The following is a 143,777-nucleotide window of genomic DNA, read 5'->3' as shown; positions in this document are numbered from 1 at the left end:
ATGTAATTCAAAGAGGTTTTATTTTTAGTGAAATTAAGTAATATATTTAAGTGTAGCTATTTTCTGGGAGCAGGAAAGGTATCTTTCAATTAAGTTTAACTCTCCCTAGATTAGCTGTGACAGTGTTCACTGGGGAAAAATAGAAAGCAAGTACATGACTGTTTACTGTCCCTCTACCAGAGTGACAAATCCATATGAGACAGGAAGATTGCCAGCCCTCTATCAGAAGTAGCCCAGAGTTTCTGAAAACATGATTATTTTAAGCCAGTATGCAGTGGCTGAGGAGCTGGCAGAGAAACCCTGCCCTCTCTGAGGTCAGGAAGACTTAGCAGAGGTGTAAGGAGAAAACTGGAATTCCCTCCAGGGCTGCTGGAGCCCCACCATCAGCACAAGGAAATGCTGCAGACAGGGTCCGTGTTGGAAATTCCATTCTGAGCAGAGCATCAGTGTGAGGCAAGGGATCACTGCTGGCCTTACCTCTGCCTCTCTGGGTGCCCCTGGACCATCTTCCGGGTGTAACTGAGTTGGCACTGATTCTTTAGCAAAGTGGTTTGAGATCTCGCAAAAAAAAACTCTGAAAAACAAAAATACACACAACCCAACGCCCCCCCCCAAAAAAAAAAAAACCAAGAAACCCCCACAGAAAACAAACACCAAAACCAAAAACCAAAAAATCAAACAAAAAAAAACTTTAAAAACCCCAAAACAAGACAAAAAAACCACACCAAAAAAAAAAAAAAAAAAAAAAACCTGTAAAAAACAAAACCAAACCAAAGCAAAAAAACCCCACAAAAACCAAACAAAAAACCAAACACAAAACCAAAAAGACCCACCCACCCAAAATTCAGAATGATCATCAAAGTTCTCTCCCAGTATAGCACTCCCAGGCTCCCATGACATCCAGGAGCACACCTGATATGGATGTTTCCATCAGAGAACAGCAATCCTTTTACAAATGACTGGAAGAGCACCCATGAAACACTGATCTCTCCTTCTTCCAACACAAGCTTCTTCTCCAGAGTTCACAGATGTTTTATCCAGTCCTGCTCAGACATCTACAGACTTCTCCTGGGGAGAACCTTGCACATCTGCCCTTTATTTTTGTACCATTCAATGCTCCCATTTTCCCTGGTTGTGTCACAGGCCACCACCCAGCAGATGGAGTTTTGCTTTTTGCATCCTTCAGGCATCATGCAGATCTCTTCCCTCTTCAGTGCTCATCCCACAGTCCCTCCAAGTCCTTTTCCCCACTTCTTTAGATATTTCTTGGGTGTGCCTTCTAGACCTCTCCAGTAACATTTTTTAGCTGAGGTCTCTGTTTTTTCCAGTTGCTGGGTGGGTGACAAGCTGATCCAGACATGCACCTGGGAAGAGTGCATCAACATTCTGCTCCCTTCCATCTCCTTGATTAATTTTCCTTAATTAAAAAACACAAACTCTTCTGCACATCTGTGCAGTGTCTGCCACAGCCAGGACATTTGAGAGATCCTTGAAGGGCAAATGACAAATGGATTGTGAAATCTGCCATCTTCTCTACCTGCCAGGGAGGACAGAAACCCACAGATCCCAAGGCTCTCAGATGTGCATGGACGTTTCTAGATGATCTAAATGTTCATGATAAAACCTGTTTTCCTGTGTGTTGGCCTGAAAGAGACCTCAACTACTCAGCCACCAGAGTCCTCAGCACCAGGGAGGTTCTCTTCGCTTTCTCTCTTGCCTCTAAATGTTGAGGCTACTTAAGGCCACTGAAACAGAAATGTTGCCAAATATTTAACAGCTGATCCTACTGAAATATTCCAATCCCAAAAAGACTTCACTGAACCAAGGGGAGGAGAATTTGCTCAGACACATGTCTCAGGTGAAAATGTTGTTATTTTAGGATTAGTCAAGTTTGCCCAGACAGCTAATACTAAATTCCCTCTTCAGGTTAAGTGTAACAATGAATATGACTAATGCTATAAAACAGTGAGGATGTGGCAGCACCATTTGTGGGACAACATGCAGACCTGAGAGTATACATTTGTTTTCCATACTACTTGATCCAATAATTATTAAACCAGTTTTTATGCCCTACACTTCAGCAAAAGGTATTGCAGAGGATATAAGGGAACGTAGGGGGAATTCATTGACTGCACATTGACCAGAATACACTCCTGGTATATACTTGTTTATTTTTAAATATTACCATCCTTTAAGGTCAGAAGACCCCATTATGATCCTTTACCCTAAGCCCTTGAGGCACAGCCAAGACTATTAAATTTTACCCAGCAGTTCCCAGAGAAGAGAGAATTATTCTCTCCTACTGCAATAAGTGAACTCTACTGAGCCCAACAGCTTGTTATTCATACTCGAAGGGAAGCAGCACCTACCACAATTTGAGTGATGAAATAAATAATAATGCAGCCAACCAGAATGGGAGACAAACTAGAGAAATCCTCATCGAAATTCAGCAGATCTGGGCTAGCTCCCTCTCAAAGCTCCCCCATCCATCCTCCCCTTCCCACAGAGGTTTTAGGGACAAATGCCAGAAGATCCCTATTGTTCCTGTTCATTCATTAGCTGCAACTGCTTTTGCTGTTGTGCTCACACTTCAAGGTAAGGGTAAGACTCTGGCCATGTTGAAAAAGTAACTATGAGACACAGAAAATGCAGTTGTGTTTTAAATACAAAATAACATCCCATTGTTTCTTTCACAGTTTTAACTAATTCTCAGAAGAGAAACATATGTGTTTCAAGGTGATAAACTTTCATCCCATTACCTTTGGAGTTTCCCCTTCCATTAGTTATGTCATTCTCACTAAATGAACTCAGAAAAAAAACCTCTCTTGGTTCTCTTCGTCACATCGCCATTTTCTGTATGTGTGATTCCCACGCCTGCAGCGAGCCAATATTTGCGATTAAATCAGAAAAGCCTGATTTTCAATTGCTGCCCTGCCTCTAGTCCTGCCTTGCACATGCAGCAGTGCAGCTCATGAGCTCTGCCCTCCGAGGCTTCAAAGGGAACGAGAGGGTCTCAGTTTAGCTGGAACAATGCATTTCACAGAGCCACAGCTTTCACTTGCCTCCCATGCTGGGGGTTACTATTTGCTTTCCCACACTTCCCTTTGGGCTGCCCCAGTCTCTGGAGCTGGAATTAAGGCAGGCACAAATGGGGGTTAAACCTACTCAGATATAAAAATGAGTGCGATCGTCAAAATCACACCTAATGCTTCAGAAGTTGGGCAAAACAAGTCCTGTTCCTCTGAAAAGCTCACAACACATCAAAATAAAAACTGCTCGAGGGTTATCTTTGCAACAAAATTTGTGATGCAGTCTGTTGAAGTCACCTGCTCCCCATTCACAAGTGGGTTGGTTTGGTTTTTTTTTCTCAAGTAGGCAAGGTAAACCCAAATCCTCTCCCTCACACCTGAGCTGCTTAGCCCTCTGCTTAGAACCCTGACTTTTTTTGTGACTTTCTTCTCTCCCGACAATAAAGGTCTGTTCTGCCTGCTTTTTCTCTCCCCTGTCCTTCTGAGGGCAAGCAGACATTAAAACCTATGACTGGCAGTGGTTCTTATTGGGAACTCTTCAGGGAATTCTCCCATGGATTGATAACACACTCAACCATCAGTCTGGGAACCCACCAAGGAGGTGACCTGTGGGCTGCTTCTCACTCAAGGACCACATTCACTTCCTTCCTTGTCACAAATCACGCAGACAGTCTGGTGCTGTTACCACACAGCACTTCAGAGACTGTTAGTGTGTCCTTATTTCAGCCTCCTGTTGTCCTTCTGACTCCCATCCAGATGCAGAACCTCTGGCTGCACTTCACAATGCCCATAAGGAGATACAGACAAAAGCACATTTATTACTCACCTACCTCCTCTGCACCAAAGATGAAGCAGATCAAGCACCAAAAGTCTGCCAGAGCCTTTGTAACACCACTGCTGTAGAGTATTTCCCTTCATTGTCCTTCCTGCCCTTGCAGTCCTACCTGAGAAGATACAGAGGTTCTCAACACCCAGCTCTGGCAATATCCTCATCTCTTGTCAGCAACTGGCATGGGACTAGCAGCAAAATGCTGCTGTGAAGCTGTTAGAAACTATAATTTGATAAAAGCCAGGGGTAGTAGTTCTGCTAGGAAAGAAGGGATGAAAGTTCAGTGTGAGGGGAAATGAACTATCTCAAGATTGCATGTATGAAAGCAATGGTCTCTCTCCCCAGGCTGGCATTCTGGCAGCCCAGTGAAGATGTTTTCACCCCAAAAGAAGAGCAGGACTGTAGGGTCAGCCCTCCCCGGGGTGTGGAGGTTGTGTTCACAGCCAGTTGCTGAACCTCAGCAGTGTGGAGGAGGGAGGTGGAGCCAGGTAGGACCAGAGCCCAGGCACAGGACTGCAACATCTCATCCAATGCTTGTTCAGCTCCATTTAGGCTGGCCTAAGTTCTAGTCTTCTCTTAAATAATTGAAAAGAAAGTGATGGTGGGGAAAGTTTCACGGAGCAGGAAGTCTGAAGGATGTGGCAGGTTTTGGCAGCTCAGTGCTTCTCTGTGCAGCTCACAAGCCTCATCCTGTCATTAACTGGCCTGTCAGTCACTGAAAACAAAATAACTCCAGGGCACAGATGGACAGCCCTCTGCTAGAGGCCAAAACAATCGTGTTTCTTACTCCAGAACCTCCAGGAGATCTGTCAATGCTACCACAGCCTAAATTCTTCAATAATATTATTGTTATACTGCTGTCTAAACAAAAAAAAAAACTTACCAAAAGGTTCCTTATTGCCTCTAATAATTAATCCAAAGTTATTCATCCCTGCTTGCACAAGACTTTCAAATCAAAGCATTTGTTCTTGGCTAGAAGTGATACAAGTATGGTCTGAAATCCAGAGAGAAGAGCAGGAGAGTTACTGCAAAGGGAAGCAAAATACTTTCGAGGAGGTGATATCCTTACTTTGAGTATATTTTTAAAAAGAATTGTTATAATATGTCATGCTCCTCACAAAATCAACCAAGTCAGGAAAACTTCAGTCATTCTTAGGACAGAGAACACAGGCAGGGCTGATCCTTACTGCACCCCCTCAGACAGCCCTGCTGAATGCCTGGAGAACTACACAGAATTACCTTGATTCAAACATTTGCCAGTTTGTATATTCAGCTCCTTTACTTCCTTTTACTTTAGGGCCATGACACTTAAATCAGTTCCTATCCCAGCTCTGGTATGCTCATAAAAAAATCACACCTGTTTCACAAATGTTCACCTGTTTAACAGACTAAGCTTTAAAGGAAAGGAAGTTTTTGCTGAATTATGAAAGTATAACATGCTTTTTAAAAGGAATTCCTACTATGACATATGCTGTTTATAGGTTGTAAAAGGAAAACTGCCCAGTGAACCGAAAGGGAAAAAAAAAAAAAAAAAAACAGGAGGAGGAGGGAAAAATAAAAGAGAGAGAAGAGAATTATTTTGATTAAAATCTTTTCTTAACCTCATGGAAGAGAAGCTTCTCTGACTTGGCAGCACAGTGTGATGAAAATGAAATCAATGCCAAGTGTCTCACCCTGAACTCTGAATGGGCAAAGTTCCCATTGACTTTCAAGATTTCTTCCCCTGCAAATGGCATTCAAGCACAGTCGTTACCTGCACCGAAGGCACGTCCACCACTAGGTTCTGTCTCTCCCCTTTGTGTCAAGTGGATGTATAGAATTTTTGAAATCAGCACAGCAAGCTGTGAATGATGCATGAAATGAATGAGCTGCACCTTGTACAAAGGGGAAATCCTGAAGGCTTGGTGCAATCACTGCTCTACTATTTCCTATGGCCTGCATAGAAAAGATGCATAATATCCTCCACAGAGACAAAGAAAAAAAGCTCACCGAGGCCAGAAGTCTCAATCAGAAGCCCCAGAAGAGATAAATGGCAGAAGCTCACAAGTTTTTAACATTGCTCAATTTCCCTCTTATTCCTGAGCTCTTCCCCAGGCTCTGGGAGCTGTGCTGGGCTGCTGTGCACGTGGAATATCCACACAGCCATCTGGGGCTCAGAGAACGCTGCTCACTCTGCATTTCTTTGCAGGCAGCCCAGCTTATGCAGGAGTTTGTGTTTCACACCTCTCCCCATCAGCCCAGGGGGGTTTGCACCAATCCCCCGGCATGGAGAGAGGTGCAGCTTTCCACGAGATCAACGGAGCAAACAGCTCTGGGAGGTGTTAAAACCCCATCGCTTATTGCTCATGTGGACATGAATCAGAGACTTCAGGGATATCAGCAAAAATATTTTTAAAGCAGGCCAAACCATTGATTTGGCTTAATTTGATGTAGTACTGAATAAAATTAACCTGATATAAATTGAACTTTGCAACAGCAAGAAAGGTGAGCATCCTGAGCATAACACTGTAGTACATCATTTTATTTCATCCTAGAGAAAGTGGAAATACATATTTTTATGGACGTGCTGTGACCTCCCCTAGTTCTCTTGCTCTCACACACATTCACTCACATTCACTGCAATCTCCCCTGCTGCACTAAAGAGGTAGAGAAATTTTAGAAACTGAGGTATAAATAAATGGGATGCAGAGCTTCCAAGGATGCCTTTGGAAGAAGCAAATCTGAAATCCTGTTTATTTGACTAGCAACACAAAAGAGGTTGGCTGTGAATGGTATTCACAGCAAAGAATAATTAATTCCTCATCCTGAGGACATTCCACTGTGAAAAAGTCACTGTGTTGCACAGATTGCTGCACCCAGTGGCATCAGTAAAAAGTTGTGATAGAGAAGTATGTGGAAAACTATTTTGGAAATCTGCATTAACCACTAAATTACCCCAGGCAAAAAGGACAACACTCCATACCTTTCTGGAGAAATCTTAAAATAAATGGATTCAAATTTTCTCTCTTTATTATTTCACTGCTTTTTTTTTAATTTACCAACAAAATTTGCCATAGAAATAATCTGAATCTACAGCATGTGAATAGACTGGACATGATTACAAGCAATCTAGTATCAAGGTCTATGTAAGTAGAAAAGAAACCATATCAAGCTTCCCACTTTTGAAAGCACTGAGAACAGCAGCAACCTTGCAGTCCAGAACTTCCCCTAACTTCAGATTTTCAGGTGTATGCATTCCTAAGAAATCTTTCTTTCCATTAATATTGGAGGATAGTTAGGTAAGTTCCCATCTTTCTATTCCTGAGCAGTATCTTTCTGAGTCTCATGTTTATATGGGAAAGCACTTACTTATAAATGCTTTCATAAAGTGTTTATGCTAATACTTTTCTTGAATTTAGTCTTCATCTCTTCTTGCAGCAAAGAAATACTAGCAATACAAAATCGTGTGGTTCAACATGTACTCTTCAAATACCCACAATCAGTTTCCTCTGCTAATTATTAGACTTTACTCACGGTTTCAAAAATTTAAAGTATTTTCACTCACCAATTTTTGTTGCAATAAACTAGCTCTGAAGCTCTTTGGCTAGGAAGGAACCATGTAAATGTAACCAAACACACGGGGTTTTGACAAACTAACAGCACCAAGTGTTACCTTCCACTCTTCCACTCAAAACCATGTTAAAACAAAAGCCTAAATATTGTCATCACACCGAAATCCAACATTAACCTCTTCAGATCTGGAGCTCTGTCGTTCTGAAGGCAATGGGTGCACTTGTGTCTATTCTGGATGTTGTAGAATGAGGCTGGAGTTGTTTTAACTCTGCAAACGGTTGCTAATGATGGTGCACATGAAACAACTTATAGTCTGGAACTTTACCTGCTCTCCCCTGGATGTTAATGGCTCCACTCTGAGCCCTCCCACAGCAGCAGGAGGAGGAAATCCCACCTGGGCAGTGCTCAAAAGGCATTTAGATTTCATGCGTGCAGGAGGGATGCCAACGGCCAGATAATCTGCAAAGTTAAAAATTGAGTTCAGTACGAGTAAAGCATCCCTCCGTCAGTTCTCGAGGGAAAGTATTTCTGCATTTGCTCCTGAGGTAAATGTCTTGAGTCCAAGAAAAGGCTGTAAGAGTGCTCTTTGGAAGCAAAAGTTCTTTCAGGCAGTGTCTCCCACTATGCTATTGGCTCTCTAATGAAAACACAATCCTGTTGAGGGAGGAAGAGGCTGTATCTGTATTTGTACTTAACGTACAGATTGGGTTCCAGGGGTCTGTCCCCTATCTAATGTGTGCACCTCTTCACAGCTCTTCCCACAAGCTCTGACCAAGCTTATGAACTTCAGGAGAGTTTAGCCCCAGGAAGCTGAAAACTGCATTGAGACTTGCACCTGGACATCTCAAAAATCAGCAAATCAGGAAAAGCAGACCCAATCTGAGCTTCCAGATTGAAGCTTCCAGAGAGAGCAAGGCAGAGACATTTATAGAGACATTTCTGTGTGACCTCTCAGGGACTTGCTCACTCACTCTCCTTAGGCCCTGACTTGTGGCAAATAAGGAGGAAAACTTGAGCTTAAAAATACTCCAAATTATGGAGAACAGCCTTTCTCCCCTTTCATGGCAGAGAATCCACTTCCAGAACACTCAGATGTAAAGAACAACTATTTATAATGATGCAGCTGCAGTTCGGCACTGAAGATACCAAGTACAATCGCAGTGCGGGCAGCTGCTCACCTGCTCAGATCCCTGGCTTTTGTCAGACCTGCACCTGGCACAGCTGCCAGGGAAGGTGGAGGGAGAATTGTTTCAGGGGACAGATCTTCGCACTCAGAGCTGTCCTGGCACTGCCAGCTCTGGAGAGCACTGGGGAGCAGTTGGACTCCCAGCTGAGATGAAACAGGTCCTGCTGCTGCCCTGCCTGCTCACGTCCATGTGCTCTCCTAACTCCACTGATGTTACCATCTTCTCTCAGAGCTCCAGGTTATTCATGGAGCTGCTTCTCCTCACAGAGCTGGTAAATAACGCCGCTAAACTCTCATGCTCCTACCTGAAGGGCAGCAGCACACACAGGTGGAAGACTTGTTTGCCAGATTTCACCAGAAATTTTGCTGAAGGATCGAGCTGTGCATATGAGACACGCTGGGTTCTCATTTGCAAAGTGATCACCCCCAGCCCGCCCCGGGGCAGTAGTAGTGCCAGAGCTTTGTCGCACTGCCCGGAGGGCTCTGCTCTGCGCTGCGCCCGGGGCTTCCCCCGCTTTGCGAGCTGCAGCCCCGGGAGCTGCCCCTTCCCCGAGCAGCCCGGAACCAGGCAGCCCAGCAGCGAGCGAGGCTCTCGGGGGCTTTGCAGAACATCCTGGCCTCTTGGGAAAGCCCGAGGAAAGCCCTGGCCGTGCTTCCCGGCAGAGCAGCCAGAGCGGCTGCCGGGGCATCCCCGCCGCGGGCTCGGGAGGCAGCGCAGGGCTCCGGGCGGGCCGGGAGGGAAACAGCGGGGCAGGAACGCAGCTCCGAGCGCCCCGGGCAGCCCAGCGGCACAAAGGCTCCCGAAGGCGCTGTTGGCAGCGGGAGGAAGGGCAAACCCAAACACCTCGCGTTCGCTCTCCTCCCGCACGGAGCCAAAGAGCGGAGGAGCAGGGGGAAGCAAAGCTCGAGGTGGGGTTGCTCAGCGCGGCGAGCTCGGAGCCCTGCCGGGGCCATGCCGGGCCGGAGCAGGGTTTGGAGGGAGGGCGAAGCGATGCTCAGCCCAGCCGGCCGCGCCGGGGCTGTTCCGCAGCGCCCACCGAAACACAGCCACGAATAACGCACAGCCCTGAGAACAAAAAATCAAAATAAATGTAAAAAGGGAGGGGAAAAGGAGAAGGAAGTTGTCCAGACTAAAGGCACTCGTCGAACATACTGAAAAGATTGAATTATTTATTTCCTCGGGGGACTCCTGTAACCATTCATTTTTAATGGAGTCTAATTAAGAGTTCCCCAACGGGTTTTACTTTTGTAAATATTTTAGACAAGCTCGCGTTTCTAGGCAAATCCTTCAGACCGAAAAAAAAAAAAAATACAGCCAAAGAGAAAGAATAAAAATAAAAAACAGCACAACAAGCCGAGGCAGAGACGTAATCCCCTTCGCTCCCGCCGGCCGAGAGAAACCAGCCGGGCGGAGAGGCAACAAGTGGCCGCGGCTGGCAGAGCGGCAGCTCGGGCAGTGCACAGACGCTTCCCCGGCCCGGCTGCCGCTGCACTTAAGGAGAACACCAAATCCAAGGTGCGCATTCTCCCCTCTCCCGCCCCCCAAAAGACAGCCGAGAAGCGCTGGCAGCTCCCGGGGCTGGCGGAGGGACTGCGGGGAGCGGCGGGATGGGCTGGGCGCTGCCCCGCTCCGCAGCCGCACACACCGCCCGGACACCGCCGACCGGCCCGATAGAAAATTTATTGATCTCTCTTCGTTCGGAAGAAGGAAGCAAACGAGGACTAGGAACAGGGAGGAAGTATTTCGATGACCTTTTTTTTTTTTTTTGGAAGGAATCCGGTAACAAAACTAAAACGTTTCTTCATGCGATATGTCAAAACATGGTTCACAGTAAAATTCACAAACCCATTTACATAAGTTTACAGCTTAAGAAAAACCGAGACACACAACTTACTATAAATAAAAGAAATGCGTTTGCGACCCGCACAGCTCTGCTCTCTCCCACCTCCCCCTTTTCAAGGAACAAAACCCTAAAGTTAAAAAGTCGTGAAAGCTACAGATTGTGGATAGAAACCAAGCGAGGGTCGGTAACAAAACACGTAATAAACCGCAACGATTATGTGAACAACCGAGTTTAAAAACAAAAGCCCGCGGTTTTTGTTTATGTCATTGCAACGCTAGAAATCAAACTGGAAGATGCGAGATATTTTAAAAACTTTTAAGCGAATAAAACAGTGCCCAGCCTAGCCGAGACCAGGAAAGGAGTTGCCGTGGTTTGAAAACCTCACAGCGGCTTCTAGGAGGCAGGAGTTGTGCTCTATTAAAATAACAACTTGCTCAAATAATATTTCTTGTAAAAAAAAAAAAAAAAAAAAAAAGACACAACTAACGGATTTCCTTATTAAAATTTCTCCAGAGTTAGTATCAAGTCTGCTAAGCCGAGCAACACTGCCGTACGTCCCGGTGAAGTCAGGGAGCGGTGGTGGGGTTAGGGATTAAGCCGGGGAGTCGTCCGGAGCACAAGTTTATATGTGAGTTAGTGGTACGGTACCATTGACGCCAGTCCCGGCACTCTGGTAGTGCTGGTGGACGCTGTGTAACCTGCTGCCCTGCAGGGCGGAAGGGTCTGTGGCATCCCCCCCGGGGGGCAGGTACATGCTGATCATATCCCGCAGGTCTCCCAGGCAGGCCCTCTGCGAGTGGGAAGTGATGGCCGGAGGCGGCGAGCTGGGCTCGGATTTCACCACGGAGCCCATGGAGCCCAGGCTCATGGCCGTGGAGGGCTGCTGGCCGTAGGCGGCGGGGGACATGCTGTAGGTGGAGGCGGCGTTCATGTAGGTCTGCGCCGTGGACATCATGGGGCTGTACTGCAGGCCCGTCATGTCGTAGCGGTGCATCTGCTGCAGCTGCGGGCTGTTCATGCCCGGGTGCTGGCTGTAGCCCAGCTGGTCTTGCATCAGCGAGTAAGCCCCGTTGGTCCAGCCGTTCATGTGGGCATAAGTGTCAATCCTCTGCCCCACCCCGACGGGGCTGCTCACCGCGTTGCCCCCCCCCGGGGCCAGCAGATTGCCCGGCAGCGAGTATTTGTCCTTCTTCAGCAAGGTCTTGGTCTTCCTCCGGGGCCGGTATTTGTAATCCGGATACTCCTTCATGTGCACGGCCCGCAGCCGCTTGGCCTCGTCGATGAAGGGGCGCTTCTCGGCGTCGCTCAGCAGCTTCCAGTCGGCGCCCAGGCGCTTGCTGATCTCCGAGTTGTGCATCTTGGGGTTCTCCTGGGCCATCTTCCGCCGCTGCCCGCGCGACCACACCATGAAGGCGTTCATGGGGCGCTTCACGCGGTCCTGGTCCGAGCCCGCTCCCGCTCCGTTCCCGGCCCCGCCGCCTCCGCCGCCTTTGCCGGTGCTGCCCGCAGCGGGGTTGCCCCCGGTGCTGCCCGGCGTAGGCTGCGGCGCCTTGATCTCCGTCTCCAGCATGCTGTACATGGCCGGGGCCGGCAAAAGGTGCGCCAGGGCGGCGGGCAGGCGGGCACCGAGCGGGGAGAGGAAGTTTAAAATAAAAAAAATTAAAAAAAAAAAAAAAAAAAAAAGAAAGAAAGAAAAAACCTGCCTGGGCGGCTGCCGCGAAAGAAGGAGGAAGTTCTTCTGGCCGGCAGAAGCGCCGCTCCCCAAGGTGCCGGCGGTGGCGGAGCGGCTGCGGTGCGGAGCGGCTCCCGCGGGCAACGCCGGGCGATGCGCACACGGATCCCGGGGGTCCGTGATTGACGGGCTATAAATGAGGGGGCGGCGGCCAATCAGCGAGCTGTTCCCGACAGCCCCACGCTGGGAACTGACCGGCCGGGGGGCGGGCGGAGGGACCGGGGCTCGGGGATGCCGCGGTGGAGTGGAGCCCCTCCCGCCGCAGCCCCGGGCCCTGCACCTGCCCCTGCCCCGGCTGCGGGCGGCGGAGCGGGCAGACGGGCCGTGCGGCTCCCGCAGCTGCGGCTGTGCCGCGGGGGAAGGAGCGGGCCGGGCCGGGCCGGGGCTGCCCTGCGGGCCGCGGGGAGGAGCAGCGGGGCGGAGCGCTGCGCTGCGAGCGGGAGCTGCGCCTTCGCCGGGCACAAAGAGGTTTGGGGCTCCCGGGCGGGCGCACAGCCCCGTGCCGAGCTCGGAGAGGCTGTCTGGGGACGGAGCGAGCCCGCGCTGCACGGACAACCCCCCGGAGCGGATGAAGGGGCGGGGGACGGACGGATGGACTAAACTCTTCCACTCCGGAGCCCTCGCCTGGGGGAGAATCTACATTACCCTAGGGGATGGGGCACGGCCGTCGGGCATTCCGTGCCGCGGGGAGAGGGGAGAAGTGGCTGCCCCGCGGGGGAGGCGGCGGAGTGGGGCCGGGATGGGTGGCTGCCGGACGGACACTGCCGGCTATCCCCAGCTACACCCACCTCGCTGCCACTTGAGCTTTTCCACTCGGCTGCCCAAAACAGGGGAGGGGGGTGTAGAGGGGACGGCGCTTGCAAATCCCCCGAGTTTCATGGCAACAGAAAGTTCTCTCCGTGAGAAAGAAAACTTTGGCGGCGGATGTGTGAGTGGAGCGGCGCCCACTTGAGCTGTCAATCACCGGCTTCCCTGGCCGTCCCTCCCCTCCCTTTACCCCTCCTTCCCTTCCTTCCCAGAGGCACGGACAGCACACCTGCACGGACAGGGCCGGCAGCTCCCTGGAAGCACCAAGGGCACGGTGCTCTCCGCTCTCCTGGCCCTGCCGATGGGAGCCGCGCCAGGCGGGCTGGGCTGGGCTGCCCCATCCCTGCGCTCCCCCAGCCTCCGCCCCAGCTCCGTCTGGGCAAGCCGGGCGGGTCTCCGGGCCGGGGAGCTCTGGGGCAGGAGAGGCAAAGCGAGCTCGGAGCCGCGCTGGGAAAGCCCCGCTGCCGCAGGATGTGGGCAGCACCGCCGGCGTAGCTCTGAGCAAACTGCCCCGGGGGCGTGTGGGGTGCAGGGGAGGGTCAGGGCTTGGAGGTCGGGCCGTGTCTGAGCCTCACGCCCTGTCCCGTCGGGATGCTGCCGCCGCAGCTCCCCCGGCTTGGCAAGCACTGCTGTCGCCCCAAAGACAAGACCGCGAGTGACATGACGGTAATGGGTACGGGGAGGAGGAGACCGGCAGGGCAGGGCTCTGGGCTGGAGAGGGGGATCCGGGTCGGGGGAGTTCGGCAGGGCGGTGAGGAAGAGCCCCAAGCCCTGCTGCAGCCCTTCCTGCGGGAGTGGGGACAGGAGGGACACTGGAAGGACCCTGGAAACAGCACGGGAGCGAGGAGCGGGAGGGATTTGAGGGCATGTGAGCACTGCTGGGATTTAGCACTTTAAGGTCTCACTCATTTTGTACGGATTTCTTTTCAGACAAAATTATCTGTTGAATAACGTCGAGCGGGAAACAAATCCCGCTTGCGACCGGCTGTGGTGTAGTCAGCATTTTGGTTTTTGTTCGGCTTGCTGCTGGTGTATTCTTGAGTGAAGTCAAAATTCGGCAGCCCGAGGGGACAGGGTGACAGCGGAAGGGTTGTTCCAGGCGGGAGTAATTCGCGTGTAACTTTTGCAATATATTGGAAAAGCTTCTGACGGTCGTAATTAATTCCAAACTCTCAAAATGTTTTGGCCGCTCCAGTCGAGGTTTAAGACCTGCCAGGCTGGCAGGAAATCGGACTGATGTATATCGTGATAATTCTTTGATATTTCTTTATATAAGCGTTTGTTGGAGGGACGGGACACGCTGGCATGCAACGAAAAATTAGGCTGTATAGAGAATTAAAGGATGTGATGAAATCCGCCTGCACAATGCTTCTCTCAATGTTTAAATAAATATTACAACGTTAAGTTTTGTCTCTTCTTCTTTCGTCTTTGAGCTGCTTGAGTCTCAAATTAGAGATTTTTTGTTTCCTCCGAAGGCCAAGCTATTCAACACTTTTAAAGTCCATATTATTTCTAACCAAAACAACATTTTTGTTGAATTTTTCTTGTAGAAAAACTGAGCCTGACTGAATAAAAATATAAGTATAGATTGGTGGATATCCACACTTCCCAGGTTCCCAGGTTCCGTAATGCTCCCGCTGCACTTGGCTTCCCGTGCCGCACATGTTCTGAGGAAAACTTCAAAATCCGGCCGCTTGCTATTTCCAGAAGAAGGGATGAGCAGGACCCTCTGCCCCAATCCCTCCGCCTCGGCGCTCGGTCTGGGATTCCAGGAGCTGAGGCGAGCCCCAGGCCGGCTTCCCTCGGGGCTTTCCCCGGGAGCCGCAATTCCCCGGCGATCCCCCTCCCGGGCACCGAGCTGTCGCCGCTCGCAGGTCGCCACCAGCACCACCTTCCCCGCGCTACCCTGCGGCCGCCTGTCGCCCTGTCCTTCCTTGTCGCTGCCCTGAAAACGCCGCTGAGGCGGCGGAGGGGACAGGAGGACGCGAGGCGAGCCCGCTTGGTTAGCTGCTGCTCCCTAAATGACCTGCACAGCGCTCTAAGGCACCCCATCCCGCCACCCCCTCGGCAGCGAGCTCAAGCCCCCGCTGCTCCCCGGGAATGGGGACAGAGCCTGCGGGAATGCTGGAGCTCAGGGAAGGGCAGAAGAGAAGGCAGGAGGGGACCCAGCGCCGCACAATAAACGGGGCGAGGGGAAAACTGATGCCTGGAGCCATTTTCTTAAATTCACTGCCAGGGAAGCCCCGTGTGTCTGGAGGGGGTCGGAGAACACTTGAGGTCGTGTAAATACAGTTGTCAAAGGCTGAGAAGCCTTTTATTATTGTTATTTATTTATTTATTTGGGTGACAAAGGAGCGCGAGGCGAGATAAGGAGTTTACAGCACAGCCCAACTTGAACGCGAGAGAGACCCCGCGCTTGAAAAGGGCCATTTGAAAGGGTCTGTCCGGGTTTTCTACGCAATCCAGAGTTTAATAAGCAACAGCCATCAATATATGTTAATTGGAGCAACAGAAGAGCTCGGGGGAACCTTGGAACTGCGTCAGGGGGGATCGCTGGCTTTTAAAGCACAACGCCATGTACGAGCCCGGCCCCATCTAATCCTGACATTAAAACATCCCCTCGGTGCCCAGCCCAATTGCCGACCCCCATCAGCGAGGGCTCGCCCTCCAAATTTGCCCGGACAAGGGAGCCTGGCGCCCCTTTCGTTTGGACCCTGCTGACCCTGGCTAGGCTGATCCTCAGAAAATGCCCAGCCTTTCAGCGATGCTTAAGATAAAAGTTCACGTGCTCCCCGTTTCAGGCTGGCATCCATCTCCTCCCCCACAAGTTTTCAGCGTGCTAATGTGGCTGCTAAATGGACCATTTAAGTTTGGTGCTACAGTTGAAAGTCGTTAGGAGGTTTTTTGGGGTTTTTTTAGCTCTCCATCTAACTGTCACGTCAAAACACAGCTCGAGATTGCCTGCGAGGCTGCTGCCTCCCTCGCCGCCGGGCTGACACGGCTGGAGAGACCTCCCAGCCCGGCGAGGGGGACAGCAAAATCATTAGTTCTGACAAACGAGCTCCAACTCCTTCCCGTGGCTCCCCCCGCGCCTCGCCGCGCGGATATCTGCAGCTGGAGCAGAGCCTCCAGCTGTCCCTGCTGCTCGCCCATCCGGGGAGGCAAGGGTTACCTCTGATGACATCATTAAAAATCGCAACATTTAGGAACAAAAATCTCAAGTGCGTGGGTAAACGCGGGCAGCGTCGTTTGGGTATAGCTGCATCCCTTTGAACTGAGCCTCCCGGCGCGTTCAGGAGGCAGCGGTGAATGTGTTTTGTTTTTTTTTAATCACTTCCCTCCCCCCCGCCTCCCCAGCTGAACTTTTATTTGGCTTCTGACAACAATAGCGGGCTGCAAACAGACCTCTCGGAGCGCCCGCTGAATAGACCCTTTCGGAGCCCGGATTGTTTCCAGCGCCACAAAAAAACAACCAGCAGCTCCGTTTTTTTAATTGGGTTGTTCCTGGCCCTCGCTCATTCAGGTGTTCGCGAGGAATTTGTTTATTAGCCTTTGACAAACAGCTCCTCCTGGCAATCGCCCGGCGGAGCTGCACGTTGGGAGAGCAGGGGGGCAGTTTGCTAATAAGAACTCTCTCCATCTCCAAGTTACCAATTAACAGAGCTGTAGAGGGGACCACCAGCACAGGAGAGCTCACCAGGGCTCGCCGCGGAGCCCCGAGGAAACGACAGATTTAGCTCACGTGTTTCCACGCAAAAACACCGAGGGAAAAGGAGCACGAAGAGTGATGCCAAAGAGAGCACCACCCGCGCACTCCGTGCCGGGACGGGCAGAAATCTCTTCCCCCATGGATGAGACAGCAGCAGGAACTTTCTGCCGCTCCCCCCGCTGTCACAGCCCCAGCTGTACAGAAACCCCTGACAGAATTCGGCAGCCCTAGCCCAGGCTGCCCGGGGCGGTGCTGGAGCTGCCAGCCCTGCGGAGGCTGACCAGCCGCGGGGATGTGGCGCTCGGGGACATGGCTCAGTGACTTGGCTGGGTCGGGTTTTTATATCTCTGATCTCGAGAATTCTTTCCAGCTAAACCATTCCATCGTTCCGTTTGCTCTCCCCGCCCCGAGGCCAGCGCCCCCGGCAAGGACAGTCCCGCTGTCCCCTGCTGTCACCGGGACGCGGCCCCGGGCGGGTGTCGCGGGGTGGCAGCAGCCCCGGGGCGGTGCGAGGACACGCGTGGGGACGGAGCCGCCCAGCCCCGGGTGCCGCGGGCGTCTCGGCGGGCTCCGGGCACAGTAGCCCTTCCTCCGGGCCACTCGCCCCCAGGGACAAGAATCCTCCCCCTGCCCGGGACTTGTTGCTGTGCTAGCGGAGACGTCGCTGCTCTCCGTCTGAAACACAAAAAACCCCAAACCGACAAACCAAACCAAACCAAACCAAACCAAACCAAACCAAACCAAACCAAACCAAACCAAACCCACAATCCCAAATAATCTCTGATTTGCCCATCTAAAACTTCGCGGATCTCTCCTCCAGTGTTTTCCATGCAGATGCAGCAACCCGCCTTATTTACCGGTACTGATGGCCATGCTCCTTTTGAGCAGTTAGATTAGAAATCGGACATTAATTGTACAACTCGAACGTGCTAATTAGCTGTAAATAAACCATTCATTAGTGGCGAATTAAAATCAAAACACACCTTATTCCTGCTCTCTGACATACAGTTTGGAAGGCACATATTGTTTCAAACTCCAGCCTGTATCACTGGCAGAGCAAATTGAGATCCTGAAAGGTTTATCTCCAGGATAAATAATTAAAATATATTCTACTTTAATTGACATTATAGAGGACACAAATGAGATTTTCCTTTTAGAAAGAAATAGCAGTTTCTAAATAAAGCTTTGCAGGCTGCAGAATGGAGGTTTCAAGCAAATGAATAGTCATTACTACCTTTTCAATGATGTGGGCCTTTTGATCAGAAAAGAAATTAGCTCTAAAGGACAGACAATAGGAAGCCTGCCCTGCAATAGGAAGAAAATTAGATGGCTAAGGCTCTTAACAACACCTATTTCTATAAACCATGGAGCTTCTTGCTTTTCAATTACAGCTGTTCATTTCATATAAGGAAAGTGGAAAAACACAGGGGGGAGTATAAACTCTGTTGCACCGGAAAAAAAGCCTGAGACAGGGCAGGCAGGCAGTACTCCCATTTTCCCTTTGTTTTTATTATAATCAGTTAACTAATATGACATATTTATAATACTCAGGCTATCCAGTATAGCACTCTCCAGGTCAATCAGGATGGATTAGATTCAGTAAAGGAACTGGCAAACCACGAGAAACTTCACATTAGGTAGCTGGATGTTTCCACTGCACATCCAATAATTACATTTTGCACATGCATCTCATACTTGTGCGCATTCTGCAGAGAAAATGAAACAAGACTGAAGAACCTGAAGAAAACAAAGTGGTGAAAACCACTTTACTGTCTTCTGGTCATAGCCAAAAACCAACTGCAGCTCTTCTGAATTAAAATGAGTGTTCTTTCATTACAGCCAGAACTGGGAGATTATTTCAGGCAAGTTCTCCCCACATTACTTTCAGCACACAATTATTTTAGAAATAATACTTCTACTCTCAAAATGTAAAATTAACTTGTTGTGTGATAACTTTTAAATGTGAGTTGTCCTTCAAGTTATTTCGTTTGGACAGTATTTTTGGACATTGTTATTTCTCCTGCATATAAAAACAATCCAGGTTTCCTTGTGAATCTGAGATGCAATCATAGAAACTCTCCTTTCCTCCTCTACCATTTTTCTCTAGCCATACTTTTATCATTAGGTGTAACAAGTAGATGATGATTTGTTATTATCCAATCATTATATTGTAATTGAAATACTCTTTCAGTAATGATTTAAACATAATAACCACAAAGCTTTATTGTAAACAAGTTCTGTTCTCATATTGACTCAGATGGACTATAGAGATGTTTTTAATAAATTACATAAAATCATAAAGATAAGACAGACTTCCCTTTTTTATCCTTTGTATTTATCTATTTCTGCCTTTCATACTTTCTTCTTTCCCTCTTCCCTGTTCTTATTTTTCTTTCTCTCTCTTTCCCTGTTGTATCATTTTTCAGAAATCAGGTTACATGGTTAGTTCAAAGGGGTGATCAAATAAATACAATTGGTTTTGCTGTGATAAGGTGTCTCAGTGTCCTTTTCATCTTTGAACAAGTGAGCGATCAAGAAAAATCACTTGTCCCTGTCCAAAAACCTAAATCATGTTTGTCTTCCACCTAGAAGTGATTTTAGTATGAAATACAAATGACAGTTTTCTATTTGGTATCTCCCTTCACTCCTGCTTGGCCCTGTGATACAGAAGAATAAAAGAAATAATTGAGTCTGGTAAAGAATGATCTCCTAACTCCCAAAGTGGAGTCACTCATGTCAGTGTTTGAAGTAATCTCCCTGCTTGAGAGCAGTTAGAAAATTATGAATAATGCAAGCCTCTGCCTCAGTTTTTACTGGAACAAACTGTCGATTTGTTTTGCAAGATCTTAATTACAATGTCATTTTATTTGAAATTATTTTGTCTGAGAAAAGTCACCCGCACTAACTAGTGGGAAAACCTTCCCTCCATGCAAATAAGCGGCTCAAGTGTCTCTGAGACTTTGTGATTTACAATACAAAACCCACAGAAAGATCTGCATCCCTGATGTCTTGGATTGATGATATGATAATCCTTTATCCCCTATCGTTGGCTTATATGCCCAAGAAAGAAAAAAATGTGTGGTCCTGTCCCTTTAACTGCACCCAGCCGCGGAGAGAAACGCGGGTTTTTTTGAAAACATTTTTCCCCAAGCCTCGCTCCGGGGGAGGATTCGTCGCTCGGGAGAGACTGCGTGCTGGACGGGGGTCGGAGTGAGCTTTGTTCCCGTTTTTTCCATTCTTCTTCTTTTTTCCTCGTTTGGACCCCTTCTCTTCGATCTGCTTTGCCACCCGGAGACCCAGGAGGGCCAGAGGACAGCAGAGCTCTCCAGGGAGCTCCACCCGGCCCCGGGTGGGGGCGAGGAGGAGAGGGACTGCGTCTGAGAAAAGGACTTTTTAATCAGGTTGAATAACTGCCTTTCACCTTGTTTTTCCCCTTCCCCTGTGCCTTGTAGGGCACTCTGCGTGGTTTTGTTAAATAAATAGTTTTTTCTTCACTTTCATCTCAGAGGTTCTGTTGTGGGTGGGGGAGGGGGTGTCGGGGCCCTTCGCTCTCGGAGGAGAGAGAATCTTATCATTAACCCAGGACATATTTGGCGCCCAACTTACGGGGCCTCGATTACTTGTTCTACACCTTTTGTGGGGTTAGAGAAAGTGAAGAAAAAACCCTAATAATTGCATTCTGGTTTTAATCGCTTGGTATTGAATTACAGCCATCAGTAGTCACTATGCTGTTTGATGGGAGGTTGTTTGATGTAATACTGTCTGTTTGGCACATAGGTTTGTTTCCCTACCAACAGGTAGGGGCAATCCTGTCCCTAATGTATAATTTCCACCAATCAGGGACACGACTCCGGCTTGTTATAGTAATGTGTGTGATACTGACGATCTGTAAGAAGGTATGGGAAACAGTTAAAGATGTACATGCTCTGTTAGTTTCCTCCTCTAGTTTTAGTAACCTGTTTTGGAGTTTTGTTAGTAATATTACCCAACCTGTTAGAGAAGTATAGGGTGAAGCTTCCTGGCTCCTCACCCATCTCTTTCCCTTTAAATCTGGTATATCAGCTTTTGAGAATATTCAGTTTCCCCTGGATGTTAAAGAGACCATTAACTTGGTAGTACAGGTGCTTTACCTAGGAGTTTCCGTGTCTATGATGTTCAGTGTTACCAGAATGAGGGCTGAGAAGTCCAGAGGGGCTGAGCAGGAGCAGGCACCTAATCCAGATGTGAGGAAATTTGAATGGTGTGGAGTATGGGAGGACATAGGTAAAACTTTAAAGCAATTCTCTGATCCAATAGACTGGGAATTTCCCCCTGGACAAATCCCGAGACCAGCTGAGGTGGGGAAGTATCTGAAAGAGAAGTGCAGAGACAACTGCAGTGCAATATGTTGGGCCCTGGCATATGCTTATCGTACACTGTCAGATATTATAGAACAGGAAGTAAGGGAGCCTAAGCCAATGGCAGTTGCTCCTATTACAAGGAGCAGGAAAGCCCAATTTAAGACTGATCGCCCAGATGACAGTGGGGAGGGACCCTCAAGGCCAGCAACTGAGTCAGAGGTCATTGTTGAATCCATGAATGTGAGGGACCTTCACAGCCTAAGAAAAGATTATGTCCAACGAGATGATGAATCTGTGATTAGTTGGTTAGTCCGTCTTTGGGATGCTGCAGGCGATGTTACACTTCTAGATGCTACTGAGGCAAGGCATTTAGGGACTGTGTCACGTGACCCAGATATCAACCAAACTATACGAGATGGGCCTGACTGCAGCAGCCTCTGGAGACGAGCTATCAGAGCTGCGAGGGAAAGATACCTACATCCCGACGATCTCTATTCGCAACAAACCCAGTGGAGAACCATAGAACAAGGGATTCAACGCTTGAGAGAAATGGCAGTGGTAGAAATTGTCTTCCCAGAGGACATAGCAAACCCAGATCCGATTATAGACCCAGATAGGATAGAATGTACACCTGTGATGTGGCGGAAATTCCTAAAGCTTGGGCCATCAGGGTATGCTTCTGCTTTAGCCATTATGAAGCAAGATGACGGGCACGAGACTGTGCGTGATATGACAAGGAAACTCCGAGCGTATGCAGATGTTGTGCATAGCCCAATGAATGCAAGAATCTCAGCTGTGGAAACAAATCTGCAGAAACTAGAAAATAAGATAGAGAAGAATCATGAGAAACTCAGTAAAGAGATTAAAGACAGCCTTCTCCAAATCTCAGCAGTACAGACCAGAGGTTCTGCTACCCCACGCAGACGCTCCTCAGCTATGAGAGCTGGATATATCCCTCGACATGAGTTGTGGTATTTCCTGTGTGACAGTGGAGAAAACATGAACAGGTGGGATGGACAACCCACTGCTGTCCTGGCACGACGAGTGCGTGAATTGAAGGAGGGCAAGACTCAGAGAAGGAACTCCACCAGAAGGGAAGTAGCTCTACTCAATATGTCTGATTCCGTTGAAGGAACCTCTAACACAAATACCCACCATGGTTAGTGGGGCCCTGCCTCTAGCCAGGTAGAGGCCAGGGAAAACCGAATTTTTTGGACAGTGTGGATTCGGTGGCCTGGCACATCAGAGCCACAAGAATACGAGGCTTTAGTTGACACTGGTGCACAATGCACGATAATCCCATCGAGACATGTGGGGACAGAACCTATTTCTATTTCCGGCGTTACAGGAGGATCACAAGACTTGACCCTCGTGAAAGCTGAGGTGAGCCTGACTGGAAGAGAGTGGAAAGAACATTCCATTGTGACTGGCCCAGAGGCTCCATGTATTTTGGGTATAGACTTCCTCAGAAATGGATATTTCAAAGACCCAAAGGGACTCAAGTGGGCATTTGGGATAGCTGCTGTGGAGACAGAGGGCATAAAACAATTGAACACCTTGCCTGGACTGTCAGAGTACCCATCTGCAGTAGGACTCCTGAAAGGGGAAGAGCAACAAGTACCAATTGCAACCTCGATTGTGCACCGCCGACAGTACCGGACAACTCGTGATGCCGTGATTCCCATTCACAAACTAATCCGTGAGCTGGAGAGCCAAGGGGTGGTCAGCAGGACCCATTCATCCTTTAACAGCCCCATCTGGCCTGTGCGAAAATTTGAAGGAGAATGGAGATTGACTGTGGACTATCGTGCCTTGAATGAGGTGACTCCACCTCTGAGTGCTGCTGTGCCAGACATGCTGGAGCTCCAGTATGAGCTAGAGTCCAAGGCAGCAAAGTGGTATGCTACTATTGACATTGCAAATGCATTTTTCTCCATTCCTCTGGCAGCAGAGTGCAGACCTCAGGTTGCTTTCACCTGGAGGGGCGTGCAGTACACCTGGAACCGATTGCCCCAGGGGTGGAAACACAGTCCCACCATTTGTCATGGACTGATCCAGGCTGCACTGGAAAAGGGTGGGGCTCCAGAACATTTGCAATACATTGATGACATCATTGTGTGGGGGAACACAGCAGAAGAAGTATTTGAGAAAGGAAAGGAAGTAATCCAGATTCTCCTGGAAGCCGGTTTCGCTATAAAAAAGAGCAAAGTCAAAGGGCCTGCCAAAGAGATCCAGTTCCTAGGAGTGAAGTGGCAAGATGGACGGCGTCAGATTCCTACTGAGGTTATCAATAAAATCATCACAATGTCCCCCCCCAACCAACAAGAAGGAGACGCAAGCTTTCCTAGGTGCCATAGGCTTTTGGAGAATGCACATCCCTGAGTACAGCCAGATCGTGAGTCCTCTCTACCTCCTAACCCGCAAGAAGAACGATTTCCATTGGGGCCCTGAACAGCAGCAAGCCTTCACCCAGATCAAGCAGGAGATTGCTCATGCAGTAGCCCTTGGCCCAGTCAGGACAGGGCCAGAAGTAAAGAATGTGCTTTACTCTGCAGTTGGGAGCCATGGCCTGTCCTGGAGCCTTTGGCAGAAGGTGCCTGGTGAGACCCGAGGTCGACCACTGGGATTTTGGAGCCGAAGTTACAGAGGGTCTGAAGCCAACTACCCCCCAACAGAGAAAGAAATCCTAGCAGCATATGAAGGAGTCCAAGCTGCCTCAGAGGTAATTGGCACAGAAGCACAACTCCTCCTGGCACCTCGACTACCGGTGCTGGGGTGGATGTTTAAAGCAGAGGTTCCCTCTACTCATCATGCCACCAATGGCACATGGGGCAAATGGATTGCCCTTATCACACAGCGTGCCCGTATGGGAAATCTGAATCGCCCTGGGATTTTGGAAATAATTACAAATTGGCCTGAATGTGAAAATTTTAGTCTGACTGAGGAAGAGGAGCTGGAACAGGTGACCCGTGCAGAGGAAGCCCCACCATACAACCAACTGCCAGCAGATGAAACACGCTACGCTCTTTTCACCGATGGTTCCTGTCGTCTTGTAGGGACAAAAAGAAAATGGAAAGCAGCTGTGTGGAGCCCCACACGACGGGTTGCAGAAGCTAGGGAAGAAGAGGGGGGATCGAGCCAATTTGCTGAGCTCAAAGCCGTTCAGTTAGCCCTGGACATTGCTGAAAGAGAGAAATGGCCAAAGCTCTACCTTTATACTGATTCATGGATGGTAGCCAATGCTCTGTTGGGTTGGCTGGAAAAGTGGAAGAAGGCTGGTTGGCAGCGTAGGGGAAAACCAATTTGGGCAGCTGAAGAGTGGAAAGACATCGCTAGTCGGGCAGAGAGTCTACCTGTGAAGGTCCGCCATGTAGACGCCCATGTCCCCAAGAGTCGAGCTAATGAGGAACACCGAAACAACGAACAGGTAGATCAGGCTGCAAAGATAAAGGTGTCCCAGGTAGACTTGGATTGGCAGCATAAAGGAGATTTATTCTTAGCTCGATGGGCCCATGATGCCTCAGGCCATCAGGGCAGAGATGCCACCTATCAGTGGGCACGAGACCGAGGGGTGGATCTAACCATGGACTGCATCTCTCAAGTTATCCATGACTGTGAAACATGTGCTGCCATCAAGCAAGCCAAGCGGGTGAAACCCCTGTGGTATGGTGGAAGGTGGTCTAAATATAAGTATGGAGAGGCCTGGCAGATTGATTACATCACACTGCCTCAAACCCGTCATGGCAAGCGCTATGTGCTCACAATGGTAGAAGCCACCACTGGGTGGCTGGAAACCTACCCTGTGCCTCATGCCACTGCTCGTAACACCATCCTGGGCCTTGAGAACCAAGTCCTGTGGAGGCATGGTACCCCTGAGAGAATTGAGTCAGATAACGGAACTCATTTTAAAAATAGCCTCATAAACAACTGGGCTAGAGACCATGGCATTGAGTGGGTGTACCACATTCCCTATCATGCACCAGCCGCTGGCAAAGTGGAACGGTATAATGGATTGTTAAAAACCACCCTAAAGGCATTGGGTGGGGGAACTTATAAGAATTGGGAGCGACATTTAGCAGAGGCCACCTGGTTAGTCAATACCCGAGGCTCCATCAACCGAGCAGGTCCTACCCAATCTGAGCTTCTACATACAGTGGATGGAGATAAGGTCCCAGCAGTACATGCCAGAGGCTTGTTAGGGAAAACTGTCTGGATTGATTCTGCCTCACATAAAGACAAACCCATCCGTGGGGTTGTCTTTGCTCAGGGACCAGGGTGTACGTGGTGGATAATGCAGGAAGATGGAAAAACACAATGTGTCCCTCAGGGAAATTTAATTTTGGGTGAAGGCCACATGTAAGGTTGGGATGGCAACATACCACCGTTCACCGTTCGTGACATTATTTGTACATAGTTATGTGTATATATGTATATATGTATATATGTGTATATGTATGTGTGTATGTATGTATATAGGTGTATATATATATGTGTGTGTTTGAAGTTGGAAGATGTTAAGGTGGGCCTTAAGCCAACGCTATGGAATAAGGGGTGGAATGTCTTGGATTGATGATATGATAATCCTTTATCCCCTATCGTTGGCTTATATGCCCAAGAAAGAAAAAAAATGTGTGGTCCTGTCCCTTTAACTGCACCCAGCCGCAGGGAGAAACGCGGGTTTTTTTGAAAACATTTTCCCCAAGCCTCGCTCCGGGGGAGGATTCGTCGCTCGGCAGAGACTGCGTGCTGGACGGGGGTCGGAGTGAGCTCTGTTCCCGTTTTTCCATTCTTCTTCTTTTTTCCTCGTTTGGACCCCTTCTCTTCGATCTGCTTTGCCACCCGGAGACCCAGGAGGGCCAGAGGACAGCAGAGCTCTCCGGGGAGCTCCACCCGGCCCCGGGTGGGGGGCGAGGAGGAGAGGGACTGCGTCTGAGAAAAGGACTTTTTATTCAGGTTGAATAACTGCCTTTCACCTTGTTTTCCCCTTCCCCTGTGCCTTGTAGGGCACTCTGCGTGGTTTTGTTAAATAAATAGTTTTTTCTTCACTTTCATCTGAGAGGTTCTGTTGTGGGTGGGGGAGGGGGTGTCGGGGCCCTTCGCTCTCGGAGGAGAGAGTCTTATCATTAACCCAGGACACCTGAGGAGATTAAGAACTTGGGAAAACCCAGTCCTGCTGCTCCAGTTCTCAGTGCAGACCTCTCTCCTGATTGTGCCTTCAGTCCCTGGAAACGAGCTGAGGGTAAGGAGCTGTCTGCACAAGAACACGAGAATCCAAACTGACTGTGGCACCCAAAATCTGAGCATTTTGCCTGAAACTGTTGTGTCAGAGCAAGGAGATTTTTGAGGGGAGCTCTACAAAAAATAGAGAAGTAGGGAACCTCAAGAGCTTTAGAGTGAGCAGATTGTGAGTGGGGCTGTGCTGGGAGGGTTGGACCTGATTTATGTACAAGACATCAACACATCTCACAGTTAGGAGGGAGAGGCTCCAACGCCTTTGACTGGAGTCAAGAGACAATTTCCCTAGCCCTAAAGATCCTTTCTGCTCTTTTTCCCCCTAACACACACTGATAAATGAGGGTAAAATGTGCTCCCCAGCTTTTTGTAAAGCAAGTAAGTGCATCTGCATCTACATATAAAATAGATATAAAATGGATATAAAATAGATATAAAATAGATATAAAATAGATATAAAATAAGAGAAATGGAACTCACTGAAGAAGCAATAATTACACGGAATGTTTCTGTGGGACAAACACACTTCTGACCTGAGCATGAGTCACAAATAACTCCACCATTTCAATTAATATTCAGCACTCATCTTTTGTTTCTGGAACAGCTCAAATTCATTATCTGATACTCAAGGTACTCCCAAGAACTGCTGAAATCCCAGCCTTGCTGGGCCAGTTCTTAATTGTCTTTGTAGAAACCAATTCCTCTCCTAGAGGGACAAGTGCAGCTGGGAGCTGCAGGAAGCACTTATGAAGTGACATGGAAATTAAGGACTTGTAAAATAAGCATTTTAAGGCCATTTTTGAAACAGGAGGACCAATCACATGATGTGCAGCCAGAGGGACACAGTGGGTCTGGCTGTTGGTGTATCCATCACCCTTTTCACCCAAAGAATCCAACCCCAGTCCAACTTTCCTGGCTCAGAAGCCTTTCTGATAACACCAGGCTCCCTCCTCGGCACCCACCAGGAACATATGCAGATAATTATTGCCCTGTGGGACAGCAGGGAGGTGTTTCCAGGTACTTCAGACAGGATCTAAGTGTGTTTGAGGGTCACAGGATGATGGTGATGGTAGAAAAGAGACAAGAAGCCACCAAGACAGCCTCATTCCGGCAGAAGAAAACAAAAGGTGCTCAGTGAGGGGAGCATGGAGGGGAAGAGGAGCTTTGGCATGCAGTCCTGAGGCTACTGCCTGAAGAGTCCTGTGAGGAAGTGAGGAAGGGAATGCTGAGTGGTGCAGGAGGAGCTACAGGGGGAGAAGCTTCAAAAGGAACCGTTTAGAGGGGAAGGCAGCAAAGTGACACCATGCAGTTTATGGCTTGTTTCCCTTTTGCTATCTGTCCCTGTTTTCAGTTGCCTCTCCTGGCCCACCCCATTCCCCCTTCTGGAAAACAGCCCATCAATCTAAGGTTCAGTTTCTTTTTGAAAAGAGCTCCATTACCCCCTGGAAAATGGTGTAATCTCACAAAACTGCCATGCTCTACTCTGATTTAACTTGAAAACCACACAAAGAAGGCAAATCTAAACTATGTCCAGTGAAGCGTTAGGATCAGCATTCAGAAATACATTGCACAGAGTTTGTTTCATCCACAGACGGATTTGGATTGGGGCTGAAAAACAACTGTAGGTTGCTAAGAAAGTAGGTGGTACTTATAATTTTAATCAGTGCAAATGCAGGTGATTTCCAATTTCTACACCCAGTGTCCATAAAGACTCAAACCTGCTCTATTTGCACTCCAGTGGCTCCCAGTAGAACTGATGGGAAATTAGGAGGAGGCAGTTGTGCCCTGGGTTTGCATGGTAAAAACAAACTGCTCTTGTCAACAGCATTGCTGCTTCTCATTTCAGGCTCAGGCAAGTTCATGGCAGCAAACTCACATGAAGTATTGAAATAGTCACATGCAGTCTGTAAATAAAAAAATAGGACCTTGTTCTTCTGTTCTCCAGATTCCACAGGGAAAAAAAAAAAGGGGGAAAAAAAAAGAGAACTGTGGGTTCAATTTTGGTGCTTTTATGGCTCTTCCTATCATGGTATTTGAATATATTGCAATAATTTGTGCCATTTTCACTTAAAAGAATTCTGTGCGAGGTAAGGAAGCACCAGCTCTACTTACAGCTGAGGGATTCAGAAAATGGACAAAATAGTGTGAAAAGTCTCTGAAATATGTAGGAAATATGTGGGAGCAGATCTCTTGGAGTAAATCAGATTAGCACAGGGCTTGATCTCCTTGCATATCTGTAATTGAAATACTCTTAAAACAGCACACAGTGAAAATCATGCCCATAAATACCACAGGCTGATCCCTAATAGGAAGGGAACAGTCAGATCTACATTTTGACACTCCCTGGGAACACTCCTGGGAACACAAGACAACAGAACCCAGAAACAGAAGAAATTATCAATCCCATCTAGAGCTCTACATCATTGTAACTTGGTTCAGTAATATGTTAAGAAAACATTTTGAATGAGCTGGGGACTGACTGGGGACTGGAGTGATATGGAAAATATTCTACTGCAGTTTTTACAGCAAAAAAATTAAGAGAAACTTGCTAAAGAAAGTTTAAAAAGATGGGACAGTGAGAGTTAGTCTGAAAAAAAATCCCAAACTATTTATTTCAAGCTCATGCAAGACACTTAAGACAGACACAGCTAGGATGTCTCCCGAAACAGAAAGCCTAAACCTTGGCGTGCTGGTGTAAATGGGAATTATAATCCCGTGATGCATTGTCCTCGGGGGATGTCCCACAGCTCCTGCTGTGCTGGACAATTCCCTGTCCCAGGAGAGGGCAGCCTGTGCCTCCACATGTGCTTCTCCAGCGCTGCCCAGCTGCCAGGCAGGACATTGCTGTGTGAGGCACAAGTGTCACTGTTTCCCCTGTTCAAAACTAATCCCAGCCATAGATCACACCTCAGTTCCCAGCGGTGTGATTCCTTTGGATTTCCTTAGTTATAAGTGGCTGAGGAGATGAGAGCTGCAGAGAAAAGGTTCCTGGGCTGTTGTATGGCATGAAAATGCAGAGTCAGAACTTCCCAAACTCATGTTTCCATTGATGATTGTTACAGCAGGACTGCAGATTGATCAGGTAAAGACCTGAGCTTGAACCAGCTGCACTTCTGTAAGGTTTGCCACCTTGCAGCAGGGCAAGCTGAGCACTTCCAGACTGAAGGGGGATGTGAGACCTGCTGGATTGACACAGGGTTGAGATTTATGTTGTTATTTCTTACTTTAAAAACTTTGCTGGAAGATGAAGAGCAAAGAGAGCTCAAGTTTGCTGAGACATGTTAACTTTCTGGTCAAGAAAGGACAAGATAGCACAGAGGACTGGTAAAAAAAAATCCTTTTATCTCCAGGTCTTTGGGTCTGATCCTAGGTGGTTATAAAAGAAAATAACTATTACTTGGTAGGTGCTGCTGCCTTGTGTACACTGAGCTGGAAATCCTTGTCTCTCTGTACTCATTTGTGCATCATTAACTCTTCAATAACTCACAATTATAACGCAGTCATCATGAACTGAGTGTTGTAAGAGAAAAGTGTGTAGTGCTGCTGCACACAAAGAGCCCTCCCAGTTCAATTGCCAGGAAAGTGTGCAAAAGCAGGTCTTGTTTCTGTTCATTCCACTGCACTTGAGATGAAATAGAGGATTTTTGAATAGAAAAAAATGCCAGTCAGGTATTTCTCCTTATTCCTGGGTTCACATCACACACAGTAAAAAGCAACATTTCCACATCCAGATTTATATCAGAAAAATTGTTGTTACGATTTAGAGGAGCATTTGGATTTTCCTTGTCATTGATCAACTTCTGGCCCTGCTGCCACCACCCATTTGATGTAATTTCCTTTCAGCTAATTAGGCAACCAGCAACACCAACTGCTTATTTATAGACCTGAAGAAAAATCTGATCCTGGGCTTATTGCCTTGAGAAGAGCCAAAATCATTTCACCAATCACACACCTCCCACTTTTGTCAGTCAGGTGTTTGCAAAACGAGAGGGATTTTTTTTAAATGATTATTTTTAATTGTAATGCTCATGGCATCAGGCAGATCATGCATGTTTGTTCAGCAAGATGTGTCAGAAGCACCACAATCACATCCTAGTGATTGGTCATATAATATCGAAAGAATTGTGATAAATAATGATAAATACATACAACATGTTGATCAAACATAGGCTCTGATTACACTAACTCTTAGAGTGATCAATACTGGTTAGCTTTCCATGCTCTGCTCCCAAAATTCTGCTGGTTTACAGATTGACAGAAATGTTACAGATAGCACAAATACATGTGTGTTCACACACACAGTGACAGACACAGCCACAGAGCAATTTAAAGCAAGGACAAGATGAAACTGAAAAACATCTCTGTTTTGGTTTCGTGGTCCTTGTGTGAGGCTGAATCAGTATTTCCACTTAGATAACAGTGGAGTTGCAGGCAGGCATTAGACAGCACAGAGCCCAACTTGTTCTATTTATTCAGCATTAAGATAATATCACACAATTATGAGTCCTTCCCAGAAATTTGACGTGCAAACAAGACAGTTTGTATTGTCATTTCTGAAGTTTGAGCCACAGGAGCAGGACAAATTTGAGAAGACTCTCTGTTTTGAGTTAATCCCTGCTGTCTTCCTAGGTTAAGAGTAGTTAATGACAACATGATCAAAATTAGAGATGATAAAGTATTTAGAATTCAGGATAAATGAAATATTGATGTAAATTTTCCAGTGTTATTATGCCATTGATTTTACTGCTCCTGAATCATAAGAAAATATATCCTACTGCTTTTTTCCCCCAGAAAATAGATAAGTAGTCCTTTTACTCCATCTTTAGAAAATGAATAGAAGAATGATAATTCAATTTACTGAGGGTAACACTGGTGGGATGGTTTTACAAGTGGCTTTGACTGACTGATTAAAACTAGTTAAAATAGATATCTCCACCTGCATATTGCCTATGAGGAATAGGAGCCTAAAATATGAAAATTAAAAATAAATCAATAAATGTTGCACGCAGGATATTTTTATTTGTTTGGTGTGAATTCTGTGTAACAGGAATGCATTAAGGGATGTTACTAACAGTGATGTGCAATAGCTTCTTTCTGGAAACCCAAGTAAATTGCCTTAAAAAATGTAAATCGCCTTTAAAAAAGCAAATTGTTGAGCAAGAACAGATTTACACAGAACCAGGTAAAACCATTTTAGCCAAAAATACTGAGGTGATTTTACCACTGTGTGAGATTTTTGGGTCTTCAAGATGTGCCACAGAATTTATAATCGGCATGAGAAGTTTTCAGGGCTGCAGTATGTGCATATGGGTGTTCAGCAGGTGTGAATGGCCAGCAGGAGAGCTCCATTTGCATGTCAGATGGGGCTGAACTGACCCACCAATTCAGCTCACCCTGCATATTCATCAGGAAGCCTGGGCAGTTTGGAGTCCCAGACCTACAGGGTCCGACTGTGATGTGCCTGAAGTCCTATGAAATTCGGCACTGGAAGGGTTTGCTGTAAACACAACTGTCGCCAGGTTGCCAAAATGCAAACTGGATTTTTTAATATTGAAATCAAGCTAGAACTTCGTGACACCTTCCACGGTACTGAGGAACACACAGGGAGTGATGTTCATCTGCAAGGTTTGATATCAAACTCAAATATTCGTTCTGCTAGATGAAGGATTGAATCTTTGTTGTTCAATAAATTATCTTTTTTTTTTTTGCATTGTTGAAAAGATTCTGGTTTAGAATATTTCTCATGTATTAAAAATCAAATGCATCAGAACAATTATGTTTGGAACATCTTCCAGTTTTGTGGGAAAGCATGAACTGAACAGGAGCCTCTTAATAAAAAAGATTTTAGAGCATCAACTGAGATAAGTAGCAAACTAACTAACCTGAAATCTGGCAATGCTTGCATGTGCTATGCAGTTAAATCTAACAGATACAAACGAAGTTAGAATGCCAGAAGTGTTTCAGGGGAATTTGACACACAGTTTCCATGAACTTCAGGCAAAGTGGGGAGGTGGGAAGCTCAAGATATTTTATTGTAGCAGCAGACTACCTAGGGGAAGTCAAGATAGTTGGAATTATACACTGTTCTGAAAAAGGGAATACATTTCCTTCTTGAGTTCTTACTGCTTCTCAATTGCTTACTGCTTCCTAAGTGATTCCACTCTTGAACTGAACTTTCATTTTTTTGCATTTTCTGTTTTTCAGCTAACACAGCTCAGGGTCCTGCTCTGCTGTTCTGAGAGTTAAATTTAATTTAGTAACTGGATGACGATTATGTTTTTATCAAAGGTGTCATATTACTAGTAGTTCGATAAGTATTTCTGTTTTTATTATTTAGTTGGCTGCTGAGATTATCTGAAGGAAGAAACTCCTCTCTGCTCACATGGTCTGCAGGATATTCCTGTTGCTCTGTCACATGTGAATTTAACATTCCTGATCTTACAGCACCTATTTTCTTAAAAATGTTTGCAATTCTTCATTTCTGATATCAGGATACCAAGTGCCAGGCTGAGAGCATTCTGATCCAAATGCCAGAGTGACTGATGCTGAGTTAACCCACAGTCACCTCCACACCACTGAAATCCAACCAGAAAATGGAATCCCTTTTCTCTTTACATTGCATCCCGATTTTCACTAGGCATTTTTATCAAAACTACAGGGTTTAAGTCAGGTTTTTTAGATACGAGTCAGGATCAACCACAAATTTTCAAGCAGAAATCTGCAGAGTTGTTATTAAAGAAAATCCAGCCTGTGCAATGCAGGTGTGTGAGCCTCTTCCCCAAATTAACCCTGCAGAGGCACAGAGAGCTCCCAGCTCTGCTCCTGCTCCTCTCCAGCACAGACTCAGGTAAGATAAACACAAGAAGGATCAGACCCTTAGATCTGTTATTATATGTTGATTTTAAAATATTGCCTGTAAGATAAAAAAAAAAATCCCAATCATCCTGTTTACATCAAGCTGTAAATGGTAAAATTTGATTATAAAAGGCAAGTTATACTTAATTTTCCTCAGGAGTTGCTTCCAGTCATTTTAAAGTCAGCTCACTCCCTAAAGCTGCTGTTATCTATATGAAAAGAGTAACCAAATTGTAGGTGTTTCTTTATTCCACCATAAATTGACATGTTCTAACAAGACAGTTTGTTTGCTTTTATTGTTCAGAAGCCCCTAAGTCTTTACTGTCTGCTTCTCCACTTGTCTTAAATGTTTGATTAAGCACTGTGAGAATTGTCAGTATTGATAAACTTCTTTCCAGTACATTAAGCACTCTAATCCTTTACATTCCTACTCTATCTCTATTGCCAAGTCACTCAGCTTCCTTAGCACTTGATTTTGGGCCAATATTTGCATTAGAAATGGTCTATAAATAAAAATAACTGCAATAGCGGGAAAAGCTGGTTTTCTGCATCTGGAGGTTTCTGACAGAAACAATATGTGAAAGGCTCTGCTTGTTCCTCTGTAATCACAGCAACTAAATAGCTGTCTAGCAAGCTAATTAAAAGGGGTAATTAAACCCAGCACTCTTTCCCCCAGTTTTCTCAAAATCTTAATTTTGATGAGTGACAATGCTATTTATCTTTCCTTCGTGAGCCTGAGCTGAGCAGGAGGGTTTGGGTGCCTGTGTTGTATTTGGGATTACACTGCGTGTTTATTGGGATAATTTCACAGAAGGGCAGCTCATAACCCAGCCTGAACTCTGCCCATTTTTGGCACTGTTAGGGGCAGCATTTCATTTTTATTTTCTATTGCATTCTTTTCTCCATACCACTCCAAGACTGACATTCCTGTGTCAAGTGCAGAATGTGTCAAAATCTATTTTCCAATGCTTAAGATTTGAAATTCTGAATGCAATATTGCACAATTTGACTGGGTTTATTTTGGTTTTGTCTCTGTGGATTTCACTCAGGTGAGCTCTGGGGATAGAAGGACATTCCAGGGCAGCAGGGAAATGATGGACATGCTGGAAATGATGTACAACTCCATCAGGATTACACAAACATAACACTGGAAGAAAACTTGAATAACTCCTCTTCCTCATTTTGTGAAAGTAAAACTGTAAACTCAGACAATTTGGATGCCAGAAGTATTTGGTATTTCCACCCTAACACGAATATATTAGGAAATATATTGACAAAAGCTTGACATGTCTTTACCTTGTCACGAGTGGGACAGAACTGTGCCACTTGCAGACAGAACCACAGCATGGCCCAGACTTGCTGCTATCAAATCTGACCAAGGAGAGTGCAGTAGTTGGCTATTTCCCCCTTAAAAGGGAATTTGGGCGTGCCACATGCAACACAGAACAAATATCAGCCATTATCCAGGGCAAAAGTGCACATCCCAGGTCCTAACCCTGGAATCTCGACAGAGACTTTGTTTCCAGGCACAGCAAGAGGTATTTTGCCCGAGTAAAGGCAAGGAGGATCAGGCTCCACAGTGCAATTTCATATGAAAATGAAGTGGATGAGATACTTCTATCAGGCTCATTTAAAATAAAATAGGAGGGCTGCCTTTTTGTCTGCACTGCTAATAAGAAAAATACACTAGAATAGAAGGTAATTGTAATAAGGTATGTCCCCATTTTTCTCAATTTTGCCCAGTTTTCTTTGATATGATTATGGATGTCATTTATAAATGGTATTCCTCCAGGGTGGATTCATTAATTTTGGAGATGTACATTCTTCTAGTACATATAAAAGAATTGACCATTTATACACAGGGGGAAGAGAAAGGGTAGAAGACCCAGAGAAAACAGAGGGTGCTGCAGGGAACATTGTGTCTGCAGCATTCTTCATAAATAACATGAATCACACAGAATTGCCAGAGATTATTTTAATGGCTCGACCCTTATGCTGTTAGGGTAATTACAGGGAGAGGTTGAAGCCCCTCCACTGGGGAAATTCTGCATCAAAATAGCAAAATTTTGTCATGAATTTCAACTGCTATTCAGAACTCTTTATCAGAACTTCTGGGATTAATAGTTTCAGTACTTTTTTTTTTTTTCCTTCTGGAGAACCATAAACAGTGCTTTAAAAAACCAGCAGAAAACATGCAGGATACCTAAAATTGATGCAACTCCTATTGATTTCAGTGAAATGGGTCTGATTTCCCCCAGATGAATTGAATTCCTGGCTAATCTCTTCTAGATGGGGGAGAGAACCACTTGGATGAGAGGCTCCTGGATAGGCAGGGACACATTTTAGGACAGTTAAATTCATTTAAACCCACAGTTCACCTGTTGGGTTAGGGAATCAGTTAAATTTAGATATGTCCAGAGTTTGTCAGTCTTTCCTTTTCTTTCCTCATGGAAACCCTGCCCAGGGAGAATCTGTGGGATCTTTTGTCTCTGTGATTTCTGCCCATCCAGAGAGGCAGCAGGTGCCTGATTCACCTTGTGCCTGAGCACTGATTTCTTCCTGGAGAATCATGCACAGATCCTTATGTCAATGGAGATTCATAATGCTATTTTCTGGCAAATTTTCTGGTTCAGAGGCAGGCACTGGGCAACAGGTTTGCAGCATTATTTTGACCTTCTTACCTTCTGCCACTGAAGAAATAGAAACAGCAACTGTTGCCTGTTTTGCTGCTCCATCAGCACGGAGTTTGTCCTCTCTGTGCTCAACACCAAAGGCTAAACTCACTGAGACTCATTTTTCATCAATTAGTAACAAACTGCAAGGCATCCCATTCATTTCAGCACAAAACCTCAGTGCCACAAGTCAAAGGGGACAGGATCTGGCTCTGGAGAGCTGAATACACAGAATTCAAGGGTCTGTCTGCAGAGCAGGTGGGCTGCAGGCAAGGTGCTCTCTGTGGGCTGAGTGGAGGTGCAGATTTTCCACAGGTCAGACACCATCAGGCATTGCCTACTTGTGGATTTGTTACCTTCTAAATTCACATTGCAGCTCAATGCTCTCTTGCTGCCCAGCACAGAAAAGCCCCCAGATAATTGTTCATATAAAAAAGCTGGTTTTCTTTAGCAGGAAACTCTTCTCTCTCTCTCTCTAAAGAAGTATATTAGGGACAGATTAGAGGGAAACCCTCCAAAGCTGCTCATCAGATGTAAACAAACCCACCAGGGTTGTTGTACACATGGAAATAATGATACAAGGGCTTTCCAAGCATGATAACATCACTCTTTGTATCACACTAAATTAATAACATCTCTCGAGCACCTGCCTAAAGCAGAAGTCTTTCCAAGAGACTAAGCACAACCTCTCTCATTAAATCAGCATTCAGGGAGCTAACTAGCAGATGCTGCTGACATGAACCCAAATGTAATCTCTTTAACCTTGTCCTGTGGGGAGCAGACAAGTCATGACCGAGTAATTCCAACTAAATTAGATTTTATGTGAAAGTGTATAATCTAAATTAAATTTGATTAAAATGATTCACTGATTTGTGTTTGCTTTTAAAGGTCCCAGTGTAGCCAAGGTGACCAGTTCCCAGTAATCTGTGTAATCAGATTAATTTGTTTTTACATGGTTGGATCAAGATTTTTTTATCTTATAGATTTTTTCATATTAATCATATTTGCTTGAATATCCGTGGATAGATTAGGTGTTTTCTATTCAGACAGAGGCTCGCTATAATTCCATTTTCACCGTGTTAATGAAATCCAACAGTGGTGACTACAGAGAGGTGTGATATGAAATATCACAAATGATCTGCAAGGAGAGATTGATCAGGTCATCGATACCAAGAGGAAAAATTGTGAACCAAACCCATCCCCAAAACCCTCTTCAGTGGGAGTCTTTGCTCAGCACAGACTTGGGGCAGCAGTAGGAGTAGAGTTGTGCAGCTGCCTGTTTGTGCAGTGATAAATTTCCTGGGCTTAACCCCTTCACATCCTCTTCCCCTCCTGGGAATTGGTGCAAGTGGGATGAATCTTGGTCACTGCCTTTATTACATCTTTAAATCTTAATTGAATACGCCCAGTGCTGATGAGTGGCTCCATTCTCAACCCTAATCACAGTCTGCAATCAGCAAACATATAGCTACTAATTATGACTTATTAAGTTAAAATGATGATTTTATCCAATAGATGAAGGCAGGGATTGCTGTGTGCTGAATGTGGCAATGGCAATGGGAAGAAGATCCTGGGCTCTAGGCAAGAATTTCTGAAATTCTTTATAGGAAAACACTGGTGTCACTCTTTCAGATACTATTTCTCTGTTTCTTTCTGGTATCTCATGGCTTTTTATTGTTTGGATTTTTTTCTTTCTCTTTTGGGCATCATTGCATTTCCCCAGTTTGACAGCCCTGCTGCTATTCCCCAGTTCTACAGTGACCAGGACTTAGCAGGAGGTTACAGATCATCTCTGGAGATTTAATAGATCTGAAACAGTGCTTTGTTCTGCAAAGGCTGAGTTACAGGAGGAAATGAAGGTGCACTACTGGTGATGTTACCCTTCAGTATTTGGAGTGTCTTCAATTAAAAGAAATTACCAGTCGTTACTGTAAAGAGCATAAAGTTGTATAACTCTCAGGTTAAATTTTGGGTTACACACAATATCAACTGTTAATTACTCCAGGTACCTATGGCAGAATATTAGAACAAATCAAAGGGAATGAGGAGTTCAGGCTTTACTTGGCACTTCATTGCTTTAGGCTGCTCTTTTCCCACCCTTCATTACCCCAGCTTCAGCTCCTTGCTCATTTTTCCTTATCCCATCAACAAATCCCAGCAGCCCAGGTCGTTCCCTAAGCCTGTTCCTTGCCTGTGGAACAAAACCCTTCAGCTCATGTTTCATTTTAGCTGTGGGAATATCTGCAGAGCTTTCAGTGAGACTCTTCAGTGACTTCAATGTCAGCATGAGTTTCTGCTCTTTTCTGCAGTGGGGCAGAGGAAACTTCCCTCCTCCCCAAAGGCTGTGCCTGAAACCTGCTCTGGAGTGTTCAGCAGTTTGTTTAATGTGTTCTTCCTCATGGCAACACCTCTGGTATTAAACAAAGAGAATGAAAGCACAAGTCAGGGAATTGCTCCCTTCTCTCCCTTCTCTACATCCTCCACTGGCAGCAAAGCACAGATATTCCACCTCAGCCTCTGCACTGCTTCTGAGCCAAGAGTTCCCTTTGTCCTGTTTCTATCGAGTGGGAGAGGGGAAAACAACAGGAACTGTTTCTCTTTTCTAGGGGAGCATGACTCCATTTCTTCTTTCATGTAATAATTAAAAAAAAAAAAAGTGCACTATGCTTCACTTGTACTTTTTAAGCTTTGTGTTGTCTTTCTAAGTACAAATTCACCTCAGTGAGTGGAGCCTAAAGAGGAGTGGAAGCACTGGAGCAGTTCTGCTCTTGAAAGTGAGAGAGAAAAGCTCTTTGGTAAGTGAGGCAACAAGATCCCAGCAGTGCTGCTCCACGGAAGTCCATCATATCCCTTCAATCACTCTCTTTCTCTACATTTTGCATATGATGAATGCACTTTCACTGGATCTTGATAATTGCCCCAAAACAACTGAAGAAGAGGACCTGTAGCTCCTGAAAAGCAGCTATGGACCAGCCTAATAATCTCACTTATGTTCATTCCTATTTAAACTGCAGTTTTATGTTTGGGAAGTTTGTGACCAGAAAAGTGAAGTGCTTTGCAGGATTGTCTTAAATTTAAAAAAAAAAAAATTACCAGTCATTGTTACTGTATAGAATAGCTCCTTATTTTTCATATCTAAAAGATTGAACCCTTCACAATGATTAATAAAGTCTGGTTGTTATCTACTTTTGTCATAAAAAATGATATACAAAAGAAACAGTCTGAAAAAACACAAAGGTAAAATGCCAGCAAGAACATTTGTACTGACACTGTTAATTAAAAGACTTAACTTATTAGTCTTTAAGTAGCAAAAAAAGAGAGAAACAAACAAGTATAATTTGGCAGATTAATTTTATGTTCTGTTCTATTTAATCAAACTATACCTATAGTGAAAATGACAAATCTGAGTTGTCAGACTACGGATGATAAGAAAGATAAAGGTCATATATTTTAATGTCATAGAAGGTCTTATTAAAGGAACCCTAATTACATTAGGTATCCATGAAACATTAATTAAATACTGTCTGAAATAATTAGGTCCAAGTTACTGATGATTTAATTAAACTCAGTTTTTTATTTTATAAGAAAACTACAGGTCCAGTGTCAGTGTGCTGGCAGGGTAATTGATAATGTGTCAGAGGAGCCAAACAGTGACCTTGGCCAGCTCCATGGCAAGGACACTCTGGGTGTTCTGCTGCTCACCCCTCCTGGCCAGGGACACCTGGGCAGGGCTTGGGTTGGTTCAAAGTGTGCAAAATCCAGAAACAGAAACCTTTGGGCTCATATTCCCAACTTGTGTGAAGTCCTGCTCCACAAATTTTGGAGCAGGTCTCCTTGCAAATTCTGGTGAAGGTCTTTGCCCTACCAAGCAGTTGGACTTGCACAGCAAAAGGCAGATGGACACCTAAAACTCTGGGTTTGTATTGTCCACCACACATCCCCACAAAGTTCCAAACCCTTCTTCTCTTCCCCTCTACAGTGAAACAATGATGGAGTAAAAGGTTCCTCTGCATCCAGGAGGCTCTGTGGTTACAGATGGATAAAGGAAGTGGGACTGGGAGCAGCTGGGCTGGCAAAGGGTTTGTCTGACCTTGGAGGATGAGGGAAATATTGCAGGAGTGAAGCATCATCCCTACTGAAAACTGCCACAGAATATATGTGAGATTATATGTGAGGGAAAAACCAAAAGAGTATTGGAAAGGTAACAGATATATTACCTGCACATGGAATGAGGCAATGAGGGCATTTTGAGGAAAAAGAGCATTTTCCTGTCTATTCCATGAGAGGGAACACAGACTTTGTGGCACTAAAGGATGAACCCATGACTGGGTTCTGACAAGCCACCTCCACTGGCAAGATCCAAACCTTTTCCTTCTCTCAAGATTTTTTCTTCTTCTGCCTGGCTGACTTCAGACAAATAACCCTCACACTCCAATTTCTCCTTTTGTAAAACGAAAAGCAACCTCTTTATTGCTTCACAATTATGAGTCCTGCCTAATGCCTGTGAGTGATGCTTCTACAGAGCAATGCTATTGAAATGGAAAATATTGACCTGAGAGTCCTAAAAACCATGGCTGCAGTGAGAGCCACCCTTCCTCGAGATCAGCAATCACAGACAGCTCAAACATTGTCCTTGCCAGGCAGGGACAGTGCCCAACTAAAACAAGATTCCACTTTATCCTCTGGACAACCAACACATGGAGGGTTCTGGGTGAAGAGAACAGGAGAATCAATTTGTAATTAAATCCTCTGTGCCTCCTAAACACTTGTTTTAGTGTTTAGATAGCCTCTTGTTTTTGAAAGGGAAATATGTACTTGTCTCTATATAACCAAAAAGATTTTTAAAAATTAAAAGGACAGCCTAGAAACCTCCTATAGTTTATACTGTACAGCGTAAAGCAGATTCCACAAAAGAACACCCATCTTACCCTCTTTATAAAGCTCTATGAGTTCAGGCATCCACTTATATAAAAACATAATGGGAGAGCCTATTATTTCACCACAGAAAAGTAATAAATTCTGAAAACCAGAGAAGTTCATCAAAAGTATCACTGGCAGGATGGCTGGGGCTTTTTAACCACAGCCATCACTGTGACACCTGACAAACACCTCTATTTCACCAGAGATATGTGAATAATTCCAAAGTGCAAAGGAAATGTTAAGATACTGACTCAGTCACTGGTAAAATATCTTCATTAAATCCAGAAAGACAATTTTGCAATGAATTTAAAAAACTGACTCATCAGCTGGACTCTTGTGGCGAGATGGGATGTGTTCTGTTTTGGGTATTAAAACATTCCAGCTGCACTGGGCACCAATATGCAAATATAAAACACAAACTACCTTTGTGTTTGCTGCTGCTTTCTCATCTTCCTCCTGAGGTTCAGGAAACTTTTCTTAGGCTTTTCCCATTGTGAATCTCCTCTCAGTAAAGATGAAGACTGAAATATAAAGAAAGACTGATTTTAAAAAGTAATGGAATTTTGTTTAGTTTAAAGGAAAGCTTTCTTTGAGTAATTCAAAAGACAAAACCAGATAAAGTTTTCTTCACTTGTTCTGCAACCATGCATGACATCAATTCCTAATTTATGACATTTTACCCTCCTTGAGTGTTTGTGCCATCTCTGTAATCTTACCTACAGAGAAATCCTTAACTCCCTCAGACAAAAATAAGATTTTATTATTATTTTTTCCATTAAATCCTCTCACTTTGACTGTTATAGTGATCATTATAACGATAGCACAAATTAGTATGTGCATAATTTTTCAAAACTAGTAAAACTATAAACATATGAGGTACCAATGAGCAATTAAGCAAGCAGACCTTTATTATCAACATGCTGTCCCCAAATATTCTGTTGCCGCTGTTTAGTATCAGAGTATAAAAATGTATAAAAATGGCAATTTTTTTCCCCTGAAGTTTGAGTTTCTGTTGAAATAAATTGCCTTTTAAGCTGTTTTTGATACACTTTTTAAAGCACAGCAATCTTCCATTCCATTCACATTTGACAAGGACAGAACTGAGTAAATATCCCAAAATAAGGAGCACTTTCTACATCTGCCACGGAGGCTGCAATTGAAATCGATTGAAACAAACCCGAGCACAGGGTGCAAGGTATGGGATGATCATTGTGAGCTGCAGACAGGACAGAGACAAAGCAGAGACAGCCTGACAGCAGTCAGAGCTCCGGACAAAGGGACAGGCAGAGGAATTCATGGCAAACTGATAACAGGGTGTCAAACACCACCCTGCTCAGCACCTACACATTCCACCCGGCAGGAAACTGCCCAGCCAAGTTCTGGGTGGTTTGGGATGTGACTCCACTCCTCCTGCAGCACTCAGGCCCTGCAGTTGGATATTCAGGGGTTTTCTCACCCTCAGCAGCATCAATTTGCTTCATGGCCACTCAGAGGCAGAACGGTGTGAGCCCTGACTGGTATTTGTTGCCTTTGGGAATTTGTCTTTACCTTTTGTTACCATGTAAAAAATTGAAGATCCAGGTAAATGTGATACATGGTGAAGGCATTAATTATTTTTTTTTATATCCAAGATAATGAGCCAGATCCTGCTCTTCTAACCTAAGCAAAACACAAGCTGCAATGGAAATTCTGCTTCATTTACTTAACTGGATCAAATCCTACACAGCAGCACCCCTTTATGTCATTGTAGCAATCAAATAATTCAGAAAAACGACCTCTCAAATGAATCCTTTCCAAAGCGACATTAACTGTCAACAAAAGAGATGGAGAATGAAAGGAAAACAGTTGCTTGGGTTTTACCTGGTTAGCCACCTGTTAAGTGAAAAGAATGAATAAACTGAGCACTGCTGGGGAATTCTTGCTTTTCCTGAAAAGAGTCTCTGGAAAATCAGCTTCCATTCAAAGACAGATTGGTGACTGACTTTATGTAAGTTAAATTACAATTAACCTCTATGCAAAACAAAAATACAGCAGGCTGTGAGGGCTAAGCAGCAGTTTAAAAATTAAAACAGCTTAAAACAGTGTTAGTACCACAAATTCCAGACACAAATGAGCTTGCACATTGACAATAACATTGGCAAAACCTGTTACTTGAAAAACCCACGTTTGCAACATTCCCCCCCTCCCCAGATAGTTCTAAATATTGCCTTTAGACTTTAACAGCAGTGCAGATCCAGTGCCAATCTCTTTGTGTGAGCAAAGATGTTCTGCTAGAGATGTGCCATGGCACACAGCTCCCCCCAAAACTGCAAAAGTCTGCACAACAACCCGGCAGGAGCAGAGCTACAATTAACAAACAAATCTGACGAGGCAGTCGCCAGATCTGTACTTATTTTGACGTTCCAAGCACTTACCTGATGCAATATGTTATAAAGATATTTCCTAAAAGATTTTGGCAAATGAATTATGTGGCTGCAATGCAATAACGAAGGTAGAAATTTGTCCTGTTATCAGTCACACACATTCAAGCAGAAACCCAGTGCAGCACAGTAGATAGAACTATAAGCTCTGGGATCTTCTCATTCAACCAAGATTGCTTCATACAAAAGTTGACAATACACTACTGAAAGCCATTGTTGATATTCAACATTTTTTAAATAGCTGAACAGAATAGACAATAAGGCATGAAGGAAAACTTGGATAGGAGGCTGGCCTGGAGTCTGGGTTCAGAAAGGGAAAAAAAAAACGTTAAAAATGGACAATAAATATGTGATTCTCATTTTTGCCCTGTGTGTGTCAATTAACTGATCTTTATTGTGCTGAAATTCCACCAGTTTTAAAGGGAGAATAAAATACGAACCCTAATTTTTTTTTCATCTCTCTCAGTCTAGGTGCAGTTTGAAATACTGGCACTGAGAGAGACATATGTTTTTGTGGTTCACATTCACCACCATCAAATGTAAATTAAGGACTGAAAAAATCCCTGAAAGATCCTCCCATTAATTGTTAGATCTATCTGCCCAGGCTGAGGAGATCACACACTTCAGTCCTTATATCAGAAAAAGGATTCCTGTGAAATACTTTTTTAACTCGTGAAAAATCCAGTGTTTGTATTTCCCGTTACTGTGTCTGAACTCCCTATTTCTTCAGTTAGAAATCATCAGAGCACTGTATCCAGTCTTTGAAGAAGTTCTCAACATTTTAGAGATCTTGCCCATGGCAGATAACACCTTATTTAACAACGGTTTATATTTGGGTTGTTTTAGATTTCAGTGCCAACAGGGGAAATTCTACCTTGCTCCACTCTGAAAAACTGCATCACTATACACTTCTCTCATTTTTTCCTGCTGGCATACCTGATATACATTATGCCAACCATACTAAAGCCAGTGTGGTTAGTAGCCAGCAGAGGATGAGTTTAAACAAATTTATTTCTTGATAATCTAGATATGGCAGCAAAACTTGCCACTTTACTCTTAGGTTTCACTGCATGCTGCTTCACCCATGCAGAATGCATTCAGTATTGCTTTCTCCAGTTTTCAATTTTATATATATATATCTATATAATTTTTTAAAGGAGAACTGTCAGGTTATTTCAAGCCAGCCCAAGCAGTTTATGATGGATGTTAGTAGAGCAATTTAGCATGTGGGGTTTTTTGTTTGTTTGTTAACCCTGTTGCATTATCCACTAATTATCATCTTGAGTTTGGAACGTGGAAGGAGTGACTTGCATTTTGTAGTGCATTTTCCTGTCTTGTTCTCAGCCCCATTAGGTATGTGACTAGAATTTAGACATCAGCTGCATTATTTAGCCTTCCTTGAAGAAAGGACATGGCTTGGTTTGTCTGTGCTATGTGTGTGCTGCTTGCTCCAGTCAATATCTGAAGGTCCAGGTGTGCCCAAAGCCTGGCACTGAGCACAAACATTTTTGCCAGAACCAGATTTGATGTGATGAATGCAAGAATTGATCAGCAGATGACTCCAAGCAGAGAGCCAGGGTTTTTACCTGGGTGCCCCTAAAGTGCTTCCCCTAAAGGTGAGGATTGGCACCAGCTGGGGAATCCTTTGCACTCCTGCAATGCACAACGACTGCAACCCTTTCCATTTCCATGTTCAGAGGCCTCTCTAGGAAAGTCCTAGAAGACATTCCCTGTTTGAGTTGCATTTGGCAATCCTGACTCTGGCAGAAGTCACCCTCAGACAGCAGAGTGGGAATAGATGGAACTGAAGCCACTTTGGTCCACTACAAGGCATCACCACAACCCAGTTTTCCTTTTGTCTTGGGAAAAGAGGCAGTGAACAGAAAGGCTCAAATCACTCAAGCCAGGAGAGCTGGAAGCAAACCTTACATCAGTGCAGCTGAAGTGTCCCAGCAGCTCATCCATACCCTTGGCTGCTGGAATTTGCACAGAACAAACAGAATTGCACTGCTCTCTGTAAAGCTGACTCAACCCCTGCAAGCTGGCCAGCCCATTGGGAAAGATATTTTCCATGTAAAAAAAGAGGCAAGTTTGATGCCTTCATTTGTATCAGGAGGAAATCACACAGGCACATTTTGCTTTGAGCTGGCCTTCAAGTGCACGTCAGACAGTGATGCCTTCAGCTATTTCATTGAAATTAATTGCACTGATTTTCAATTGATGGAAATGATGGAAATGATGGAAATCAAATCATTGAAGGAAATCTTCATATGCCTGCAATAATCCTGCAGGATTGGGTCTAAACCAGCTAGAGACATGTCATCTGTATTGAACACTATTCCCTTTTCTCTTTATCCTAGGAGATTATAGAACAACTTCCCGCAAGAAATCTAAACATCAAATATCAGTGTAATTTGCAATACCTTTTTATGCCTTTCTTCCTTCTTGACACTTAAACTGAAGCATTTTCGCTATGATTTGCAAACTAAACAATTACATAAACTTCTGGGTTTCATCAGGGCAGGAAATCTCCTAATAGCTGTGGCAAGATCATTTTATGCAGCAGTGCTCCTGTGAAAAACCTGGTTCTAAATGCACTATTGACTGTACTCCAAAGCTACGTGAGAAGAAATCAGAATATGAACCTGAGCAATTTTTACATCTTACCCAAAGCTGTGAATCACAGAGCACCTCAGCTTTCAAACAGGCAGAAGATTTAAATAAGGAAAGGAATCCCGTTCTCTAGGTCAGTTCCCCCTGTTATTTCACAGATGCTACAGACACACTGTCTGTTTAAAATTCGCCTCTTCTTAAAAGGATAAGAAATTCTGTTCTCAAGCCCCAAGTGTTTCACCCAGTGGAATTCTAAAATTGTCAGTAATAATTCTGTAAATGATGTCTACAAGAAAATTGCAGTTCTGTCCTTCCGAAGGAAAGGATTATTTTACTCCACAGTTCAGCGTTCAGCTCTGCAAATCACTTCTTAGGCTGCTCTTGGCCAATTCACAAACTGCAGTTGTCAGGACCATCATGAAGTTGTATGCAACATCAATTTAACGATAACATTACACTGGTTTTCTCTCCAGCCTCGCATGGAGCCTGTGAATTTGTGGGAAAGAGATATTCAATACCAACAGATCCCCGAACAATGAGGAAAATGACAGATCTGTGTTCTGAGGACATAACATACACCTTGTCCACATTTCACTTGGCTCCTTTCAAACAGCTGCCAATCCTGCTCTCAGATAAGTACAGGACATTACATGTATTCAGAAACTGTTTAAATTATTTTAAAGTTTTAGGTTACTACTTTAATTGCAACGTCTTCATTTTCCTCCTTTCCTAAAGCCATGATATGAATTCTCCTTCCATTGTTATAATTTTCTGTGATAGAAGCCTGCTGTAATTTAGCACTCAACTGCACTGAATCCCATTATGAAGTCTCATCTTATATCACACAAAATATATCTAAGTATAAAACATAAAATGCTTAGCTTGTAAGGATAGGGAGCTTGTCATCTCTTTAATTTGATCACTAAAGTGGAATTTGGGATTTAAAAAAAAAAAAAAAGTTGGACTATAATGGCAAGATAATGCTAAATATCCAGATTTTTAACATGACTGACACGCTGTGCATTTCAGAGATAGAGATATGTGTGACCTTCACAGAAGTTAATTAAAATATGCAGAAAAAAAAAATTCAAACTGCTTTTTTTTTTTTCCCTAGGAAGTGTGTATTTCAAATGTCCCTGGGCCTAAGCAATATGTGGGCTAGTCCACCATGTCACCTATTTCCCACACAAGGTCCCCTTGAATAATTCTCTCTAGAGATTGGCACAGGGAGCAGATGCCACTGCCACTCTGATATTTACATGTTTAACAGAAATCCTCGTTTGCTGTGACATTTAGCCTTCGAACTTTTAGTCTATTCTCAAGAAATCCCGGGGTAGGTCTTAAATGGAACATTTGTGTTGACCTTGCAATAGAATCATAGAAATGCTTAGGTTAAAAAAAGACCTCTAAGATAATGAGTCTAATTGTTATTAATATCTAAAGATTTGTTTCCTTAATGTCACCATCTTAAATTTGCAGGAATAAATACGTTGCAGTGATAAGTATACAGACTTTCTGATTTCCTGCATTCCCACACAGCAGTAAGAACCATGTGTTAGAAATAATGTAACACATAAATTTAAAAAATTATTTGCTTGATGAAATATCAGTCTGAAAATTCACTGAGTGTCTTCAAGTAACATTTGAGCAGTGGCCATGAATTAGCTGAATAAATCAATGTTTGCTTGCAGTGGCTTTGAATGCAGTGAATCTTCTTTTCAAATTTGAAGCTCAACAGCTGAAATAAGTGACTTTAAAATGCACAGACCCCTGGGATACAAGGATATATGAGACCTGAAGAAGGAAATAATGTTCTGTGTTCCACCAAGTGTTTCTGATATTGCCCCAGATTTCACATTCTAGGCTGGGGTGGAACAAACCTGAATTTCCTCCTCCACTCCCCCAGTTCCAGAACTGTGAGGCCACAGCACAAAACACTTATGACATATCAGACCTGGAACAAGCCTTTGTCTTTTTGCCATGAGCACCAAGCAGTTCCAGAGATGGAAAACTGTCCCATTGCTTTACTGGAGCTGTTCTGCTCTGCAAACTAATGAAATATTCTTTCCCCAGGAACTAGAACACACCTAGGTCTGCTACAGCTGATCTGAGCATGGCAAGAGACTGCCCAAGGGCCATGGAGCTCTTTGGATTCTCCCAAATCTCATCCTCAACTGAGTTCTTCCCATGTTGAACATCCACAGCTAATTGATGTGGATTATAAAGTGGATTATAAAGTGTTTCGCACTCTCAGCAGGTTGGATAAGGGAAATTTCTGGCACAATAAGCAATAGCTTCATGGACAGGTTGTGATGGTCCAGCTGGTGGAAGGTCAATGGCACAAGAGGTTTAGGTTGTAAATCAAAATCCTGCAGCAGTCTGAAGGTTGCCTGGGGTTCATGGGATGCCACCTTCAACTCGAGGAGCCATTTCCACTGAAACTCTTACAAAGTGCTCTGATCCTGTGAAAAACTTTTAGTTTCAATGAACTGACATTTTCTGACAAAAACCCCACTTTTGTCTACACATCCTTTGATAGCACTAATGGTAAATGTGTGGGTGAAATAAAAGATTTGCAGCTGGTTGGAAATAATATTTACAAAAACGATTGCAAATACATTTCCATTGAGGAAAGGAGAAAGTGCCAACAATGAGGGGCTAAATACTTGCTGCTCACATAAAGACACACTTTTTTTCCCTGGCACAATTGTGGAGCATAAGACATGGAGGTGGGCTTGGGGGAAAAGATGCAATAAACAGTGGACTCTTTTTTTTTTTCACGATAAATTTTCATAAAAATATCTACAAAAAGGCCAAGTTAGCAGTGTTGGATATTACAATGTATTTGATTAATTTTTTTCTTTTTTAATATAAAATTGTCAGATAATCTTGTCCTGCAAAAATACTACATTTTAAAATTCACCGTGGAGCTGTCAGGCTCCCACAGCCTCTTAGAGCTGGAGCTGGTACTGAGCTTGTGCTCCTTGTCAAAATTTAATGAGACGACCAGTTCTAAAATAATTGAATTTTCATATCAGAGCGAACCAGGATTACTCAGACAATAAAAATGCTGAGTCCTGTACTGTTACTGGCAAATACCTTTTGCTTTGCTCATGGAATCAGTATGTAAATGTTCAGGGTTTGTATTTAAGGCATCTTATGCATTTAGAGTTGTAGTACTGGCAATAATTTCAAATGGTGCTGTTGATAAGTAGCTGGGTTTTCTTTTCTATTTTTTTTAATAATGTTCAAACTGTAATTTGTTTGGTGAATCAGGATAAGCATTTGGTTTATATTTTATATAAATGTTAATGCAGCTGCGGTTTAATTATATTCCTCAACTTCTAGCATTTCAAAAGTAGAATTTGAAGACCACTCCATCAGATTGTCTTGCTTCCATGGAATACTTATGAGTACAGTGCCACTGCCTGATGGCTTTAAAAAAGTGGAACTGTCCCCAAAGTCAATGGCTGCTCCAGAGGGTGAATCTGTGTGCTGAGGCATGAAGAGCAGACAATGCTGGATGGATTCCTCAGCTTGCAGGTTGGAAAGTCAGAGACAAAAGGGCTCCATCAGAAGTACAAAAGGATTAAAACCCAAACCAAACCAAAACCCCACCCCTAACTGGGATTATTTACAGAAATGCTTCAAGCAACACTAAACTGTATTTCAGCAATGCAGGGGTTGGTGCTGCTCATGGAAATAATTAAATGGATTCTCAAGAAATTGTTCGGCTGAACATCACCAGCACCTTTATATCCTTGTTTTCCAGGGGTTATTATGAGGTATAAAACCACAGGAATAAGGATTGCTGAACTTTTCCAGAAGGCCAGATGTCTGGGACTGTCATAGCATGAGAATTTTGCTTGACTGTGTGAAGTTGTACTGAGTTTTCAGTGTGTGACAAGAACATATTTGACTATCATTCACAAGGAAGGAGAGTTCCTAAACAACTCCCAGCATATAAAAGGCCTTTAATCCATTTTTGCATCACACTTCCCGGTTCATCTTCCTACAAAACACACCAACACTCTCACTATTAACACTTAAGACAGATTTAATTAACCACATATAATTGTTTCCTTGCCCAGCTCACCTAATTCAATGTTCATGTTTAGCTGCCCCAGACATTCTACAGAAAATCCATCAAAGAGTGAGGAATTAAAAAAAACACATTTCTAAACCCAAAAAGAGTTTGTGAGACGAATTCCAAATCCTGACAAATGACCTGAGGAAAGTCTCTGCTGTGGCTGCTGTCCTGCACCCTTCTGCACTGCTTGATGGGAGATGTAGTTTAATCCTGAACACTGAATTTAAAAAGTTAAAAAATGCAGCAAAGAGGAAATCTGAGAGGAAACTAATGCAGCTCCTGTGTTCCACTGGTATGGTGGTAGTGCTGTGCAGAGGTCTTGTGAAACCTGTAGGGTCATGTGAACATCTGGATTTTTTTTTTCTGTTATGGGCTGGAAAAGTTATTAATAATAACATTAAATGGAACTGGGTGGTCAAGTGTATTTGTTTTCCAGTCTGCAGTCTTAACCACTTTGTAGTTATGTAATTGATATTTCCCTTTTTTTATTTCTGCAGGTGAAGGTAACATGCAAGTAACAGAATGTCTCTCAGATGAGGCTTCTTTCCATCTAGAGATGGGGTCAAGGAATTTGTATATTGTTCCAAGTTACTACAAGTTAATCAGTCATAAAATTATAGAATTATAGAAGAGTTAGACTTGGAAAGGTTGAAGTCAACTTAGGCAACTTCAGGCTGTCTCTGTCTTTCCTTGTTTGCCTCACACTGCCATTTTCTCCGATTTTAAATTTAATGTTGTCTCAGGTGTAATGGCACCAGAGTTCCTATATCCCATTGATTCTTAGAAAAGAATATCATAATATCATATTTACCAGGAATTATACCCATTTTTTTTTTCACTCTGTTCCTCCTGAAAGCTTTCCTAGTCGAGTATGACTTCACTAATACCTTACATATTTCTCTCCCTCAATTATGAGCAGATTTTACACACTGAAAATTGCTGCTGGCAGGAGCTGTGTATCAGTAATTAGGTGTCACCTCTGTGCCCCGGAGAATGCTCTGAAATACAGCAACACTGAGCAGTGGACTCGTGGAATCAGCAGCCTATTATTTTCTGAAAGGCACTGAAAAAATATTTTAGTTGTTAGAGACACAGAAGGTGTAAAATCCTGTGATGATTTCTTAAAGGGAGGTATTGCAAAGTGCGATCAAATTTTGTATTTTGAAACACGAGTTTCTGCCCAAATAATCACTTGCAAGAAGATGAAATTGGAAAACAGGCACAAGACTGAAAGTTCTCATGCAGATGCAAAACAGGATAACTTGGAAAGGCCACAGAGTGAACAACTGGAAACTGCAGGTTCCAGAGCAAGAGGTATTTCCCTTTTTGGCTAAAGGATATTGCCTTGTGTCACAAACAGCATGTTTCTCTTTTTTTGGATGGCCCTTGCTCAAATTTCCAGCAGGAAAAGCTACAGTAATGATGATGTTTGTGCAACTGAATATTATTGCTGATTTAAAAAAAAAAAAATTTAAAGAATACTTGATTTTGTGTTAAAATCCTGAGTGGAAACAAGGTGGTTCCACTGGCTCTGCTGCCAGATCCAGAAGAGTAACTGAACCAGTTTTGTGTTAGATCTATACCAACTGCACAGGGTGAGTCACTTTTGCAAAAATGCTGATTTGTATTAATGTATCTGAATGCATTTAGTGCATTGGCTTTTCAAGGGTTGGCTAAATTGTGATGGAGCAGCTGAGAAAAGGCAGGTAAAGCTCATTAAGGTTATTAAACAGTTTGAATTCTCTAGAGGTTAAGACTTTTCAGCCTGAACATTGGAGCAACTTCTCTCCAGAGCACTTGTGTAGTAACACAGAATTTCTGTGTACAGTTGTGACCTTCCTGGGGGTTTGGGGACAGAATGCTCATTTGGATGTATCAAGCCAAAAATGCATTCTCTCCCACGACTAAAAAAAATGGTAAAGAGTTGCTAATATGGTCTTTTAGCCCTAACAGACTTTAATACCCCATTCCTTTATCTCAGATCAACTTTATTATAATACAATAATTACACTGGAAAAAAAAAGTAATGATCATAATATCAGGCACATTTAACCTCCTTCGGTGTCCCGTGATTCTCTGCACTGAGGGCTCAAGGAAAGGCCTTCCCTGACTTCCTGATAACTGGATGAGTGATTATCCCCCTTGTTAATGGGCAATGATAGAGCAAAGTCCTCCATCTGGACAGAATATTCATGAGGGGCTGTGCCAGCTGAGATAAGGATAGAAGATGCCACAAGCAATCACTTATAAGAACACCATGGGGAAAAAAATATTCACACTGAAAGAAATATTCACACTCTTGGGGTTTGTGGGTGAGGGTGACAGGAGGACAGAGCCACGGCTGTCATTTGGGGACAGGGACTGACCCAGGGCTGAGTCTGATCAGTGAAAAGTGTTTGGCAAAAGGACCTTCTGCTGGAAGGTGGCTCTGTCCACACCAGGGGCTGGATGATCTTCCAGGACCTTTCCAACCCAAACTAGGATTCCATGACAAGTTCAGCTGCCACATGGCAGGGGAGGTTTAGCTCCACTGGAAGCACAGCCCCAAATCTGTGCAAGTAAGGCCAAGCCCAGGTGCTCCTGGAGGTCCAGCTGCACAGCAGGGGCTTTCTTTGGGACAAGAATTGCCTCAACTCCTGAAGGGCTGCCCTTTAGCAGAGAGTCAAAGGACCAGACCATCGTTAGGTCAAGGTTTTTGAGAGGGAAATGGCATTGCTCTCATTTTTTAGTCTATTTCAACATTTTCTTCCCAAATTAGATGGAGAAGATTGACCTTTGTAAACATTTCCACATCAATAATCTGACAAAAAAGTACATTTTGTGTCAGTCAAATGTTCCAATGATTTTGAGATGTGCTATTTAATTTTTTTTGGTTAGCATTTCTCCACATTTTAAAAAAATTATTTCTTAAGAAGGAAAAGTAAGTTATTATGAAAAGAAAATGCCATGTTGATAACTGTGAAATTTCTTAACTAAATATGTTGAAACAACAAAATTCATACCTGTGAGGCTCTCTCACTTCCTGTTCTTACAAATTGATGTCTTCGTAGACAAATCACAGTTTGGAAAATAAACTGATGGTTATGATTCTTACCAAAGCAGCTCCTCTGAGCACACAGAACAAGACTCCAGCCCAGTAAATGTTCAAAAAAGGAATGAATTCTGGTGATGGGAGATGTGGCACTCCATGTCATGGTCAATGGCTGCTCCATTCTCTGCTGAGGTTCTCTCCATTCCAAGTCCTTTGCAATGGCAATATTCTGCACTGAAATAACTTGTGTAATGGGATCAGCTCAGCCAGGACCAGGCATGATCCATAATAACATCACTCCCTTGACACTGCTTTTAAGTGAAAAAGAGGTTTCTTATTACACAGGCTTCTGTTGGTAAAAAATTCTGTTTCTATGATGGATTTTTATTTCATTAAAAAAACTAATGACCATAAACTCTTTCCAACAAACACATAACTTTGGGAAAAAAACAAACAAACCAACCAACCAACCAACCAAAATCTGACCTCCCAAAAATGCTTTCCTTATTATTTCTATTCCATTAAACTAGAGCACCAAAGCGGAATGCTTCTCTCCTGGCCCAGAATGTACTAAAGCTGAATGAGTTTCATCCCAACATAAAACTAAATCTGAACCGATTGACCTAAAGTTCTGCTGAGCTCCTAGCAGACCTTCACCAAAACAACGTCAGTCCCCACCAAATGGGACAGGATTCATGTCCAAGCAGGTACAAATGGGTGGAAATTCAGGAGGTAACTCAGGTGGACAGGCAAAGCAATAGATTCTCCCAGTGTAAGGCTGAAACCCAGATTAAAAAAATGAGTAGTCACCAAATGGAAAGTTTTTTGTGTTTTCCTCTGAAAGGCAAGTGTGTGCCTGTTGTAGAGGCACCACGGAGGGGCAGCTCCACCTGCACTCCTCTCATTCCCTGTGCTTTTTTCTCCCAGCATTGCCACCAAAAGCAAGCCAAAAATCAGGACAAACACCTTGTACCCATTTGTGGGCATCCTACAGACCCTCTAAAGATGTAGCTCAGACACACACAGGTTGGGCTGTGGAAGAGGCTGGAAGATTTCTCAGAATACCAAGGCCTGAATATTGGAAGGGCTGGGCTGGGAGTGGACATTCTGGGAGAGCATTTCCCGAGGTTCAGGGACACATCTGCATTGCCTGCAGCACCTCTTTGGAGCACCAGACAATATTTAAGCTTTCTTTACACATGGCAAATACATTTTATTCTTCCCCCACCTCCCCCCATATCAATAGAAACATAATTTTTGTTATTTCTAAAAAAAAAAAAAATTATAAGTACTAGATTTGAAAACTATTTCTGCACAAATCCTTTATCTGCCTCCCCTCAGAAGTGCAGCAAATCCTAATATGATTTATCGAAAGGCCTTCCTTCCAGAAGGCATTGTGGCCACTGAAATAATGAACTACTTGAAAGTCACATTTAATTTTCTTCCAAAGAAACAAGCTAGCGTTGCTCAAGGTTGCTGGGGAAACAGGGAAGCTGCTTTAGATCAGTTTGCAGCAGAGAAAACTTGCTGATATTTAGCAATTTGTACATGTTCACCATAACTTCAACAATCTCTTCTTTTCAGAAACCCATTTCTGACTTGGTGTTAAATATTTGTGTTCATTCCCACAGTGTGGCCTTGTTCTCAGCTATGGATTCAGATTCATAAACTTGACTCAAAAATCAGCTGATTTATCACAACTGTGTGCATATTTCTGCTTTGGGCACCAATTTATCAAAGAATGCATCAAATTTCAGCCCAAGAGAAGCCCACAGTAGGCATAGAAATCTCATTTCTTGGGCATCCACAGTGCCAATGTGGTGTGCAATCTCAGGTGATCAGACCCTTCCCAAAATCTTCTCTTGGCTTCTCTTAGACTTTCCTGCTTTAAAGATAAGTTCTAATATTTTCCAGAGTTGTAAAATTCCATCGCTGTGTTCACTTAGTGCTTTGCTATAAAGAAAAAGAAAATCCCACTTGAAAGCAAATGGCACAAAGTCAAGTTCTGCTAATTCTTTTCCTGGAGACAAATCAGGAGTTTCTTTTCCATCAGCTGCAGCGGACAGATGGGATTTGACATGTACATATCCAAATTTATTCCAATTTGCTCAAAGGTGCAGTGGTGGAACGAATGGACCAAAAAATGAAGAAATGGGGAAGTCTGCACTTGGCAGTAAGGGAAATTAAACAGGTCTGTAATGCTCCTTCCTAGAAGAGTTTTCTCACAATACCCAGTTTTTATCCAATTTACTAAAACCATGTCAGTCACATGAGTTTTATATGTAGGAATAAAAGAGTTTCGTGTGGAGGAATTAAAGATCTGTGCATTGTTGTTGAATTATTACATGATTTTATCTTTTGGAGTCCCGGGATTACAGCAAGCACAGGTGAAGTTCAAAATTAACAAAGAAAAATATTCACCAAAATTAAAGTGCTTCAAATGATTGGCGGAATTGAGTCCAGACTGCTCTCACTTGGTCTCATAGAAACACAATTTAGAAAATGGTTTAAAAAACCAGATATATAATATCTTTAATGTAGTTTCACCTCTTGTCTTGTTTTTTTACAGATGCTTAGGCAGTAAGTGATGTGTTTTGAATTATCTATCAGAAAATCCCCAGTTTTTCCATCAACACACTTTTAGTCCAGCTATTGGACATAAAATTTCATCACTACCCACTTTGCTTGGTTTTGTTCATTAATTTTCCTCCATACATCTCATCAAACTGCTTTTTTTTCTTCCTTTTTTCTTTATTTTTCTTTCCTTTTTCTTTTTTCCTTCTTTTTTTTTCTTCTTTCTTTTCTTTTTTTTTTCTTTTCTCTTTCTTCTTTCTTATTTCTTCCATTTCCCCCCCCTATTCTTTCCCTATTTATGTATTTTGAGACTTTTGCTGCCTTTCCATCAAATGCTCGGTGAATTTTGCTCTGGTTGAGAATCACTGCATTTTTAAGGTATCACAGAGAGGTTTTTGACTGAACACCACATTACATTTCTTAAAATCATGGTGCTTTGATCCAGCAGGATGAACTGAAGAAAGGAAAAAGCAGAGGGAAGCCAAAGGAAGTTAAGAGTGGAGGTTTGGACCATAACACCTTTGAATAAAACATGGCCAATGAGTGACAGAAACAAGGAGGATTGAGAGGAAAAAGTCCCTGAGAAACTGGAGATAAGGTAAAAAGGGCTTGTTGAAAAAAAGACTGATCTTAGAAGAGAAAGATTTACTTCCCACTGATGTCCTGCCTGCAAGCTCAGGGTGGGAATCCTGCTGTGCCTGGAAGGTGTGAGCAGGAAATCTGCTGCTGCCCCAGGGCATGCATTCCTGCCTGGGCCGGGCAGGGCAGGGCTCTGGGAATGTGCCCTGATGCCAGGGAATCCTGAGCTGCTCCGCAGAGCTCCCTTGCAAATGGAAATGCTGCCATGGAGGAGAGCAGAGCCGAGAGAAGTGAGAGCACCCAGGGTGGGAAGCTGGCTGTGACCCTGAGCCACCCCCAGGCGCAGGGGGATCCCCACACCGAGCCTACTCAGGCACAAGGAACTGATCTTTCCCAAGGCTTGCCTGATGGATTATCAAGAATAAAGGATTCCAGGAAATTTCCTCTTCCATGTGACACCCTGCGACAAAAGAAGTATTGCTGATATATTGCTGCAAAAGTGGGTAGCCAAGCCGAATTGCAGAAAAAAACCCTTGATGGCCATTTGCTGAACAATACTGGCAAAATATCAACTAAAAGCAGCTTTGTAATCCTAGAGCAGGAATGTTTGGCTAATTAAAATTCACTGAAAAAGTATTACACAGCAGAATTTACAACAGAGTTTTGTACTTTGTATTGGCATCTCTCTGGTGCTAAAATCCCAAAGAAGGAAGGGCATTGTAGCAGGAACAGTATATTGCTATAGTTTGATGGCATTAGCAATTGCTTAAAAATTACCCGGAATTTTATACCAGATTAATTAATGCGAAATGAATTTTCTGTGAGTGGGGAAAAAGAAAAGGAAAGTTAATAAAAGAGAAAGCGATCAGGAGCTAATTAGGTCCAGTCAGTCCCCAAGTTGATTCACTGAGGGTCAATGCTACCATACTTAGGTTTATTATTATTACTATATAATCGTAGTAAATTACTATTGCTAGTAGAACCAATGTATTTTGTAGTGATTGTGATTTTATCTGAGGTGTGTTAGCTACTGTGAGCTAGTGCCCACCCTGAACAACACTTTATTACCTTAAAACCTTATTAATAAAGGTAATCAGAGTGGTTGTTTGTAGATACATGAAAAATGATTTCCTAATGCAGCAGATGTGTGTAGGCTAGCAGTGTTAATCCACTGATTTTAGCCAGGTGCTGGTTGCTTTATTTGCAGTGGATTAGAACATGATACATCACCTCAGAAACAAAGCACAGGAAATACGAACTGAAATCCCATCCGAAGAGTAGAAAGCTTTCCCTCACCTCTCAGGACTCTCACATATTCCATCCTCTCCCTCTGGTTTGTCTTGCTCTTCCTTATTCCTCCCTTGTTTCTGAGTGATGACAATGCTCCAACATGAGTGAGCAATTCAAACCTGGTTTGTGCTCCAAACAATCCTGGCACATGTCCCAAATACCACATGGAATCTTTGACAGAGCAATTGAAAGGAGAAGTTCAAAAAATGGGTTGCTTTTTTGGCCACAACAGCAAGCAGCTCCATCAAGGAGAGTATTGCCCTGTCATCTTTAAGAGAATTCATCAGATATCTGGAAGACAACCTTGTTTTCTTGAGGGAAAACCTCTCCCAGCTGCTGTTGCTCGGAAAGGACCACCTGATAATACTTTTTATATTCAGAATAGTTTTCAACTCAAACTTTCAGACCTGAGAATGTCCTTTCCAGATTTTCATCTACAGAAAGGGACACACAATAGAGAGAGCTCCAGGGAGGAGCAGAAAAATGGAGATGCAAAAGGAAGTTTTAGGACCAAAAAAAAATCAAAGTTGCCAAGTATAACTTGGTTATTCACTGATAAATAATTTAGAGCATAATCATCTACTCCAATCTGAAGAGTAAACACATTATCATTGGAAAACATTATCTACTGGAATGAATACAGGTGCCTATAACAGTATTAAGAGACTATTAAAAGGTTTCTGAGAAATCTGAGTTTTATACCAGGAAAATTCCACTTATCTACTGTTAAAACAAATTTGTGAAGTGCAGACTTCTCCATGCCACAAAGCTAAGCCTTGTAGCCCTAAGAATTACATAACTATGAATAATCACACTCAGAACAGAGCAAAAATAGGTAATTACCATCCCCATCTTCTGTTATTGTACAAATTAGTATATCCTGCATCTCTTTGGGAAGAAAACAAGGCATATGGTTTTGTGCTGTGTTGTAGACCTAGCAGATAATAGACTGATCCCTCATGAGAACACAGCAATGAGAAGGGTTGCCTTGTGCCAACAGAAAAAAAAAAGCAGAAGAAAAAAGAAGAAAAAGGACAAAATGACCGGGGGAAACATGAAATTCAACGGAGAAAGTGATTTAATTGCATGGGAAAAATAAAGGAATATTAATACGCAGGAAATGCTCTTCTATGAAATTAAGGATGTATACAGATACAAGAAAATATTTTTTTTAAAGCCATGAATTCTACTTGGCAATTAAATGTCAGTTTAATTGCGAACGCTGCTAAAGCTCCCCGTGCACATTAGTGTGGATGCTAAGATTGGTGTGCCCATAAAGGCTCTCCAAGCGGAGCACACAATGCCATGCTAATAGGGTTAGGTGCTCAGAATATAAGGTAACACAAGTGCCATTTGATGCAAGAGTTGCTAGGGAAGGCTCTTCCCCCTCCCGTCTGTTAATTAAGTGAATTTAGCGCTTTTGAGAGGTGCCAGATTGACAATCGCGGGGACTGAAGCCCCCTATTCAGGGAGCCCAGGCAAGGCTTGCTCAGGACCCCTCAACCTTGACCTGCAGGGCTCACCTCCAGCGATGAGCAGGGCTGGCGGCTCTCCCTGCGAGCCTGCTCATTCTGCGGGCTCGCTGGGGAGGCTGCTGACAAAGGTGCTAATTAGGGCCGATTGTGATGAGGGTTTTGTGCCGCCAACACCTGTCCATTAGGGACTGAGGGGGAACGGCAGCTTTTCTCATCCAGCCTCTAACGAGTGAAGGCTTTTCCAGCTCTGCTGACCCAGGGCCAGGGCTGGGGGAATATGGGCAGCAAAGGCAGCTCAAGGATTGCGCTGGGGCTCGTCCGACTATTTTTTTTTAAAAAGAGTAATTAGGAAAAATAGGGGTTTTTGAATATGATGTCCATCCAACTGCTTTGATGACTCCTTTTCCAGAACTTTCCTTCTTGACTTCTGCTTTTGAGATGGGCATTCTTTCATGGCTGTTGGTCCATTTTAAGAGAACATGGAAGGCTCAGGTCAGAACCAAAAAGGCAATGACTATTTCAGCTCTGCCTAAGCTGCTATAAGCCCGGAGAGTGTTTGCACAGCCCCCATGTCTCTCTGCCATGGAGAAAGGGTATCCATGTCCATTTGAGAAATGGAGCAATGGGAAGGGTCTGCTGTTGAACAAAACACTCCAAAGGACCAAAGCGGACTTCTTGTTTCATAGATTGTTGGAAGGCACAGGGTGCAATACTGATTTTCCCAGAACCACACACAGGACCTAAGCTGTTGGGTGATTGGATGCACAAAATGACATGTCAGATAATTTCTTGTAATTCTACTTCAGTGCAGCTTTTATTCCCTGGTGAAGATAACCACAATCAATCTAGAAGCAAAAACTCCCCAAAACCTTGAGCCTTTTGGAAGTTCTTGCCTTTACTTGATTTAGCAGAGGAAAGTAAAACAAAAATCCCACTGTAAATAAATGAAGAGCCAAGTTGAGGCATCTACACTAAGTAATATAGCACAGTTCACTTTAAAATAAAAGCTTCTTTAAATGCGTATGTCTTGGTTTGTTGGTTTGGTTTTATTAATCAGAAGGGCTGACTCCAAGCCTTTGTTGTTTCCACCTCTGTTAAGGTGCAATAGAGACACAGCAGCTCAGTGTTCTTAACATCAGCAAACAGGCTGAGAAACCATCAGCAGAGAGCCAATCTCCTATCACAGCTGAATAGTACTCGCCCTGGTGATAAAGGTTTGGGTGAAAGATGAAATGAAAAATGTGTCTATAGCTGCTTGCAGCAAAACCTGCTTTTCTGGAGCACTTTTGCCCCCTGTCTTGAGTGTTCTATTGAGTGAATTGTGGGTGCTTTATGTCACTTTGTTGCTGAATGGAGCAGTCTACTTAGCACGAACTTTTTGATGGCCTTACCTCCTGAAATGATGTGCAGAGGTTTCATGGATTATGCATTAGTCCCTTTTAACTTCCCACTTGCAGATAACATGGGCAGCAGCAATAAAGGCTGAGCAGAGGGAGGCAAGCCAGCAGCAAAACCCAAACATTTTTGCTCACAGAAATAATTTCAAGTGTCCCCTGCATTGAAGTGCCTCACTTACATGTGATATGACATCACATCTGATGGGGCAGCTGGGAAGTCACTTTGCTGATATTTCTTCGATTTTTCTCAACTCTCCTTTGAAAACTGGAGAATCTCCTCTTGTTTTCTCCCCAGTGTTTTCAATCTGCAACAACACCTCTACCTACACATTCAAATAGTGGAGATCATGCATGAGCTCCACTTGCTCTCTTAGCTGAGGTTTCAAGAGGTGGGTGTTAGTTAGGAATCCCTTGAAACTTGTGACACACACATGAAAATTGCTTTAAAATATGCCCAGCCTGCTCTGAATGCCACAAGAATAAGTACTAACTCTGCTTCTCTTCAGTCTTTTCCATTGAGGTCACACTGGGGCATCATTCCAGGTTTTTGTTTATTTTCACAAAACAAATTTTAAAATATGTAAATCAAAACAAAACCAAACAAAAAACCCAACAACAAACTGTGGGACAGAAAGCCAAGAAAACATCAGTATTTGTCCAGAACTTAAAACTGATGATTTGAATACTGAAATAAATTATTCATCTTCCCATTGCACAAAACCAGCCCAGCTCTTACCTCTGGTGCTCATCCTAGGAAGGATCTCATGGCATTTTTTCCCTCTAATGCTCATTTCATGGGCATTCCTGGATCATGGGTTAAATTCTGGAATAAACTGACACAGAATTTTTAGGATGCTGCTGAGAAGTAATGAAGTGCTCATCAGAGTAAATGGTCTTCCTACAAAAAGCTGAGGAGTCTGGTGACAATTGACAGTCACAGTGCAAATTAAGAGATGCATTAAAGGATATCAATCCTGTGAATACTGACATCGATATTTCTGCTGTCAGCTGCCAAAAACAAAGTAATTAATTGTTACAGTAAATAAGGTGATGAAGACACACACACAGACAGAGCCTGGAATGAAAAAGCAACACATGCAGGACATGTCCTCTCTTTAAAGAGTCATTCTCAATGCTAAAGCTGATTTGATGAGGACAAAAGGAACAGCACAGATGAATCAAGGTCAGAAAGGTGAGTAAAAATAAGACAGTTATTATGTCTTTTCTGAAAGCAGGAGCAGATTAGAAAATAGGTCAGGGAGTGCAGGAAAAATGTTATTTGTATTCTGTCAATTTGCAAAGGACATGCCTAAATGAATGCAGTGAATTTGTAGTAACCTCTTATTCTAGTCCTAGGCAGAGATGCATTCCATATTATTTCTTATTATTTATTAGTATTACATTATATTTTTAAAAACATTTTCCTGCCAAAATCAAAATCCTACTGTGATGAATGCTGCACAAGCAAACAGTAGAGAAAGTTTCTGTTGTGAAGACCATGGGACACAACAGAAAAAAGAAGGACCATGAGGAGAGGATGTAGTTTGTCAGGAGCCATGTGGCAAAGCAGGAAATAAAGTTTTTCTCCATTTCCCAAAGCAATGCCATAACCAGGAGAGACACAGGCACTTAACAGAAACACTAAATATTGTCCCCCTGATGTCTGAAAATGGTTGGCTGATAACAGAAATTTCTTTAGTTGTTTGGAAATTGGAAACTCATGATCTTATCCACTTCCTGCTGTCTTGGGTTTAGCCTGTATCTGTATCTATATCCTTCAAGAAATAAATCTAAAGGGCACTGAGGGAGCTGTTTAGTCTAGAGAAGAGAAGATTGAAAAGGGATCTCATTACTGCATGTACTATCTCCAGTGAGTGCCAGGGGATGGTGGCAGACTCTTTTCAGTGGTGCCCAGCACCAGAACAAGGTGGAAGGTTATCAACTAAACCACAAGGAGTTCCACCTCAGCTCAAGGATGAGCTCTTTTCCATGGAGGGTGGCAGAGCACTGAACAACTGCTCAGGGAGGTGTGGCATCTCTGAGTTCATCCCAAACCCACCTGCATGTGTCACCTGCTCAGGGGGGTCAGTCTGGATCATCTCTAAAGGTCTATTCCAACCCCAGCTGCTCTGGGATTCTCTGCTGCCTGGAGAGGTGTCCATGAGGGGGAAAGGGCCAGGGAAAAGCACTCAGCCTGTTCACTCCCAAAGCTCAGGCAAACCTCGCACAGAGGCAGCATTCTCAGATGTTTCAAATTTCCAAAGTTCCACTGATGAGAAGAATCCACATAAAAAGCTCATATCTTCTGAGAGCCCAGTCATGATTCCATTTCCCACCATCACTTCCACCTTTTACAGACATCCATGATTTGCCACACATCACACTGGAAATGGGAGTGGACTTTCTACCACTATTGGAACTCCTTGTTCTTGTTCATCATAATTCTTGCAGTGTGTGCACAGATACAGCTGATGTACAGCAGCTGATAAGAAGCAACTACTCACAGATAAATAAACCTGAAACCCAAATCTCCATTTAACCAACCCAGGAGGAGAATGTTCAGCTGCAGTTTCCAATATTCTTCCAAACAGATGCAGAGTGCTGGGCAAACCCTAAAATCACTGTGGGATGTGCTCCTACAGCACTGCTAGCTCTGCTTCTGGAAACCTTCATGGAGAAAATGGATGGACAGACAAACCCAAAACCTGCTGCTAACAAGGAGAACTGGGTAGGGAAGCAAAGCTCTCAAAACCATGCCCATAAATACATATTTTAGTGCAAAAAGACCTCTTATATAAAAGGGCTTGGTTAAAAAAAATAAAAACAACAAACCAACAAGCAATTTTAATTGTTTTAAAAATTGACCCACATCACCTGTTCCTTAAAATGAAGTAATGCATTTTATGTAAAATTTAAAAAATTATAAAACTGCATTAATTTCAAGTAATAATTTTTTCAAAAAATAATCATAGTAAATATATTTTACCTTGATTTGAATATCTGTGTGTTGACACTAGAAAGCAAAGCATTTCTATAGTAAGCGACATGATCATGATTTGATTTTGAAAGCAATGCAAGGTTGCCTTAAGATTGTATTTTTCTTTAATTATATAAGGAAAAGAGAAATACAACTAATTTTTTACATACATACAAAAACGCATTAAAAGCCTTAGAAATTTTATTGTTTCGCTTTCAAAGACATTTAAAATAAGTTTTGCTTTGAGCTTATTGCCTTTCCCACATACTTCCTCTAAATTCCTGCAGCATGTAGGGGAAATGCTCTCTAGAATGCAGATTTCCTGGTGGATGTGCGGATTATTCTTCCTTAATCTCAACTATCAATGACTGGAATCTTATCCTAAATAAGGAGTTGACATGTGTAACTAATTTTCAAAAGAACTTTCTTTAAGCTTATTACCAAAGCAACTGCTTGCATTCTTAAGATTTGAGCAATATAAGTAAAGGTAATTCCTTTAGCACCCTGCATAAAATCCTTTATTACGCTGTGTACTAGCCAAAAAAAAAAACCCAAGTAAATTCTAATACATTCACAAAAATTACTTCACTGTTTTATCACTGTATTTCTAGTCAGTATTTGCTGAGGAATGCAGTATGGAAACGTTTTCAGTGTGTTGCATTCACCACTAGATGTATTCAAGTAATGGTTTCCATTCTCAACAAAAATATTCAACTGCTCTCTAAGACGCAATAAAATATTTATCCCAGTTACAAACCTAAATTCTTGAGCTGTGGTCGTGTAGATTTTGTGTTTTAATTTTTATTGCTATCCTTGTCTTCATGTGAGCCTTCAAAGGAGATAATCAAATCAGGAGGGAACAAACCAAGATTGCAGCAGAATGAGAGCACAAGCAGTGTTTAGAATGTAACAAGGCCAGTGATTAAAAACTTCTGCTCATACAATGATCTGTTTCTGTGAGAGACACAGCTCTCGGGATCATTTTTTAACACCATCATTAATACTTGGCGTGGTTTTGAAATTAATTTTTCTCCCCTCAATGCCTGTTGGTGTTTAATTTTCACAGGACTGTTTGGTTGAGCTGAGCTACGACAATGACACTTTAGGAACTTTAAGGTGGCTGTCTTTCTTTGCACTGGTTTGCCCATAAATGCTGCGGAGAAATGGAAATAGGAAGTCCTCTAAAATCCAAACTGCTCCTGCACAATGAAGTTATTAAAATTGTAGATACACAGCCCTCAGGTTAAGCTGCTCTATAATAACAGTAGCTGTATTCAGCAACTACAAAGGCACAGCATAATTTCTTTTGGAGGCAAAGACATTCCTGGGTGGAAACGAGCGCAGGAAAATTCCCTGGTGTAACACAGGGCAGCATATGAAGAGAATCCTAGCAGGACGTTAATCTGAATAGGAAAATTAGTTTCAATAATTGAGGCTATTTACTATTATTATCCGTTCCCTCATTTTGCCTGGGCACAGCATTTTGTGAAGGACAATGCAGACGGAGCTGTTTTCATAGAACCACGGAATGGGTTGGGTTGGAAGGGACCTTTAAAGTCCATCTGGTCCAACCCCCTGCAGTGGGCAGGGACATCTTCAACTCGATCAGTTTGCTCAGAGCCCTGTCCAAGCTGATCTTGAGTATTTCCAGGGATAGAGCAGCCACCAGCTCTCGGCAACCTGTGCCAGCGTCCCACCACCCTCATTGTAAAACATTTATTTCTTAGATCTAGTCTAAATCGACCCTATTTTAGATTAAAACTGTTAGCCCTTTTTCTATTGCAACAGGACCAACTAAAAGGTCTGTCCTCATCTTTCTTATTATAATTTCTTACTATAAGCATTGTCTACTCCAAGGTGCCCCCAGAGCCTTCTGTTCTCCTGGCTGGACAAGCCCAACTCCCTCTGCCTTTTTTTAGAGGAGAGGTGTTCCACTCTGATCCCCTTGAGCCCCACAGTTACACCTCAACATAATGATTTTATTTCCTAATGTGGGAAAAGGTTTCCTACGAAATGTAACAAAGGAAATTAACTGGTAAATAATGAGTAACTAGAATGAGGTTTGGACAGAATAAAAGATGTAGATGAGAATAAAGTTGTTTAGGACAAAGAGGCAGCAGAATTCAATACTGCTATTCATTATTTTCCTGTTCATTCATTGGGCCAAAATGGGTGGAATTATGTATAAACGTTCTTCACTTGACTTGTCCCCTCAGCCACCTGACGGTAGTTCTGGCTGCTTCTGGGAGTAGCCAAGGTAAAAACGTTGAGGGTTACACAACAATTTAGGAAAAAAGTAGATTATTTACTTTCTGGCCTTCCTTTTTTCCTGTCCTTCCTGCCTTCCTATCTCCCTGGAACAGTTAAATTAGAGTTGTTTAAAATTTCAGGCCAAAATATGAAAAGATTCATAGTGAGTTGAGCTTCTGGAATCTTAATTAATTAAGCACATTGCTTATGAAAGTTCCATAAATGTTTTCTGCAGAGACAGCCAGTGAAATTATCACTGTCATTTAGAAGGTTTTCAACATATTTTATTTTAACATTTCTTTTACAGGAAGAAGCAGCTGAAACACCTGGATATAGGAATCCACAGGACCAGAAAAAGCCCGAGGATTTTATCCACTTCTCACACTCAAGGCTGAGGGATGGTAAAAAGGAATTCACCTGAAAACTCACACCAGTCAGGGAACTTCCCTTTCTGGTTGCTTCTTTGCAGGAATAAGACTCAATAAATTATTGAAAAGTGGTAAAATGCCATGAGATTCACTGGGGAAGCAGCTAACCAGAAATAAACAGGACCTGCATCAGTAGTTGTATTGTAGACTATTTTCTCAGCCTAAATATATTTATGCAAACATGCTCAAGGCTGAACCCTCTCTTTTGTTGCTGGGCCACCGATCAGTCTGCTCCTGATTTAAAATGCATGGCTAAGTTTAAAACTTTAGTAAGGGCCAATCTCTGAATAATCCTTTAAGGATTATTGTAATTAAGGGACTAATCCTTAGATGCTTCTTAATTTGTGTCCGTTTTAAAATCGAGTGCCACTTCTTTCATCACAAAAGAGAGGAGAAGAGGTGAAAATGACGAAGGTTGAAACATTAACAGCCTTTCCTGTCACCTCACACATCTGAGCAACACAAACAGGTAGAATATTTAAAACCAGGAGGTCATTAAAACCAAACCCGAGCACAGAACCCTACCCCACAGAAAAAGCACGATGTGAAAACCGAAAGATTTTAAATCTGGAGACAAGCGTTGATGGTGAGAAATATTCTGTGTGCAGATAAGGCAAATACAACTTAAGGACACACATTTTAACTTGTGAACCCTCTTTGCATGAATCCTCAAACCCTTGTTTGCATCAACCCTGCCCTTCTCCCCACTAGAAGCCTGTTTGAGGAATACATCAGTGACAGCGGCTTTTCCAATCACTCCAGCATTTATATTTATTCTTTAATCGGGTTAACATGGAAAGGGCCAATTGGGCAACCTGAGTCTGAAAATTTAGCAGAGAGGGAGATGTGAAAGAAATTCAATTATCGATGTATAAGAGTGAAGCTTTGTGATGTAATTTAAGAAATGTTGAGGCTCAAGATGGGTGCACCATCAGTGAAAGGAAGAAATGAGGTGGCATTGCTGGGCTAAAACACCTGCCAGCAGTTCACTGGCTGTACCTGGGATCAGCTGGCATTGGTTAAACATACTCATGCTCTCTGCTTGCATTAGTCCTGCTCTAAACAGCGTGAAAAAGGAGGCAGGAAAACAGCCTCTCTTCCCAGTTTTGGTCTAGATCTGGGCAAGACACAGATCTGGATGCCTCTGTTCCTGCATCTGTAAAATGAGAATGTTTATAAATACTTACAAAGGAGTATCCCCTAACACCCCAGGGATTGTTATTAGGAGCAGAAAAAGAGTAAGAAACAAGCAGTTGGTGCAGCTGTGTTACAGTTGTGTGAATGTGCAGCCCTGGAAGCTGTGTGAGCTGGAAATTATTAGGAGCTGTGGGAAATGGCTCGCTCGTGTTTATACCCCTTGGAAGTAGCATATCTTATTTATTTTTCTCCTTGAAACATGTAAGTATTACTCAGATTCCATGCTGGATATTTTTGCAGTGCCTGCAGGGGCAGGTGTTCAACATTCTGTGGGCTCCATGAGGATAATTGCTCCATGATACACATTTCTCTTTAATATAGTTTACAGAGTTGGGGTTTTTGTTGTTGTTGTTGTTATTTTTTCTGGTTTTGCCCCCTTTCCCTGTGACAAATTACATTGTGCTTTATGGAAATGTAACATTTTGTATGAATGGCTGGCAGCAGCCATGTTGCATAGCAATGAGCAAGACAAAGTAGCTCTACTCTTATTTGCAACTGGCTCAGACCTTTCCATTAGCAAATTAAAATCTGTTCAAATTTATTTACCAATATATTAGGAGAAGCTTCAGGCTAACCCCTGTTGACCTGTATTATATAGCAAACAACTGTAGCAGTGAAAATAATTAATAGAATGTATTGCACCTCCTGCTTGTTTCTCCATCACACCCCAGGGTCGGCTGGAGAGTGGGTTTGCCATCTGCATTCTGTTACAAGGCCACATTTACTTAAAAATTATCAATTATATTCTGAAATTACTTCCTTCAATTGAACTCTCTCTATTCAAGGCATCCCCTGCTTGTAAAGCTTCTGAAAGCATGTACATGAAAATGTTTTCTTTTTTAAAACTTAAGGTGAACTTCCTGTATTACCTGTAGGTGCAAAAGGAGCAAATATGCAACATCAGTTCCTTGTTACATCAGTTATTCATTATTATTATTATATCACACTTGTGTCATTCAGCTGCAAAGTATTGCAAGGAATTTTTTATTTTCTATTTGTAATTATAATGTTTTCCAGAGAAGCTGTGGCTGCCCCTGGATCCCTGCAAGTGTCCAAGGCCAGGCTGGATGGGGCTTGGAGCAACCTAGGATCATGGAAGGTGTCCCTGCCATGGCAGGGATGGGATGGGATGAGCTTCAATGTCCCTTCCCAAACCATGGTCTGATTCTATGAACAAGCATGAAACACACCTGGTGCCCATTAAAAAGCTTGGGGTGTTTGCCTCATTCAGTAAAATATGGGCTGCTGATGCAAATGTGGAATATGGGATGGGCAGGGATCCTGTGAATTGCCAACCTCTGCATCCCTTCAGCACAAATGACTATGGTGAGCCTTGGAGAGCAGCTAATTCTGAGGCCTCCATCTAATTGTTAAAGGAGATTAAACCGATTATGACACATAGAATGATAAAAAAGAGTTGTGAGGAAAAATGTAGTTTCCAGCTGCATAGACCGAAGTTTAGATAAAGTAAAAGATGGGGAGGTGCAAATGCTTCCTTTCTATCAACATAAACAGCTACAATAAAAGCTGTCACAGGGTGATCAGCTCATAAGTCTTAGCCCTACAAAACAGATGCAATTTTTAAGAAGGAAGTCAATGCGCCACTTTAACATGTCAGTGAAATATTTCTTTAATATGTATCTAGCTATAGAAATAAATTTGCACATTAATGGCCATGGTGACAAATTTCACATGTGAATGTACACCTATTTTATTATTATAGGGATAAAAACAATCATGATCTCTGGAAAACACACATTTCTAGACAATTTACTTAGTTTTTGAAAACTTTCTGTTTAATAGCAAACAGTGAATAATGAGTGCTAGATCATCACTCTTCAAATGTGTTTAGAAAAAGAGATTGTTAACAATCTTATTATCACTATTTCTATAAACAACAGCAAATCTTCTCTAAAATAACCAGAAAACCCAATCTGATTAGGTGTCTTTATTATAATGTATTTCAGGCATAGAAATAAGAGGTATTAGCCAGTACAGGTCGCTGTTGACCTCTTGTGGTCCCATTCTGTGGTTACAGGAAAACCCTAAGACCAGCCAGGAGTTGGACTTTGATGCTCCTTGTGGGTGTCTTCCAACTCAGGATGTTTTATGTTTCTGTAATTCTATGATAGCCATGGAATCCCTGGAATGCTCCCATTAACCTTAAAAATAACAAACCCAATATAATTTCTGCAGTTTAAGACTGGAATATAAATTATAAATTCTTAACAAGTGTGTTTAAATTCGCTTAAACACTTCAACACACACACAAAAAAAAAAAAAAAAAAAAGAGTGATCCATTCAGAGTGAAGCTGTATGGGTTAGGAGGAATGGAATGTCTAGTTCAGTGGTTCCCAACCTTTTTTGGACCAAGCACTTGTCAATCTTTAACATTTTTTGCAAATAATGGGTGCAATATAATGAGTTTAATTTGCAAATAAGGAAGCAAAGAAAGAGCAGCCAAAACCAGCTTTTCTGAATGGAGAGGCAGCAGAGATGGGGAGGGAGCAGGGGCAGGTGTTGGGGGGCAGACAGGGGAGGTCCAGCCCAGACATTGGTAAGACTTCACAAGAGAATTATACTGAAAGTGAATTTCTGCTTCCATACCCACAGAATCCAACGGAGTGCTTGGTTTTAGTTGTGCCATGCAGGTGTTCTGTAGTGGAGCAGAGCTCTGCTGGCAAGACAGGCGCCCTGGCAGGGCCCTCTTGTGGAAACACAGCACAGCCCAGCAGAGCATTTTCCTGCTCTACCCACACTGCTTTCCTGTAGCATATTCAGGAAGCATTATTTAACAGCAAATATTGATACCACATCAGCTTTTCATACCTTCTAAAACTGTTCCATCAGCTGGGGCACATGATTTCTTACACTGTGCAGCAGCACAGCTGTTCCAGCCATCCTCGCTCATTTAGATGTGACACTACAAATCTTGCTGCCAGCAGCCAGCTCTTTCTTTTCCAAAGAGGAAAAGAACAAAAAATCCCCCAAAAAAGATAATTGAAAGGGATACAATACAACATGATCTTCTTCTCTATTAAGTATTCAGCTAGCCAAGAAATAACAATTAGCAGCAGGAGAAAAGGCAATCAGTGATGTGCTGTGTAATTACTCTGCCCCCAGTCTCATCTGGAGAGCAGTGAATCCAACAGGGATCTGTCCACTGATTCCAGAAGTCTGACTGCAGTTCTGTTGTGTCAACTTATTTACATGGCAGTCTTCACCCCACAGACAGGCAAACACAGAAAATTAATTATTTACTTATCACTACTATTTTTATCGTGTTGGAACGTGTTAATCTCTTGAAACAAAACTTGTGAGGTTCAGCACTTTGTTTTGAAGGAGAAAGGGAAGAGGAGGAAGATGAGAAATCAGAGAATGAAGATCCAGATTACTTTCAGCACTGGTGAATCAGCATTTAGGCTCCTCCGCAGGAAGAAGCCGTTCTAAGCAATCATTCCCTCTGGAATGATTGCTAAGAATGATTCCCTTCTGAAAGCAGAAAGCTGCTTTGCAGCCAGAATGTGCCCAGAATGCTTGTTTCTGCTCCAGCCAGCATCTGGCAGCACTTGCACTGCGGGGCACAAGGTGCAGCGAGAAGGAGAGGAAAGCAGCTTGTCACGACTTCAGACATGCAGATCTCGAGCAGATAAAGCTGTCCCAGAAGGAAGCAGGCAAAGAGAAGGCTTTCTTCCAGTACCCCCCTCTGCTCGCAGCCTTGCCCAGCTGCAGAGAGCAGCTCGCAGCTTTCTCGCCTGAAAGGAGCATTTATGAAAGCTAATGTTCTTATCAAGACTGAAAACTGTTTTGAATAATAATAATACTTTTGGAACTATTTCCTTTCACTGTCTTTATGCTTGGTAGGATTCTCTGACACACTTCTTCATGGAAAGAGTTGTCAAGCCCTGGAATAGGAAAGTGGTGAAGTTACTATCCCTGGAGTGTTCAAAAAATATGTGGATGTGGCAGCTGGGGACTGCCACAGGGTGACATGTGGTGATCTTGGTGACAGTTCTGATGGTTTGTGATCCTAGAGGTATTTTCCAGCCTTAATGATTCTATGATTATATTTTCCTCAGTAGTTAGTTTGTTTCAAATAGCAAAAATAAAGAACCTCACATCCCAGCTTTTTAACACACATATGCAAAATATATAACGGTTCACTTTCAGTGCAATGGACCCAAAACTACATGATGCAATTGCAAATAAATGTTTTTTTCTTGGGGAGCAAGGCAGGGTGGCTGTAGGAATACATGCCAGGAAACGTTTAGCCTCTGCATGCCCACATTTGTATCTGAGCACATGGAGGATCTCCACCCTACACTTGAGTTGCTCAATTGCCATAACTAGTAATACTCCTCATTTTGCCCACAAGGGGGATGCCTGTGCCTTTTGATTGCTGGGAAGCACTGCAGCATCATTCCCAGCTCCCCACTGGTACCAGTACAGATCGTTAGTACAGCTCCTTAGCGGCGCTGCACCATCAAGAGCTTGTGTTTTACTGCTGGATGTTGAACACGGCCTATTAAGAGTACGGCGTGACTTGAAAATTGTCTTCCTGAGAAAACGGAAGAGAACAAAACTGTTCTTCCAGTCTCTATTCCCTTTGTTCTGCCATGGAACATGCCTCATTTATTTTTTCCCCTGTGGCTAAGGAGGGCCCGCTGTCCCTTCCCGGTGCTATCCTCAGCGATGCCGTTTTCCAGACAGCCGATGCAGTGCTGCGGCTGCCGCCGGTCACCTTCGGGCCCGAGGAGTGACCGATGTCCAAACCCCGGCTGCGGGAGCCCCCCGCTCCCGGCCCGGCTGCAGGACAACCTGCTCCCGTCATTCCAGGGCTTTTCCCTGTCCCGGGCCCCTCAGGTCTCTGGCTCCCCTCGATGCCGGGCGGGTCCCTGTGCCCGCTCCCGACCCGCCTGCAGGGCTCCCTGCTCCAGGCTCCTCTGATCCCAAACTCCTCCCGATCCCAGCCTCCCCTCGATTCCCAGCCTCCTTGCAATCTTGGGCTTCTCCCGCTTCCAGGTTCCTCCCGATCCCACTCTCCCCGATCCCGATCCCCAGTCCCGAGCTCTCCGATCCCGCTGCCCGGCTCTCCCCGCCTCAGGCCCCTCACAGCCGGTCCGGCAGCGCCCCCTGGCGGCCCGCGGCTCGCAGTCCCTCCGCTCCCCCGCCCGCGCTCCGCCTCGGGTCTGGCCCCGCCCCCTGAGTAGCGCCGCCACCGCCGATTGGTGGAGCGGCTGAGGGGCGGGGAAAGCCACGCCCCCTGCTGTGGCGTTGTGGGGCTCTTTGAGGCCGTGCCAACATGGCAGCAGGGAGAGGGAGAGGGAGAAGGACAGGGAGAGGGACAGGGACAGGGACCGGAGCCGGAGCGGCAGGGCTGGGGGTCCCCGCGCACCTCGCCCTCTCCTTCCTGGCCCTGGCGGAGATGGGCAGCTTGGGCATCCTGTGCCCCAGCGGGAGGAAGCTGCGCGACGTCCCCGCAGCGGTAGGGCGCCTGCAGGTGAGAGGCTCCGGCAGTGACGGACGGGGCTGGGGAGCCGTGCGGGGCCGGTGCGGGCCCGGCTGTGGGGCTGCTGGGGACGGGCAGTGTGGGCCCGGCTGTGGGGCTGCTGGGGACGGGCAGTGTGGGCCCGGCTGTGGGGCTGCTGGGGACGGGCAGTGTGGGCCCGGCTGTGGGGCTGCTGGGGACGGCGGTGCGGGGCCGTGAGGGGATGCAGGAGGGCTGGCAGGGGAGCGGCTGCTCTGCGTGAGGAGCTGCGGCCCCGCTGGGTGAGGGCAGTGGGGCACAGCGGGGAGGTTTGGGGGCTCTCTCTGCAGGCTGGGCTCTGGAGGATGTGGGGCTTCCCTTCTGCGTGTGTGCAATGATGGGGACTGGAAGTTGTGCCCAGAGCAGGGTGCGCAGGGTGAGGGGGAATCAAACACCGCTTGGGTTCGCTCTCGGGAGAATAAAAGCTCCGAGCTGCGGTCGGGTTGAACCTTCAGGCTGTGGAATCCCTTCAGTGAAGCTGTGCTGGGCTGTCCCGCTCCGTCCTGCTCAGCTCGGCAGGATCATGGTTCCGAGCGCGGGTGTGAGGGATGTGTGAGCTTGGCAGATGGTAAAACTAAACCTTGGACGGCTGCACAGTCAGGGCAAAGTAAAGCCACTCCCTACACATCACTCTGCTAGTGGGAAAGCCCAAATGAATAAATTTCTTGATAACATGCAAGGAAAGAGCTCTTCACATAATGCCAAATGAAATTCTGGAATAGGAATTGTCCCTGAGTGCTAATTTTTTAAGTAATTTTTTTCCAAATATGTTTCCCAGCAGGTGGATGCGTGTGGAGAAGGGAAACTGCCAAAGATGAGAAGATCACTGTTAAAGCAAGGCACACTGCAAACATGACATGCTCTTTCATGCCTGAAGCTGGAGAAATCTCCCTGTTGAGGCAGGTGGAAAGTGAAACCCAGGCCTGGAGCAACTCTGGTGGTTTCTGTGGTTAATCCCCAGGCAGTGCTCCCCACTCCTCAGAGGCACATGGCACTTCTGGCTTTGTTCTCCCTTTGTTTTGATGACCTCAGTGCCACATTTCACACTGAAGTGTGGTCCAAGAGCCCTGGAGCAGCTCAGAATCCTGCTCCACCTGCATTGCTGGCGTCTCTTGTCTGGGCAGTTTGGTTTTACTTGATGCCTTGTGCTCAAGTGCCATTCCTTACTCCTGCTGTGCTGAGGACACTCACTCCTTGGGGCTGGGCACAACTTGGAGCAGAGAAAGATGGGATTGCAAGGAGCTTCCTTTCAAACTGGGAGAACACAAGGACCCTGATGAGACAGGCACTGAGACTGTGCCCAGTTCCTGGCAGCCTGCCTTCCTCACAGCTCCTGGGACAGAGTGCTCCTGCAGCCCCTTCCGTCTTGCTGCCAATCTCCCACCCCTGGAGTCTGTATTTCCTGAAAACAAATGCTATTTCACCCTTCAAAAGTTTGCTTCAGAGTGATAAAGGAAAAGTTTAATAAAAATGCAAAGGTCACATTTCCCATGTCTCCTAAAATAATATGAAAGATCCACTATCTGCATTATTAACTGTGTGAGCTTGTTTTGTTTTCAGGTACTTTCAGACATACCTGGGGCTCTTTTTCTCATGCTGCACAAGCACATGGCTGCAGCCACTCCCAAGAGTCTGTGGGCAGCAGCTCTCTGGGACCAGTAGTTATTTATTGTCTTGGCTAAAGATGCCCCCTCACTGCAGAAATAGCTATGTGAATGTTCCTCTCTTGGCAAACACTGCATTTAAACAAACTCTTTCTTTTTGAGCAGATGTGGACTTGCTGTGTTTAGTGGCCCTTCTTTTCTCCTCATGATTCTGTCTCCCCCAGTTTGTTTTTGCCCTCAGAGCCAGGTGCTGAGCACACCTCTGCTGGCCAAGAGACACTTCTGTCCAGCAAGTCCAGTCTGGGAAGAATTCCTGTTCTCTGGCAGGCTGTTTGTCCAAGGAGATTGGAAATCCAAGTTTCTTGTAATTAAAGATCATCTTTCCCCTACTGGGGAGATTATGTAAGCCATACTCCAGGAGGGATAACCACCTTGCTTGCTGGTTTAATCATCATCCACCCTTCTTCTTCGTGTCATTACCTTACTGGCTTCTCTGGTCATCATTTTGGTAATGGTTGTCTCATTTCAGCAGGGACCAAAGTGAACTGAGCCCCTGAACAATTATGGCCATGCTGAGTTTCCCCACATGACAGCAGCTCCACACAGCGTGGGGGATCTCTGCACTTGGCAGGGCTGAATCCAGACTCAGTGAAGACTGAAATAACTAAGACAGAAATAATTCTATAAATTAACAGAAAAGTTCTTCCATATATGGAAGAGTGAAAAAAAACCCAACTCTGTTGGATTTATCTGACTCTGGATGCAGCAGTTGCTTCAGTGTGGAAGAATATCAAAGCCTGTGTGTTTTGACAGAAAAATCACTTTGCAAAGGACACTGATCATCATCCTGTTTTGAGCTGGAACAATCCTCAGTAAGGCAGAGCAGAGACAAGCTGGATTGCTCCCAACAATCCTGCTGTCCTGATGTGCCACTGGCACTCCAAGATAACACTGCAAAGACTGCTGTAAAATGTCACTAAAATCTTCAGGGAAGTGATTTAGCAGTAATAAAAAGACCGGCAAATTTTGATGGACATGGCATTTCATGCAGCAGATCACTTTGGTTTGAAGGTAAAAGCTAGTGGAACAGAGTGTGTGATCACTTGGTATTATAAAAAAACCCTCAAAAATAGCATGTTTGGCAAAAGTGACAAATTAGCTGCAATAAGTGAGCTATCAAAGACAGTTACTGATGGGGTAATTTGGGTTATTTAAGTCTGTTCTGGGAAAAGGAGGATTAGGAAGACGCATAATTAAAATATGCAAAGCCAAAGGGGAATAGAGAATAGATATTAAGTCACTTTAAATTAGTAATTTATGAGAGGGTGGAAGGGAGAGAAATGGATGAAATTATGCTCTGAAAGGGCCCTGATATTCCATTGTTGCAGAGAGAAAAGCTATTCAGGGCCTGAGTACATCTTCTGTGCACACAGAAATTGGATAGGAGAAGGATTGAAGAGCTGTACATCCACTGAGGGATCTGATCCTGCGGGTTTCCCACAAGCCCAAAGGAATACATTTCTTCAGGGGCATCAGGAGTTTTCCAAGTCTTTGCTTTCTGTACACTGAGAGCAGAGAACCTGCAGAGCTGCAGGAGAAGCCTTAGCAGCAGTGCTACACCTCACTGCTATGATTGTGAGAGCTGAGAGGCAGAACCTTTACCCCACAGTGTTCCCTGGTGTGCTGAAAATTAATTGCATCAAGGTGGGGTTTACCCTTTAATGAGACAGCAGAGATCATTTCAGCAGAGCTGTTTGTGTTACTGAGCATTAAAAGTCCACTGCAGAGCTCCTAGATGTACTCTTTGGTCTACCAATAAAAAACCAGTTTTGTTATAACTCAAAGAGTCACCAGGAAAATGAGCTAAGCCTTAAATTATTCCATGGAACTGTAGAGTAGCTTGACATCTCAATGTGATAAAGGGATGTCAGGCTCCAGAATGAGAGCAGAATTCCAAATCCAGCTGGTCAAGAAGCAACCTGGAACCATTCCAGAGAGGGTGAAGCTACAACAGCTGCCACTGTGATGTCAAGGGACCCTTGGGGTGTCAATAAAAGGTTGGCAAGTCCCTGCAGTCATTCATGCAGCCCAGAACTCCTCAATGCATCCCTTCTGCTCTCATTCCAGAAGGCTTCTTCTCCTCCAGGACTGCTCAGTGGGCTGCCTGGAAACCAGCTGAGGGTTTTATGTGATTTTTGGGTGATGCTGGTCTGCAAGCTGTAGCACAGCTCTGCAAAAATGATCCGGCTGATTGGTACTGCAGCTTGGCATTTTCTGTCTGTCACATCTGCAGCGTATTTTTATCCAGATAAACCCTGGCTGGTGACAGGTCATCTAGGGAGTAAGTAGTGCTTTTCCTCAGGTGCAGCATATCTGGTTTTGGGGTCGCTGTGGTTTTCATGCTCTTCCTTAGGAACTGAGTTGATTTGGGAACAGAAATGCCAGTAAGATGCCATTGGTTTGGTAAAGCTCCTGTCAACAGACACTGCTGAAAAGGGGATGTCTCAATGTGGGCAGCATTTGGAATGTGGGGAACCCTGAGGGTGTTCCATTCCCTGCAGAGCACAGTGAGTCTGTAATTCCCTCCGTTTGCTGCTTCAGCCAACTTCCAACATGCAGACTGGAAGGGCTTCTCCAAAGTGCTTCTAAAAAGTCTGCAATTATCTTCAGAACTGAAGGAAAACATCTTTTGTTTCCATGGTTAAAGGGTTTGACTAACAACGTGTGCTAAAATGGCAATCACCTTTGTGATGAGATGTGACTTCCCAACACTGTATGCTCCTGAACCCAGGAGCTGTTCCTGTGCTGTGTCAGAATGGAACTCACATGGCTAAGGGGGATTTGGGGAAAGCTTTTCTAGGGAAACATATTCAGCAAGCTAAAGAGAACCAGCATATGCAATTTATTAATAGAAAAAAACAAAAAAGAGGAAAACGGCTCTGGCTCTTGGGCAGGGCAGAATCATTGACTATTAAAGCACAATTTACATTTTCTTGACCAAGTTTCTATTTATTTTATTTACCGGCAAAACAGCACAAAAATTAGACACAATACTGTAGAAAAGGATTAATCTGGTATTTTGTCCTGTTGTGTTGCTTACTGTGTAAAAAAACTGTTGTTCCTGGAGGGATGTTATAAAAGAGAAATGCTCTTATTTGTGCTGACTTGTTCCATGGGGGATTCCCCACAAGAGTTTTCTAACAGCATCTGGTTCATCTTCTCTTGCCCACTGCAGATCGAGTCACCAAATTTTGCAGAGGAGGATGTGGGGCAGCCGATCCTTTGGTGAGTGGGAAAGGAACCTTGGACATTCCTGGAGTTTGAGAACTGTGGAGCAAGCTGTGAGCTTTGCCTGCTTCAACACAATGCCAGCCTGAAAAAATGTACATGGCTGGTTTTGCAGCAGCAAAGGGATCCCTGTTTCCTCATTTTCTGTTCAAAGCTTTTAAACAGATGAGAGTCTGGTTTTGCAGGCAGAAGATTGCTAGTTTTAGCCATGGTGGAATATCTAATTCACAGCAATTTTCAATGCTGTCTAATTAGCTAGTTTTAATTTAGTTTTACCAACTTAGAATCCCATTTCTGTCAAGTTTCATGATTTATCTTTAGTACAGCTGGATATATAGCTGAATATAAATAAGGTTATAATTGATAATGTAACTCACTGGAACCACTGAAAGGAAGTTTTTAATAACTATCCACGCTAATAAATGTTGGGTTGCAATAGCAATCCCAGAGAGAGGAATGACATCCATGTTAATATTGACCAAATTTATTAGGGTTAATGTCAGTGCACTAAATGGCAAATGACTGAACAGGGCTTTGGCCTTTATTTTCAAGGGCTAAGCAGCTTCATGCTGGCTTTGTGATTACACAGCAGAGAGTGTGTCTAATGAAATCCTTTGAATATTCACACTTCAGATATTCACTTGATGGCACTTTGTTTGTCTCTAATAAAATGCACTTTCCAGAGGAAGTTTGAGGTTCACCAGAGCAAAGTAAGCCCTCCCAACAGCTTTCCCAGTGGGTAGGGACACCTTGGCAGATGCTGTGCTGTTCCAGCAGACACAGGCAATGGTGACACAGTCAGGATGTCCCAAAGTTACCAGCTCAGGTTTCCCAGTTTGCTGTGGGATGTCTCTCTCTGGTATTTCTACTGGAGCCAAGGGGTGACATCTTAAATAGAACACCAGTGAGATGTGAAGGTGTAGAATGGTGCCTTTGATTAGCTTCGGGTCTCTAAGTGTTCTTTGTGTCAGCTTTAAAGCAGTTGGCAAACACAGGAAATTTGGGGCAACATGATGGGATGCTCTGCCCCTGAAGAACAGCAGCTGGGACTGTTTCAACTCCTCATAATTTATAGAATTTAAATTGTATTGTGACACATGTGACAGAGAGCTGAGGCCTGCGGGACCACATGCATGTCTAGATCAGAATCTGGTGTCTAAGCAGCTGAAAGTTGTGTGTAACTATCAAACCTCCCCGGTGGCAGAAAGGTGTCTGTCACTCACGTTCCTCACTGTCCCCAGGCCAGAAAACTGTCACAAGAACCTCTGCTGGCTCCTTCCCTTCCTGGAGGAGAGGATAATGAGGAGGAGGCAGACAAGAAACCTTCAGCTGTTGCCTCAGCAGAAGCAGAAGAAAGGGCAGAAGTAAGTGCCAGCTTTGATTACCACTGGTGATTTAATTCACCAGTGAATTAAATTAATTCAGGAACTGAGCTGCAGGTGCTGCTCAGACTGCTGCCATCCACAGCTGGAGATGCTGAGGCCTGGAGTCCTGCCATGACATGGTGCTTCACCCCAGCCACTGGCACCTGAAAAATCAGTTTGAACTTCTGCTTTTAGTCATCAGCTTCCCTTGTGGGATACAGGAGAAACTGTCTCCTGGATGTTCCTGCCCCTCTGTGTGGACAATTTGAGAAAATCCACAAAAATTGAGCATGAAACTGGCCATGAAGTTGTGTAAAACCAGCCTTTTGTTTTCATTCCTTCCCTTTGTGATGTGGACAGCAAAAAACCATATTAAGGGCACTGCATATGGCCTTCAGCATCTTCCTGAGGGTTTGTATTTGAAATATGAGCTCAGGGGACCCCTGCAAGCTCCCTTCCTGACATCAACTAACTTCTTGTCACAGATCCACACGAGCTCTCTGCTGGGAGCTGCAGGTGGAGCAGCAGATGAAGACACATTTCTCCTGCGTGAAACCCTCAGCAGAAGTGCAAGCTCTCTGCAGGAGCCCAGGGTCCAGCCACGGAAAGTATCCCAGCTCACAGAGGAGGTGCTGGAGCGACTGAGTACGTGTGGGATGTCTCTTGTGGCAGTGTGTGTGTCACAGCCTGAGCTGCACCAAAGGAAGAGAGGAAGAAGGAGGTCTCTCTGGGTGTTCGTTCTGCCCCCAGGGCACCTGCAGCTGGGTTTGGTTTCCCTGCAATTCCATCTGCACTAAGGGCAAAAGCAGAGATTGTGTCTGCTTCAGCAGAGGGTTTTTTGACCTAGTGAATGAACTCCTGAACTCTTGTGGCTGACAGCCAAATCGAACAGAATATTTGGGTTCCTAAATTCTCTTTAGTCTCCTGACAAGTCATTGGAGCAAAAATACTTCACTGCAGTCTATGAGATCCAAGATAAGCAGTGTGGTTCTTCAAAGGCACAGGCAAGGTCACCATCAGAACTTAGCCTGGTAATCCATGATGAAGGTCCTGGATCTTAAAGCCCCCCCATTATGGATTCTAACATGAGCTGCTGTTCTTTGAAATCATAAAGGCAATCATTTGGCAAAATTCTGAAAGGTTAGGAAGATCCCCTCTTCTTCTGGAAGCACTGTGTAATATTCTTCCTGGTCTGAAAATGGCACCTCTTCTTAAAAATTGATTCCAGAACCCAAGGTGAATTTAATCTTCAGAAGTATTAAACCTTTTGCTGAATCACACAAACTGTTTATTCCCAAGAAAATAAAGGCTCTGTTGTTCCACCTCTCAATGTTTGTAGACAACAAACTCTTGCAGTGGTACCTGGTCTTTTCTGATTTGTGTGCCCTGTGGATGTTTCTCCATGGGCTTGGTTTCATCTCAAAGTAACTCTTCAGAGTGTAGAAAATCAGTCTCTATGAAGCCACCTGTGCTTTGGAGCCTCTGTTGCTGGTTTTGCCCCCAAAGGGCTCCCAGCCCAGCCAGTGGGGTTGCATTTCAGATCTGCTGGAAGGTGCTGTCTGTTTGAAGGCAGCATTTTGTTTCTTTCAGGGGGCATTGTGACCGAGGGGGACCCTATGATGAGATACACTGATTTTCTTCAGATTGGCCAAGGGTAAGTCCAGTCCCAGTGACTTCTACAAAACCACAAGCCAGGCATTTTGCTGCTGTAATATCAGGTGTGAAGCCAGGCAAGCTCCAAATATGATCAGCCACTGGGTTTAGATGCTTCCATGTCAGTACAGATCAGAATTAATAACTGTGGTCAGAAGGTATTGTCAAAGAAAACTCGATGCTGGCAGTGCCTCACCTGCAACAAGGAGCAGGACCTGAAGGATCTCCAATCCCTCGAACCTTATTGCCCAAAGGAGCACCTTACCACCCCATAGCCATCAGATAACAGTTCTCAATAACATTTATTTCAAATATTTTGCTTAAAAAGTATTCGGTAATCTGGATTATAAAGGCATAGTTTAGCAACTGAAACCAGAGATGAAATAACAAACTCACTGTCACACCAAACCCCACCCTGTGTAGTCTGCACCATGCATTCCCTGGAAAAAAAAATGCAGACACAGACACAAAAAGAAGGGGAAAAAAACCCCAACAGAACAAAGCAAAATGGAAAAAGAATTAAATATATTATTTCCCAGTTTTTGTAGTCACACCCTCCCCCTGCCCTTAGGTTTTGAAGATCTGTGCACCAGCTCTTCTTCCTCAAGTTGGACCTCAGTTTTTTCTCAGACACCCTGGATGGCAGAGGGCTGCTGGGCTGCCCTGCTGCTGCTTGAAGAACAGATGAACCCAAGTGTTTTAAAACACTCCAGGCAGCAGAGATCTCCTGTCTGGGCTGGCTTTCCCTCCCAGGACCTAAACTGCTTCTCCTTTCTTCTCCACTGTTTTGTTTGCAGAGGTTTTGGGACTGTTTACAAAGCCTTCGACCCAGTCACAAGAGACGTGGTGAGTGCCAACACCCCCAGCACTGTGCAGCTCTTCAGGCTTTCCCCTCTGCTCAGAGCTCTGCTGGAGCTTTGGGTGGCCAGGAGAGCTTCCTGCACAGGCTGTTCCTCAAGCCCAGACCAGTGTCAGCTGCAAAACACATTTTGGACAGACTTTGTTCCTACTCAGTACTAGAAAGAATGCAAGTGGGACACTGGTAATTTACAGAGGAGGACACAGTTAAGGCTTAAAATACCCTAGAATGGGTTATTTCTTTAGAAACCCAGAAAATAATTGCAAATCTAAACTGTGTTGAAGAATGCACTTTGGAGCAAAATCAAAGCTCAAGGAGTTCAAAAGTTCTGGGATTGTATTTTTTATTTGTATGTAACTGTTATGCTTTAGGATGGGATTCTATCCATCATGTATGCATGTGTTTGCTTTGTTATGCACCCAAGACCAGCAGCAGTTGCTGCAATAATGGCCAAACCCCACAGAACTGCTGAAGGATTCCCAGCTGTTTTGATATATTTTCAGAGTAACAAAATCCTGCTTGCAAAACCTGTGTGAACAATAACAGTGGTAAACTGAGACCATTGGGGAAGAATGTGGGTGCAGGGTGTTGTTAGAGAGCTGGGGTTGATAGGTTAGGGACCATTTTTCCAGAGTTTTTACAGGCAAAACGTCTGTCACAGGGCATTTTGACACAGCCCAGCTCCATCACTCCAAAAACACTCACTCCAAGTCCATTGTGGTCTCCTGCAGCAGAACTTCTCGAGTCCATGGTCTGCAATTCCATTTCAGGTGGCCTTAAAGAAGATGCCTCTGCACAAACGGAGCAGAAAGGAGCTCGTTGTCAATGAGATTCAGATCATGAAGGAAAACAGGCATCCCAATATTGTCAACTACATAGACAGGTGAGTGGTTCGGGTGTTAGCATGTGGTTCTGGTGTAAGCATGGGAATGTTTGTTTACTAACTGCAAGGCAAGTTTTTAAAATCCATTTGGGCACTTTGTGGAGCCCTTTTTCATTTCTCTATTTGTCTCCAGTGAATGGGAGGAGATGGCATTGTGTCTCCATTAATCTTTTCTGGTATACAGATTTGGAAATCCCTTTTCAAAAACATGGATGTGCCATATGTTACTAAAACAACAGGCTGTCAGTTCATTACCTCTGTGTTGGTTTGGGGTTTGGTTTTGTCAAGTCAATCGTATTTTCTCTGCCCTAACAATAAGTGCTGATAAACTATTGCAGAAATGATCTCCCTTGGGCTGTTCCCACCATTTTCCATTGCTGTGGATGCCAGGAAAACGAAATTCTCATCTGCAGAACCACATAATTCACTAGTTTTTTAACAGTTTTTCCTGTTTCTGTATGTATTTTGTGCCATGTTTTCCAAATGGTTGGCCAACATTTGTCCTCAGTGGTGTCCACCCTCCTCCCACAGATAACTCTGGGAGTTGTGTTGCCTTGTTCCTGGAGTGAATGGTGGACTTGATGAATTATGATGATGAACCAGCTGGTGGCAAATGTCCTGATTCCAGATTGATCTCTGCTGCTACTAAACTGCATTTTTCTCTTGCTTGCCATCCAAGGCATCTCCTTCTCCATGGATTTGCCTTTCTCATTTAGATCACACAGATTCCAAGCACTCTGCAGCCTACAGGGAATGTGTTTCCATTTTATTCTGCCTCTATTTACGAGTGACCTAGAAACAAAACTCCCCTGCAGTCTTTTCCACGAGGTAATTTAGCTGTGCACATTCATCTCCATGCCTCTGTTTCCTTCCAGCTACCTGGTTGATGAGGACCTGTGGCTCGTGATGGAATACGTGGATGGAGGCACTTTAACCAGCATTCTTGTCCGAGTTTTTCTAGAGGAAAGAATGATAGCTGCTATCAGCAGGGAGGTGAGGGATCCTGCTTGTGCTGCCAATGGCTTGGACAGGGTGGTACAGGAGGGACTTCTTGTTCAGAGCTTTGTTTCAATGCTGCTGTTATGATATGTAGAACAAAAGGGCATCTAAGTGAGCTGCCTGCCAATATAACTGCATTTTTTATGCTCTGTTATTATACTCATACACTGTTGCTGTACTCTCTTTTTAAACTTTTTTTTTAAATTTCATATTCTAAACTTTGCCTCTTTAAACTGGAGCATGTCTGCACTGCTTTCTTTGCCTGTAAAAGCAAACATGCTGGTGGCAGAATTTTAAATTAACAGCAAATTAAAGTAGAGACTCATTTCTCATCATCCTCAGCTTAAAATGATTGTATCCCAAAATGGTGTTTGCACTTAAAAGTGACTAACATGCTACTTCCAAGGCTGCTGTTGAGGCCAGCAATAACAACTTTGTCATTCAGCCTCCCACCCTAAAGTCCACTTCATAATGAGAGGAGAGGTGTTTTCATTTTTGGCAAACCCTCACTTGTCATCTGGAAGGAGAGAGCACAGCCACTGCAGCCATTCTGGCTGGGTTTGGAGGGGACAGTCTGTATCAGCAAATGATGTTTGACTTAGAAATTAAATCTTTTAGAGCCATTTCCTTTTCTTGTGTGTGATGAAATGAGGTTAATTAATTAATTTTTACCCTCATGGGATTTTTGTCTCAGTGCCTCAAAGCCCTGGATTTCCTTCATTCAAAGAATGTGATTCACAGAGATGTCAAAAGTGATAATATTCTCCTCGGAATGGACGGATCTGTGAAACTGAGTAGGTATTCTTGGTCAGCCACAGCATCCCCGTGTTCTCAGACGTAGAGTGGAGATCTCCTGTGCTTGGTTTCACAGCTGAAGCTGGTTTTGACAGTACTTTTGTTCTCCTCCTCAGCTGATTTTGGCCTGTGCGCTCAGCTGACCCCTGAGCGGAGCACACGGTGCACAGTGCTGGGCTCTCCTTACTGGGTAGCACCTGAAATCCTGAAAAAAGAGGAATATGACACCCAAGTGGACATTTGGGCACTTGGCATCGTGGCAATCGAAATGCTGGAGGGAGAGCCTCCGTATTTTCAAGAAAGCCCTGCCCAGGTAAGGTGCAAATGCTGTCAGGTCCCACTGTCTTTCCAATCTGTTTTGTCTCCCATGAGCCAAAATTCCACTCACATCAGCCTGAGCTTGTTCCACCAAGGCTTTCTTCTAGAAATGTCCCTGGAGAGCATCTCATGAGAGGAGAAGTGATATGTGCCAGTGCAAAAATGTGCCACTGTGGACTCCAGCACTGCTTGAATTCCTTCTGCTCTGTTTGAACTCTCTCTGAGCTGTAGCTCTGAATGACAGCAGCAACTTTCTCCAATTGGGAAATTATTGTGAAAAGCATTTCAAATGTATCTGCAGGCCATGAAGTCTTTTAAAACTCTGCCTGAGCCTTTCAGGAATGGTCACTGGTTCTCGTAATGCCATAATTATCTATTACCCCAAAATTTTCTGTATGTTTCAGCAAAGCTACTTGTAGTAAACATATTTTGGAGTTTTCGGGTTTAGATCCTAATTCCTTAAAATGAAATGCTTCTTATACCAAATAAGCATCTAACAGTGGAGGAATGTATACCAGGATAAAACCTCATGACTAATAGCTGAAACCAAATTAAAAGCTGCACAGTTAATTCCTGAGGAAGACAGCAATTCTGAAGGTTTCAATCGTCCACTCTTTTTGAAAAAGCTTCTTTACTTTTCTTGGAAGACTACTTTTGGATTGCCTTTGCCTTGTATAAGGCAGCAAAAACAGATGAGAATTATTACCAGATCCCAGAATATTTTGAGTTCAAAGGGACCCACAAGGACCAGCAAGCCCAACCCTAAAGTGAATGGCCCATCTGGGGACTGATGTTATCAGCACCATGCTCTGACCAGCTCAGCTACTCCTGGGGTTATTATTTGGAGGCTGAAAATTCCCTGCTTCCTTACCCTCCAATACTGATCACAGCCCCCTGAGAAGCCTCAGGAGCTCGCAGAAAGCCAGCAGGGGCCAGCAGTGGAGCTGCTCACCCCAGGGCTGGCTGGTGTCTGCTCTGTCCCCAGGCTCAGCGGCTCATAGCCCGGAACACATATCCCCCTCTGAGGATGCCCAGCAGGATGTCCATTCTGTTCCATGCCTTCCTGCACTCCTGCCTGGACACTGACCCTGCTGTCCGCTGGACAGCCAGGGAGCTCCTGCAGGTAAAGGGCTGATGGCTGCAGGGGGAATTCTCATCAGCTCAACCCACAGGCATCAGCTGCCCTCCTCTCCTATTTATCCCCAGCCCTGCTGCTTTTCAAAGTAGAATCATAGAATAATTTGGCTTGGAAGGGAGCTTTAAATGTCATCTGGTCCAACCCCCCTGCCATGAGCAGGGACATCTTCAACTCCATCAAGTTCCTCAGAACTGGGCCATGTCTGACAGCAAGGTTCTGAACATGAAGACTGAGGTGAAGATAGGACTGAAAGGACTATTTATGTGTATTTCTGGTAACCAGAGGAATCCTGCTTCATCTTGTAAGAAACTGAGTTTGGAAAGTAATGGTTCCTTTTTTTTTTTTCTCCTTTGGGCAGCATCCATTTTTAGAAACAGCTGTGAGTCTCTCTGTCCTGCCCAACACGATCCGTGTAGCCAAGAAAGTCCGTGCAGCCATGGAAGTATTTCAAAAAAGCACCTCCACCGCAGAGCAAAACCAGGAATAAAATTTTTACTCCTCTGGGAGATTTGTTTCCTTCTCACCTGCTGGTTAGGCTATATAATCACTGCTGAATTGTTGGTTGTTTCTTAAAGATGGAAAGTCCCACATACGGGGGTTTTGGTATGGTTTGGAAATGGGGAAGGGTCTCCTTCATTCATCCATCACCTCCAGACCACACTGCCTCTGGAATGCAGCCTGTGGACTGCGTTTTGCCCAGTCGTGGTAGTTCTGGATGAGGAAGAAAGTGCAATTGCATTTCCAGCCAAAAACAGGTGAAGAGCAGGGCAGCCAAAACACCCTGTGGGATACAGGCAGTCAGCTGGGACTGCAGAGTGTTTGGAGAATGCCCTGTCCTTTCTCCACCTGGCAGGACACACTGACATAAAATATATATCACATAGAAATTGCAGAGAAAGAGATGTATATAATACAAAGAGATTACTAAATGCAGCAGCATTATATGGGGGGGTGTGCAAATGTGTACAGACAAACAATATACTGGATTATTATTACTAAGAACATCTATAATAATATGTACAATACTATATATATAATAAAATATTTTAATAGAATTACACGTATAGATAGTGTGCTACAGAGCTATGGCTACATGCACTTTGTACTTTATATTGTCCCCTGTGCACAACCCCCCATTATACCCCCTGAAATGTAGTCCCTTATATAGTGCTCCTTATATATATATATAAATTATATGTCAGAGTATATATACAAATACATAACATCTCTGTGTGCACATATATAGAGTGGATATGTATATATATAGTGCATATATATATATAAAATATATATATTTATCTGCACTGAGTACCTGGCCATGCTCTCACCTGTGTGGGTGGACACCGAGCGCCCTCTCGCGGCCACCGGCGGCGCAGAAACCGCTAAAATCGTTATTTTTTTAGTAAAATTTTATTTTGGTCACCTCGTATCTCGAAAAGTTACAAAAGGTTGAAATGAAACATTTTACACCCACTTTCACCTGTTTTCGTTTTTGAGGAGCTGACAGTGGCTCGAGTAATGCATAACATAAATGCAGCTTGAAGCTTGGAGCTGAGATGGCTTTGTGCCCTCAGTGGGCTGAGGAGCTTTCTCAGCCAAATCGTGGGGCAGGGAGGCACAAACCTTTGGTGCCACCTCGCAGGGGATTTTTCGGGCTAAACACTGACCCAGGCCAACCAGCTGGCCAAGGCAACCCCTGGGAATGACATCCATGGCATGGAACAGTGTGTGAGGCAAAGCAAACAGGTCTCAGTGCAGGACTCGGGCAGCCCTGACATTTGCAGTTCTCCCTCGTCCAAACTCTGCGTCTGTATGAGACGGTTAATGCTTTTTTAAAAAAATAAATCGCAGTTTACAAACATTTCTGAGAGTAAACAATGCCGAAGCTTACAGAGAATGTCACTTGCCTGGGGGGCGTGTAGTTCACACCTCTGACAAGTGCTCTGCGGTGCCAAGTGGCCTGAGCCCAAGCTGTGTGAAAAGAGCTGGATTTAGGTACTTGGTACATGCAGCTAAGCTGATGGCACTGCAGCATCATTCACAGCCTCACATTCCATCTCTGGTGTGTCAGAAAAAGCGTTTTCCTATCACAGCAGTGATCTTTTTGGAGCCCCTGAGGAGACTTCAAAACCTTTTAACTCTATCTAGGGCCATTTCAGAAATTATAAAAATCGCACACTGTGGCTGAAGTGGCTGTGAGGCACACAGAAATCCAAATTTCCTGGCTGTAAAAAGGGCAGAACAGTCCTTCAGCTTCACTTTACCAAGCCGAGTGTGCAGCTGGGTAAAATCCATTTCCGAGTGCCTGGCACAGTGAGCCTCGTGCCCAGCCCAGCCCAGCCCAGCCAGCTGCTGAGGGAACCCTGCCAGGGGCTGCAGGGGAAGGAAAGAGCTGGCACCAGAACCCTGCTGTGAAATAACACCTATCCTCCATGAAACCCAAGGGAAACTTCATCAAACATCAGCCATGCCAGCAATAAATGACTGCAAATTTTGAGAGTGAGACCTCATACCTGCCAGGGCACAGCACCTTGGTTTTACAAACTCAGCCTTCTCATGAGCTAATTTTCTCCTCTTTCAGGCTGGTGCTATAGCTACTGAAACAAGAGGGCTGTTATTCCATTTTTAGCATTATGTGGATTAAACAAAGCAAGGAAGCTTCCATTACTGAATCTGTGCTCTAAGCAAAGCCACAGCTGAACTGTGAGGTGCCTGTCCTGCCCTTGGATAGAGATAGCAAACTGTGAGTCATCAGCTTGAGGTGGAGAAGAATCAGAAAGTCAGTCAGAGCCTTCAGGTGGACGAAGCTCTTATTTGCTGTGGTGTTCAAACAGGCAAGACCTGTCCTTTTATTTTAATATTGTCCTGGCAAGACTGTTTTTAAGGCCATGAGCTATGACTGAACCTGAGTAGTGACATTTTCACCGAGGAACAGTAACACCCCATCTGTAGTGAAATGTATCAATAAATTTATATCCTTCCATGGGGGAAAAAGAAAACCTCCCTCCCAAATCCAGTGAAAAACTGAACGATCTGAATCCACCTTGTGCTTGCCACTCCCCCAAGCTGCTGGTGGGTGCAGCCATTCCTGCCTGCATCCCCAGTGATGCTGCTGGGAAGATGCTCACATCTCAATGAGTTTATCTGCCAGCATTCCACTTGGCCCCTCTCCTGCCGCACGTGCTGCATCACGAGCATAGATATGTAATAAATATTCATTCCCCCCTCTCAAAACCTCTCCGCCCATTAGCAATGACAACGCGCAGAGTCGGAGGGCTTTTTCCCCCCTGGAAAGCGACGATGCTGATGCGCACCCAGCGCTGCCGCGAGCTGACAGCTCCGTCTGGCTCCGCGGGGCTGCGGCGCTCAGAGCTCGGCGAGGTCATCGCTGGAGAGCACGGTGACGGTGATGTGACCCGGCAGCTCGGCTGCTTCCCCGCCGCCCCTGCCCCGCAGCCGCAGCCTCTGCTGCTCTCGGGGGTCAGCGGGGGAGGCTGCCAGCACCGCCTGCCCCAGGAGCTGGTCACTCAGGAGGTTGCTGTTCCACACCTGGGGACGAGGGGACACAGAGAAAGGCGGCTGAGGCAGCGCTGCTGTCACACTCTGCCCGGAAAGGGTTGTGATAGAGAAGGGTCACCCCCATTAACCCCTCGGAAAAGGGGCGTGCATCTAAATTTAGCTAATTGTCTAGAGAGCACGAGGGAGAGTCTGGATTTGCATGTTCATTTACATAGACTATGCAAATAAGGAGGGAAACGCAGCTTTTTGCTTTCTGGGTCACAGGCTGACTACGAGAGGAATAAAAATTGCCTTTTTTAGCTCATCAGCAGTAAAACCCTACAATGGCCTGTCTATGCTGCTCTGCCTGCCTGTGCTCACCTCTGCACCTCTTCAGTTCCTCTGGCAGTGTTAGAGCTTGGCCCACAGCCTACAAGTCCAAAGTTTGCTTGGACTGCATCACCTCAATGCCAAGCTCTGTTTCTCCAGCTAGTGCTAAAGTAAACAGTGTGGTCTAGTTCTCACGGGACTAGAATTCAGGGTAAAAAACTTCTTAATATCAACCTTAGCTTTGGTTGTGTTTCAAACACTGACTCTGGACAACACTGGGCTTTTCTCTGTATCACCAGGTACCACACGGGGCAAAAGGAAATTCTGTAAACTCTTTCAAAGCCTTGGAATGAAACAATGAAAAGTTGGCACAGTGAAGCCCAGAGATGCCCTCCCTGCCCTCAGCTGCATGGCTGTCTCACCTGGATGGTGACAGGACTGTCGATGTCCTTCCTGTAGAAGATCACCTGCGTGTTGAAGACAGGGCTGGTGGTGTCATGCTGCACTGGCGATCGCCTGCTCTGGTTCTCACACTTGATGAGCACGTAGGGATCTGCTCCTGTAACACAACCAGCAGCTCTGGGGCACGGCATGGCAGCTGAGACCTGCCCAGAAACCCAGCAGGGACAATCCCCTCCTGTGCCCAGCAGCACCACTGCCCCTAGCTGGGTGAAAACACAGAACCGTGGAATGGTTTGGGTTGGGAGCAACCTTAAACCCATCCAGCTCCACCCCTGCCATGGGCAGCGACATTTCCCACTGTCCCAGGTTGCTCCAAGTCCTGTCCAGCCTGGCCTTGGACTCTTCCAGGGATCCAGGGGCACCACAGCTTCTCTGGGCACCCTGTGCCAGGGCCTCACATGGGACAATTTGTCCCTTATATCCCATCCAACCCTCATACATGAGTCCCTGCAATTGTTCAACATTTTAGGAATTCTTTGCTGGTTTTACACTGAACATGTTTATTTCTTACTAAAGTTTGTATTTTCTTTTCTTTCCAGTAAGGAGCAAGAACCAATCTGGAAACATCTGTCTTTAAACTCAAATAGAATGGACCATTTCACTTTTTAATTAACTTTGAATTAAACAAAGGCAATAGCATTTTTTTTCTATTTCAACACAACTCTCTCTGTCCATTCCTGTTACTAACAACAGCATATCTGTTTTTTCCACACTTTGCTACTCCTTAGATAAAGATTTTAAATAAACCCATCGAGTATCTGTAAATCAGGTCTATGATAGTTTCTAACACACTTTTTTTCACCATCTACTTGAAAATGCCACCACAGCCAGAAAGCAAAAATTTATTTTAAAATTAAAAATAATTTTATAATTAAAAATAATTTTAAGGCAGCTTTACTTTTTTAAGGATCCACACTCAGGCTGATTTCTCTCCAACACATCCCTCATGTACAAGATCAGGTACCAACACCTCACACAAACAAACCACATAACAGCTGCATCCAAACCAGACGGAGCCACTTCCCTGTACAAGACAGACACGGATTTTTCCATCTGCTGCTCTGTGGTGACACCTGGCCAGAGCTGCCCGTTTCCCTGACAACCTCTCACAGTTCCATGGCAGGTAGCAGGATATTGGCTTTTCTGATGGGCAATTGCTTTCTGTGTCACTGAACTGTGAATTCAGCTCCGGGACATAGGGTGGCAGCACCAGGGCTGGAAAAGCTGCCCTCTTTGCTAAGCAATTTGGAAAATGGATCTGGATAAAACGGGGTCTTGCCTGTCACCCCCGTGGTGGTAACAGCTTTGTCCGAGGGCAAAGAGCAGAGCAACATCCGATCATTAACAGTAATTAAGAGATAAAGGGCAGAAGGGGAGGTGGGGAAAGGACACAGAGCTTGAAGAGGTGACCGACACATCTGCTGGATGGCTGAGGGAGCAGTTAATGAGGGGACTGCTAAGTGAAAGGAAAAGGAAAGATAATATTTGAAGGAAATGTTCAAATTCTCAGCAAGAGCTCGAGAAACAGAGGGAGGTAGAAGAGGGACACTAAATGCTCCTGCATGGCACAACCCCACGCTGGCAGTGCTGGATGGGCCAGGTGTTTTAGGACTACTGGCTCCAATTCCAAAACAAAAGGAAGAAATGGTAGAGCACACAGGGGATCAGATGTTCTCAGCTATGCATGGCCCAGGTCTGTGCCTGGTTTATTTACAGGACAAAGAAAAAACAATGTCCTGGTATTGGCCATCAGCTGGGAATGAAACCGGAGCTGCTACTCAGGAAAGAGCTCTGGCAGCAGATAGAGGGCTGGGTTCAGCTCTGGGGCACACAAATGGCTCCAGCTCTGCCCTGAACCCCATAGCAGCTCTTAGCTCAGCCCTAGCCATGCTGCTGCCTTGGGAAGTTGTACAAAAGAGCAGTGCAAAGGAAAACGTGTGAATCTGTAAAAGCCAGAAACACCTGAACAGTGATGGCATTTCTAAGGCTTAAAGAAATCTATGAATGATATATCATCTAAGGCTTACTTTTTTGGTTTTTTGAGAACTGCACTGAGGATCTAATATATCCTTCAGCACTGCACCAAAGCAAAAGACTTTCAGGAAAACATTCTTGAGGGAATGTTGAATGTTCCCAGAGACATTCCCACTCCTCCCTACTGCTCTTCCCAGTACCCAGAGAGCTCTGACAGCCTCAGCCACTGGAAAAGGGCACAGGACAAACAGCAGGCACAGTGCTGACACACAAGCACTGCCCTGGCAATCACAGCAGGTTGGTTTGCCTCTTGCAGGTGAGTCTCTGCTTCTCCTTCCTTCTACTTCTCAGGCTGCTCCCAAGGCAGCTTCCACTAAAGATTCTCTGCTTCCAGGGCTGTCACACATCTCAGATCTCAACACTCAGCTTAGAATATAAGTGGTGAAAGACAATTAAACATGCAAATCCAGCATGGAATGTCAGTAGGAAGACTTAAAGGTGCAAAAGGTGATTTGTTCTCAAAGAGAAATTCTCAGGGAAAAGGCATGACAGACAGTAGTGAGCAATTTTTAGAACAGGTTTGTGAATGAGAGACAGAAAATCCCCAAGCACAGAGGGGTTCCTCATCATCCTGCAGAGCTGCCTCTGTGCTTAGCTCACAGACAGCTGGAACCACTTCAGAACACACCAACTTGGAGAGAGGTTCTTCCACAAGGAGCTCAGGATTGAGTCTGGGCTGTTAGATCCATCCACTACTCCTGACAACAGCAAACCATCCATTATTTTGTCCAGACAGGGCAATGGATCAAAGACAGTGCCAAGGAGGAGCTTTCCAATAAACATTTAAAATAACGATTAAATAAACTTCCTCTGGCCAGGGATGGGGCTGTGATGACAAGCAGCACTGAGCTATGCAATCCTCATTCTCTTCCAGTTTTGTTTATGCAGTAATTCAGAAATTTGTCCTAAGCAAAACCCTCAGATGTCAGTGATGGGCTCATATGAAGAACAGTGCACTCCAGGCTCAAATCCTTCAACTCCAGTGACACAAAGAAGGTATTTCTGTCCAGGCTGCTCTTACTCTCTGCACCTGCATACCCCTAGTGTCAGGGCACAGAGACATGCTGATGTTTTCAGGGCAGTTTGCCACAGAGATGTAATGCCAGTCTCAGTCCTCAGAAGTTCCAGATTACAACATGACAAAAAAACAAAACCCATAAATCCTCTGTTTGCTTGGATAATTTCTTACTGCTTACATATCAACCCAAATAATCTTTAGAGGACTGAAAAGCCAATTCCACTCTTCCAGACTCTCTTTCCACTTACCTCCTGATCTGTCTTGCTTCTGCAAATCCTCTGCAGAGTGGACTTTGATTTGGGTGACTCTGCGTGGGTAGCCACAAAGAAGACTCCAACATGTCATTTTAGGCCTATCCAACTTCAGCTCCCTGAAACATCATGGGAAAAGCAACCAAAGCAAAGAATGTCAAGCAAAAAATCAATGGTTGTGGAAATCTGGCATTTTTAGAACATGGGATTTGTAGCTTTTCTTTGTCTGCCTTTTTTGACTTCTGTGGTGTAGAAATGACCAATGTAAGAAAAAAATATTTAAGAAATTAACAAAGAGCAGAGCAAAGTCTATCAAATTTGTGTTATTTTTTCCATGGAAGCAAAAAAGGTGAAAAACCCCCAACTTTAAAAAATGGAAAATCTTATCAAATCAAGAAAAAAAAAATCAGTGGACCTGATTTCATGAAGAATTGATTTCACCTTCATAGCACCCACTGGGTTCAGAGGAGATGCTCACAGAGACAAATATCAGCTCCAACCACAAGCCATGGTGTCCTGGCCTAGAACTGGAGGCCACTACAAGAGCCAAACTAAAAAGCCAAAAGACCCAAAATGAATTGTCCAAGAGGTCCCAAACTAAAAGCTTCCTGACCATGCACAAGCCTGGAGATTCTCAGAAGTGACCCCTGATGTCTCCAGGGCCCTATGTTGGAGCCACATGAACCAGTGGGATGGAAGTGTTGGAGGACAACCAGGCAACCCCAGTGGGCTGGGAAGGACCTCCTGCAGCTCCAAACCCACCTGAGTTTGGAGGGCACGTCTGTGTAGAGCCTCAGGATGAATTTTGTAGGAACACCTGGCAGGTAGGTGGTTGGGATGAGGACGTAGCGCCCTTGCTGCAGGCTCCTCCTCAGGAACACGCTGCGGGTGTTGGAGTAGGGAGACGTGGCCACTCTCTCCTGCACCGTGAGCTTGTGCAGCCTGTACCTTCTGTTGTCCTCCACCTGCAGCACGACAGGGGTTAATGGCAGCAGGGACAGCAGGGCAAACAGGTAGGATTCTCCCTGAGCACCACACAGCTTTTCACAGCCATGAAACACAACATGCAATAAAGGCAAATCATCCAGCAAATGGTTTTTCATCCGTTTAAGCTGTGGCAGGTGAGAGTTTGGGACTGGTAAAGTCAGGAACCCACTGAAGGAGACTGTTTCTGTGGACACTCCCAGAGATGGACACATCCCAAGGACTGCACCTGCTGAGACAAGGCTGAGATGCCTCTGCCTCCTTTCTCTAGCATGGACAGAGCACTCCAGCCTTTCACAGCAGGTTTTCCATCCAGACGCACACAGCTGTATTTTTGTTTCCCTTTACTGAATATAGAAGCCCCAGAATAACCATTCATGCTTTGTCCCAAGCCTTGAAGTTGTGCTTAACTCTTAACATCCTCTCCAGGGGGCTGGTATTTGCCACAGCACAGTGAAAATCTAAACTAAAAATTGCTTAAGCAGCTCTTGGGCCAAAGGCAGCCCTGCATTCTTTTCTGGCAGTTCTCTTCCCAAGGCCTTTAGTCATGCTAATGAGCCTGGTGTGTTAGAATATGTCAAAAATAGAAAAATTATTGATCAGAAGTAAAAATAGAGCACTGATACTTTTATGAAGGTGGGATTTTCTTTTTCAAGCCTTTCCAAATTACAGACGTGAACAAGGCAAGGTAAATTATGCACTTTCTGTAATGACACTTTTCAATATATGTGGTTAACAGGTGATTGGCAAATGAATAGGTGTGATGCAGATGTCAGCAGCTCTAACTGACTGGAAAAAATTGACTGTTTTTCAGGGTAGGACCATAGATTTAATGTAGTCCCAGTAGCTGTAGCAACAGATGATAGGATTGCCCCAATCCTCAGTGAAAGAGAAGAAAAAGAGCTTTTTCTTTGCTTCTCTCCTTCTCTGAGTTCAGGTGTTTTCATTTTACTCAGTTTGCCCTGAGAGTGCAATTAAATTACCTTTTGGGAGCCCTGTGGTTCCTTTTCCCATAAATTCATTTCCTGTTCACTATTCCAGCTTCTGAAAACACTCTTTTTTCTAAGTGGCAACAGAAAAACTGCAGACTTTTCAGGCCCATTCACCTGGCTGTATTTGCTGATGGAATGGAGGCAGAAACCTCCAGTGAGAAGGAGGAAAACCTGTCCATATTTCAAGCATTAGTGCTATTTTGTTTTCTCTTGAAAGACTGGAGGTAGGAAAAGCACTTAAAATTCTGTTGCAAGGGGGAAAATTATTTGTTTCAAACAAATGAAATGCATTCACATAGAGTCTGAATTGAAGTAAATGGAGTTTAGCTCCCATGGTGTGTGCCATGGCAGCTCTGGTGACTGAGTGCAGTGCCCACACTCAGCTCGTGCTGAGCACAGAGTCAGAGCCCAGCATAACCCTGGATTTCTCTGCCAGAGATGTCATTGTCAGGGTGAAGCAGGATTAAAAAACTGAACAAACTCTGCCCCAGGAGTGCAGCTGGCTGCCTACCTTGAGGATTTCAAAGCCAATGGTGATGTTGTCTCCTTTCCCCTCTTTCTTGTACCTGCGGCGATCCTCCTGCTGTAAGGAGACCAGCACTTTGTCCTCAGCCTTCTTCACATCAAATATGTACTGCAGGGAGAGAGAAGAGCTGCTAGAATTGCCTCAGGAGACTGAGGATAAAGCCATCACCAAGGAAATATGTGCAGACAAAGGAGGCAAATGGAAATACATCTGGGGCAGGAAGGAGAATTCTCCGTATAACAGGCAGTCCCAGCAATTCACAGCTGGAAAATAGATGCTAATAGCAAGGAACTTTCAGACAAAAGTATCAGGAAAATAAAAGGTATTTTTGAAAATGGTAATCCTAGTGATAGGACATGGGGGAATGACCTTAAACTGAAGGAATGTAGGTTTAGATTGGATGTTAGGAAGAAATTCTTCCCTGGGAGGGCAGTGAGGCCCTGGCACAGCTGCCCAGAGAAGCTGTGGCTGCCCCTGGATCCCTGGAATGTCCAAGGCCAGGCTGGACAGGGCTTGGAGCAACCTGGGACAGTGGAAGGTGTCCCTGCACAGGGAAGGGGATGGACCAAGATGAGCTTTAAGGTGCCTTCCAACCCAAACCATTTTCTGATTCCATGATTCTGTGAATTCACATAAAGGACAGCCTGGGATGAAGCTACAAAATACCTGGAGTCAGCAGAGGACACCTCACTTGAAAGCAAAAGACAAAAGATTAGGTTGTATTCAGCTATAAACCAGGAGTGAGATTAAAAACAAACTAACAGACTCCAGATGGGGTCTTAGATAATTTTGATTCTTCTTTTAACTGAACAGTGCCTGTAAATTTCAAACACCTTTCTGCAGGGCCTGTAAATGAAGGAATCTTTCAAATCTTGGTTAAAAAGGCACTTTGTAGGTGCACTTTGTTCTGCACCTACAATTCCCACTTAATGTGAGAATGACAGAAATGCTGATTTTGGACCTCTCTGTTTTCCTGAATACTCATTAAAAAGGGCTAAGAAGGATTCCTGTGCTTTTAACATGCAGATCTTTTATCCCAACTATTTATAGTAAACTTGAATCAACTTGGGTTTAAGATCAATCAAAGGAATTTATCTCAAGTTTAGGCAGCAGTTCCTATCTTACTAAATTCGACTTGAATTACTAAAAATCACTACCAGACCAGTTCATAAGTAGGTATGTACCAAAAAAGGTCAGGCAGCTGTTTATATGACAAGGAATTAAATTAAATTGTTCATTATTAGACACTCCGTTAAATTTTGCGTTGTACATGCAAAGGGCAAATCTGAGTTGTCAGAACCAGTGGAGGGCAGAGGACATTATTTACACCAAGTTTAGACAGATGCTGTGCTCTTCCATCCTCCAAGACATTTAAATGTGCAGAAAATAAACAGAAACATAAACCTGCAACAGTGCACAGCTGGGTACCATGTGCACCACATGTTCTGATTTGAGCTGAAATTCCCTGGCAGCATGGAGAGGAATATCATTATTCAATTTCCCCTCACTTCTCCTTCAACTGCTGCTAAAAAGGAAATTATTGAGCTTTGTTCTGAGGTAGGTACTAAGATTGCCTTGGTTACAGAACCATCCACATCCCTCTGCCTCAGAGCTCTGCTGAACAAGGTGCCATCCCAAGCTCTTGTTTGTGTTTTATATCATCTATTGCAGCAGAGAAAGCACAGGGAGAGTCCCAGAGGTCGTAAAGAGGCTGTGCAGAGAGAGTCAGAGAAGTAGAAGATAAATGTGCAGCAATATCTAGTAAGGCACATTTTAATTCTTGTCCCTGTTGAACCACAGGCAGGGTTACCCCCTCAGAGTGTTTCAAGGCAAATGGAGGCTGGGAGGGGAACAAGAGGGAATAAGAGGAACCACGAGAGCTCACCTGGCCTGATGAGAGCTCTGCAATTGTGACCCTCTTCTGATGACACTTCAGTTGTCCTAATGGGTAATGATCTACAAGTCAGCAGGTGACTGTAGAATACACACAGACTTAGCTTAAATTGCCTTATTAAAAGGGATGGGAGGTGTCACAATCCCTCTCTGCACAGATAAACCTCACAGGAGGCCTCAGTGCTGGGAGAGCAGACAGAGATTATCTCTAGGTGATGGTGTGTGCCACAGTAATCTGTAATGGCCCTAAGATAACAGAAATTGCTCCAGCTCTGCTGCTAAGAGCCTTTTAATCAGCTGGCCCAGAGATAACACTGGAATACAGAGGCTTTCCACTGCATCAGGCACTGCACTCTCCTGGAACGTGGGTTTTGTTCTCTGTGACAGCTAAACACCTGCAAATGAGACCAGACAAGCACTTGGAATACACCCAGAACCTGACAGGGGGATGCCTGAATTAAATCACCCTCTGGAAATGAGGCACTGACAGGAGACAGAGCTGTGAAGAACTGCAGGGTGAGCTGGGAGTTGGAGATCTGATCTGAGCAGCAGAGGCTGCACTGCTCCACAGCCTGCTCTGAAAACAGAGGGTGCAGGCAGAAACCTCCCTTGCAAGTGCACAGAAGCAGATCCAAAATCATCTTGAATTAAGCTGGACAGAAAGGTCAATTTTCAAAGCAACAACTAACACAGTTAATGCCCAGATCCCATTGACAGTAATGGAAGTTTTATGCCTGACTTTGCATGTACTGGGGTGAAAACACACCCCATGGAGAAGGGGGGAAGGTGGGAAAGGGAGTAGGAATTGAAGAACAGATAAACTGTTTCAAGAATAGCTTGAAATGACCAGGTAGGATGAGACAAGGAAAATTCTGTAATGCTGATGAGATGTGCTTGGGACAGAGACCAGGTACTTCCAGAATCTTAGACTGACGCCAAGGGATCTTAACTAAATACAGAAGGTCAAATCCCCAGGCTGTTTGAGGGTGTTTAGTGAGTTCTGTCATTTGAAAATCATACTTGTTGCCTTTCTACAGCTGGGAAACTGAAAGAAGTCTGGGCAGGATGTCAGTAATTCTGTTGTGTGTGTGATTCATCAGCCCCAAACGTAATCAGTCCTAAATAAATATTTAAACCCTTCTGAGAAACTGCACCAAAATCACTGAAACAGGCAGTACACAGCACACTCCCAGGGATTTCTGTCAAGTAGTCAACTCCTAAGCAGAGTGGATACTTCAGGAGGCCCAGCTAAAGTGGATGCACTTCAACAGCTCACACAACACAGGGATTCCCACCTGGGGGTTCTGAAGGAAGGTCTCTCTGTTATCAAAACAGCCACCAGAGCGGTTCAGCAGGGGCTCTGAATGCTTTGCCCAAGCCCCACACATCATTTCTTTCTCCCAGGTCTTGTGGATGCTGAAGTAGGAGGTGTTCACAGTCCGGCAGATGTCCACATCAGTGAAGTTCTTACACCAGTCCTCAAACGTCATCCTGTTACATGGAAGTAATGGTTTGTTTAAAAATAAACAGTGATACCCATGCAAAGAGGCAAAATAACACAAAAAATCTTCCAGTAATTTGAAGGGGAGGCATTGCTCAGCTGCCCAGGGGACAAACTGATTCACTGGAAAGCTCTCCATGTGGAAATACTCATGAAGCCACAGTCACACAATTTTTAGACTGAGTTTAGAGCAGCATCACTCAGTGTGTTGGGTCAGACCTGGATCTCCTGCATCTCCTAAGCCTAAAGGACTGGTTGTATCCACAGGGCTGGATTTGATAACAGATTTTACAAAGCCAAAATAGACCCCCTGCAGTTAAAGCATGATCCACTGTTATCAATTTAGCCTCATTATCCAATCAGAGACGTAGATCCAATTAAAAAAAATTTATTAATTAAAAGCAAGCGGATATCAGTCAAGTCAGCGCTGGACGGGCAGAGATTCAAGCATATCTCTATGCACCGCGCCTCGGGCTTGCAGAGGACTGAATTTTATAACCCTTTAGTACCCCACTCCCCTCGTATGTCTTGATTGGCGTCTCTTCATGAATCCTTGATTGGCTGTTGAGACGTCTTGGGCTGGTGTGCTCTGCGTTGGGTGATGGTTTCTGGGCCTCCTGGGATGGTCTCTCCGTGGGGGTTGCACAGGGGGAGGTTTTTATGGACCCCTGAACCACATTCCTTTTGTATCTGCCTCATAGGGGCTGCACAGGGGGAGGTTTTTTATGGCCCCTGAGCCAAATTCCTTTGTATCTGCCTCATGGGGGTTGGGCAGGGTTCCTAACAAGATTCGTTTTTATAACAGCAAAAAAAAGAAAGAAAGAAAAAAGAAAAATAAAAGGAAAGGCAATTTTAAGACTTATCACCTTTTTCAAACAGTTCGTGAACTAAACTGATTGTAATTTATTACAATCCCCCCTCTCTCATGTTCATTTAGTTCACGAATTTTTCTGGATGATAATCTAGGCTCTGACAGTGATGACTAACTTGTTTATAAGTCATCTTCATCTTCGAGAGCCGAATCTTCATTAACTGGAATGTCCTCATACTGTATTGTAATAGGCAATAGATGTGCTGCTTCTAAACGGTTTTTAACAAGTGTAATTAAACGATTAAAAATGCAAGGTCCAAACGTTAGGGCTAGGATTAACATAATTAGGGGTCCAGCAATAGTGGATAGTAAGGTTGTTAACCAGGGAAAAGATTGGAACCAATTTTCATACCATGCTTGTGTGGCCTCTCTTTCTCGTTTACGCTTTTCTAGTCCTTTTCGTAGCTCTGCCATTGCATCTCGGGCTACTCCAGTATGGTCAGCATACACACAGCATTTTTCATTTAGAGCTACACACAATCCACCTTCATGTGCGAACAAAACCTCTAAACCCCTTCCGTGTTGTAATACAACTTCAGACAGAGATCTTAGAGAACTTTCTAACGCAGTAATAGAACTTTCGATTTTTACAAGGTCCTCATCAACTGTTGTTCTTAGTGCGGAAAACTCTTTTCCTTGTTGTACGAGGGAAGCTATACCAGTGCTAGCTCCAGTAGCTCCCAATGTTAATAAAGTGGCAATGGTTATAGCTGTGATCGGCTCTCTTTTTATTATAGGGTGTTCTGGTATCATGTGATGATCCAGCACATATTCATTAGAGTGGTAAGTAAGTCGGGGAATAATCATGACTTGAATGCAATGATCCGTGGTTTTAAAAGCATTCGAGGGTATGCATGGGGTGACTCCAACACTGGCACAAACCCAATGTGCATTTTTTTGCGGGTAACAACCATTTAGCTGGTTGTTGATTGTTAGGATTTTCCACAATTTTACTGCACAGGCTTTGTTTTTCTTGTGGCACTCGACCGATGCAGGTGCCAGTTCTAGTTACTTGTGCTAAGGTGATTCCAGTTCTTATATTTAAATCACTTCTCCATTTACACTGGGTAGGATTGCTGTCATTGGTTTTAGTCTCTCTTCCATCAATAGCAATAGCTTCATAAAAGGGTGGTTTAGAGCTGTAACAAAGCCAGCAATGTTCTGTTAGGATTAGTAGTATTTAAAGCATAGTAGCTATTTTTTTACTAATTTCCATAGATTATCTGAATCTGTGATGTTAGTTTCTGGTAGCATATTCCGTGGATTGATTGCTGTGTTTGGACTTATAGGTTGTGGGTCTGGAAGGACTATTTCTTTTTTTATGTAAAAGAGGCCTTTCGGATCATGACTGAGACCATTCCCCGGTTCATTAATGGGATTATTGCTTGGAATCCAAAGTCTAAACTCCCATTTTTTTCCCAATTATCCACCCTGGATCATCGGGTTGTTCCACATGTATATCTGCAAATTGACAAGGAACTCCCTTCTGTTCTTCTAAACCACTCCTGGCATATGGATCATAGGCAGAAGGTCCCTTGTTATATCTAGGTGGTTTGCACCTGTATGGTCCCCACCAGACTGTGATAAATTGATCTTTTCCGGCTCTTGGAGAATAAACTGAGTTTATAGTTTCACATCTGTACCATGCACAGTACGAATTTTGTTTGACGCACCAAATCTGGCCCCTCTTAGTGTCTGCTGGATTTGGATTAGGGCACATGTAAAAGGCTCTTGGTCCCACCCATCCTTTTGCTCGTGCTTCTGGGTTTTCACAGGGTGAGTAATCAACCATGTCACACGAGGTGACAGTGAAAACTGGGGCTCCTACCATAATGTGGGTTTGTATTACAGTAGATTTGTTTAACCTGCCTAGTGTCCACTTAAATGGTTGGTGTGGGTGGTGTGAGAGTGTCAAGGCTGCATTGCTACATGGCATGGAACAGGCTATTATCAGTAACACATAATATATTTGCAAGGCTTGAGTGGAGGATTTCACTGCCTTTGATATTTTAAACAATGTCAGATTATTCTCCAATTTGATTGGCAAATACCCCGGTTCACTCCGTTTCGTGAAAAGGAAGTTCAGAGTCTTATTTCCAGGTTGCATTCTCACATTTGGTTTCTCACTTCTGCTTCGCCTGTCGACTGGGTTGCTTCCAGCCACAGGGGTATCTATCTTCTCAGCAGCAAGGATACACCTCTGTGAAGCACCTGTGCCGCTGCTTTCAGCGGTTCTGGTAACTAATCCAGTTTGTGTGTTTGACTGCTCCTTCCGAGCAGGGTAAGTGCGCAAGTTTGACTCTGCATTCGCTCTTAACAAGCTCGGCCACCATGGGTCTGGGTTTATCGGAGTGATAACAGTACAAGTCGGGGTGAATGCCATGGGCGAAGGTCTCCCACCATTCTTTAGACCCCTTTTCCAATCTGCCCATGATAGGTGCCAATTATAACATTTGCATTGTCTCAGCTCTTTCTGCTTTATAGCAAGGGAGACAAACCCCTGATGGGGGTCTCTCTTTTCTGCAATGGATCCACCACTTTTCATTACATACCTTGCAAACAAAGCACACAAAAGGATAACACTCACAATTAGTATCATAACATTTAACCACATAATCTTGTGCATATAGGCTAAGAGCATATCCAGATCTATAACTGTAAGCAGGCTTCTTTAAATGAATGTTGACAAGATTCATGTGAGTTATAGGAAGCTTATTGCTTCTTAAGCCTTAGCTTTAAGTCCTCAGGCCGTTGCGATGGGATGACCTGCCACGTCGGGTCTCGGGTGAACTTCTTCACACGGCTGGCGTGAGTCCACCCTTTCTCAGCAGTTCGTATGGCAGACTCTGTGGTGAGTAAGACAACATAAGGTCCCTCCCATTGAGGGGTTAGTGTGGATTCTTTCCATGATTTTATTAGTACCTCGTCTCCCACTTGAAGTTTGTGTATCGGTATCCAGAGGGGAGGTCTTTGAACTACCAAGCCCTTTTGTCGTAGTTTTTCTCTCCGTTTAAACAACTGATTAATATAAGCTTGTAAATGAGCATCAGAGATTTTAGGATGATCTGCAGGGATTTCTGCATCAAAGGGCATTCCATACAACATTTCAAATGGAGACGCTCCTACATCTGAGCGAGGCTGTGTCCTGATGTTTAATAAAGCTAGCGGTAAGCACTTCACCCAGCTCATTTTTGTTTCAAGCATTAATTTAGTTAATTGTTTTTTTTTTTTTATTTCTCCATTTATACGCTCTACCCTCCCCGAACTTTGTGGGTGCCAAGGTGTGTGATATTCCCAACGGATTCCCAATGCATCTGCAACTAATTTAGATACTTTAGAGACAAAATGTGGTCCTCTGTCTGAGTCTATGACTTCAATTAACCCATATCTGGGAATTATGTGTTCCAATAAAGTTTTAGTAACAGTTTGTGCCGTGGCTCTAGTCGCAGGAATGGCCTCCACAAAGTGGGTTAGGTGGTCTACGATAACAAGCAAGTGCTTATATCGTCCCACTTGGGGTAAATCAGTAAAATCTACTTGCACATGTGAAAATGGACGATGAGCCAACTCCCTTCCCCCTGGGACTGCTTTTCTCAAATGCTGTTTGTTTACTCTTTGACAGGTTATACACCCCATAGTTATCTGTTTAGCTAGGTTGTACACCCCTAGACACATATATTTATTGGCAAAGTGGTCCACCAAGGCTTGTGTTCCCCAGTGTGTTTTCTCATGTAATTTCTTTAATACCCGAAGTGCCATGCTCTTGGGTAAGATCTCCCTCTCATCAGCCAGCATCCATTTCCCTTCTGGATTTTCAATTGCTCCCGTTTGTGTTAGTTTCTCTTTTTCTTTTATAGTAAATGTTAGTAATTTTGGCACAACATATTCTATGTCTCTACAGTAAGGGTTGTAGGCAAGTTTCTCATGATCTTCAGTATCTGTGTTACAAGCATAGCAATAGTTTCTGTAAGGATTGTAGCAGCTACACACAAATGCATCCATTGGGTCTAATTCCTTTAGACAGGAATAACAGGGTTCACTTTTGGGATCTTGTTTGCAGCTCTCACAACTTAACTGGGGATGTCTCCAGGGGTCACCAGGCTTACTCACAATTCTTATATTTAGTAAAGCTGCACGTTTGGCTTCCTGGTCGGCTATGTTATTACCCCGGATAGTTTTACTAATCGCCTTTTGGTGCCCTTTTATATGTACCACAGCCAATCGCTCTGGTTTCCTGGCTGTTTTTAGGATCTCTTTAATTAGCTGTTCATGGATTAGTTCTTTTCCCCGAGATGTAATCAAGCCTCTTTCTTCCCATATTTTTCCAAAGGTGTGTATTACCCCAAAAGCATATTTAGAATCCGTATAAATTGTTCCCTTACTGGAGCCCAGGATTTTTAATGCCTGCAGCAAGGCATATAACTCACAAGCCTGCGCTGACCAAGCAGGACTTAAGGGTCCTGACTGAAGTACTTCAAAGCCTTCACCAATCACTGCATAGCCTGATTTTCTCTTTCCTTCTACCACCCTGGCAGACCCATCTATATAGAGTTCTCTGCCCTCCCCAAGTGCTTCCTCTTCGACGTCAGGCCTAATTTTTGCTTGTTCTTCTATAGTTCGAAGGCAATTATGTGTCAGTGGTTCTGTGGAGGGGGTTCCATATAGAAATTGTGCCGGATTTTGGAGAGATGTGGTTTCTAAAGTCAGTTTAGGTGATGCCACTAACATTCCTTCATACTTTAGTAACCTGGCATCAGTAATCCATTTGTCTGCTTTTTGGGCTAGAATCCCCCTTATGTCATGTGGTGAAAATACCCGGATCTCACTTCCAAAGGTGATTTTTATTGTCTCCCCCACCATCAGAGCGGCTGCAGCTACTGTCTGTAAGCAAGTGGGCCACCCTTTACTCACTGGGTCCAATAGTTTAGACAGATAAGCCACAGGCTTTTTGCTCTCAGCCCAATCCTGAGTTAGCACCCCATACGCTGTGCCCTCATCTACATTTACAAACAGACAGAAAGGCCTTGTTAAATCTGGGAGGTTTAGCACAGGAGCATTAATTAATTCTTGTTTTAAAACTTGAAAAGCTTCATCATCTTGCTCTGTCCATTTTAGCAAGCCCTCATGAGTTAGCTTTTCGTATAGAAATTTTACTCTTTGGCTGTAATTCAAAATCCACTGCCTGCAATTTCTTTTCACATGCTCCGGTTTCTGACAATAAAAACACACAACTTTACTCATATCTCTTCCTTCCCTTCTCTGGGGGGGGTGAAACTCTCTCTCAGCCCGCAAGCTCTCAGACCAAAGAAGCTGACTTTCCTTTTCTTGCCTTCTTGCATTTCCTTGTTCACTCCTCACCACTGCGGCCATCACTCTGGCTTGCCTTTTATAACTTTCCTCTTCCCTTCTCACATACACTTTCTGTGCCTCCCTTAACAATTCATCTAACCCTCTCTCTTGCCAATTTTCTAACTTCTCCAATTTTCTCCGAATGTCAGGCCATCCCTTTGACACAAACTGCACTTTTAAAAGGGTTTGGCCTGCCGGATTATCAGGATCTATTCCAGAATATAATTGCAAGTTTTTCCTTAGCCTTTCCAACCAGGTGGTTGGATCCTCATCCTTCCTTTGATTCTCATTAAAGGCTTTGTGCATATTTTGCCCTCTAGGCACAGCCTCCTTTATTCCTTGAATTATAATAGCTCTCAAGTCCTGCATGTTAGCCCGATCTTGTGGGTTTTGATTGTCCCAATTGGGCCTTTGCAAAGGCCACTTTATATCACCCATGGGACCCTGTGGGTGCTGGTTTTCCCAAATACGCATGCCTGCGATTCGGATCATGCGTCTCTCTTCTATGGTGAAAAGTATCCCCAAAATTGATTGTAACTCATCCCATGTATAGAGACTATGACCTAGGAATTGATCCACTCGCTCTGCTACCCCAAGTGGATCTTCTAAAAGATGCCCCATATCTTTTTAAATTCACGGACATCCATGGAGTTCAGAGGAACTTCTACATACCCTATGCCCGGTACCTGGCCACGCCCCTCTTGGTTTACCATCCCCATAGCCACTTCCCTTAGAGGGTATAAATTTTGAGCTCTGCTCTGGGTAATCGGACCCTGCAGAGTGTTGACCTCATACTCAGATAAGGGACTTTCCCGTTTCCCAGGAGACGATGGCTCAGCACCTCCCCCCGGAGTCAGGCTGTCTCCCTCTCCTCGGGCTGACGGAGCTATACCCCCCTTTTCCTGATGTAACAAAGCCGCACCTCCCCCCTCCCGCTGTGGTGGGGGAGTTCCTCCCGCCTCCCGCTGTGGTGGAGCTGCAGGAGGTGGTGGTGCGTATGGTGGGGGTGTATCAACAAGTTTCTTTCTTTTGTCTTTTCTTTGGAGCACAAACACTCCCACCCCCCTCTCGTAAGGGAGCCAAAGAGCCGCATAGTCGCTCTCCTCTGGGTTAAATGGTCTTTTGCTGTTAACCCAGAGATTTAGGGCTTGACATAGAGATTCCTCGTCGGATCCAAAGACCGGCCAATATAAGGAGTCTGCCCTAATCTGTCTTCCTCCCCAAATTGCTACACAATAGTTAATCATTTTATTTTTACTCTTCCCCTGGGTCCGGGGATCATCAGCCCAATATTTCAGCTGTATGCCTAACGGACTGTCAGGGGGAATCCCTGGGAGTCTCCCATTTTTTTCTTCATGGAGGCAGAAGGCTTGCTGTCCCTCTGTCCCATCTTCCGGAGTGCCCTCACACGCACCAACAACACAACACTCGCTTTCTCTCGGTCGTGACCTGACCCCTCGCGGGGAACAGGAACTGCACTACTGGAGAGTCCCAATCACTTCGTCCGCATATGGACGTCTCACACGCTGCACTCCGGGAAAACCACCCCAACCACCCACGCCGTGTGTGTCTCTGTATCTCAACCGATACTCACACTCCGCTGTCCGGCGTCTTGTGGCTTCTGTGCACGGAATTTCAGGGGCCTTGAACCCTTGGCTGATATCCGAAATTTGGGTTCGTCGGTTAGGGGTGCCAGTGGAGTGTCCCCTCCAGGCCGTCAAATCACAACGGGGCGCCTCCCTTTGGGGAACTCCAGAGGAATTTCCCTATCCGAGTCGCGGCACCAAAATTTGTTATCAATTTAGCCTCATTATCCAATCAGAGACGTAGATCCAATTAAAAAAAATTTATTAATTAAAAGCAAGCGGATATCAGTCAAGTCAGCGCTGGACGGGCAGAGATTCAAGCATATCTCTATGCACCGCGCCTCGGGCTTGCAGAGGACTGAATTTTATAACCCTTTAGTACCCCACTCCCCTCGTATGTCTTGATTGGCGTCTCTTCATGAATCCTTGATTGGCTGTTGAGACGTCTTGGGCTGGTGTGCTCTGCGTTGGGTGATGGTTACTGGGCCTCCTGGGATGGTCTCTCCGTGGGGGTTGCACAGGGGGAGGTTTTTATGGACCCCTGAACCACATTCCTTTTGTATCTGCCTCATAGGGGCTGCACAGGGGGAGGTTTTTTATGGCCCCTGAGCTAAATTCCTTTGTATCTGCCTCATGGGGGTTGGGCAGGGTTCCTAACAAGATTCGTTTTTATAACAGCAAAAAAAAAGAAAGAAAGAAAAAAGAAAAATAAAAGGAAAGGCAATTTTAAGACTTATCACCTTTTTCAAACAGTTCGTGAACTAAACTGATTGTAATTTATTACACACTCCTCATTATCACAGTCCTTGCTGTCACATCTGTCACATCTGTACCCTGGACAGAGCTTTTATTTAGCCCCATCTCAGCTGTGCCTGCTCAAGGAACAGGCTGGACTGCAGAACCACTGAAAAACAGCTTGGATCTCTGAATGACCATCATGGCCTGGCTTAATAACAGCCCAGAACCGAACCCTGCAGCTGCCAGTCCTGACAAAGCAACAGAATCCTTTCCACACTGAGCCCTGCCAGCTCACTCCATGCAACAGTGATCATCTGCTGAAGGACCTGTTGGACTAAGGATCTAAGCTTCAAGCAAAGCCAAAATTAATAGAGTTCCAAAAATTGTGTGGAGAGTGAACAATTCTCATTCCCATGCTGGAAAACACCAACAAATACCAAAATTCACTGGCTGCAATGTCTTTCTGGATACCTCAGCCATGGTTGACCCACAGATAGGCACAGTACACAGCATTGTCAATGTGTTCAGTATTGGCCATTGTGTCCTGCAAACCAGCAGATATGTTCTGTTGGTTTCTGAGAGATTGCCCTAAATATAGATAATAGATTTTGAGAGCTACTCATTTTGTTCTACTGGTTTTAAATCCACTTTTATTCTTCTTCTCTGCCTTCCTTCAGGAGCTTGAGAGAAACAGACCTTGGGATAACTTTATCCATGTGGGGAAGCTGTTTTTGAAGCTGTGAAATGGCAGATTAATGACAGCTCCTCAGTGTAGTCAGTGTTTCCAAAGCCTGCACTCCCACTCACCAGAACTCTCCATCGTTCTCAACAGTGAGCCCCAAGTTCTTCCGCTCAGAATCGCTGACTTTCTTCCACTCTTCAGAACTAAAAGGAAATAATAAAGAATAAAAAAAAAAAATGAAGATTAATAACTTAAAAACTCTCACCCGGAAAAAAAATTGAAAGTAAAAATCTCTCATGGTCTCTTGTTTTAAAAGGAGTATCAGAGCACTGAAAGGGCAGAGGACATTAATGAAAGTGTGAGGCTTGCAAGAGGAGTTTTAAAACATTAATTGATTTGAAAGCTACTAAAAAAGAAAGAGATGAATAGGAAATTGGCACAACTAGAGCAAAGCCTTATTGATTTCCTTTGTCACACCCTCCATTAGGACTCTTAAACACTTAAACAGCTGGTTTCCAAGGTCACAGGAGATTGACTCCATCCCCTGAAGGCCCTTCAAATGAAACCTGGTTTTCCTCCTCGGGAGATTATTGAACGCTTCACTTAGACCTGAATATTCTCTTTGTCTTTTAATCACCTTAATAGAACAGGCCTGAGGTCTGAGATTTCCCCAGGGAGCCTTTGGGAAGGAAGTGCTGCAGCCTGAGCAGAGTGTCCAGTTTCCAGAGGAACACTGCAGTGCACAGACCCTTCAGTGCCCGCAGGAGCACAAAAATTCCAGCACAGACCCTCAACTCCAGAAGCCTCATGCTGAGACCCAACAACACATCCCTTCCCTGCTGGGTTACCCCAGACAAACAGAGCCTCACTGCCTCTCCAAAAGCACTCAGAGGCTAAAGTTGAGGGTGGCTGGCCGGAGGGAAGGGAGGCTGCTCACCCTGACAGACATTTTCCTAACCCATTTGGAAATTGTCAATTTAATTCTGTTAGACCAAAAGCCATGGGCCACCATCAGAGTCCTCAGTGCTGGCATCAGTGGCAGCTGTGCCAGACACAGGCTAGTGGAGAACCCCAAGGGCTTCAGTTAAACAAGACACAGTAGCTCTTTTGTGCATTCTTTGCATTTCACCCAGACCAGTCTCTCTGAAAGTAGTAGATTGTTGCTAGCTAAAGCATGGAGTATAAGAAATTAATATGCTGGTGTTAACAACACTGCATTGTCAAATACCAAATACTGGCTGTTGAACCCGGTGCTGAACTGTCACATGTTTCTCACGTATAAATCACCCATGATGGAATATATCCCCTCCAGCAATTATTTCAGTGGAGGTGCCTGCTAAGCCCATGGCCCACATGAAAATTCATTAGAAAATGAATTAGAAAGAAATCACAAATGAGGCACTTTTTCAGCATTTTTCACCAGTCACTTAAATTATCTAAAAGACTTTTACCATCCCCAGCAGCTGGAAATTGCAGACAACAAACTGAGTCACAGACACACTCGGTGGTGAAGCTGGGAACAAACCTCATATCCTTGACTCATAAGCTGTTTTTCTGCCCACGTCCCAGTGTGCCAGAACAATGATGTAAACAGTAAATAAGGTCCAGGGAGCCATAACCTCCCCCAGGATGTGCTCATTTTCTCAGAGCAAACGGGCAGAGAGGTCCAGCCACCATGGGTGTGTCTCACCAGGGCTTAACCACAACTGTCCCTTGGCCTCAGCACAGTTCCATCCCTCTGACTGTGGGTTTGCAGCTCTCACCTGTCGCTCCAAGCCCCGAGCCATTCCTTTTTGCCCCAGGGGTTCCTCAGCCTGATCATGAAGAGCTTTTCTGCCTTGAAGGAGAGCACGAGGCTCTCGCCGAGGCGCACCTTGCGGATGGCAGTCACCGAGTAGGCATGGCCCACGATGAGCCCCAGCGCCGTCTCTGCTTCGCTGGGACGGCCAGACGACTCCTTGGGCATCAAGAGTGACAATTAAACACAGAGAACTCACAGCCCTGAGGAACTTGACAGCTCCAAGTTCAAGGGGAAAGATGAGGAAGGCTTGTTTTTCATTCCCTTCCCAAGGGATTTGACTGTGCAGGAAAATAACAGCACAGGGAATTGAAAGTGGAGGCTCACTGGTCTGGTGTTGGCAGGATAGTGCCAGACAATTCCAGAGTATAGGGGAGTCCTGCTTGCTGTGCTGGAATAAATTTGATAGCCAGGAAGAACTACTGGCAGTGGGTAAAAATAGAAAAGCACAGGCAGAGGTAAAAAACTTCCAAGCCATTTGTGAAGCCTGTCCTGTACCTCATTCACTCCTGGTAGGGATCTCTTACGTGGCAAAGGAAAGACCTGTAGGGTGTTTTAGGAACTGGGGTTGCTCATCATAAACTCCATATAAGAATCCCAGTTTCCAGCAGTGATCAGGCTGTCCCTAAACTGTCCCTAAACTGTCCTGGTGGATGACCTAGGCCTGATGAGATGCTGATCTAAGAATACATAGAAGTTGTAAAGCTCTGGAAAAGAGCACAATTTCATTTAATGCACCCAAATCTCCTGATCTAAACCCAGCAATGCAGCATCCTCCAAAGATGCTGGAGTTGTTTTGAAGGACTGGCTTTTTACAGTGGTGCTTCTGAGCAGCACAGACCGGGCAGGATGTGGAGAAGGTAAAGTTGTGCCAGAGCTGTAATCCTTCTGCTGAGGCAGGAGTGATCCAAATGGTCCTGGATTCAGATTCTCCACACCCTCACTGACTCCAGCAAGGGCATCCTTGAATTTCTCTCATCTATATTGGGCTATAATCCATAGGGCCTGGAGACACTCCCTTGGACAGCAAGGAAGGAAGACTTGACTCAGGGCAGAACCTTCTGTGTTAACTTGTAATTACCTAATTAGTACTCAATCAAGGCTTGGCTGTGGTGGAGAGAGCAAGAGGTATGGACCCTTGGTGTTACTAATGTAAATATTTAAATATAAATATATTATTTATCATTACACTTTAATATATTAGTATAAATAAACGAATATTTTAATCTAAATAAGGACGTATCCATTATTAAATGCACACAGCATTTTCTCAGATATTTTTAACCACTTCAAAATGTAACTGGTCTAAACAGACACAGTCCTTCTCCTAAGGCAAATGTTGCACTGATATAACTGTTCCATCCCCAAAGATAAGAAATCACATTAAAAAAAGGGGGAAAGAGAAATTTCTATCAAATTGGAGCTGACAGATGGTCTGGCAACTGTGAGAGTCTCGCCAAGCCCTGTGTGCCTCTCACCAACAACAGCTCCCAAAGAATCAGCTCCAGAGTTCCACCCAGGCTGGCTGACACCCCCACTGGGGCTGGGCTTCCTCCAGTGTCACCGTGTCACTGGCATTTTTCACAACTAAGAGCAAACAAGGAGTCCTTGACAGCACGGGAGTCTGTAACTTCTCCTGCTGCCTTTAGTATCCCCCAGGCTTTTCTCACTGCTGGCCTTTCCCACCTCATTTGGAAGAGATTTATTTATTTATTTATTTATTTCTTCAAATGAGGTATGTAAACATCTCCTGTCTGTTCACATTTCCAAACGGGGATGCTCAGGGCCGTTTTGTAATCCAAGGAAAATGATGACATGTTTGTAAGGCAGCAATGAAGCCACTTGAGTATTAAATATTCCACAGCTAGCAAGCTCCACTGTGTGTATAACACATCAAAAAGTGACAAATGCAGACAAACTTAGGAATGGCCTCTCTGTAATCAATGTTTAGAAGCATTTGTGTTTAATCTGGCAGGCAGAAACATAATGCCAGGAATCAGTGGAAGAATTACAACTGCCTAATTAATTGCTTTTTAAAATACAGCTCCCTGTACTTTGTCTATCCCCTCACCAGATCCATGTTAAGAAACAGAACTGCCTTGGCATTTGGGAGCAACCTGTCATTCCAGAAACAATATTTACAGTAACAGTTCACACCAGGGGGTCTGCTCTGCCTGCCTGGCCTGAGCAAATTGGATGGAATTCTTTCAAATAAAAATTCAGACCTCACAAAGAAAGGTAAAACAAAACCTTGAAGATTTTGTGTCTGAGCTGTTTGCTGATGTTGCTGGAAGGGACATTCCTGCTCTATCCCAGATGAATTCTCAGGTTAAAGTTCATGTCCCAGAAGGTCCCAGGTGTTCCTCTGTGGTGCCAAGCCCTGATGCAGGACAGTGCATGGCCAGGGCCAGCTAAACAGGTAACATTCTCAGGAACCTCCAAACACTGCTGATTTCCTGCTGCTCTTGACAATTCCACAAGTGTCTTGATACTGATAAGAATTTCAGAATGAATCATCTTTGTTTCACAGGTGGGAAATTAAAGCAAAGTGTTCAATTGATTTAACTAAGTCTACACAAGATCAGCCTCAGCTAAAATCTTAAACTGAAGCAGGGGCCATGGGAGGAAGATGCTGAAGTGCACTTAGATGTCAACCCTGAAGCTCCCAGAAAATGATCCCTTTTCTGTGGGCTGCTGGATTAGTGCTAAATGATAAATTATTTAAAAAATCATGTTAAAGCAATCTTTTAGGAAATATTCAGGTGCCATGGCAATTTGTTAGCCCTTCACGTGGGACAACAGCTTTGGACAAGGTGAGAATGTCAGCACTACACAGTCACTGACTACCCACTACTGACTGTGGGACTTTCAGGGCCATGGCCCCTAACGTGGGCACTGAATTTCCTGCTTCACACGAGACTAGCATAGGCAGGTTTTGCAGTGAATTCCAGTGGGGAGATTATTATCAAACATCCTTACCTGAATAACCACACAAGCTCAGCCTTTCAGCTCAGCTCCAGCGTTAATCCGACTGCATTGACACAACCAAAGGCAAGAACTCTCAGCAGCTCAGTGCCAGAACTGTTTTCTCTAAGCAGATTTTTCAAAGAAATAAAGCAACTGAATGCTGCCATCTGCTCTGTAAATTAGGGTGGATTTACCTCGGGTCAATTTGCAATTGTGACCATTCAGAAAGAACAGCACTTCAGACCCACAGGGAAATGCCAGCACAAGCAGTTGTGATTGCATTTAGTGGCTCCTGGAGCTGGAACTGGCCTGGCAGCACTGCCAACTTGCTTGATTTCTCCATACAAAGATTTTCCAAACATGTAAATGAAGGACATACTCAATATCCTAATAATGGTATTTCTTCCAGAATATTTTCATTGAAATAAATCAATAAAACCCAGCTCTCTGTACTCACCGAAATGGAGCAGCTGATGAACCCTCCTCTTTTATGCACTTTCATCAAGTCTTCAAACAGCTTAATCTGCTCAGAAATAACCTCACCATATTTGCCCTCTGCCAAATTAACAGATTCTGCCACTGCTCCAGTGAAATCCACCAGGGCTTCTGCAGCACAGCCTCCATCCAGGGCCTGGTAGGATCCAGCCAGCCTGGAGGCAACAGAGAACATTCTCCGTTTACAAGTGGCTACAACAAGTGCTCTTCTTTGGCATCAAGGCAGGGAAGACGTTTGTGTCTCACCAAGGAAAAAACAGAACAGAACAAAAAACCCAGCAGATTGCAGATAAATCTTCCCTGGTTCCTAGGATCCTTAAGGGTTTGGGCTGCTGAAGGAGACTGCTTTGCACTCCTTTATGATTTACCTCCTCCAGACACTAAAGAAGGTATTTTCAATCATTTTTAAGTTTAGCAAATCTAAAACCTATGGAAAGTCTGATAGAACTGAAAGACAAAACAAACAGAGGAAGGGACCACACAGGACTAAAAGGCCAATGAACCAGCTCATACTTAGCATAAGCTTTCTCCAGCAGTGCACTCCAGAATTCATTCCTCACGTTGGAATGGCAGTAGATCAACTGCCCATTCTGTGTTGGCAGCAGATCATCAATCACCACCTCTGTCCACTCCCCAAAGCGCCAGAAACGGAAACGGAAAATCCCAGCGTATTTCCCTGGCTTCTTGGGGTCCCATTCCTGTTCCTTATAATCTGGAATCACCTGAGAAAGCACAGAAGGGGAGTTCAGCAAGTGCACTGTGCTCAGGTTTATTCCCAGGGCAGAATGCCCCAGAATATGGACTGTGCTGGCATTCATCTCCATGAGCAGCTGACCCTACACAGGTGAAGCAGTGAAAAAAGAGGGTGAATTTGGTACAAAGTCAAATACAGTCCCACTTCAAACAATCCTTTAGGAAAGGAAAAGTCATACTGATCTGCAGAGACAGATAAAAAGAACCCACTGTGCTCTCTGCCTTTGTTATGTCTGTTCTTTAGTGCTCAGCGTGGAGTGAGGAGGTCTCGTAACATGAAAAATAAACTGTGAAAGAAAAGGAAGATTTGAATCCACCAAAATTCACCCCTTCCCAGTGAGAAAAACACTGGCTGATAGGCAGGGAAACAAGCAAGGTTAGCTTGGTTTATTATCTTTATTTCATGCACCACACACATCAATCACCCACCTGCTGCCAGAGGCTCTTCCTCAGAGCCAGGCAGGAGCAGGCAGCCACGAACCAGCAGTTCCCCAGCTTGCCCTGGTGGAAGTCATGGGAGCTCATTCCATTCACTAGCAGGTGGGGGTCGTCACAGAGGTCCTGGCAAAGCAAAGCAGAGATTACTGGAGACTCCAGAAATGATCACAGCGTCCTTCCAGTCAAGGAAAGCAGCAGGAAATGATGCTGCTGACACCTGAGCTCTGAGCTTCTCCTTTCTTCATTGCCATTCCTTTGGAAAGCCTCCTTCCCCAACAGCCTGAGTTACTGCACTGACCCCAACCCCAGAGCACCAAAGAAAGAAGAGAACACCTCTTTGTGAAGCACACCTTTCACTCTCTGGGTCTGATAATTCTCATTTATCTGCCTCCTATTAGAACTACTTGTTCCTCCTTTCCTGTTCCCATCTCTATTCACGTGCAGATTCCCACCAGAGCATGGCTGGACCTTCCTGGGATGTCTCCCTGCTCCTCCCTGGCTGTCCCCTTGCACAAAAAGGAGCTCCTCTCAGTACCATGGCCCATGGGAAAGCCACAGGGGTGTATTTTGCAGCAGTGATGTGTTTGTTCCCAAAGAATCTTTGAGAGAGGTGATCTGCTGAATGGAGAGGGAACCTCCCACAAACACTGCAGCACACAGGACCATCCCCAATGGTGTGGAACCTGCTGGTTTCAACCCAGGGACTGCTCGTGACACTCCCCTGTCAGTCACTGCTCTTCCTGGCTGCCTGAGAGGGTGGCAGAGCAGGCAGTGGCAGGAAATTCTGCTCTTCCACAGTTTCATTTCAGCACTGTGGAAATGATCCCATGTCCAAGGATTAGAAATGCAGAATAAGTAACTCCCTCTCACCTCAAAATGGCAGGAGAGCCCAGATTTCCTGCAGTCTGTCCTGTTTGCTGTCAGCAGCAGAGGAAGGAGCTGTGCTCCTTACCTATGGATTCCCTCTGCCCTTTGTTAATTAAAGATGATGATCCCAAAACTGCAACCCAAGCCTGGCTATAGACCACAGGCATCTCTCTGGTGTCACTCTGACAAATCAGCACCAGATTTACTTATTTCCAGAGAAAAGAACCATCTCAGTGCCAAGCTGAGGGATGGTTTTCCTGGGCTGGTTTAGCCAATGGCACTTGAAGTCAGCTCACAGCATGGAATTCGTGGAGTTGCAGCCATTTTCCTAAAGAAAATTATATTTTTTTGCATGAGACTTTTCTCATTAAATAACACTTGACATTTTAAATGCCTGTTGGGAAACAAGCAACTGATCATTACATGACACTGCTCCTCTGTCAAGAATTCTCAACATGTATCTCCACTTACAGAAAATTCAAAGCTTATTAAGAGACCTTAACAAAAATCTGAATAACGAAATGGTGCCCACGAGGAAAACTGACCATGCACAGGATGCTCATCAGCATCATGGACAGATTCATTCAGCCTCCCTGGATGCTCTGATATGGAATGGCAGCAGGACCTTTGGGCTGGCACTTCAGATGATGTAAATCCACCCAGTTGCAGGGTTGACATCAATTGGCTGCTTGGCCTGCAAGGTGGTAGCACACATCCCACATCCACTTGGGGTAGATGAGTTTCATATCCCATTTCCAGGCATCTCTGGCATTAATAATTTCTAGTTTGTTTTTCCTTTCAAAATGCTATTTTGTTAGAATAATAAATGAGGGATAAATGGAGCCATTGGGGTTAAAACTGTCTAAACTTTTCTGTCACTAGCAGAAGCCAAAACTTTAATTGGTTTTAGAAAGAAACTAAGCACTGCCATGTATTACAAATATCCTATTTGGTTTGTTTTGATAAAAATAACCACATTAAACTACCATTTTTTAATTGATGTGTGTCTCACATCTCACAAAGTCCTCAGAGGAAAAACAGAGCAGCATGTGCCAACTGCCAGAATTTATGGATGAGATCAGCATTTGCTGACTACTGGGGCCCAAAGCAAACATGGAACAGCAGAGCTCAGAAACAGCACCTCCCTGTTTCCACCAGAGTCATCAAATTCTCCAGGATCCTGCTTGATAAACCCTTTCTGATTAAACCTCCTAAGGCCCCTGGAGTTATGGGGCTAAAGATGAGCACAAGAAAATGCCACCAGTTCTGTTTTTCTTGTCATTAATTACAGCTATTTTAACAGCTCCTATGGTGACTGTCACTGTGGGGCTCAGATGAGACACATTAACACTGAGGCACAACCTAGAGCTCATTTCAGCTCTTTGCTCACTCCTGGGCTTTTTGATTTCCACCACTTATGCATTACAGCAAATTCTAAGTAATACTTTTAGCTATCTAAGCTACAATTCCCCCAACACAAGTTAGAAATGTGCTATTTCAATACATTATTCTGCAGTCCTTGTGAGGATCTTTAAGCATTTTTAGCTCCCTAAGTATGCAAAAAATAGAAATTTTGAAAAAAATCACTTTTCCAACAATGCTCCCAGCAGTGATAATTTAGGATAGTTGAGGACCAAGCCAGTTACTATCAGGAATTACAAGGAAGAGATATTGCCATGAGATGTGCTCCAGGCACTTCAGGAGTCCTGATCCCTTCTCTCTCTTGCTACCAAAGCACCCAAGCACTGGGGCTGGGAGTTTCACCTTTGCAAACACAGAGGTTTAACCCAAATCCCTTCTCTCAGGATCATCCCTCACATCTGTACAGTGAAAGAGAGGAATATCTCCCCATCTCCAAGAAAACGTTATTGGATCTTATTGCACATCATTAATGCCTGACAGCCACGCTATTTCTGCCACAACACCACAGTAAAAGCAGTTGTTGCAGTATTTCTGCCTGCAGGGAGCATTCCATGATCCAAACCCAGCTCTCCCCTCACAAATGTTCACAATAAAATAAACACCATCTGCAGGACTAAAATTAGGCTGTGCAGGGTCTGAAAGTGAGGCAAGAGGTTTCAGAGCCTCACAGTTCTGCTGAAAACTCTGATGCTCTCATTGTCCCACCAGCCTTTCATTTGTGTGACAGAAGTCTATTTGTGTCACCTGCCATCCTCGCTGTGTAGGTTTGAAATAAGGGACATTCAGTGTTACTCAGCCACTGATGCTGGGAGGAATAAAGCTCACAAACCCCTTTTTCTGTGATTTTAATGGTCTATTTCTTTGTAGCAGACAACCTGGTCAAGTGGCTTGCAATCCTTTCCCAGTCTGGATCCCACAGCATTCCCATCTGTGCTTTCCTAACCCCTCATCCAAGCAGTAATGAAAATCCTAATGGGTGCCAAACTAAGGGAGATTCCTGTAGGACTCCAGCAACACAAGCCCAGCTTGAGAGTACTCCAAGTAATTGATTTCCCCAGCCATGCACCCCCATTACAGAAGTTTTGCAAAACAATGTGAACCATGGGAGACAACAGATGTGCATTCCACTGGAGCCATGAAATGGTTTGCGTGTTACTCTGTCATGATTCCCTAAAATGAAATAAAAATTAAAAAAGAAAAGGGATGGGTTTTATCTGAGACCAGCTGCACCACTGAAAATACAGCAGACAACTGATTGCACATTGATATATGCATTAACTTCAGGTTGCTGTGGCTCCTTTGACTCTTAAGAGTGATTTAGGTAAAGGAGAAAATTCCCCTCAGCTCTGAATGTGCATCTCTTGGTGTAAGTATTACCAATATCCATGAACTAAAAATTATGTAGTATTGGTTACAAATAGGGAAAAAGACATTCAGAGGGTTGATTAATGAGTTGTGCATCTTCACAGGCTTTAGCTGAAGCTGCACTGTGAAAAACATGAACTGTAAGACATTAAGGGAGATCTCAGATGCCCAAGAAAAGGGAAAGATGATTTTTTAACAGATTAGGGTCTGTCAGTTGTCTCAGACAGAAAAACAGAGATTCAGGGAAAGGGAAGAAGAAAGAAGAGCAGTAATTGTTCGCAACTAAGACTTTCAAAGGATTCTGTAGCACTTAGAGCTTACTTTCTCCAGCACTCTTTAGAGAACCCAGTCCTAGCATGAAAAATAATCCACATTTGCTGGACCCAAGACCTACAGAGACAGGCACTATCAGACTGATCTACTTAAGCCCAGTACACTATTCTCTTAAATGTTTTTTAAAGTAGTTTGAATACTGTCAGAGCTGAGAATTGTTTCCATTTTCTGCCCTTCTCCCACTCTCACATCATCCTGAGTCAACTCCTGTGGAGACAGTGTAGGGAAGCAGGGGGAAAGGCAATTCTGTCTGAGCATGGATGCAAAAATTCAGCTTTGGCTGCAGCTGGCACTGAACCAACCTCATCTAAAGCAAGGCAGCAAAGACAGCACCCTGTGGTTGTGGAGCTGAAGAGGTAGATGGGATTGTCTATCCTCTAATAAAGCCCAGCTGTGCTGGCATGGTCACAGAAACCCTCCCTAGAATAGGCTGTGTGCCAAGGCATTTGCAATTCACCTCAAGAAGAAAAATGACCAAGCCCAACTGAGCTGGATACTCCAGTGCATGCAAAAAGTCTTTTACAACCTTGTTATGGCTCAAAAAAACCTGCCTGTGGAGTGAAAAAAGAGAAGTGACCCCTCAGGGGACAATTCTCAGAGAAATCTCCATCCAAAGAAACCCAAGGTCAGGTGTGATCTGACTGAAACAGCCCTTGCTAAGACCAGGAAGGACTTTTGTCCGTGCTGTTACACCATGGAAATCCACAAAAAGCAGGTTTAGCCTCAGGTTTCTGTCTGTACACCCTGAGCTCAGGATGTGTAATTCCTCTGTAAACTTCACGCCCATCATCCAGCAGCATCAGTTCCCGAGAGCAAGATAAAGCCCAATGCTGCTGAAAAACAAACTGAGCTGCACATGAGCAAGGGGAAGAGCATGTCCAGAGCTCCAGCCTTGTGAAAAAGAAAACTCAGCTGTTTGGGGATTGAGAAATGCTTCTTCCCCCTCCTCCCTCTCCACTAAATCCTGTTACAAAACCAAATGCATCACAGACATTTTTATAGCTTTTTTTTTTCCCCATTTTCAGTTTAAGCCTAGTGGTGACTAACAGTCCATGGGTTTCAGCCTTGCCCTGCCTATGGGACATGTGTATTTGGGAGGCTCTGAATCAATGGTTTGGAAGAAAAACCCTAAAAATTGAGCAACACGCTGTGTATCTTGGCTGCCTCTAGGTTTCACCTGATCCCTGGAGCACTCTCCAGAATGCTGACAGGGCTGGGAAGGGCTCAAATGATGGGGCCTTGGGCTGACCTTTTCCTGAACCTCCTAAGTGTGTGCTGAAGCCCTGCCAGTCCTCTGCCACTGCAGCTCAAAAATCACTCCAGACTACAATGAAAGATTTGCTGCTCTCCCAGAACACCTATGAGAACAAACCACCTCAAAGCACCTCTTGCTGCACTGAGTTTGTGATGCTACAGAACTGCAGCACATCTGTGACACTTCTAGAGAAAAGCTGCTTTTCACTGAATTTACCAGAAAACAGCTTTTACCACCTGCTTTCTTCCCCTTATACCTATTCCCTTCTCTAAACTCAGTCCCACAATTTTGTGTGACTTTTCCTCCCAAGCAGCAATCAGAGATGCCATTCCTAGGACAGGATTCACCTCAGGCAACATCAAATTCTCTCAGCAAGATGTCCAAGCTCCCCTGGAAGCAGAGCACAGCTCCTTTCAAAGGGCACTGCACAGACATTACCTGGCCATGGTGCTGTAACACACGAGAGAGGCCTGGGAAAGGTAATATTTCAGAGCAATTCCAACCTCTATGAAACTTCATTCTCAGCTATTTCAAACCTACAGCAACTGTGACATAATATGGGGGAAAAAAATTAATCAAAGTCTCATTTTAATTGGTTAAATAAATATACATATTTAAACTTACTGGGGAAAGTGATCATTTTCCATCCTAAAGGCACCATTTTGGGGTCACTAATCTGAAGTTTAACATTTCTGGAAAAATGCTTTTACAAGAATTTACTGTGATTTTGAGGTGGTGATGCTCCATGAAAAGCAGGTAGTAGAAGTCATAAAGAAAAACTGACTGTAGCCCATTTCTGCAAAGAGCAACGTTCCAAGGCAGGGGAAATTTCTCTGAATTAAATGCAATAACAGAGGATGGCCAAGGACAAAGGCAGCAGGTTTAGAGTGCCTCCCTGACCTCCCTTCCAGGCACACCCTGATGTGGCTGAGGTCAGACATGGGCTATAAGGCCACTCACAGTTCATCAGACTCAAAGGCCACCCACTTCATCTCTTTATTGCTTCCTCAAAACATGATTGTCCATCAGATTCTTGGACAAATTTCCTTTGTAAAATAAAAAAAATAAATAAAAACAGTAAGAGGAGGAGGCTGGAAAATGTCACACACCATTTCTCACAGCACTGAAATATTCGGCACTGGACCAGTGTGGAATAAACTATTCCCAGGTCAGAACTCCTGACTGTCCAGCCCTAGCTGGGGAGCAAAATATTTCCTGTGCCTGATAATGAGCATCATTTTGGCTCAGTGGCCATGATCTTGTCCAGTCTGACCTTCTGCTGTGTCTCAGGGGGTTGGCAACTGATGCAGATGGAATTCTCCATCACTGCCTTTTATGAGGAAGGGAATTTGCTGTTTACAAAAAAGTATCAGGCAGATTTCAGCAAAGTCGCTTTTTGGTTTTTTAATTTCATTGGGTATTTAGTGGCAAAACTAAAGTCAAGTCATCTAAACATTGTCTGGAGTGAAAATTTAGATTAATCAGGGAGATGATTTGTTTTTCCTGAAAGGAGATATTTCTCCCTTGCCCACCGGCAAGGCACAGACTTTAAAGGTTAAAAGGCATAAGTCTAAACCATCACATTACAGAGCAAAAACCCCTTTAGCAACAAGTTCCTCCTTTCCACATCCCTTTTCCAGCAGGGTTTGTTTTCATCCCAAATTCCAGTATCTACTAATCATGGCATTTATCTCAGACCCTTTCTTCAGGATAAAAATCCTTTATCCTCTTCTCCCAGGCTGCTCGTCTTTTCCAGACAGCACCTTGAGATGTTCTCCCACCCATTTGCTTCAAGAAAAAAAAAATAAAATTAATGCCTGGGATAACAGTTCAAGTAGCCAGCAACACCTTCCAGACACACCTTTGGAACTGTGATCCTCCCCACACCATTCTGGACTAGATGTTTGCTTCAGAACTTAAAAAGAGGAACTGTGAAATGACATAAAACCCTGAGCATAAGATTCTTAGACTATTAAATCAGTTGAGCTATATAAAATTTTGGATTTTGAATTGTTTTTTAAAAGAAATTTTGTTTGAATCAGCACAACACAACTTCACTGAGCCTATGAAGGTCAGAGTCTATGGAGTGTCTCTGTTGCAACATGACACCTCTTAAATCCTAGTCTGGACATCCTTTCTGGCAAAGATCAGCCTTAGAACATGTAAAACAGAGTATTTCTCTTTTAGGAGCATAAAGAGTTCAAATTCTACAGTATAAAAGTGTTGCTTCAAAAATGACCCAGCAACATTCATTTTACTGCTGAATACTGAAAGCCAAATCAGGGGGTCATAGAATCATAAATTCCCAGAAACTCCCAGAAAATGAAGTCAGTGAAATAGCTAAGGAAACATTTCTTAACTCTCAAAAGACAGGGGAAGGGCCTGTTTCTAATAATGTTGAGGTTTGCCAGTGTTGCTTTTCCCCTGTCTTACAAGGTAAGTATTTACAGTTCAGCCATTGTGTTCATTGGAGGGGAGGTTCATTTCTAATTTTTTGCAGATTTTAGGATGTCTGCAGAAGCTTAACCTGGTATCCCTGTGGCTTCCAAGCATATCCCCCCTCAGTGTCTTTAGTTATCACTCCATGCAAGTGCAGAGCTGCAGGGCAGATTGTCAGCTGTAAATCATCTTACAGCTGAGATGTAAAGCTTATCACTTTACATAAACCAAGGGCTGATGCTGCTTTATACAAGCAGAAGCGCAAGACCCCTCAATCCACCTCTGTCCACAGGCAGATCCTGCTTTGGTTTTGCTCATGAGACATTCATTGTGCTTTTAGGGGAAAAAATGCACTCATTAAGAGCAGGAATGAGAAATGCCATGGTTGGATCCCATCTGAAATCTTTGGATTAAATTTGAGTTATTCCTCTTGTAGTCCACACACCAGCCATTTTACCAGTTAGATCATGTGCCCAAACTTGAACAGCAGCTTTTAGGGAACTATCACTTCTGAGGGGTTTTATTTGTGGAGAGCAGAGTCAGGGAGTGAAGGAAGAGGGAGGAGAGGCCAGAGGATGAGGTACTGCATTCACACCTCCTTTTAGGGAGGAAAATCAGATGTCCAAAGCTTAAATGCCCTTTATCTGAAGGGAGGGGGAAACAGACAGCAGTGATCATGCACAGCAAATGCAGCTCTGGATGAAATCTCTGCAAATGGGCTATCTACAGGGTTACCCTACTGACCCAGGGAGAGCAAAGCCCTGAATTTTTGTCTTTTATCAGTGCCACAAGTGCTTCCACCTGTGGTAAACTTGCAGCAGCAATAAAGCTGTAAACTTGCTGACCAAAGCTCAGCCCACAGGTGGATCACTGCTAAATGAGATTTCATTCTTTGCCCACCATCGCAGGACTGAAGATTAGTACAGTCTTAGGGAAAAAACCCTATTTTGATTATTATTCTCTGTATCAGACTAGAAAGTGCTGTCTCCAGGCAAAATTCAGACCTCAATTAAGAGTATACATTTGCTCTTAACAAAAAGTGCATTTTCCCAAGGAAGGACATTTTGTTTCCTGAAAGCTGGAAAAGATGCAAATTCAAAATGTTTTAGCCTTTACGATTAAGTGAGAAACAATGCCACATACAGGCAAGACAGCAGTTCTAAAAGGTTCTTTCAGCTGGGATGGATTTTAAAAGCTTCTTTTTAGCCAAGAAAACATACATATTTATTTAATCTTTAAATAGAATTAATCTTGAAGGGAACGTACATTTAGATCACAGGGACACAGCATGGAATTCAAACAAATTACTCTGCAAATCTAAGACAGAATGGCTTACTAAACCTCAAATTCCAGGACTTTGCTCATCCCAAATACCCTTTTAAATATGGAAATAATATGAGAAAAGAATAAAGCTCTTGACACAGAGAGCATTTTTTGGATGTGGATGCTTTCCACTCTTGCTGAAGAGTGTTGACAGAACAATACCTCAATTTCCTTTGCAATTGGCATGTTTAGGCTGTAATTTTTCCTTCAGAGAAGTCAGACATTTAATTCTTTTGGAAGACTAAATCAATGAACTAACAATTACTGTAAGAAGACTTATGCTAGCTGGGGATATGATCCTCAGGCCTTTTGTTTTACAGGCTCCAAATAAATTTTACCATGTCATTCTTACCATCACCACATTGCCTCAGGACAAAACAGAAGCCGTTTGAGAAACCAATTTTCATCTCATGACAACTGAGCCAACCAAATAAAACCTGACATTTTAAACTCTAAAGAAACATTCAGAGCCTTGGAATTGTGCTGTTTATGTTCTAGAAATGACATTGAGGTTGCTTAACATTTTTTTTTCTTTAGAGGAAACAACCACAACAACATAAGAAAGCCTTCAGCCAATCTGAGGGAGGGAAATGCAAACTGGAAAAAGTGCCAAGAGAGAAGATAACAAAGTACTGGCATCTGGAGAGCTGCCTGCTTGGCGAGCATGCATGTCATTTACAAATGTTTGCCTTTAATTATATTCCTGGAAGACTTGGGTGAATAATACCATTGAGAAAGTTGCCACTTTCCAAACGCTGCCACTTCATCCTACGGAAACAAATGCAACACTCATGGAAGGGTGAGTGTATCCATCCAAGGATGTCATCCCAAAAAATGGGAACTGGTGCCTCACACTGCCCTGGTACCTGCCAGACAAGGGGAAGGATGCAGCTGTGTGCCAGGATATCCCCTGCACCCCCAGCTCCTCAGAAAGCTGCTGGAGCAGAGAGGGCAGGGATGCTGGCAAGGTGCCACCGGGAGGTTTTTTCATCCTCTCATGACACAGCCAAAGAAGGGCACTACTAACAACGAATTTCCTGAAGTGACACCAGGAATAGGATTGAGCCATCAGATTGATGTCATACGAGGCTCACTCAGTCACCAGACTGTACTGGAGAGGTCAGACCTGGAGGCTTTATAGCTCCTTGCTCATCTCTTCTTCTGAGCAAGCCCCATCTTAACAAGATGTTCCAGGCAAAACAAAAATAAAATTATGGAATTCATAGAATAAGGGTGAGCAACAGCTCGATTCTGGGAACATTTTGGCAAGTCCTAGAAGAAACATGTCACAACTTCCCCAGCTGAAAACATTAAGGACAAAATATGATGGGAGGAATATTTTATCCAGTTAGAAACCAAGAGGGTAACATGCCAAGCAATGTTTTAATGATGCCTCCCACAGACAGCCTGTTGGGGGACAGACAAGGTGACAAACAGAACACAGTGATGTTCCCAAAGCTTTGAAAGGGGCCAGGCACCAAAAACCCTGATATCAATACTGAGGTGCACCAGCATGTATCACTGGTGGGGATAAAAGTGAATTAAACTAAGTTCATAAGTTTCAGTTGTTTAGAAAAGGATGTTTTCTTAAAATAACATCCTTAGGAGAACAAAACAGGATCTGTTTCAGTCTCAACAGAGTTTCTTAAATTAAACAATCATGTCAAAAAAAGTGAGGCCTTCCCAGGTTCTGGAGCACAGTGTTCTCCCACATTTTGATTTTTCCAATTAACACACAAGGTCTCCTCAGGGTGAAGCACTCTGCCAGAGCTGGGTGTTACCAGCCTGCTGCAGAAAGGTGAGGAGACACACAAAATCCTAGAACAACACAGAATTCCTGATGCTGTTTCTGGTGGACCTTCCCAGCCACAGAAACAGAGCTCATCTGAATGAGATATCCTCAGGTTCTTGGGGCTTCTTGCTTAGAGCCACAGCACACTGCCCTCACCTCAGCCTGGCTGTGACCTGCAGGCTCTGCTTTGGGACATGGCCAAGGGTCACACAGCTGGATGTGACCCCCAGAGTGAAATCCCAGCCCCTGCCAGCAACAACTGCCCAGAGGGATTCAGGGAATGAAGAGATCCCTCCCTGTTTGTTTGGCTGAGTGAGAGGAGTCCTCAGGGCACCATACACAGCTCTGCTCCACATCCTGGCTCCAGGAACAAAACCACATCTGCAACAACCCTTGGTGTTTGGTGAAAGCTCTGTCCACTGACTTCTCCTTGGACCCATCCTCTAGAAAAGCAGGTGGCTGCACTGTCCATCTGGAATGTTACTGTTTTCCCATCACTACTCCTAGCACAGAAAACATTTTAAAATACCCCTTACAAAGCTAACACCATTCAAATAATACAGCACAGATTCTGGGTCTCTGTCTGCCTTCCAAATGCCACAGATTTGCCCTGCAGTGACACTGCAAGTCCCAAGCTCTGCTTCACCCTTGTTCCCACTGCACCATCCAGCTTCCCAAGTCCCTGTCCTGTGCCATGTACACACATGCATGTGCTCATATCCATTTAAACACATCTTTGCCTGCCTGCTCTGGGTTCATGCCCTCACAGCCCATCACACAGGCTTTATATTTGTGTAGAAATTGGGTTGGTCCCACCACAGACAGAAATACTGTTGCAAATGAATCAAGGTTTCAGCTTGCTGGGGGGGGGGGTTTACACTGGTGAAATTTATAACTGCATGTGAAGTTTATATTGTTTAATTTAAAATTCTCCTTAGCAAAATGCAATCCAATACAAAACACTTGCTGTTAATAGGATTCCCTCAGGGTCCAATGCACAGCAAATTTCCAGAGACAAGCCTGTTAATTATTACTTTGAGGGTTTGGTGACAAAGGTTACTTCAGAATAATAATAGGCCAAACCTGCAGACAAAGTCAACACACATTTCCAGTTTGCCTGGTGATAGCAGAACACCTGCAGAAGCTGAGCAGGGCTTGCAGCAGAGATGTCACAGCCACTGAGAAAGGATCAGTGTCATGCTGAACGTGAATTAGCACAGTGGCCACACTGTGGGCATTTCAACCCTGCCATCCCCTTTTCCTGGGATCAACATAACATTTCCTCAAGTGATTATTATTTATTTTTATTGTATTCAACGAGGTATATCTTGTGGCAGCTGTCTCTTCTACTCTGGCAATAAAGGCCCTTCCCTCTGCACTACAGGTGTTGGCTCCATAAAAGATGAGCTAACAAGAACACGTGAATAATAATGTTAGCCTGGAACACAGGAGAATCCTTTGGAATCTCCCTGGTTCCTCAGGAGGCTGCTCTGAGATGTTGTGAGCTGCCAACCATGTTTTACATGCCGAGTGTCATAAAAATCCTCCTGTTTGTTTCTCCCTTTTCCAGCCAGCTGTGAAAAAAAAAAAAAAGAACAAAACTTCCAGTTGTGAAACACATAAACACACTTCCAAAAAACCCCACCTTTGTTCTTTCTCAGTCTCAATGGACTGTAGGAAACTTGTACCTCACTACCTTCACCTGCCAGGGTGCCAGAAGGTGTCACATTTCCTTTTCAGAACACATTCAGTGAAAAAAAAAAATAAAACAACCCAACCTCAAAACCTTAGGAGAAAATAATAATGGGTGAAGAAAAGAAAGAAAACAAAGCTAATGATGTTTCCAGTGAATTGTTTGGCTGGACATCATCAGAACATGCTGTTCCAAGTACCTTAAAGGAGCAACAAGGGAAGGCCCTTTTAGAGCTGAAAAATGTTTCCTTGCCTCCAAGGAAGAAAAAATCCCAAGAAATATTTCAGCATTATTAGCGTATTTGGGGAAAAGTTGCAACATTAAAATTAAAACCAAAAAGCATTTTACATCAGTATTTCCTCCTCCTCCCAAAAAAAGCCACCATTCCTCCCCTCCATCTACTCCTCCAAAAGACCAATTACTTGGAACAGTCAGGAATATTACAGATGTCAAAATGACTGCAGGATCATATTAGGGTAGCAGTGATAATGAATGATAATGTTATTCTATCATGATCCCCTCTGTGAGAACTTCCATTCCTGGTTGGTAAAATGAGAACTTCAGTTCCAACGGGTTCCAGTTACTTTTTTCATCTCTGAAGATCAGTACATACTGCAGGGGTTTGAGTTATTAGCACTGTTATTTAGATTACATTTAGATTTCAACATCCCCTCCAAAATCCTGGCTGGGCTTTATAAAGTTTTGAATTTCAATGAATTCCCATATATCTCATGCACCAAATCACAGCTGACCTCCTCTGTCTCATCCCTCCAGGGCAAAACCAGGAGGCCACCATTTCTCTTGAACAGGACATTACATTTTCAGCTGCTGGTGGGAATGATCCAAATCAACTGGTTTCACCAAACAAGACAACAAGAAAGCAAATTCTGTATCCAGTTGATCCAGAATTATAGCCATACAGGAAGAGTAAGACTTATTTTGATCTGGATTTGAAAGAACTTACCCTCCACTTTTGGACACCTCCTCCCGGGAGCCCAATCCCCTGGGATCCTTGTAAACCCCACATTTCTGTGGAACAGCAATAGCTGTCCAGAAGATCACTCTCTCCACTAAATCTACCCTCATTAAACAAATAAAGCTCCGGAGGCAGATTTCTAGCCGCTCCAACAAAGAAACCCAAGGTTCAGAAGGCAAGTGGCAGTACTAATTTTACCCTGAAAGCAACACAGCACGATGGAGTCCTGCTACACCGGGATCTCAGAGGGGTGGCAGCTCATTGTTCTATCCCATCACCCCTCCCCTTCCCCCCTAGCTCAAAATTAATTCCAACAACGTGAAGACAATTCGACTTAATTGCAGCTGCATCATCTCCTGCAGCATCCCGCTGCCAATCCCGCCGTTTGAATGTGCAGTTGCCAGGGCAACGGGTGTGAAAACATGCTTTTGTGCTGCCACTTGCATCCTCGGGAGCCGTGCCAACATCTGAGCCCCGCAGCTGGCGTGGCTTTAACGCCTTCCTGGCCGGGAGCCGCCTGTCCTCCCTGCCGGGGCAGGGCTGTGGCAGGCAGCCCTTGGCAGGCAGCTGCTGCTGCTCTGCAGAGCAACACCTGCACCAGGGGACAGATGGCTGCAGCTCAGCTCGGCAGCATCGAGCACCAAGAGGGCTGGAACAACTCCACTCAAACGTGCAGCAGTGCCAGACTCTGTTTGCAGGAGGTTTGGGGTACACAGGTCATCCTTAATGAGGGAAGAAAAGACCCTTCATGATTTAGGAACAATCTCCTGGTGGTTTCCCATCTGCCTGTTGTCCCCTCACCCACTCCCTTCACATTAACAGAAGGCTGCAGCATGTCTACAGGACTACATGGTCCCTGCCTCCACAATTTTAACCTAAAAACCATGATTAATGGGTACAGAAACCTCCCCATCAATCTCTCTGATTATCTTCCAGGGCAGACTGCTTCCCAGAGTTTAGCCCTTAATAGCTTTCCTATTTCTTTAAGATGAAGGGTTTAAACTTAGGTCAGAGCCTACTTTGCCTATGACCTTTTATACCACTTTTGAGTCTGCAAGGCTTTGAGCCCTTCTATAAAAATGAACGTGCACTGCAATCATTCTCTTTATATACACACACGTGCAGTTAACAAAGAAACAGCTGACAAAACTCTTCCACAGATAATGAGTTGTAGCTGAAGATCACAAGCTAAATCTGCTTTTAATGGCAAGGAAAACTAGTTGTAACAATGGCAAGTAGCCTCCATGCCACTGCACTCGTGTGATCACAGCTAATTACTGCATACAAAAGTACCTGTTAAAATGATCACCACTGTCATCCAGGAAATCCTAAAATCCCCCAGTAGCCCTGCACAGCAGCAGTCATGGAGTGCAGGTCTGAAAGTCACCCAGTGAAGGGTACTGGGCTGTCTGTGAAGGACAACACCCATGGTGTTGAGATCAAGGATGTGAGACACATAAGGAAAAGAAGCCAGTTAGGATTGATTTCATCTTAGTGCAAAGCTGAGCCTTTCCTAGCCCTTTTCTGCTACAAACAGGCCCCAAAGAAGCACAGCAAACAAGCAAACTGCAAGACACTGACTCACACAGTGAGTCCCAAAGCCACCTTTGTACCCCCAGCAATGTTTGAGGCACATAAAAGGATTTGTGAACTCCCTCAAAGCTCAGCAGAGGCTCAGCACAACACTTTAAAACATATTTCCTCATCTCCCAGATGCCACATGTGCCGTTATTTCTAGTGCAAATACTAATGCCACAGCACACAGAGCTTGGCAGCTTGTGTTTACCTGCACTTGAACAAGAGTCAATAACCACCAACAGCAGAGAAATGTGGACAGTTCTGGGACAGACAGGGAAACAGAAGCCAGAACTTTGGCTGTTTCAGGACATGTAGCCTTTACAGAATAAGTAATTTGTTTAAGAAAACAATAATTACATCATGCAAAGCTTGAGGGGTGAGGAGGGACCCCTAATCTGATTAAGCAAGAGCACTGCTGTCACCCCGCATTTTTAACTGGAAAAAAAAAAGCAGCTGAAGGGATTAAAAAAGCACATTCAGATCTGAAAGAGTGATCATTAAACCAAGAGCCACACTCCAGAAGGGAGCTGGGGGCATGGCGAGGGGAATCTGGCAAACCAGGCAAGTGTCACTGTTCAATCCCATCCCTTTATCCCACAGAAGGAAGGCAGGAATGCAGCTACACTGAGAGCAGGTCTATGGTACTCCTCTTTAATTTCCACTCTCCTCCAGTTCTGGATTGCCCCCAGGCCCCATCCTGGCAGATATCCCAGGGTGTGATGAGCTGTCACTCCACTCCATGCCCTGAAACTGCTCGTGCAGTGCACGGTCATTCAACTGCTCACAGCCTGGTGCAGTGCCAGGACACCTCCCTCTCCTGCAGGCACCACTGGGCTCCACACCAGCCCCACACAGCAGCAGGTGTCTCTGGTCCTGTTCAAACTGGAAAACAGGGTTAGACTGCAGTGACACAGCTACACAAGGGACAGAGGAGTTAAATGATGAAGAGCATTATATTTGAGGGGTGTTTAACCCAGGGGTGCTTACACCTGACAGCCAAGTCTTTCATGATGCTCATTCCACAAAATTTATGAGGACGGGGATACTGTTAAATATTCTGGAGGACACTGTGAGCACAAATCCTGTCACTGTGGAGTAAAGAATATTAACACAAAATCTGGAAAGCTCACCCAGACTAAGTGCCAAGGCAGGGAGATGCCTCAAGCCTCCTCTTTCTTCCAAACAAGGGTAAAACCTTCCTAGACAGGTAGAGAGGTAGGGTAGGGTTTAGGGTTCAAATCACCACATAAATACAAAGATGTTTCAGCTCCAGAGACAATAGATCATTTTCCACCAGTTAGAAACAAACAAAAGCTGGTGCTGCCTCCAGTAAACACGTGAAGATGCAGAAATCAGAGCTCCAGAATTCTCTGACACCTCAGCCCCTCACACTACCCTGGATAAATCACCAACCTGCTCATCCCACACTCCCCAGTATGGGAACTGTTCTGTTTATTCCTGTCACTGTATCATTCCAGAACACAGTAGTGCCTTATTTCCTGGACTTTTCACTTGCATGGTGCTAACCACCTCTGAAAATGCTGGAAAACTGGTGAGGAGAGTGGGGAATGGGGCCCATGGCACACAGTGTTTTTGGAAACACAGGCACTGTGCTGTGCAGGTGCAATTCTCCACCTTCAGCCAGGTACCTGACCTATGGCACCAGAGAGTTAATGGGATTTAATCAAACCCAGCAGTGTCCCTCCTGTGGGCTGGGACACAGGAGGGTTTCTTGGGAAGCAGTTCTGCAGTCCTGTCTCACGGTGTCTTTCTGAGCACAAACCAGCTCTGTCTTTCCAGAACATAAGGGTGCAATCACAGCCCTTTCATAAAGACAAGATGTAGATGAAAGCAGAATCAGGGCTTATAAAACACAGGGTCAAGCAGGGAAACCAGGAAAGCACATGATGAGAGTCTCATTCTGTAGGATCAGACTATTTTCCTTTATGAATAACTAAAGAACACTGTTTATTTCTGAAGCAAGCTTACCCCACTCTTTCCTCACATGCCTGCCTGCCCTGCTTGGGGAATCACTGCTGTTTGTTTAACACTGACAAAGACGTCGTTGAGATTCCACCCTTTTCACAAGGTCAATGAAAAAGTTCACACAAACCCGAGGTTTAGTTAAAAATAAGATAGACAAAGTATCCATTCAGTAGTTACAGTCATGCCTGGGTTTTTTCAGCCCATGCTGAGCAGGACCACCACACAGAGGCAGTGTTTGCCTCAGAAAGGGGTTAACCAGGAGAGGTGACAAAGGACATCCCAGACATAGGAGAGCAAGATGCTTCTCCTGCCTCTTCAGAGCTCCCCACAGCCCCACTTCAGCCTGGCAGAGCGGGGAAACTTCAGGGAAATCACAGGGACAGAGCAGGATGGACTCTGATGCTATTATCAGTGGGCAGAAAGAATGCCCACTAACAGGAGGGAATCTTTCTAACTTTTTTCTAACAAACCAGCAGGTTTTCCCCATAGAAAACCTCCTCAGGAGGCTTCCTGCAGGAGCTGAAGGGCTCTAGAAGATGCTGCAGCTTTGCAATGGTCATGCTCAGCTGTTCTTTTACAGGTTTATCTCAGAGGAACTGAGGTATTAGCAGAGCCCAATGATCAAAAACACCAGCAAAGGATTCACATCCCAGGGGAGGTTTAGATTAGATAAAAGGAAAAATTTCCTTACCAAAAGGGTTGTCAAGCACTGGAACTGATTGCCATGGGAAGTGTTGTTTTAAAGACCTGTAGATGTGGTGCTAGGGACATAGTTTAGCAGTGGACTCAGCAGTGTCAGGGTAATTGTTGCACTCAATGATCTTAGAAGTTTTTCCAACCAAGAAGTTCCCATGGTTCTGTGTTGTTGGCATCAACACCTGAATTCACCTCTGAACTTTTTATCAGCAGAGGCCAGGCATTGGTGGGATATGGTTCCTCTCAGCCAACCCCTCAGGTGTGTCAGGTGAATCCAGGTGTGGTTTCATGATGAATGATAATGAAATTTATGTGACTAGAACATTAATTAATATGTGAGGTTTCCTACATTAACATCATGTTTAATGCGGGTAATAATTGAATGCAAAGCTGATCACTGACCTACAGTTAGACTTTTACCACTGGTCATCACCTTGAACAAACTCATACACACAAGAATGGCCCAAAATGGCATCCTTGGCTAGAGTTTAGCTCTTGCTTCACATCTCTTAGGAAGAACAAACACTCTCCCTGACCTGACTGGTTGCACAGAATCTCCCCTTCTACAAGGGGATGAAAGACTCCAATAAACAGGAAAGTGCTCAGAAATAAAAATAAACCCACAGACTTTGGAATGTCTTCTTTTTTTTTTTTTCCAAATTCATTCTCCCCATTCTTCAGTCTCAAGTCGTACTTGGAAAACTGAAATGAGAAGCAGGAAAGTAACCCCTGGACTGCTTACTAAAGTTTCAGCAGAGAGGCTGCTGTGAGGAATGAACACCAGCAGGAAAGAACAAAAAGGAGAAGCAGTCTCAGGCCATTCTGGCAAATAAAGTCCAGCCTTGGTCAGCCTCATCTGTTGTCCCCTGTCACAGAGGACAGAGAACAGCACCAGCTGCATATAAAGTACATCACACTGGCATCATGTTTTCTAAGGAAAGACATCCAAGTTTGTGCTTCCAGAAGATAAACTCTAATCCTGAAAGTGGACAAGGGTGAAGTAAAGGAGAAATTCATCATGCTTAAGGGCAAAAATACTGCCTGCATCTGGCTAGAGGCTTGCACTGTCCTCTCCATTACACTTGTCAGAGTAGGAGAACAGATGACACTGATGAAAAGCCAGGCTGGGAATGGGTTTGTGTTCTTCTAAATTGTTTGCTTATGGCTGCAAAGTGCTTTAAAAATACATGTGAAGCATAAAATCAACTAACAGACCCCACAGATAGGTATTATTAATGATTTGAAATGCCTAGTACTTTAGTAACAATTAAAAGCAAATTACATATTTGTTTTCCTGTTAAGATGCCAGTAAAAGTGGCAAATAGAGACAAGGATTCTTGGTTGCTTACAGATAATAGCTGTTCATTTGGCACAGAAGATAGCTGGTGGGTAATTGAGGTTTTACACAAATCAGAGGCAAAACCCACTGTGACTTCAACATAGGCGTGCAGAGACCAGAGATGGCACCAATAATCAATAAAGGAAATAATCTATAGGGGAAAACACTCTGCTCCCTCTGGGTAAAACTTGCTGCTAAAGCTTCACCAGAACCAAACTGAAACAGGTGCTAAAGGGAGAGGGCAGCAATTCACAACAGAACAAAGGTTTGCTCAGACGCTCTTGGTGGAAGTGTCTCTGCTGGAGGAGACAGGAGTGAAAAACACTCCTCCATTACCTTTGGCCGCTTCCATTCCACTCTCCCTTTTGTTGTTGAGTCGTAGTAAAGGGATTCATCTGAGGCTGGAAACTCAGGATCCTCGAAGAGCTGTCCCTGCTGGATGCACTGCCCCTTCAGCTCGTGGTACTGCTGATCCCGAAAGAGCTGCACTGATGGAGACATAGCTTCCTGCCTAGAGAAGATAATATTGGACAAGCTATGAAGGCTCTTGGAAGTCCATAGCTGATACCACTCACTGGTCTTTAACCAGAGAGAATCTAACTTGTTCTAAATGAGATAATGGATTTATTTAAAACTAAACAACTCTGATTAGGAATTAGATTATGTTAAAGACTAGGAAACTGTAAAACACAAAAAGATCTTATATATAATGATCATATTTATGTCTGAAATAATAACAGAATAATAACATAATAACAGAATTCTTATCAGTCCAGACCAGGCACAAAGCCAACATTTTGTTCTGTCTGATTGATTGGAAAGGTAGCAGAGTGAGGTCTGGCTCTCAATTTGCACCATGTGTGAAGGGCTGGGCCATCTTCCTGGCCTACACTCTTCTTCTGGCCACTAAAGCTCAAATTATCTACTCCAAGTCTTATGCCTAAAAAAATCAAAACCAGATTTCCACACTTTTCCATCTTAATTTAAGTGACAATACTTTGGCTGGTACTGTTGTGTTTGAACTTTATGTTGCATTTCAGGGAACTGAACTCCCAGAAGCAGCAAATATTTGCAAAAAATTGATGAGACCTAAAAGTATTTTTAAAAAGCACAATAAAACAAAAAACCCAAACAATATGTTCTCAGACCTTAATTCCCAGAATCCTATCAAAATTGGCAAGTTTGTGGTCACAGCTACAGAGCTCAAGTAAATTCCTTTATAACATTTTACAAATGAGAAATCAACTACAGAATCACTCAGGACAGTTTGAAGTTTTCAGGATGCTACCTCTGCTTCGAGAGGGAGAGGTGAGAGCATCTGAACTTACTCTGGAAAGTTCCTGTGTGTCAGTTCCTCTCCTCTTCCTTCTGGGTTAGAGATGTATCTCCTCTTCCTTACCTACAGCAATAAAGACAAATGCAGGTTGAATGGACCAGTATTCCTGCTCTGCAGCAAGGCACCACATTATCCTGGCAGCCACTTGTGCTCAGCTGCAGTGAGCTCAGCTGGAGCTCCTTGAGCCACCTGCAGCAGGAATTGGATGAGATTTCACAAATCTGCAGGTAACTACCCCAAGCTTTTGCAGGTGTGCAGGTGAGCACAAGGGGAGAAATACAGAAGAGTAATGAGGAACACCTGGAAATGTCACATTTATTGTGGTCTTTGTTCTTGTGAGGGGAAGTTATTTGTGGATGGCCCATCTCTGGAGCTGTCCAAGGCAGGTTAGATGGGGCTTGGAGCAACCTGGGATAGTGGAAGGTGTCCCCTGGGAGTTGGAACACGATGGACCTTAAGGTCCCTCCCAACCAAAGCCATTCTATGATTTAAAAAAGTCATGAGGCATCTCACTTGGCAGGTGGCCTCCCAAGACAATGCAAAGAGACTTGCTTTCCCCCACAAATCAGTTCTTCAAATTCAAGTGCAGAACAACTTGTCGATTTTACAGAGGTGCCTCAGGGACCACAACAAAATGGTTTGACTAATTTGGGTGGGATATAGATTATTTCATGATAACTGGCATTCTTCCTTATTAAAAATTCCCCAGGAGCTATCTAACATTCTAAACTCAGTCTGTTTGTTTTTAAAATAGCCCCTGGGTGATGAGGTTTTTGTCACTGCCTAATTAATTGAGATAGGTCTTTCATGACCTCATTCCCCTGCCCTTTCTCCCCTTCTATCTGCCAGACAGGAACGTGAGTCCTTCCAGCATTAACACTCCATTCCACAGCAGCCTGGAATGCCCTGTGGCAATGCCCAGAGCGTGGTGAGAAAGCACTGCCTGCCTCACCCTGGGCTGCACAGGCAGTGCACAGCAAGGGGAGGACCAGCAAGGAGGAGGATTCTCCTGCCAGACTCTCATCCTGCCCTCTCCAGACTTTCTGTGCCATCCAGAGCACACTGTGGAGTACTTGTTTTAGGGGCTTGAGCTCCAGGAGCAGCTTAGCCTGGATGCTTCCCACCCACCCAGGAGGCACTGAACTGAAGTCCCACTGCCATCTGGAGAACCAGGAGGAACCCACTTTCACAGGAACCCAAACCTGCCCAATTTAAACTCAACAAAAGGATCTCTTTCTCATTGGAAAGCCATCAGAATGTCAGTGCACTTTCTACACAACAGCCTGGTGCTTTGAGCACTGAGGATGGAGGAGCACAGCTGAGCCCTCCTCTCCTGGGGTGTTCACCTACCAGGACATGGGCTGAGGCAGACCTGGCTCCCATTCCAAGGTTTATTTTGAAGCAGCTCCCAGTTTTTGACCCTCAGTTGATCACTGAAGCTCCCAAACTAAGAACCACACTCCTTCCTCCAGACAGGGCACAGAGCAGCACAGCCTCCCCTGCTCCACACCCAACAGCTTTACCCTGGTTCAGCTGCCACTCCAACCTTAGAGTGCTGAGGAAACACTGTGCAGGGCTTGGCAGCTGCTCTGCCAGGGCTCCCATGTGATACAGAATGAGCTGTGCACAGTGGGCTGAGAAACAGCCTAAAAATACTGCACCCCAGCTCAGAGACACTCTATCACTCTGCAGAGAGAAAGGGACCACGCCAGGGGAGGGACAGAAGGGAAAGGAAGGGGGAAAAACCCCTGAAGAGCTCTACAGGTCAGCCAATCCCCCGTGGTATCAGCAGAAGTACAGGAGGTATCATGTTACTGAGCTTTCAACCTCTGAGCTTTTAAGTTGTTCTCTGCCCCTCTGTTTTTCCATAGAGTGTCCTATTTTGATTAGAAAAAGGGTTTCAGCAGAAGAGTGAAGCTGAGCCAGTGCAGAGTCCCCTCCTCAGCCTGAGCACTGAACAATTTCTGTTTTACTTACTGTTTGTACTCAGAGATGATTCCTCTGCTGGAGCCAGCCAGAGCACAGCTAAATCACATTCAACACAGGGCAAATACCAGCTCCTGGCCTCAGGAGCAGCCATAAATTAAAGGGACCTTCACTTGAAATCCAGGTCTTCACCAGAGCATTAATATAAGCCTTGAGCATTAAACTATCCAACAGTTACACTCACATTTCCCTCTCTTAGCCCTTCTCTCCTCCAGCTGCCACAGAGGAGATCCACAACAAACAGCACTGACTGTCCAGACAGGGGTGTGAGGGATAATTACACCCTCCTTGCCCTTGAATTCATGCAATAAGTACCCAAAACTGAACAGAAATCACCTCCTCTCAGCCCATTCTGTTCCTCTGTGTAACCAAGTGACACTCAGGGTAAAAACTCAGGCGGAGCAGTTATTGGAGCTGTCAAGCCAAGCCATCCATCATGCATGCCAAGCATCCCTCCCACTCCCATCCCAGCCCGGGGGTGCAGGCACAGCAGGGATGGGTTTTTCTTAACCAAACCCAGCACTTTCAGCCCCAGAGGCCAAGCAGCTGCAGAGAGCCCTCAGTGCCAAAGGAAACTCCTCTGCAAGGAGGAGGTTTGGTGTGTTGTAACACATAAATTTTATCACACACCCCACTCTGCTGTTCCAGCTGCAGGACTCCAAGGAATTTCCTTGCACAGCACCAGGACTAAAAGGGCAAAGTGCATTTCCAGACACGATCTAAGGCCACAGTTGGACACGGGTTTCAACATGAAATTGCTTTTTCCAGGAGTGGATCCTGGGATCAAGCTGCCCAAGTTCAGGCCCATCCCAGCTTCAGGCCACATTCCTGCTGGTTCAGGAGACCCCATCTGGGAAGACCACAGAGGGATGCCAGAAATGATGTACACAGCATATTCCATGATCTGGGATAGCCACCCAGGCTGAGAGAGCTGGGGTGGTCCTGCCTGGAGAAGAGAAGGCTCCAGGGAAACCTTATAGCAGCCTTTCAATTCCTAAAGGGAGCTCATAAAAAAGAGGGAGAGTGGCTTTTTACATGAGCAGACAGTAATAGGACAAGGGGGAGTGGTTTTAAATTGAAAGAGGGGAGATTTAGATTGGATACCAAAAAGAAATTCTTTCCTGAGAACTGGCACAGGTTTCCCAGAGAAGCTGTGGACTCCTCATCCCAGGAAGTGTCCAAGGCCAGGTTGGATTGGAATTTGAGCAACCTGGGATAGTGGAAAGTGTCCCTGCCCAGGGTGGTGGAATGAGATGAGCTTTAAGGCCCCTTGCAGCCTGAACCATTCTAGTCCTGCATGAACCCAGTTTGAAGATTATTGTCCTTTTGCAAGTACCATGCTTGTCACCTTGCCAGGAATTACAGCCACCCACAGCAGGATCTCAGGTTTCTCTCCTGTACCTGCAGTCGTGTGCCTGTCTTGACAATACACAAAAACCTCCTAGCTCTCAACTCTGCTCCTTCAATACTGACTCCTCATCAAACCTCAAAGTCCCTGTTTGGACTATGAGAGCAAAACAGGGACTCAAGTATTTCAGTGTTTGCAAACATAGCTTAGTATTTTCCCAAACATCTCTGTCTCTGTAGTTTGCTTCAGAACAATCAAACCAGTGAGTGCCTCTGAAAAAGCAGCCCTGCAGCCAAAAGCTTTAAATTACTCTGAACTGGTTTTCTGCAAAACTAATTAAAGGAACTTCCAGAGCTCCAGCTGGAAAAGGTTATTGCTCTCTCATGCTGTGCAGAGTGATCACAGGTTCTTACAATGCAGTGACTTTGCAAATCTATATTAAGAGTGCAGGGGAACTTGAAGCAGTTGAAAAGCTTCCATTTCATAAACACTGTGGTTTCATGATCATCTTGGCTGTTCCACTGCTACTGCTGCAGCAGAAGCATCTCTTCTGGAGAAATTTACTCATTTACATTGTTTAAACAGCTCAGCACACTAACTGGGAGGCTTTATGCTGGACTGGATATCCTCTCTTCCTCTGCATAAGCCAATAAAAAATATAAACTCAGTGTTAGATCCACAGTGTGTGGGTGTGCAATTGCATTAGTAAGGATATATTCAATCTGGATGAAATTTGCCTCACAGGATAATTTAATAACACCCTGTCCAATATTAATGATCGTGATTCAGTGCTTCTCAGTAGTTTTGGATGGCAGTGCTCTCCCTGACTGATGAAACACCAAGTTCATTGTGTGCTCTGGGGATACTATGACTGAGCAGCATTAGCCCTTCTTTCAAACAGTTTTCAGATTTTTCAACAAAATATAGTCAAGTTGACTATTTATGGCCTCTGTAACTCAGAAATTTTATAGGCATATAAAGGTTTTTCTGTTAGCTGAGCTCAAGAATTAGCTATGGGAAGAAGACACAAGCATTTGTCCTCTTGCAGAAACAGGACAGTGCCAACATTGTTCTGCTGTGCAGTTTTGCCACACTTAAAATCGAGAGAGGAAAACACATATTTTCATCTGGGAGTATCTGTCCATATCCTATCACTTCTGAGCAGGGATGTGGGGGAGAGCAGCTGGACATCAGGAACAGTCAACAATCTGTTTGATTCACAGACAGCATCAAGGCCTGGCAGAACCATCAGGCTATAAAACAAAGCTTTTCTACCATAAAATCCTTGCAACACTTGCACTGCAACAGCACAGTGCTTAACCAAGCTTTTCTTTCAGGTCTCACTGGGACAGAGGAAGGTTCTCTAGCAGTGTAGGGGAGGCAGAATTTAGATTGCTCTGCAGAGGGTGGGTGCTGGTTCAGGACCAAGCCTGACATTCCCTAAGCCCAGCAGTGGAGCAGGAGCTCTGCCAAGAACCTGCCACTGATTTACAGTTTGTTCTCTCTCCCACTAATTCCTGGTGAGATAAAATGTAAACCCCCTTGACCTTTCAGGAGGGGTGTACAGGAGCAAAGAGCTGCTGAGAAAAGCTGCCCTTGCAGGTGACTGTAGCCAAGGGGGAACAACTCCATCTGGCACAAGCAGGAGCACCCCAGATTTGTAGGGCTGTGTCAGGGGTGTGTAGGATCTTTTCAGCTTGAGAACAGAGTGAAATCAGTACAAATCAATATACGATTGTTCAGCAGTACAATGCTGATTTCATGGTCAAAACTACTCAAAGTCCTGGCAGAACCCACTCAGAGAGGATAAACACGGGCTGGACTCCTTTTCTCCCCTCCTTGCCTTACCCATGGGAGTTTATCCTAGTGTAGTTGCCTGTGAAACACTTTTAACCATTTTCTCTCCCCCCTCAGGCAAAGGCAAACATTTAAAAAGCAATGGGGTTAGCAGCAGAGCAGACTTTTGCCTCCACCTGATTGGTTTCCAGGTGAAACCTTCAACGAAATGCTGAAATTCTTAAAGATCATTACAAGCAGAGACAAAAACCTGTGGTTCCTTGCAGGATTTTCCAAAGTGCACAAGTGTCTGCCTGGTTCAAGAAACCTTGACCTTCAGTGGCTTCCAGTATAGCCTCAACATCAGACACATTATCAGCTAACATCAGAGAGGTACAATTCCAGCTAGATTTTATTTTTAAAGTAATTAAGTACAGTAGATGCCAATTGTTACAATTAACATTAATCCAGTCAAGTGATCTATAAAAAGCTCCAAAGAAAATGCAAACAACATTGTGACTTGATCCATTCCAGTCAAGGTTTTGTGCTGAAACCACAGGAAACAGCTCTCTTCAGAATTCCACTATCTCTTTATTCTGCCTTTTCATAAAAGTTAGTTATAAAAAAAAGAGATTTTAAATTAATCAGTAACTCATCAGGCCACTCTGTTATTTTATGTATCAACTTATTAATTATTTTTTACACAGTACAAAAAGCTCTCCTTCACAAGAACCATAACAATGAAAAAAAAGCAAAACATCTCCTTGAATTTCCCAGTGAAAGAATCCTCAGTGAGAACTGACAGTATTTTGGAAGATCAGAGACAGGATGGCAAATGGAATTATATGAGCAGAGATCAAATCACACTTTATCAGTTTGGCCCCTTTCCATGGAATAAATGTAAAGGATGCCTGTAGAGAGAAGCAGAGTGAATCTGGTTATCCCAGAAGAAAGGAGAACACCCATGCTTTGGAAATAAGTCCTGCAATAAAGCTTGGCTCACAGTTAGCATAGAGCTGTGACTTTCTGAGAGAAATGCACATTAAACTAACTCAAGTAATCAAAAGCATTTTGTCCTGTGCTGGCTGAAGTGCTCGTTATGGTTAATACAGAAAGTTTTCTTCCTGGTGATAAAGGTGAGATCCAGCAAACACCAGTCAGGCACTCACCTGGCTGAGGTCAGTCGCTGCTCGGGGCACATCGAACTCCAAAGTGGCTCCTGCAAACACTGATCCCTCGGCTTCTTAACCTGGAATTCTCTGGGCTGTACCACAATCACATCTCCAAGGGGGTGTGTGTTGGGATAACTCTTCCAGCAATGTCCCAGGGACACCAGGAAAGCTCCACACTGACAGAAAGTGCAGAACCTCATGTGCTCCTGACACACAAACTGTCAGCCGTGCCTGTGGCTGGAACTGTGAATGAACTCTTGAAGAAGGAGATAAGGCCAGGCTGTTTGGCAAGAGTTGCAGCGTTTGTTTGGCTTTTTTTTGTAGGGAAAACAACAGATTAATGTGCACCATGAAAAAAAAAAGAAGTTACATTCCTTATTAGGCTGCACAGCGCTCCTCACTTGCGTAAAGGCAGTGCCAGTGGCTCTGCCTCTGTGTCACTCCTGACACTCCTGGCCGGGAGAGTCCCACAGTTTCCATGGGATGCAGCTGGATGGGGCTGTGCTGACCAGGACATGTGCCAGAACCCGACAGTGGCTTCGTGCCCTCGACTCTGAGAACTGCAATGAGCCTGCAGCAGCCTCAGGGTGCTTCTCCTGGCTTTGCTGTCCACAGGAGCTCTCTAATTCTGCTGGTCCTGTTTCCCCTGTGGAGGGGGAAATGATCCAAATGAGGAAGAAGCCATGTCAGAAAGAGCCACAGAAGAGAATCTGGAGGCTGGGTTGTTCCTGCAGCCCTGAGAACCAGCTCTGCCAACCTCTGATCCTTCACAACCTGCCTATCCTCATCCTGTCCTCCTCCTCTCCTAGGAAAGGACTTGGTATCACTTCATGGGGGTAACAAAGAGAAGAACCCAGAAAATTCTCTGTGCTGTGGCAAAATAAAAAGTAGGACACAAAGGAATTCTCGATAAGAAATGGTTTTGGCAAAACAAGCTTCTCTTCATACTTTGCTCAGCCTCAATTTCCTTTTGGGTAAATCCTAAACATCTGGATTAGTTTGACTTGAACTTTTTTCTCATTTGAGGACCATAACACCTTTATTTTGCCATTTTGTGGTTTTTATTTGTATTTTAGTCAATGTAGTCCAATTTTTAAACAAGCACCATTTCAAAATGCATCACAAAATTTTGTCTGTACCATAGCTTTATATATTCCCCCCATTTTTCTTCCTCCATTTAATCCTCATTTTAGCATAGCTGGTTTAAGTTTACAAATAGGTTCATTCCTTCTCCTAAACATTGCTATTGAGCAAATCTCTGAGAGGAGATTGGCTCTCAGGGGATCAGTTACATCCACAAAATACTCTAAAGATGATTAAGAAGTATCACAAATTTCTGTACTGCAAAGTTTGCTGCAGGACCATTTACCCTTTTACCCCAATTCCTTTTGGAGGCATGCTGAAATTTGGACTGAAAATTCCTGGAAGCTGCCACTACAGTTTTACCATTTCATGAGTGAAAAAGCCCTGCATACTAAAGCCATGTGTTTCCAATTCCAGATTGAGTAAGTAGACCAGAGTTTAAGTCATAATAAAAAGCTGATGCCTATAGATTACATGCATGCTGTGATTCATTTGCACAGCTGAGGGAAGAACATGAAAACCCCCACATGAGCACAACAAAATTCCACTCTGTGAGCTGATAATAAATATTCACAGCTTATAAGATGTGTTCTCACAGTAGCTGCCTTTGCTTTGATCCAGTGTGGAACAAAACCATAAGAACTTTTTGATGTCAGTGGTGTAATCCAAGAACTGTGTGGGATTTGTCTGGGCTGAGGAGGAGCTCTTGCTGGAAGTCTTGTCAGAAACAGAAATTCCCTTAGACAGGCAGCAAGATGAGCCACACGGATGACAACGAATGGAAAAAAACCTCTGGAAAAGAGGTCTCACTTATTTTGAACTATTTAACCTTACAACATCATACCTGAAATCCTTGGATGATCCCTGCAGCCTTCAGCTTCCTTGGTGGACGCATCCACTCCTCTGGTCTGGTTTCCATCCATGATTGTGCTGCATTTCCCAGGAAATGTCCCTGATTTCCTCACTGCTCTCCTGCACAGCCTGCAAACACCCCCTGAGCAGTGCTCCACCACACTCTCCCCTGCTCCAGACTTGCTGCCTTCCAAACCTGACTCCTCCTGCACCCTCAGCAGGCAAACCAGAGCCCAGAGCCAGCCTTTTTTTGTAAAGAGACACCACACAGTGCAAGAAACCAACAGAACTTGCTCCTTCAAAAGGCAGGATGTCTTCTGTACCCCACATCTGAATGTTCAGCACCTTGTGCTCAGAGCCCACTCATACCTCCATAAATTCATGCCACCACCTTGCACACACACTCCACTGCCAGGCTGTTGTGTCCCACCAGAGCTACATTCATCTATTATTCACCTAATATCATGGGGCAATTTATTAATAAAACATTAGGTGGTTTCCAGCAGAGATTCGACTTAAATCTTACATGTTTACTCTA

At 44.4% G+C, this 143,777-nt stretch overlaps 3 protein-coding genes and 1 long non-coding RNA gene across 10 annotated transcripts; 2 read left to right on the top strand and 2 right to left on the bottom strand.

The window, feature by feature from the left end:
* Positions 1-10,898: 10,898 nt before the first annotated feature.
* On the bottom strand, positions 10,899-12,368 carry LOC146437300 (transcription factor SOX-3-like). The gene has a single exon (XM_085060101.1). It carries the CDS (start codon positions 12,017-12,019, stop codon positions 11,063-11,065), a length of 957 nt encoding a protein of 318 aa, XP_084916227.1. The 5' UTR covers positions 12,020-12,368; the 3' UTR covers positions 10,899-11,062.
* Positions 12,369-72,351: 59,983 nt separating this feature from the next.
* Positions 72,352-74,086, top strand: LOC146437299 (uncharacterized). The gene is made up of 2 exons (XR_014852172.1): positions 72,352-72,528; positions 73,334-74,086. It is a non-coding gene; the product is annotated as an uncharacterized LOC146437299 (long non-coding RNA).
* Positions 74,087-76,217: 2,131 nt separating this feature from the next.
* On the top strand, positions 76,218-86,317 carry LOC146437298 (serine/threonine-protein kinase PAK 3-like). The gene is made up of 12 exons (XM_085060100.1): positions 76,218-76,500; positions 77,395-77,444; positions 78,689-78,811; positions 79,297-79,456; positions 80,402-80,465; positions 81,262-81,310; positions 82,094-82,206; positions 83,082-83,199; positions 83,900-83,999; positions 84,117-84,313; positions 85,304-85,441; positions 85,815-86,317. The coding sequence occupies exons 1-12, from the start codon at positions 76,398-76,400 to the stop codon at positions 85,941-85,943; spliced, it is 1,344 nt and encodes a 447-aa protein (XP_084916226.1). The 5' UTR covers positions 76,218-76,397; the 3' UTR covers positions 85,944-86,317.
* A 530-nt stretch (positions 86,318-86,847) lies between these two features.
* Positions 86,848-143,358, bottom strand: CAPN6 (calpain 6). Of its 7 annotated transcripts, none has more exons than XM_085060094.1 (14): positions 143,232-143,358; positions 135,015-135,085; positions 134,023-134,197; positions 114,614-114,745; positions 113,945-114,153; positions 113,394-113,586; positions 109,935-110,128; positions 108,297-108,374; positions 98,740-98,935; positions 95,537-95,659; positions 93,812-94,014; positions 93,047-93,168; positions 89,707-89,843; positions 86,848-89,005 (listed from the first exon to the last, which is right to left on the bottom strand). In XM_085060094.1, the coding sequence occupies exons 1-14, from the start codon at positions 143,304-143,306 to the stop codon at positions 88,823-88,825; spliced, it is 2,091 nt and encodes a 696-aa protein (XP_084916220.1). In that variant the 5' UTR covers positions 143,307-143,358; the 3' UTR covers positions 86,848-88,822. The 7 variants fall into 7 exon arrangements, with proteins under 7 accessions (XP_084916220.1, XP_084916222.1, XP_084916223.1 ...); XM_085060096.1 differs by lacking the exon at positions 143,232-143,358 and adding an exon at positions 141,302-141,858; XM_085060097.1 differs by lacking the exon at positions 143,232-143,358 and adding an exon at positions 137,000-137,053.
* Positions 143,359-143,777: the final 419 nt, after the last annotated feature.

Source organism: Lichenostomus cassidix, chromosome 4A, assembly GCF_008360975.1.
Source record: "Lichenostomus cassidix isolate B80296 chromosome 4A, HeHo_3.0, whole genome shotgun sequence".
Taxonomy (NCBI): domain Eukaryota; kingdom Metazoa; phylum Chordata; class Aves; order Passeriformes; family Meliphagidae; genus Lichenostomus; species Lichenostomus cassidix.
Note: the sequence above shows the minus strand (reverse complement) of the source record. Positions and strands in the feature narration are given on the sequence as shown.

Excerpts from the sequence above, each read along its gene's own strand:
- LOC146437300 (XM_085060101.1), bottom strand. The coding sequence starts at position 12,019 with ATGTACAGCATGCTGGAGACGGAGATCAAGGCGCCGCAGCCTACGCCG.
- LOC146437298 (XM_085060100.1), top strand. The coding sequence starts at position 76,398 with ATGATCCGGCTGATTGGTACTGCAGCTTGGCATTTTCTGTCTGTCACA. Across the intron at positions 76,501-77,394 it reads GGTGACAGGTCATCTAGGGA|ATCGAGTCACCAAATTTTGC; the intron begins GTAAGTAGTGCT and ends TGCCCACTGCAG. Across the intron at positions 84,000-84,116 it reads GGACGGATCTGTGAAACTGA|CTGATTTTGGCCTGTGCGCT; the intron begins GTAGGTATTCTT and ends TCTCCTCCTCAG.
- CAPN6 (XM_085060093.1), bottom strand. The coding sequence starts at position 141,504 with ATGAGGTTCTGCACTTTCTGTCAGTGTGGAGCTTTCCTGGTGTCCCTG. Across the intron at positions 108,375-109,934 it reads CTCGGGGCTTGGAGCGACAG|TTCTGAAGAGTGGAAGAAAG; the intron begins GTGAGAGCTGCA and ends ATTTCCTTTTAG. Across the intron at positions 95,660-98,739 it reads CCTTCCTTCAGAACCCCCAG|TACATATTTGATGTGAAGAA; the intron begins GTGGGAATCCCT and ends CTCTCCCTGCAG.